This window comes from Sarcophilus harrisii, chromosome 5, assembly GCF_902635505.1.
Source record: "Sarcophilus harrisii chromosome 5, mSarHar1.11, whole genome shotgun sequence".
Lineage (NCBI taxonomy): Eukaryota > Metazoa > Chordata > Mammalia > Dasyuromorphia > Dasyuridae > Sarcophilus > Sarcophilus harrisii.
Window position 1 is genome coordinate 224,893,404 of NC_045430.1, and position 144,179 is coordinate 225,037,582.

Below are 144,179 nucleotides of genomic sequence, written 5' to 3' on the forward strand. Positions count from 1 at the left end.
TTTTACCAAATATGTTGTATAGTAATAAAGTGCTATATAAATTATGATAATACCTGACATTTGTATTGTATAGATCTACATTGGAAGAGGAACTTCCCTCACCAGGACTTCTTTATTTTGATGAAATCATAGGTTTGGTCAGGAAAAAACAAACAAATAAAATAAGGTTAGCAGTAGTCCTTTTGACACTGTCCATGTACTACCTTTGTGTGTAGACACGACTAAGTAACTTTCTAGTCCTGAATTTCTCATCTGTAAAATGGCAGATCAGGTAAAAGAATCAAACACTTCCCACTACTTGCAAATTGTTTTCTTGGCTTTTTAGTTTGACAGAAAACACTAAGATTTTCTATTAGCTTTTGCTATTCCCCCCCCCCCCCCCCCCCAGGATTGCAGGAGAAAAATATCTGAATTTATTTCAAAACTTGGATATAATAAGAACTACTCAGTATAATGAAAATGTTTGAAGAGAGTGATTTCTAAGGTTTTTTTTTTTTTTTCCAGACTTAGGAGTCCACAATCCTATTCACTGTACCATCATTGTCTATTATTTCACACTTATCTACCCTTCCATCTTCAAAAGAAGGAAGCTTACCAGCTTCTCCATGATGGAACGTTGAACTTTCTAAGGAATCAACCAGGCTTTGGTCACTAGGGAAGCTGCATTTATTTATTTAAGATTTTTTGGCTTTAAGAGTAGGAGTCGGGGAGCAATTAAGGGGCTGCTGGGAGTGGGGATGGTGGTGGTCCCCGTGGGACTTTCTCAGACTATTGCAGTGAAGTTCTCACAACTTGGATGGATGGCCAAATGATAGTCTGAATTTATTTGGCAACTACCACATAAACACAATACCAGAGATCATGGATTTTCCCATCTACTAGACATCAATCTTCCCCTTTCTATTTGGATGCTCATTCTTGGGATGTGTTCACACTGCCCTCTAGTGTTTAAAAGTCAAACTGAAGCCCCTTGCCCAACTTCATCATTGGGTTCAGGGTGCTTGCTTCCTCAGCCAGGCTGCTGTAACTTGTCAAGGGACCATAGTCTCATAGCTTTAAGAGCTGGAAAGGATTTTCAAGGTTATCTCATCTAACGCACTTATCCTATACAGAAACTGTCCCTGGTACAGGATGAGTGACATCATGTTACCTGGAATTTTCACCAATCAATCCTAATGGGAAAAATCTAATTCTTTCCCTTGCTTTATTGGGGAGATATTTTACATTAGGATTTGCTAAAATTGCTTATTGCTAGAGTTTCTCATCCCTGTTTCTAATGAAAAATGATGAAGTTTGACAGGACTTTCCAAACCTCTTAGGTTCACCGAACTCCAAACACATTTCCATTCACCCTTTCCCCTTTTACAGAAATCATGTATATTACAAGGCAAATTCAAGCCATATGTAAAGGAATCAAAAACTTTCCACTGCTTACAATATGGTTTTAGAAGGCTTTTTAGCTTAAAAAAATACAACCATCCCCCCAAAACAACAATAACAACAACACAAACTTAAGTCTTCTATCAGCTCCTAATCCCCCCCTCTCTCAGACTTGAAGAGGAAAAGAAATATCTGGCTTTAGTTTAATAACCAGGTATAATAAGGGCCATGTAATACAGTGGAAACAAACCTAGACTGCAATTTAGGAAAGGCATGGGGTTCAAATCCCAACTATGACACATCCTGGCTTTATGACCATGATGGGGAAAATCATTTAACCGCTATGAAAATCTGTTTCCTCATCTGTAAAATGGGAATGATATTCATAGCACCCACCAGTTATCTTGAACAAGTGAGATAATGTATGTAAAGTGTTTTGCAAACTTTAAAATGCAATGTAAATATAAAATATGATTAAGATATGGATGATACATGGCAACAGCAAGATTATACGATGATCAATTCTGATGGACGTGGCTCTCTTCAATAATGAGATGATTCAGGCTAGTTCCAGTGGTCTTGTGATGGAGGGAGTCATATGCATCTAGAGTAGGGGTCCTCAAACTTTTTAAATAGGGGGCCAGTTCACTGTCCCTCAGACTGTTGAAGGGCCGGACTACAGTAAAAACAAAAACTTTTGTTTTGTGGGCCTTTAAATAAAGAAACTTCATAGCCCTGTGAGGGGGATAAATGTCCTCAGCTGCTGCATCTGGCCCATGGGCCGTAGTTTGAGGACCCCTGATAGAGAGAGGGCTGTGGGAACTGAGTATGGCTCACAACATAGTATTTTCATCATTTTGTTGTTATTTGCTTGCATTTTGTTTTCTTATTTTTTTTCCTTTTTTGATCTGATTTTTCTTGTGCATCATTATATATGTGGAAATATATATAGAAAAATTGCACATGTTTAATATATATTGGATTACTTGTCATTTAGGGGAGGGAAGGGAAGGAAAAACTAGTTACAGAAGGTTTGGCAAAGGTGGATGTTGAAAATTATTCATGCATATATTTTGAAACCAAAAAGCTTTAATTTTAAAAATTGATATCAGCAATACAGTTATGCCAGATGCCACTTGAAAGTAAAGGATGGAGCAAAAGTGCTGCATGAAGTTGGTGGTGATACCACAGAGGAGATTTTAAAAAATCCACCAGTGTGGCAGCCATCCAGGTGGTATAGTGTCTAAAGAACTTTCCTACAGTCTGGGCTCAAATCTAGCCTCAGATACTAAGTCACTTAACCTCTACTTGCCTCAGTTTCCTCAGGTATAAAATGGGATAATAAGAGGTGATCATAAGTGATAATAAGATAGTGAGATGAAAATTAAATGAGGGAATATTTGTAAAGCATTTAGCACAGTAGCTAGCAAAAAGCAAGTGTTACATAAGAACTCATTCCTTTCTTCCTTCCCCTCTCCCAATGGAGCTACCAATAGGGAGGAACCTTCCCTGGGTTCCTTCTCATCCTATACCCAAATTTTGATTCTAGGCAACTGCCCTGATGGAGAGACCCTTAGCCATCATCAAGGAAGGTCTACGAAATTATCACCGTCTCCTTAAATTTTCCACATGGAAAACAATGTAACATATGAAGAGTGATACCTCAGGATGCTATGAAAACAAAATCTGGAGGAAGAACAAAAGGGAGGTTCTCTATAGGCAACATCAAATGGAGAAACCTGGATTTGACAGAAGGGACCTATCCTAAATGCAACAACTCGATTATGCAAATTCCATTTACTTTCTGCACAATCTCATGGAACTGGATTGATGCCATATGAAGCTTTGTGGTTAAGTGGACTATTGTACAATGTCAATATTTTTACTTCATTGATCTCCTGTCAAGGCCTTTGTTCTTCTGGAGGCCCCTTTCTGGGACTGCATTTTGCCCAAAGAAATGAGAAGACTATCATGTGGAAGCCTGTTTATCCCTTTCTTGCTGGCTACAGACACCCATGAACATACCTCTCTGGTGGCAAAAGTCATGTATCCTCCCACATGGAAAGAGCTGTTAAGTATTCCGGGTAAACAATAGTTCTGAGCAGAATATGGGCTTGCTTTGGGATCTAGCAAAGAGTAGGATGTCATATGACCTGTGTCCTGGGATTATTTTGTAAAGACAATAGGCTTCTATCTTGAAGCCAACAAAAGAAAGAAAGAAAGAAAGAAAGAAAACTGAAAAGAAGCATATAGTGCTTTTGATAGTTTCTTGGCTCCTTCATTGCCTTCCTGATCACCCTTGTTTAACTAAGTCACTTCCATTAGAAGTTTAATTGTTTAAGAAAAACCAAAACCCAAAACCCACTATCCCTGATGCACTACTCCAAGCTGATTGAACTGCAATGCTTATGAGTGTATGGAATCCCAAGGGGGCTAGTGTCTTAACATGAGTGCAGAGAGGGTAACCAACAGATAAAGTGCCTGAAGAACTGAGCAATTCAAAAGCCCGCACACAGTTCATAAAGGATGTGTTTTAGTGCAAAATGAGACATAATTTTTGGATGTGGCCAAGGTGGGAATTTATTTTGCTTTGCTATATATATTTATTGCAAGGGTTTTGTTTTTCTTTTCTATCTCCTGCCCTCCCCCTGGTGGTGGGGATGAGGAACAGGCTGAGTAAGAGAAAATTTTATTTATTGAAGAAAATAAAATAAAATCATTTTTTAAAGATGATTTTTATGGAGGAATAGCAGTTATTTAAGAAGTCTCTTCTATAAGCGAGTGTGGTGCCTCAGTGTATAGACTGCTGGGCCTGAAGTCGGAAAGATGTGAGTTCAAATGTAGCTGAGTAACCCTGGGCAAGTCCCTTCACCTCTAATTACCTCAGTTTCCTCAACTGTAAAGTAAAATTATAATAACATCAACCTCATGAATTGTTTGTGAGAATCAAATGAGAAATGTATAAAGTACTTAGCATGGTATCTGGTACATAGTAGGTGCTATAGCATAGAAATGCTAACTATTATTAATAGATGATGTTATCCAATATACCCTTTACATTCTATCAGCCTAGATAGTATTCCTCTTCAGTGCTTCCTTATTGAATCCTGAAGTATAAATCTTAAAACTTGATATTCAATCCCTGGTATTCAAATTGGTACATCTGATACCACCCTATTGTTCTAGCTCTATCTCTTTTTTCTATCTCTATCTTCTGTCTCTAGCTCTATTCTCTTTTTCCTGAAAACAATCTATGTTTTCTATGGTCTGGACCTTTGTATCTACTGTGTACTTCTGCTGGAATCTCTTCCTCTCCCCTTTACCTTTTCTCTACCTCCTCATTGAGGATTTTGAAGTAATGTGGTATCAGCACTAGAATTGGTGTATCATGGATCGAGCACTGGACTTGGAGCATCATGGATGTAGCACCAAACTTGAAGTCAGAAAGTTCTGGGTTCAAAATCCCCATCAAAATGTAATTGTTGCATGATTCAGGGCAGGCCATATCTTCTCTCTAAGTTTGCATTTTTAGTTGTAAAATTGAAGGTTTAGACTTGATATTCTTTCTTTAAGGGTCTTTTAAGCTCCAGATCTATGATTCTATGATCTTCTTATCTGATCTCTCATTTATCTTTCTTCACTCAGTAGACAGTAATCTTTCATTTCTCACATAGTACTTAGCTTTGTATCTCTGATGCATTTATATATTATTTTTATCATAGCTATTATTACATATGATAAACATTCATATTGTAATTGTTCCATGAAGGGATAAACAATGTCTTAAATAATCTCTGTATCTTCTCGAGCACCTGTTACATTCCACCCCACCTTAAGTAGATACCTAATAAATGTTTCTTGAATTAAATTGATTCTTGACCAAATGTAGCACATATGGAAATTATTTTTTTGACTCAAATGATGTCTGGCCACCTAGAAATGACTCAAATAATGAAGAGATTATTAAGATTTAGACACATCATAGGTTACTTGGCATAATCCACCATTCCCAAGGAAAGTAACTCAGTCACTTTGAAGAATATTCTATATTGATTTCAAATAGTTTGCATCCATGTACAGCTCAGTCACAATCCTTGATATGAGGCCTTTCCCCAGAGGCTCCATTCTTAGTATTCTCATTACTGATTTAATTTTACATGGTATATGAGGAATAGTGGTATATATGTCTAGTGGGTAGACTTCACCTTTATCACATGTCTGTGTGACCCTGGGCAGGTAATGTAACCTTTCAGGTTCCCAGACAACTCTGTGAAACTATACCTTGCTGGAACACAGAGGAAAAAGGAGTTCCCTAAGTAGAGGATGGATTTGAGTGGGAAGAGATGAGACAAGAAGATTATTTAGAAGGTTATTGAAGAAGTCCAGATAACAAGTGAACAAGGATAGTGGTTCTTTGAATGGAGAGAAGAAAAAGTATGTGAAAGATTTTTTGAAGATAGAAACAAGAAGATTTAACAACAAATTGAAAATGTGGGGTAAGAGTACTATCAAGTCTAACACTGAGATGGACACCTGGTTCATTGGGAGGATTGAAGTGTCCAGAAATTCTAAATGAAGAGGAGATGGAGGCCCCATAAAGCTGTATTTTATATTAGATAGGTTGAGTTTAGGAGTCTATGAGTTTCTAGTTCAAAATGCTTAAGAGGTAATTGGAAATGAGTGACTTACAGGTCAGGACAATGCTTAGGACAGCATCTATAGATCTGGGAATCATCTGAATATAAATGGTCATTGAACCTATCAAAGCTGATGTAGACTATGAAATAGTATAGAATCAAGATGAAATAGTCTAGAGGGGGAAGAAAAATAGGACTTAGGACAGAGCTTTGGTAAACATCCACAATTAGTGAGAATGATGTGAATGAAAAACCAGCAATCAAGAGCAAGAAGCAGTAAGACATTTGAACTTCCTGTCACAAAAACTTAGGAGGGAGTATCCATGAGGAAAAGCTGAGCAAGAGTGTCAAATGCTACAGAGAGGTCAAGAAGGATAAAGATTTTAAAAACACTTAAACCGGACAATTTAGAGGGAGGGAGGTTTCAGTTGAATGATTCAAGAATTTAGCAGAGAAATAAATTCTTTTATTTTTTAAATTAAAAAAATATGAATTTAACAAATACCAGCAAATATCATTATCACTGTATGCAAAAGAATAGAAAAGAGAGAATTTCATGTGAAAACACAAATTTCTACTATATTCAGCTAATTTTCTTTTTAAAAAATATAAAAAATTAACACATTAGTTTCATAGTATCCTCTATATCTGTTTCTCCCTACAAGCCTCTTTATATGGTTTCTCCTGTGTATTCTTTTCTCTGTTTCATCAATTCTCCTTTTTTTGGGAGGGGTATATCATTTTCACAATCTTTTCCTTCCCTCCACAATGTAAAAAATCCTACAAATAAACATAGGAAAAAAATGCAAAAAACCCTACACACTGTTGATGTCTAAAAGTATGTCTCATATGGAATCTGTTATCTATCACCTCACTGTCAATACATTAAAAACATGTTCCCTACTCCTCTGTAGTAAATTACATAGACTGTAGTTCTCAAGTCTTTCAAAATGGCATTTATTTATTAGAGGGTAGTCATTAGCTAAAGGATATGAAAGAAGTTCTCAAAGTAAGTAATCTAAGTTATCAATAACCATATTAAAATAATCTAAATAACTATTAATAAGAGAAATGTAAATTCAAAGAACTCTAAGGTTCCACTTGCTATCCATCAGATTGGCAAAGACAGACAGGAAGGGAGGGAGGGAGGAAGGAAGGAAGGAAGGAAGGAAGGAAGGAAAGAAGGGAGGAAGGAAGGAAGGGAGGAAGGGAGGAAGGGAGGAAGGGAGGAAGGGAGGAAGGGAGGAAACAATATATGTGTACCTGTCCTCCATATAGAATTGCCTCCAAGAATTATCGTTTTCCTACTTTGTCAATTTTGCCAATCTGATGGGTATGAGTTAGAACCTTAGAGCTGTTTTGATTTATATTAATCTTATTATTAGTGACATAGTGATTTTTTTTCTTTAAAAAATGCCTCTTCATATCTTTGGATAAAGATCTCATTTCTAAGATATCTGGAGAACTGATTCAAATATATAAGAACAGAGCCATTTTATCTTTGGGGACTGTGGTTTTCTCATGTAAAATGAGAAAGTTGAACTACTTGGGAGGTAGACTTGAGAAAACATTATCTCTAGAGTCAGAGAACCTCTGACAGTCAGTTCTGATCATCACAATCTGAGTAATTTTAGAGAAGTTACTAAAACCTCATTGACTTTCTGTCTCCTCATCCTCAGAATGAAGGGGCTTGCCTCTGAGGTCCATTCCAGCTGAGATTCTATGCTCTCCGAGGTCCCCTTTTAGCGCAAACATTTTGTTCTGTCTTATTGTGGATCTTGGAGTTGGAAGGAGACCTATGTTTGTTTGAATCCTACTGCAAGCATTACTAACTGTGTGACTCTCAGCAAATCTCAAGCGTCAGTTTTGCCATAATAATGTAACACTTACTCATAGGATTGTCATGAGGCTTAAATGCAATATGTAAAGTATTTTGTAACTCTTACAGCTCTATATAAATATTCATTGAGAGGTTGCTATCTAGCCAATAAGTATCATGGGTGGGATTTGAACCTGTCTTCCTCTTGAAATTATTCAGAATGCCACAATGCCAAATTGTAACAAATATGAATAGTCAAACAAAAAAAAAATCACTAAATCGTCCATGTTCAAAAAATATGTCTCATTCTTCATTCTATTCTCTATCAGGACATAGGAAGCATGTTTCATCCTGAGTCCTGTGGAATTGTGACTGATGAGCAATTATTGCACATTCTATTACTGCATCAATCAGAGTTCTTAAGTTTTTCAAAATTATCTTTTTTTTTTTTTTTGAGGCAACTAGGGTTAAGTGACTTGCCCAGGGTCACACATCTAGAAGTGTTAAGGCCACATTTGAACTCAGGTCCTCCTAAATTCAGGGCTGGTGGTCTATCCACTGTGCCACCTTTCTGCCTCTTAAATTATCCTTACAATGCTGTTATTGCTCAAAGGTTCACCTTATTCTGCATCAGTTCATACAAGTCTTTTCAGATTTATATGAAACCATCCCCTTCTTCATTTCTTATGGCACAACAGTATTCCATCCCATTTAATCATTGTAACTTGCTCAGGCATTCATTCTCCAATGAATGGGCACTCCTTAACAAAAAGATGTACTATCAATATTTTTGTACACCAGGATCCTTTCCTGTTGCCTTTCCAAAGTCCTTAATCTTAATCCCTGCTTTTCTTGGAAACAGTAAGTGGTCCCGCTTGTAAGCAGATTTCACTTTGAGGCCAAATGGGATTTTTTTTTTTTTTTTACTAAGGCAGGCTAGTCTTCAAGGTCTTTCTCCTCTAAGCATTTCCAAATCAAAATGACACGGGGCAGAATATACTGCACTGCATTGTTCATCAAGCTGCCTTCACAGTCCCTAGGACTGTTGATGGTCAAGATAATGATACTAATGTATCACTCAGTGAATGACCAAAGACAAAGTATCGTAGAAATCTTAAGACTGAAGTTCCTGACTATAATTAAAATCTGAGCCAAAATGCCCTTCCTGATCCTCCAGCTAGTTACCTCCCCCTCCAAGATGTTGAGCTTTTAACTTTAAAAAACCCCCAGAGAGAAGACTTATGGCTTAAGAACATGCACACACGTCCCTATATTTATTTATACCTTGATTATCAGAAACAGCTGAATGGATTTTCTCCCTCAGTTTTGCAGAGGCATTTCCTTCTCTGGGTGAGAATCTTTAGGAAAATCTCTGTTAGTGAAAGCAGGAGCTCACATGGAAAATGCCATCCCTGCAATCACAACTCTAAAAATAAACATAACGGGTCCAGCTCGGTGAAGACAGCCAACTCTTACAGGGTGGGCAGCACCGGATAAAGGAAAGCAACTAGAACAGGAAACATCTAATGAAGGTTTGTCCAGAGCTGGAACAAACCTATTCTAGCAAGAAGTTGAATGAGGCCCTCCTATATGGGAGAAAGCCTGGCCAGAGACCAACTCTGAGGCCCTGGATCCTGTTAAGTGTTTCACAGGGTCCTTTCACCTTTCAGACAGCCCATATAGCTCTGTCTTATAACAGAACCAATCCAGCTTTTCCTATATAGTGAATGTCTCAAAAAGGTTTTCCTCATCCATTCTTTTCTTCCATTCTAATGCTAGAGTGTCACTGCCTATGACCTTAGAGCACCAGGATCGGCTGATAAACAACAACAACAAACAGACAAACATGAGACCCAGACATCTGTTGGATGATCAAGTTGTAGTGTCAAGATAGTCTAACAGTTCTCTGGACAGTGATGATTCCAAACAGATCAAATAAAATATACCGGTCTCTATCTTGGGCTGAAGAAGAACAGCGGGGAAGGAGACACCCAAGGAATCAGTAACAAGGGAACAAATATTTAATAGGTGCCAACTATGTGCCTGGCATTATGGGGACATGAAGAAAGCCAGAAATGGTTTCCATCCAAATTACAGTCTTGTTAGGGAGAGGGGAGGAGAATGGGAGAGAACTAGTGGAGATATTTTTTTCTAAAGAAACCTCACTTATTGTTGGTCCCTAAACTATCTTCCTTTCTTTACTAGAAGGCCCATAATTGGAGGGTTTTTTTGGGGGGAGGGGTGTAAGATTAGAGGCAAAAGAAATAGTTTTTTTTAAATAAGCATTTATTTTTTCTCCCTCTCACTTCCTTCTACTCATTTGGAAAAAGAAAAAAAAACCTTGTAAAAATATGTATAGTTAAGCAAAATAAATTCTTGAACTAACCCTGTCCAAAAATGTATGTTTCATTCTGTGTCTGGAGTCCATCAACTCTCTGTAAGGAGATCAATAGTATCGGTCATCATTTTCCCTTTGGAATTACAGTTGGTCATTTCATTGATCAGAGTTCTTAAATCTTTCAAAGTTGTTTATTTTTAGGAGGTTATTGTTACAAATATATTATTTACTTGCTTCAATCATGAATTTTCTGGTAAGTGCTTCTTTTTTCCCTATTTCATGGGATCGCAGGATCATAGTTAAAAAGTCCTCAGAGATCATCTATTCTGCAATCCCTTTATTTTATATATAAGAAAAATGCAGCCCAGAGAAGTAAAGATTGTATAGTCCCATAGCTCAGGATTTGAAACTGAGTTTCTTTTGCTTTGGAGACATCTCAGTGGTTCAGTGGCTATTTCACTGAGCTCAAAGTCAGGAAGACCTGAGTTTAAATTTAGCCTCAGACCTTTATTAGTTTTGTAATCCTGGGTAAATCACTTAATCTCTATTTGCCTTAATCCCCTGGAGAAGGAAATGGAAAACCATTCTGGTATCTTTGTCCAGAAAATCCTATAGACAGCATGCTATGATCCATGGAATAGACACAACTGAACAATTGAACAGCAACCTCTGAATCCAAATCCTTCTAGTTTTCCACTCATCATGTTGTCAATCACCCTTGGTAAGCAATATCATGAGCTGCTCCCTGGTACAAAGAACCATGTTTTCAACACCGCTATGAAGTTGTTCATCTCGAAACTCCTCAGCTTCCATCCTACTTTTTCAGACTTCTGATTCATTATCTTTACACACTGCAATGCAGCCATTCTGTCCTCTTTTATAACTGATCAAGTGCTTCCTTCTGCACTGAGCCTCTCCACATTCCCAAGATCCTAGTGTATTCCTCACCAAATTCTTATTCATTTTGTATCCATTATGTGTATGGTTATGTAGATGCTGCTACTAGTTTCTTGGAGCTTGGTTATAGGGAGACTTCCCCTCCTTTCCTGTGCCAAGGTCTTATGTCAAATTCAGTGCTAGAATAACCTTCTAAGTTGAGGAAACAGGATCTAAATTTTTACTCTCTTGGACTTCCTCCTCAATATCCAGGAGAAAATTGCAAATTGTAGAAATAAGTGTATCTTGAAAGTCAAAAGAGATCCCCCCTAAAATACGAATCAGGAATGGAACAGAAAATGTCTTCCTGCATAAAAGCAGTGATAATCATAAGAATCAGAGCACATACCAACAGAATGATTAGAGCAGAATTATGACTATCTTCTGGGAAGCTGGGAGCAAAGCCTCATTGGGACATAAACAGATTTGAAAGGTCGCTAACCATTTTATATTTGTCACTGCTTGTCTTTCTTCAATTAAACAAGCAAGTCAGATTTCTCTCTGAGAGCAATTTCTTCTTGTACTGTTGAAATCACAGCCATGCTAGTAGATGTTGTCATCATTGCAGAATTATGTGACTTTGTAACAAATGGGAAAGTAGAAGACTGCTGATTTTTTTTTCTAAAATTTGGTTTGGGTTAGTGGGACAACATAGTTTGACCCACCCTAACATATGGTGTGTAGCTGACACTGTTTCCAGTAATTCTGACTAAAACCGATATATGTTGCTCTTCCTGATATCCCATACCATGCTTTGTCCCACCCATACTGACATTCAATCAGTCAATAAACATTTACTAAGTACTTCCCCTGCTAAGGACACAGAAAGAAGCCAAAGACATTCTGTACCTTCAAGGAGCTTACAAAATGCAAACAAAAATGTACAAAGCAATCTATAGACAGTATAAACAGGAAATAATTTAGAGAGAGAAAGCACAGAATTAAGAGACACTGGGGAAGGTTTCCAGTAAAATATGGGATTTTTGTTGGACTTAAAGAATCCAATGAAGGAAGTAGTTATAATGGAGAAGAGAGAATATTCTAGTCATAGGAAATAGCCAGGGAAAATACCCAGAGCTGAGACAGAGTGTCTTGTTCACAGAACAACTAAGAGACCATTATCACTGAATCAAAGAGTACAATTAGGGAATAAGGTATAAAAAAAGATTGGAAAGGCTGTAGGGGCTGGGTTATAAAGGAGGGGGCTATGTTTTAAAGACTTTGAGTTTGATCCTGCAGGCAGATCCTTATTGTTGGAAACTTTTATTTTTTTTATTTTTACTAGTAGCCTTTTATTTTCAAAATAAAAGATAGTTGTCAACATTCACCCCTGCAAAACTTTGTGTTCTAATTTTTTCTCTATCCCTTTCCCATATCCCCTAGACAGCAAGTAATCCAATATAGGTTAAACATGTGTAATTCTTCTACACATATTTCCATATTTATCATGATGCACAAGAAAGATCAGATGAAAAAGGAAAAAAATGAGAAAGAAAAAAAGCAAGCAAACAACAAAAAAGGTGAAAATGCTATGTTGCGATGCATATTCAGTCCCCATAGTCCTTTCTCTGGATGTAAATGGCTGTCTCCATCACAAAATGATTGGAACTCGCCTGAATTACTTCATTGTTGAAAAGAGCCACTTCCATCAGAATTGATCGTTGAATAATCTTATTGTTGCTCTTGTACAACATTCTCTTAGTGCTATTCTCTTCACTTAATATCAGTTCATGTAAATCTCTCCCAGCCTTTCTGAAATCATTCTGCTGATTGTTTCTTATAATGCAATAATATTCCATAACATTCATATACCATAACTTATTCAGCCATTCCCCAAATGATGGGCATCCACTCAGTTTCCAGTTTGTTGCCACTACTAAAAGGGCTGCTTACAGACTTTTTGCATATGTGGATCCTGTTTCCTTTTTAATGATCTCTTTGTGATACAGACCTAGTAGAGACACTGTTGGATCAAAAGGTGTCCAAAGTTTGATAGCCCTTTGAGCATAGTTCCAAATTGCTCTCCAGAATGGTTGGATCAGTTCCCAACTCCACCAACAATGTATTAGCATCCTGAGTTTTTCCAATCCCCTCCATTTATTATTATCTTTTCCTGTCATCTTAGCCAATCAGAGAGGTGCATAGTGGTACCTCAGAGTGGTCTTAATTTTCATTTCTCTGATCAATAGTGACTTAAAGCATTTTTTCATATGACTAGAAATGGTTTTAATTTCTTCATCTGAAATTTGTCCGTTCATATCCTTTGACCATTTGTCAATTGGGGAATGGATTGTATTCTTATAAATATGAGTCAATTCTATGTATGTTTTAGAAATGAGGAAAATTACTAACTATATTTCCTGCCACCCTATTTCTCGAAGTTATATTTTTCTCTCTCTTTTCCCCTTTTCCTTCTTCACTAATGTTTTGCTTCTGACCACCACCTCCCTCAATCTTCCCTCCCTTTTTTCCATCCCTTATATATATAATATGTATATAAATCAAATATTTACTTATAATAAATAATAAATTAATTTTAAAACAATTCTTTGGTATACATAGAATTTTACCACTTATTAAAATTAAAAGCAAATTTGCATACTTCTAAGTTGGATGTGCTTTTATTTTTACATAAAGAATTAAATCATGGTGAAATATTTGATACTTTTTACTGTTGCCAATTTTTAATGATCTCTTCCTCATTCAGTTAATTGCCCCCATATAAAGTTACAACCCACAGTTTAAGAAGTTTTGCTCTAGAATAGAAGTTTCTGACCTTTAAAAAAGGTTCTTAACTTTTTTTTTTTTTTTTTTTTTTTTTTTTTTTTGGCATTATGGTCTCTTTGGACAATCTAATGAAACCTATGGGCCTTTTCTTAAAATAGCGGCTTTATTGCCTACATTCATAATGAGAGCAATGCTAAATTTCCATTAGTAGTTAGTAGAAAATAAAGATGTATTTTTTTCCTATCCAAGTTCATAGACTGCCCCCATCCTGAAATCTATCCATGTATCTCTAGGTTAAGAGTTCCTGTTCTAGAAGAGCCTATTGGAATAAATCAAGTCAAGAAACATTTCTCAAACTGTGTGTACTAGGCAATGGACTAATAAACTAGATATGGAGTTATTATATTTAAGTTTTGGTTGATGACAATCATAAAACTATATAAATATTCTCTCTCTATATATGTGTGTATGTATATATATATAACATATATATATACTCTCACTTTATATATATATATATATATATATATATATATATATGCATATAAAAGCCCTGGGACTGAGCTTTTCAATAGTGCCAAAATGGAACTTGCTATGAAAATCTGTTTGGGTTTACCTTTTGTGTCTCCAGCCACATGATATATTCTTTTGCTTCTCATACTCTTCCTACTAACTTCCCCCCTCCCACTATTTAGCTCCTTAGAAGTAATACTAATCAACTACTTAGGGTGCTTGTCATTGTTGTTTACAACATGCAAACAAAAACATATGAAGGAATCTATATACAGTATAAAAAAGAAATGATTTTGGGTGGCTTCCATTAAAAGCCAAGAATTTCAAACAAACAAACAAAAAAAGGTCTCATTTGGCTAAGGCTAAAGATGTAGGCTGCCCTGAAGCTCAGGGGCATGGTGTTCTCCTAGATTAAGCTAGATTTAGGAGATGCAGCAATGCTGAGAGTTGAATATTAAACTGCTTACTTCTGGAAGTCAGATTGATTTCCCTTCAGTCTGGAGATTGGGGTGTAGAGGTGGCAGTCGCATTACGTAGAAGGCCAACAAAGCTGGGCTGTGATCAGGACTCAGTTGGCGGGCAGGCAATTTCTCTTTTCTTTCCAAATGAATGTTTATTGCTCTGGAAGAAGTCACTCAGTGAAGGTTCACAGAGTGTGCTGAGGAATAATACCTAATAAGGGAATCAGGAATGCTGGGGGTAGGAGGGGAAGCACAAGAACATTCTGGATTCTTTCCTGTTTCTAAGGAGAAGAAAATGGCCCAGGAAAGTTAAGTGATTCAACCCCAAATTGTATATACTTAATTTGATTAATGGCATAGCCAAGATTTAAACCAAAGTCTCCTGGTAGCTTTTTACTGTGGAAAGAATCAAGGTTCTAGAAGCAAAGGGCTTGGGTTCACATCCTGCCTCAAATAATTACTATACATAGAATCCTGGGCAAATAATGTAACCTCTCTCAACCTTTATTTTCTCACCTATAAAACAAGGGAGATGGGCTGGATGTCCTTTGGGCAGCTGGATGGCACTATAGTGGATAGATTGCCAGTCATGGAGTCAGTCATGGAGAAAGTCTTAACTTTCTGGGTTCAGATTTGGTCTCAGACACTTACTTACTAGCTGTGTGACCCCGGACAAGTCACTTAACCCTATCTGTCTCAGTTTCCTTATCCATAAAATGAGTTAGAGAAGGAAAAGGCAAATAGCTCCAGCATCTCTGCCAAGAAAACCCTAAGTGGGGTCATACAGAGTAAGGTATTACTGAAACTCAATTTACAAGAAGTACAAAATGAAGAGGGAGAATATTTCAGACACCAGGGCCAGATTGCATGAAAGAAGATACTTGTCATGGAATATTATCTGTGAAAAGACAAAATGGGCAGTTTCAAAAGAAACTCTAAAGCTCTCCGTGAACTGATTCAGAGAGAGTGAACAGAACCAGACCAATTTATAAAATGGCAACACTGTAGGGAAAAGCAACTATGAACAACTTTAAAATTCTGACAAGTGTGGTAATAAGCCATAAGTCTAGAGGATTGAAGGAAAAACATACCACCCACCTCCTGCTATAAAAGTAATTAGCTTAAAATATGCAGAGAAAGATACATATTTGGGCTTGGCCAATGTGGGAATTATTATTTTTTTTTGTTAGACTATGTATTTTATGAGAATTTTTTTTTGTTCAGTGTGGGAAGAGGAAGTGGGAGAAAGATAAATGCATGTAAAGTTTATTTTAAAAATAAGATATTGCAATTTTGCATAATTGCTTTAATATGTAAGTAGATATATACTATGTATGTATGTACATGATTTCCTAAGGGATCTCATTTTAATAATAATAATAGCTAATATTTTAGAACTTATAATGTGCCAGACACTGTGTTAAACATGTTGCAAATTATTATCTCATTTGATTCTCAGAACCGTCCTCGGAGGCCAGTGCTATTATTTTCCTAATTTGATAGATGAAGAAACTGAGGCAAACAGATTGAGTAATTTGTCCAGGGTTACATAACTAATCTGAGGCTAGATTTGAACCCAGGGGCTATGACCTATAGTTGGTGGGATAAAGTAAAATGTTCAGACCAATGCTACATTTTACTGTATAAAATATAGCAAGTGACTTGCCATCTGGTTCTTAGCATCTATTTCCTGCCTCAAAAAGGTCTTAGAAGAGTCTCCTACTCAAGTGAAAAGCCAAATGCATCAATCTTTTTATTAATAAGCTTGGTACAGTAATTTCTCCTCTTCACAACTTCCCCACCCACATTACTCATCTGCTTTTTGTTTTCCTTGACTTAATTAACAATTTTTGTGTGTGTGTGATGGGAAAAATGCTCACCAGTGCAGAGATCTCCAATGGCCTTCTTGATACTAACAAATTCATTTTGCATGTACTAATATATGCATGAGACTTTGATTTCTTTCCTTGAATTTCCCCAGAACCTAACACAATGTCTGCAAAAAAAGTGGATAAGAAGTTAATTGTTTCATAGTAAAACAGCATTTTCAACTAAAAATCTTCCATAGGTTCCAGTACCAAATCCATTAGCTGGCACACAGCTGGTGCTTATTAATAAGTATTGATTGATTTATCGATCAAATGCATATAGATTATCCATGTTGATACATGTTGGGGGAGAAGTGAAATCTTAATAGAAAAGACTTAGCTGTAAAGAGACAGGGAAGTTAAGTGGCAATCTCTGTAGGTCTATAGGTATATTAGACACCTAAGTCCCTCAGTTCTAATATAAGAAAAAGAATACCATACTTTAAAAAACTTTTTCTTAAGGTTGTTTTTTTTTTTTTTTGAGGGGGTTCTTGGTTTTCTTTTGCAATACAACTTTTATGGAAATATTTTGCATAATTTCACCTGTGCCTTCTCAATGAAGGAGGTGGGAAAGGGAGAAAAGGAAAGAATCTGGAACTCAAAAGTTTTTAAAACTAAATGCAAAAAATATTATATAACTGGAAAATGAAAAAATATGTAAATAAAAATACATCTAAGAAAAATAATGCTGTAAGAATCCAATATATTGTCATTCTGTTGGCTGGGCTACAGAAAGAGAGAAGAGAGTGGAAGAACTAGCATGGATAGTAAAAGAGGGGAAATTAACCAAAAAGCTTAGGGAAATTAGCTCACCAAGGAGCATATCACAATGGTTTTAAAAGGTTTCAGCCTATAAACTGTCTTGGCAAAAAAACAATAATAGCTTTTGAGTCCTGATCCCTCAAAATGAAGAAATAAGACCCATGTTCCTAATCACTAAAGGTTAATTCCAGCTAGATTGTATTCTGCTTTTGTCATTGGATGATAATGTAGGTTCATACAAGTTAAGGATTTCTCCAGTCACACAGCTAATTAGTGAAGGGCCAGGTCCAGATCTAGGTCTTCTGCCCCGCAGTGCAGTGTTTTTTCCATTATTTCATACTATCACTATTCTGTCACACTTTTCACTTAGGCCAACCACCAGAGTGGGAGAGGGAAGTTGAGGTGTGGGAAGGAGTGACTACCATTTCTAAGCATTCATTTTTATACTTTTAAAAATATAGGTTGAGATATGAAATTACAATTTTGTTATATATGCAATAATTTCAATCACATGACTCTTTTTATGAGACTAGATTTCCAGACCAGCCCCCAGACTACCTGTAAAACATCCCCACACCCACGATTTATTCCCACAACCCAAGACAAGAATGACAAAAAGAAGACATTGAGCAAAGTGATTAGAGGTAGAACTAGTCCTAATTCCTTTCTCCCAAGAGAAACCCATTAATGATTCTAAAAATTAATCATACTTCAGACTACAGACTTAATAGACTAGAAGGGGCAATGGGCAACTGAATGTATCAAACAGAACAAACAAGCATCTCAATCAGTTCTAAGTGTTTATTTTTCATCTCCAAAGTGGGGGGAAATATTTTAAGTTGATTAAATAAATTCCAAATGAAGATTTAAAAAGACCCACCCTTTAAAAAAGTAAGCCAATGACATCCTAAGTCTTATTACCAGAGAATTCTTTTCAGAGGATCATAGATTTTGAGTTTAGGGCCTTTGAAGTTATTGAGCCAACTCCCTATTTTACAAGTATGGAAACTGAAGCCCAGAGAAGTTGTGAGTTTTCCAGTATCACACAGCTAGTAAATGTCTGAGGAAAGCTTTCAGCTCCGATCTTCCTGATTCCAAGTCCATTATTCTGAACGCGACAGTTCACGGTCAGACTGATTTTGAGGTGGACACAATGTAGACCATTAACTTGCTTGGAATCCAATTCTCCATGCACAACAAGGGTAACCCCAAACACCTCATTTTCTTTTTCCCAATTGATGGGTCAGTCAGCTTTCCCTATCCTAAGTGCACCCCTTTCCAATTAACTGACCCATGGTAACTTTCCCTTTGAATGTTATTCAAGCTCAATTTTTCCACCCTCAACAAAAAGTAACAGACACCAGCAAATTCATGCAAAATCTTTATTTGGAACATGTGCATTAGGTAGCAGGGTTAATTACCCTTAAATAATAATATAGTAAAGCAACAGTATTTACATTGTGCAGAGAAATACAAAGCTCTTTGAAGACATTCATCCCATTACATTTTACAAATATTTCATTTGCTTACTTGATTCTTCCCCTGCCCTGAATGTCCCCTTTACTGCCCCTTCTCACCATGCATTCTCTTGGACCAGATGATCTGTAGCCATGGTTCAGAGCTGGCAACAAGCCATTTGTGTGCTGCTGCAGCTTGCCATGGGGCTCCTTTAACTGTTTTCTGGAGTTATGTCACTGATACATGTGGGCAGACTCAGACTAGTCTTGGTTCACCAGGGTGCTTGTTTTTGCTACATTTCAGAGATTTCTGCAGGGATGTTTCTGATTATTTCCTCCATCAGGCCTGGGTGTGATGGTTGGGATTTCTGTTGACCCAGGTAAAGAAGACCTCATTTAGTTTGTAATCTTAAGGTTACTGCCATTTCACATGGCTAGGATATATCATTTTTATTTCTAATTTCTGCCATATGCTGTTCATGTCTGCTTTGCCTTCCCTTCCACTCCAAGACACTGAGGGCTAATAGCAAGTCTCTGATAGTGTGGGATGGAGGGTAAAGGGATTATAAGGAAGTTGAGCTACTTCTTTGACTCAGCAGCTGAGATCTAGGGGACTTGGCTTTCATATGGGAAAGAGAATTATCTTATGGAAAACACTGCCTGGCCTCCCTACCCTAAATCAGGGCTTTTGTGCTAATGGGCTCCAGTTCAGGTTCCTGTATTGGTCTCTTAACAGGGACCACCTAATAAGGCCCCAGGTCTTCTATATGATATTGTCTGAGCTCAGGAGAGCTCCAAAGTCAGCATTAATATAGAGAACTCTCAATCTTTCCCCCTACCCAAGACTGTTAGTCCCCAACCTACAGCACCCTTCAGATTATGCTGAAAGAACTTTTGCTAAAAAGGGATATAATCTAAATTCATATTCATTCTCTCTCTCTCTCTCTCTCTCTCTCTCTCTCTCTCTCTCTCTCTCTCCCCTCCCCCCCCTCTCACTTTCTCTCTGCCTGTCTACTCCCTCTCCCTCTCTTTCTTCTGCTTTATCATCTCCCTATTCTTGGCCTGATCAGTCCTGGCCAGAGGGAAACATCCCACTCTTTGGAAAGACCTCCCACTGTGCAGATTCTTAAAGGTCATTTGGAATGTTTTTCCTAAATCCAGTTTAGAGTAGCAATTCTACTCCCATAAACAGATGCACAAAATATATAGCTCGAGTGGAAAAAAAAGACACACAAAAATTCCTCACTCAAGCAATAGCTTAGCCCCATCCCACCCCCTACTCTTAAATCCTGCCTCCATTCATGGATGGATCAGGCAGTCACTGTTTTAAGCAGAATAATGGCCTCAAATATGAAAGTTTTTGTTTACAAAAACTTAGGACATCAGAAATATTTCCTCAAAGTCTAATATTTATATAACTATGATCTTGTGGCACTTATCACTTTCCAAGAGATGTTAACCTTGATACTTAATTCTGCATTACCCAGTAACTTTTAACAAAGATGGCCAATGATCACAAATATATTCTTTGAAAGTTGCTGCATTAAGCCTGGGTTTCTTCTAGTCATTTGTTCTGATATGAATCAAAGCCTGGTTTTCTTTTCACAGTCATTAGCATTCCCTAGTCTGCTGCTATCATCCTAGCAGTAAAAATTTCATGATGAACAGTTGCCAGAAGAAGTCACTGTTTAACTCTCCAAAAGTGATTAGGGTTACTTCAAGCCATCTCATTGATGAGCCACTTGAATTTGGGATGGGTATTGTTAAAATGAATCCTAATTCATGGGATAGGCTATTGCACAGGTCAAAATGTGTTCCATGAATTTAGACTAGTTTATTTCACCATGGTGATTTTAAATAATATTTATGTGGCCTGTCACCAAGAAAAAAAATAGATGTAAATATTAAGGCTCTGATGATCAGTGTGGGAATTCCCTCCTATTCTGTAATGAAATAGTATACCTCCCACTAATAACATCTACCCAAATCAAACTGACCAACAAATCCAATGACACTGAAAGAAAAGAGTCTCAAAAAATCCACTGGGCCAGAAAAGTTATATACAACAGAGGTGGTGGTGGTGATGGTGATGGGAACTGCAGGCTTCCCAGAGGGAAATCTTTACACATATAGTTGGTACTTTCTAGGACAAGCTGTGGATATAGCAAAGAACACAGGGAAAGAATGTTAAAATGCATTATTTTCAATCAATCAAAAGTTTGCTACAAGACAAGGAAAATCAGAACCAAGTAGCCATTAGTTAAATTGATTTTCTTTCCTTTTTAAATTATCATCTATTTCTTTTTCACATATGGTTCTTTTATAATCACTTTAATAACTAAACTTTAATCTTTTAAGCCCCCAAACTTTTGATAAATATGACTATCAATGGCCATATTTACCAAGAAAATAATTTGGCAAGTAGGTAATATTAAAATTGCTCATTATAGTTAAATTGGGTAATTGCTATTTAATCAATTATGCTCCATTTAATGGGGAGAAAGTGTTCACAATTTATTGATGTTGTTGTCTTCAAATAAACCATATTTTGGGGGTAATATATTTGTTAGCTGTCTGAGACTAGTGAAAATCTCAAAATCATGATCTTTTATATTTCCTAAATTATCTGTCTACCATAAAGGAATAAAAAATTTCATTTCCCGTTCTTACTTTTTCTTGTGTTCCCATTTCCTCTGCCTCTCTTCCCCACCCCTCATGGACATTAGGAGAAATCTAGAGTGCTCAGTTTCTCTTCTTTCCAATCATTTCTAGGATATTTCTAATTTGAATATATTTAGGAAATAAGTTGATAGTTTTACAAGGGATAAGGTTAGTTTTTTTGAAAAAAAAAAAAAAAAGATTCTTCCCACTTTCTAAATGTGTAAAGGACACCAAGTCCCAAATAGACTTTTCAAGTGGTTCAGTTTCAAGCCAATTGGCCCAACACTAATCTAAGTGGTTAACCAATGATCAAAGTTTGAGTGAACTATTCCCCACTAAAGCCTTTCCCAGAAAGAGTAATTCTGTGGCTATTCTAAGCAGTAACCTGGCCCTGGTTCCTACTGATATGAATGCTATATCTTGTAATACAAAATGTAATTGTAGCCAGAAAAGCCAAAATTTAAAATGAATAATAAAAAATGGCCCAAGATCATTCATTAGTATATCTGAGGGGATTTTGAAGAATGATTTACATGGATCTTATTTTGTTTATAATAAACTAAATATATAAAGCTCTGCTGTAAAAAAAAAATCACACAGTACACATATAAAAGGGATTGTTTAAAGCACCACAAGGATTGTTTTTGGGGCCAAATTACAGACCACCCATAAATGATCATTTCAGGAAGTTGAGAGGAATAAAAATAGATAAGGACATTTTTGAGAATGGACAATGTAAGAGACAATTCTCCTGCAAGGAAGAAGGGGGATGGAAGCAAGAAATCTTCAAATGAATGTTAGCAAACTAGAATATCTTACAAAGAGAGTGGACAGAAACACATAAAAAATTCATAAATAAACTTTGTGCAGGTTAATGCAATATTAAACACAGCAGAATGTACAAGCCTCAAAATACTCTTTGAAATACCACATATTTAATGTCTCTAAGCAATATTTTTAATACAGAGACAAATTTAGAACCATTCCAGGTAAAATCTGTGTGTGTGTGTGTGTGGGGTATGTGCAGCGCGTATGGATGTGTGGTGGTTAGGGGATTGAAAAGTGTTGGATGGACTGGAGAAAGTGTATTTTGGGGCTGTACAATCAGATACAATATGAAATCACTTTTTGGTCATTCTAGTTAATCTGGCACCAGGATTGGAGGATTTTTTTTTAGCTCTACCCTGAAAGGGATGACTTTCAAAAATACCCCATCAGCTATATTTGAGAAAAATCTTTGTGAAAAATTCATTTTTAAAAAGAGTTAATTAACCCTATAATATTTATATATATATATAGACATCTCTTTTCACAACAAAATCCAAGTGGCAGCATTGTATACGAAAGAGAGATATAACATATACATTAGAACATCCAACTGAACCCTCCTTGGGGTTCCCTTCACACAAAGGGATACAGATTCTTTTAAATATAATACTTCTTTAAAAATCTGCCACCAAACAATAGTTTACATCATAGAAAAATAGTATTTCTCTAAAAAGAAATATAGTTACTTTGTTAAAATGGGCTATTTTAAATCAGCAATTTTTTTTTTCATATAAAAGAATTTCTAAACATCCGTACAGAAAATAAAAGTAGATAATACTGAGTGCAAAACCCACAATGGTATTTTGTTTGCAACTGACCAAAATCTTTAGTTGCTCCATAAATAATATTCTTGGACCATTATGGCTATCCCTTAGGAGCTTATAAGATATTGCTTTTATTACCTAAATGTGGTGCGTTTACTTATATAATTAAAGCAAATTATTTTTGACAGTAGGTGGCCAAACTGATTGTAAAAGGATCAGCTTCTAAGCTTACGTTCATTCCACATTTCCCCACAACTCAAAAGTGCAGAAGGACTCTTAGAAACAGTCTATCTCCAAGATTCCATCTTATAAACATAAAGCTTGAACTTTAGAGATTCAGAAAGGGAGCTAACACATTCACATTCTTTTTCCAGATCATTTTCATAGTATTACCGTGTCTAACCTGTGACCCTGAAGGACTAGCTGAACTACTTCGCTTCATCCCATTTACATCTTAGCTGCCTCCATCGATGTGAAAATACCTTGACAAAAGTAGGCACAACTTAATTAGAACGGCGACAGGAATAGGTGTCACTTCAAAGGGCAAGATTTTCATTATCTCCACAAAACAGCTCTAGAAGAATGATTAATTTCTATCGGCAGTGGTAAAGGCTTTATCAATACAGCAAAAACTAGTCACGATTTCTAAGCAAATGCCTGGGCCAGGCAGACCGGTCGGCCCCGAATCGGAGAATATTTAATGAAAGGGCTGGAGTGTTCGACATTTGCACAGGCGTTCACATCAGACTCTTTCAACTCTGCTAGGATCGTATGTATCTGTAAAAGTCAAGAAAAGGAAATAATCAGTAACAGATTAACCACTTTTTATCCTCATGCACTTAGCAAGAGCAAAACAGAAAAAAGAGCAACATTGTCTTCTTCCTTCTCCTTTGTCCTTCCCCATTTTTAATAGTGTCTAAATCAATTTTAGTTATTTCTGAGAGTGTTTACTCTGGACTTGGGATGCGAATTTCAACTGATGTTTAAAAGGAAGCACATTCAGTCATTAAGTGGGAGGCCGGCCACAGAGGGGAAGTAGTAAATAACATTTTGAGAGTTTTTTTTCTTCTGTTGTTCAAAATGTAATACAATTAACTTTGAAACAAGCTGACTTCTGTTGTGTTCATTTGTGGCTAAGAATGCCTTTTGGTTTTCAGTTACATATACTTAACACAATGTACCAACTTCGCCAAGTGAGCCTGAATTTCCGTCCTGAAGTCAAATGCTACAACTTGTTGGCTTGAAGGACACGCAATTCTTGGCTGCTTGCCACACATTCCCTGAAAGGGACAAGAGAAGGAAGCTGATCCCTAGCCAGAAAGAGGGGGCCTTCTGCCCTTAGGACCCCAGTCATGGGCGTACTTGGATGCATGGGAACTCTGCATTGTACTTGGCTCAGCTTCTGGATTAACCCAGTTTCCAGTCCCAAACTGGGCACTCACATTCATTCATTCATTCATTCATTCTCTCATTCTCTGTCTCTCTCTCTGTCTCTTTCTCTCTCTTCTCTCTCTGTCTCTCTCTCTTTCTCTCTCTCTGTCTTTCTGTCTCTTTCTCTCTGTCTTTCTCTTTTCCTCTCTCTCTCTCTCTCTCTCTCTCACTCTTTCTCTGTCTCTCTTCCTCTCTCTCTCTGTCTCTATCTCTCTCTCCCATTAATCAAATATGAAAAATACATGATCCATAACCCTTTGTTCTACTAAAGCATTCTATTAGACTCAGAATAAGGCAACATTCTTTGGAGTTCCATTCCAGCTCTAACAGTATGATTCTACCATTCTCTCCTGGGATGCTAGTTTTGGACATACTACATTCAAAATGGCTTCATTTCATGAATTGTCAGCTGAATTTTTCTTCTTTTAAAAATAAAAAGAAGATAAGAATGTTGAAAAACTGCCTGGAAGCAAAATTGCCACAGTTTGGAAGTTTTAAAAACAAGATGCTATAGCCTCTGCTCTCAGGAGGCAGTAAGTGCTATGATAGGAACACACTGAATTTAAGCATCAGGAGACCAGTTTGCTAACCAAGACCACATAATTGCTATGTCTCAACTCCATTGAGCCTCATTTTTTTCATCTGCCAAAAGTGTTTAAATGCCTATTATGGACCATGCACTGAGTTAAAAGCATTTTATAAATATTATCTCATTTGATCTTTACAATAACTTTGTGATGTAAATACTATTATTATCTCCATTTTATAGTTGTGGAAACTGAAACAGATAAAAGTTAAACGACTCGTTTAGGGTCACACAGCTAGTGTCTCAGGCTGGATTTAAATTCAGATCTTCTTGACTCCAGGTTCAGTATTCAATCCTTTTTAAACATTTTCGCTGCTTATTTCACAAGTGTCTTGAGGATCACATATGTCATGCCTATAAAGCATTTTGTGGTCTTAACACAATATATTTGTTATCATATTATTTCTGCTTTCCCTCTGTCTTGCTGTATCTCATGTAGAACATGTAGTCAGTATATTAATGTCTTTACCATCAGAATGTATTCAATAATTTCATTTTACTCAACTCAGCTATATTGCTAAGAAGATTGAAATGATTTTGTATATATGTGTTTAGGGCATCCTGAGTCAGTAAAGATTGAGATACTTAAAGGGCTAGGCAATTTCTGTATTTAACACAATACCTTCTATGTTAAGAAGCATCTCTCCCCATGTCTTCTTCCGACATTCAACACTCAGAATAATATTCACTGCTAATGTGAGAGATTCAAACATGAACCAGAAAATGATGAGCTTTCGGTCTGGAGTTGTACTAGACCTCTTGCTGGGTTAGTTTCTTTGAGGAATCTTTGGTTAACAAAGCCTGGTTTCCCTACCACCCACAATGAAAAAAGGGAGACTTTTCATTCATGAAAGTTTGAAAATGTCAAACTTGCTACTCACTGGAGGCCTGAAAATATAAATCCTTCCTAAATGCCAAGTTAATTGGCTGTCAGCTAGATAATAAGTCTTTACAGAGCACTTCCATGACACTTAGAGTCCTGAGTAGCTACAGCCCAGAGTACTCACTGGATAAATGTTGTATGGAGTCACCAAAGACTCCTTCCAGAGTCTGCCAACAAGACAAATAATAATAATAACAACAATAATAATAACACCATTCATATATCACTTTTAGGTTTGCAAAGCATTTTACAACTATCTCATTTTATCCTCACAATAATACTGAAGGGTAGGAGGAGGTGGTATTATTGTCCCCACTGTGTATAGTTGAGGAAGCCGAGAGAAATAGAGCGAGAGAAGAGATTAAGTGACTTGTCTAGAGTCATAAAGCTAAGACATGTCTGAGTGATTTGAATTCAATTTCTGACTCTGGTTCCAGAATCCTACCTACTCACTGTGTCACCTAGTTATTTAAGCCAGACTAAAACTTGTTAGATTTCCTAAAGACTGCTGATAGCTATCTCTAGCTCAAAGCTTCTTAAACTGTGGGTCAGGACCCAATAGGGTCCCTCTGAATGTGTGGGTTGCAAAATTATGATTTATTATCAGTAAATGTCAGATTTGTATTCCTATTTTATATAGTTCTATGATCATCACATAAAAATTTCTCAGGTGAAAAGGCTCACAAGTAGAAAAAGTTTAAGAAGTCTGGCTCTTGCTGACCTACTCATGGGCAGACAGCCACTGAGCTGGAAGATTCACAGATTGAGTGGATATCTGAATGGGGTGTTATAAACCAAAACTGTAAACAAGACCCTGATTTTGCAGACCCTGTTAAGTTCCATCTGCTTCTGTTCCATAAGTCAAGTACTTCTAAGGTCTTCCTATCTGCTAAGTTCTTTGCTAAGGACTGAGAAAATAAAGTACAAAATAACATAGACCTTGACCTCAATGAGATTACATACTTGCTTCAGTTCAAGGAAGCTAGATGGCAATACAATTAGCCAATTTCTGGGCCTGGAGTCAGGAAGACTCCTCTTTATGTGTTCAAATCTGGCCTCAGATCCTTACTAGCTGTGTGATTCTGGGTAAGTCACTTTGCTCTGTTTGCCTCAGTTTCTTCATCTGTGAATTGATCTGGAGAAGGAAATGGTAACCACTCCAGTATTTTTTCCAAGAAAATCCTAAATGGACATGAAGAGCTGGACATGACTGAAAAGCATGTCAGTTTGTGACAGTTTCTTGGTAGTAGCTCATGGTGGTAAGCCACTAACAGCTTAATGGTGGCATAATTGAGCCATCAACACTTCTCTGCTGGGTTGGGAAATAGAAAAACTGGACACATATGAGATTATATATGAGATTCTTTTTTCTTTTGAGACTGGATCTCTATCTCATTCAGGCTAAAAGTATGGTAGTGACTCATAGGTCCAGCTAGTAAGTATCTGATGTCCAGAAGGACTTTTTCCTGATCCATTTTCCCATCTCAGTCAGCTCTCCAGTCTTTGGGCATTCCTAGCAGTTCACCATCTTAATGCTGAATTTCGCATGGACACCCAATGTGTACTACAGCTCAGAACTCCCAACTTCAAGAGATTTTCCCACTTGGCCTCCCTGATAGAGAGTGCGCCACCATCCCCAGCCAAAGATGAGATCTTTAGACTTCTCTCTCTTTTAAGGAACCCCTCTTGTTAGGATACCTAGGAAGCACTCTATAAATCCCTGTTGAATTGAATTATGCAGCAGAGGCTACAAAAACAAACAGGCTGAACTCAATCAATACCTTTCCAAAAGTAATTCAGCATTGGACAATACGATCCATATGCAAGCTGGATCCACTAGTGAGTCAGTTCCAAAAGGAAGAATAAGACAGTACGGAACCAGCCATATAATCCTTCCATCCACAATGATTCAGGGAAAGAGATAATAGCCCACAATAAAGGCAAGAGAGTCCAGGATGTAATCCCATAAGGACCTCTATTTTATGTGTTTAGGCTGAAGTAGGAAATCTCCTGTCAGGAACTGAGGTGAAGAAGAGAAGCCCTGACACTTGGGTAGAACATCCAGCCCAACTTCTCATTTTATAGATGAGAAAACTGAAGCCTAGAGAAGTGGTTTGATGCCATGATATTGGCCCCACAGAGTATGCTTCTGCTAATATTCAGCCCTCTTTAGGATATACCATATTGATGATTTTTTTCCCTTTTTAAGCAGTGTAAAGACTGGGAGAAAAAGGTTGCTTAAAAAAATTTCAGGGACAACAACACAGATCCAGAGCTCGAAGGGACACTGACGGTATCTAGTCCCTTCATTTTACAAAGAAATTGAAATTCAAAAAGGTTAGATGACCAAGAAAAGTCAACACCATGAGTAAGTGTGAAGGTGAGATTTGAACCCATGTCCTTTGACTACAAAACAAATGCTCTTTCCTTCATATCATACTACTGCTAAGCCAAAAAGTACATCTGCCTACCTCAGTTTCCTCACTTGTAAAATGAAGATAATAATAGCATCCATCTCCCAGGGCTGTATAAGGATCAAAAGAGATGTTTATTGAGTTTTTGGCACAGCACCGGGCACACATTAGGTGCTTAATAAATGCTCATTTCCTCTCTCCCTCCCTCTGTTGCTATAGACAAACTTTACAGCATGCCATTTACGTGCACTCAGTCTAATGTGAAGCATTATGAAATGCAAAGTCTTCACGATTCATTTGTTTAATGTAGTCAAGTGTGCAGGACCAAGTCCTAGGCCAGCCCTTCTTGACTGTGCTAGCCCTCCTCAGCTTTCAAATGTTTAATTCCTCTGCTTAATAGGCACCAAAAATGAATAAGAGAAAGGAAACACATCTGCCAAGGGTAGCCGTGAGAGATATGGCATGATAGACAGGACCCTCATTCATTTGTGAATTATCTAGGAGGGTTCAGCACATAAGAAATTATGAGAGTTTCTGCTCTAATCCTTATTTATTAAGGGTTTTATTGTTTTATTCACTAAGGCAGCAAGCTAGAGTCCTCGGCCTAAAGCCAAAAAAAAAAAATGATATTCCCATCCAGTCTCAGACACATTAGCTGTATGGCTCTTGGCAAGTCATTTAATATTTGCCTGCCTCAGTTTCTTCATTGATAAATCAGATATAATAGTAGCACTTCTCTCCCAAGGGTGCTGTGAGGATCAAAGGGGAAAATAGCTGCAAAACCCTTGATTATAGAAAGGCCTTAGTACACATTTAATAAATATTTGTTCTTCCCTTTCCACTCCCAACTTCCTCTTTACATTAGTCTAAGATTTTGAATTTAATAGAGCATTATTTCTTTCAAAAAACTAGGAGAGCTTAACAATAAAAGGACAAAATCTTAGATTTCTAGTCACCTGAAGGAACTCTGTCCCTTGTAACATTTTTTATAACATATTTGTCTCTTGAATGTTGGATCTATTCCTTGTGATCCGACAAAGGTATTTCTGTCTAAGGCACTTGGTTTATGAATCCAGTGACTAAATGGGTCCACTAGACTGTCCAGGGGCTCCATGACATAAATAAAATAAAAAATGTCCCCATTCCAGAATATTCTTTTATAAAATAATCTATTTTTTTGTTTTGAATCAATAATTATTCCCCAATTCATTTGATCCACATGCCAAATTTCACATGTTGGTTTTTCTTAAAGTAGGATGAGGTTATTTCTTATATTCTGAAAGGCAGTGCAACCTAGGGTCTAGAAGACTACCTTTGAAATCAGAAAGACCTGTGGGTGGGGAGAAGTTGTGCCTCTGACACCTACTATCTTGCCTGCACCACAGGCAAGTTCATTAAAATTTTGCAGTGACCCTAGTCAACTTTCTAAGGCCATACAAATTAAAAACAAATTGCTAATCTGCCTTGGTAAAGGGAGTCTCTACGTCAAGAGTTCCCCCACACCACAGAAATCACCTTTCCCAAAACGATTCTAAGACAAGATAGACTGTACTCTTCCCTAAGAAAGCATCACTCAAGTGTTAATGCTACTTACCTAGGCAAAAAAAATCTTGCTCTGCATTCTTCTTTACACTATGTACTGTCTGGTGGCCATTTTCTTCAAGAGATATGATGTGCTTCGACACAGCATCAGCATCCTCCACTTTGTGTCCTGGGTCACTGCCATTCAAAGAACCAAAGCTCCTTTTCTGTCCTTCCAGTCTCCTCTGAATTTTCTCTTCCTCTGTCTCCTCCCCAGAATCCGTGCTCTTAGAACTGAGACGCCTAATTCGAGAAATGGAATCCACTTCCTTCATTCTCATTAGCCGATCCACAGCTGTTTTGGTTGGGGGGCTGACTAATTTTTCTTGGATGGTTTCAATCACCTTGGAGGTGCTTCTGAATTTCTTTTCTGAGCCCATCCCGGTAGAGTTTCTTTCCAGATAATGAAACAAAGTTGACTTGTAGGACTGATTTGTCCTGAGGTCCTTTTGATCATGGAGCTTAGATGATGATTTGGGCTCGAGTTTAGGGACCAAAGAATTAGTGGTGTCATCACCATTTCCATCTGGGTTCAGTTCAGAATCTTGGCGAATTACACGTGTCTTCAAATGCGTGTCTCTCTCCCCTACAAAGAGAGGGCTTTCGGTCCAGCCACACTTTCTCCTGCTATCAAAAGCGCTTTTTGATGATGTGGACTCAGCGGGATTTGGCTGCACCAAATTATATGATGTTTCTACTGCTAGAAAATCAGCCTTGGGAATATTTTCAGCAGGACCAGGAGGAAGGTGTGTCCCCTTGTCCTTGTTACCATGCATGAGGGACTCCACTGCTACTTCTATGCCCAGAATCCGTGCAGCCCGTGTTTGAAGAGGTTCATTAGGAGGGATTTCTATTGCACCTGGTTTTTCTAAAATGCCATCTAACTTGTTGGCCCTATGCACTGGACCCATATCATGCTCCACAAACTTTACTTCTGGTTCAGACAGACCCTGGGTTTTGTTCACTAAAGAAATGTGTCCTTCTGACTCCCTCTCTTTAACTCCATCACTCCTGGGATGAATCATTTGGCTTGGTTGTAAAGAATTTAATACATTGCTATATTGCCTATTTTCTTGGGGCTCTCTTATGTCAGTTGGGTAGCTTGAGGAATTTGGAGCTGTCTTCATCAAATTACTTGACGTCATTCTTTTCCCAGGGTCTGGGCTGATAGCCAATCTGTCTATTCTATACTCCATTTCCTGCTTTCTTGTTTCTGGAATCATGCTTTCAACCAAAGGCTTGACAGATTCACCTTTGCTATCTCTTCTTTGCAAGGGGATCTGTGCTTGGGGGTAGTCACATATGAAATCAGATATCAGCTCCACACTCTTAACTCTTCCTGATTTAAATACAGGAATCTCTGGTGCTGTTATCCTTGGCTGTAGTCTAACTGTCATTTCTTGACTGGGTTCATCGGGCTTATAGTCCTTTAGGTCAGCATCAGCACCAACATCCTCCTGCATCTGTTGCTCACTTTCTGCAACTTCTCCATCAATACTGCTATTGCTTCTGCTACTATTACTACTACTTTCTTCCTGTTCTTGAAGTTCCTTGTTAAAACTTTCTAACTGACTTATTACATCCCAGGGACGACGGCTAACTGGTTTTAAGAGAAACTGACCAAAGAGCTCCTTACTATTGCATGGGGCACTTAACTCACCCTTCACCACTTGACCTTTGGATACTGGCTTAGTGTCCCTCTCGTTTATATTTGCAGAGGGCCCATGAGGCTGGCTTTGGACTGCTTTTGATGTAGGAATTGTGGATGAAGCAGTCCTCGAGAAAGCACTATTGCTAGATGGACTGAAGTACATTTGACCTTTCAGATTACAGGTATTTGGTCTCATCTTCCAGTCACTGGGAGGTGATGCTGTTGTCTTCAGAGTTTCAGAGGCAGAGGGTTCTGATAATTTCAGAGTGGGGTCAGATACTTTTGGAAGGGGAAGTGCATTGTGTTGGCTCTCCATCTTTCTAGCAGGGAGAAACTGGGAGGTTCGGGATTCTTGAGTGATAGGGGTCTGCGTTTGCTGGTCTCTGTACTGGTCACCTGGCCAAGAGCCAGAATATCTGAGCTCCCTGTGTTTGATGGGGTGACTGAATCTGAGGTCATTTGTTTGTTTATACTGTTTTGGCCCTCCAGGTCCTTGTTTTTGTAACTCAGTTTTACTGGCCATATTTCCTGTAAGTGCTTGCAGCTCCAGGTCGGTGGAAGACATGCTTAAGAGACTTTGTTCTTGCAAAACCCCGTTCTTATCATTGCCATTCTTTTTATCAGCATTCTGTTTTAAATCATTGTTATTCCTATCTGTATCTGGCAGATGTGGCTCTGATTTAACTGGGACAGAAACCAAGCAAAATACAGTCTCGTTCACTTTTTTCTTTGAACTTTTCTTGGTCTGAATCCCAGTTTGAAATGTTTTGAGCTTAGTTATGGTTTCACAGGTACTCTCCCACTGTGGGATTTGGGAAGAAACCCTCCCTTTAGTGCACTGCTGACGGCTGCTTCCCTTATCAGGTTGCTGTTCGCTTAAAACACAATTGTCTCTTTGGTCAGGCAAGGCACAGATTTCTCTGTCTGGGGGGGTTGCTGCTGGGAGCCACCCTCCGAGGTTAGGTGCATACGTGGCAGGATCATTCTCACTTTTGGTTGTGGGGACTTGACTTTCGGGATGCGAAAAGGCACCATCATCTTGTGCTTGAACCCGAGCTGGGCCTTGGAAATCAGAGGGACCTGTGGTACATAGTGTTTCAAGGAATTTGGTTTGCTGGCCGAGGTCCTGATGATGGGTCATTTTGATGTGTCGAATTCGTGGGTCATTGAAGGGAATATACTGAACTGAGCTGTTACAAGCTTCCACGTGCTGGGGGTGTCCAGAAAACCCATGGGGGGGACACCCACTTGCACCATATTGATTCCCAGACCTGTAGGAGCTGGATGAAGAGTAATGCCCAGCAATGGGCTTCTCCATCATCAGCCGCTGCTGCTGCTGCTGTATGTGACCATCATACTGGAAATGAGGCACTTCGTTTAGGAAATGTGGATTTGTGTTCTGCTGCGGTGGTGACCTGTAAGATGGTGGTGGAACATACATAGGAGGCTCCAAATTTGGATCTGGGTTATAGGGGTCCTGCCTGGGATCATTAGTTTGGGGCAGAAAAGAAACACAGTCTCTCTGGTAGTTGTCCTGATACCTGCTGGTTTCTACTCCACTTCGAGTTTGTCGGTGAAATTCATAAGACGGAGGTTTTAGGGGTCTCCCATACTTGGGCTTTTGTAAAGGAATATAGGGGTCAACCTTTTCAGGATTTCTTAAGTATTCCAAGTTTGATGTACTATTTGTAGAATAAAATAGCATTTTAGTATCCCCCGGGAAATGGTAATCATTTATCAGAATGGGCATTTCCACACATCTTAGGCTGTCGGGGGAAAGAACTCTAGGCAATGACTGGGACTTCCCCTTGTTTTGGGAATTAAATGTATTATCTCCTTTAGTAAATGAGTACACATCTTGAAGCAGCTTCTCACCATCTCCATCAGACATCTGCCTCCCCAGTCTCCTAGGCTGGTTCCAGCTTTCAAAATTTGTATTCTGCCACTTTGGATCTCTGGATATTTTCCAGCTGTCTTCCAATACTGCTCTCTTCATCGTGTTTTCCAACCTCGATCCTACTTCCAACTGACCCTCTCTCACATTTCGGTTCATACCATGGGGCTCTGCCATTCTGGGGGTTTCCAGGTTTCCTCGGTCTGTATAATCCAGCAGCACACTGAAGTCTTGTCCTTTTCTTCTCCAATAGGCAAGATCTGGCTTAGGCTGAGAAGACCACTCTAATGGTGGCTGGTTATAAAACCTACAGAAAATAAACACATATGCTCTATTAAAAAACAACATATAAAAGAAATGTGCTTTTTCTTTGCCTTCTGGCCTTCCAGAAGTGCAACTTTGCTTTATTCCAAATGAATTTCCATTTCCCTTTTGTTAATTACTCCCTCTCAGATTGCACTAAATATTTTTTGGAAAGACTGGACAGATCATGATTACTAGGATAACTATTTGTTTTAACATCCAGCTATGTAGGGATTAGAATAGCTGCCTATGAAGAGGCAAAGGTACAAGCCCACTGTCTATCATAGCCAAATTAGAATGCAGCACAGTAAACCTTGTTCCAATCATTTAAGTGGTTAAGTTTGGTAGTATTGGTAAAGTTGCTGGGCTAAGCAGATGAAGGCAAGGCAGAAAAGTTCAGAATGGCCACATCCATTATCGGAAATTCGAGGTTTAGTGAGATAGACTGGCAATGAGGCAAATTATGATCAGCATTGTTTTCTGTGCCCTCCTCCCTCCTCATCCACATTGTCCTCATTTCCTCCTCCTCATTAAACACATTAAAAACCCCTTGCAGAAATTTTTATCTCTCATATCAGGTCCTTGGATTTCCATACTTTGAAATTCAGGCTCCATCATGCTAACTTCTGGCACTCACTCTTGGGTCTAATATTTGGTTTATACTTGTTCCATTCTTGATACGGATCCTAATTTCCTCTATCATCTTTCCCCCACCAAAGTGTCCCTTGGGTGGCCATAATATAAAAAACATAGCAAGCATAGGTATGGGCCAAGATGGTAGCAGAAAAGATTTGATTTTTAGGAGGCCCAAAGAAGAGAGTTGACCTAGAAATCTGCCAAGAGTAAATGTGGATGGCTTTTTTTCTGACCATGTCTGGTGAGGAGATTCTAGATGCCATACAAAATTTTCTCTTAAGTTGCAATTTGCTAAATGTCTCTCTTTATCCTAAGGCAATAAATACCACTACTATCAAAAAAAAAGTTTCTGAAAAAGCTCTCTGTTAGGTGTGGTATAAAATGTTAAGGGACCATATATTAGTGTCCAGAGACTAGAATTTTATTATATAATAAAAATTCAGTTATCTGGAATGCTGAGGAGAAACAAGTGTTCTAGTGAGTAAATAGTTAAGCAGAAAACTGTTTCAATTCTTGTCATAAAAGGCTTTCAAAGATAAATTACTTCTCTTTCTGCACAGTGTCCTGAAAGTTACTTGAGAACATGTAGTGCCTTGGGTTTCTACTTCCAAATATCATCTCATTGTCTAAACTTGTAGTTAGAGTAGTAAGAGAAATTAATGTGTATTCTCAGGTATTTACCTTAGTGATTACTATTTTGGGGGGACAGAATTCCTGATACAAACAGTTTTCCAGTGATTAACTCCTTTCTCCTAAAAGTTGAAATCAATTAAAGTTCTTGAGTAGGGAATGTTAGTTGGGTTCTGCAAGACCGAATTACATGGAAGTTATATGCACTTCAATAGAAACAGTCTATTAAATAGCTACTTTAAGAAATGACATCAGTGTCAAGTTCTGAAAAAAAAATAGATTCATTTCCCTGAAATCCTGTTTATTTTAGGTAGAATACTGCCCTCATGAACCAGAACTGATTCTGACAAGAGACCTGGGTATTGGTAGGGCAAAGAAAGCCATAACTTTGTCATTTTTATTTGACTCAAACATTTATTTCACATAACAATCCCCAAAGCTTTACAGGCACAACCAAAACCTCTCCAGTTCCAAGAAGCAATCTGTACTGACTGGCTGATGGATGGGTATGCACAAGTCATCCCCTGACATTGGCCCCATTGGCTTGGAGGACATACACACTGTTTACCATCCAAGACCACCCAATGGCCCCTTCAAAGTTTTGCAACTTTGTTCTTTGTGAGTTCACTAGAACATCCTCCACTGTGTTAGGGAAGATCAGGCTGACAAGGAGAGAAGAAGTTGAAATATTTTTAAATCCTTAGAGTTGGCTGATTATCAGAAATTAAACTTAGCAAAACTGTACTTGGCAATGATTTAATTCAAAGTATATAAATTTTGTAAGACACTAGAAGCTGTCAGAGGAACAATTAAAGAGGCAAGAAGATAAATAAGAAGTCCATGGAACATCTCTTAGCCTTGAAGAACATACAGGACGACTCTGTCTAGGCTTAAGCTGCCATATGTTCTGCAGACCATAGAGAGAAGCTGATTGCTAATGGCTGATATAGGGCAAATTTTCATTAATATGCAAAACTCCTTGCTTCTTAAGACTCTAAGCACTATACAGTTAGCAAAGTGACAGTTTCTCATTCAAGAACCAATTGCTATAAACAGATATAAAAAAATCCGAAAAAAGAAACATTTTTTTTTTCTCATTTAAGCTTAGCATACAGATGTAAATTTTTCTCTACTTCCAATCATTGTGTGATGGGAAAGATGGATTAGTCTCATGGCAAGATCAAAGGATGTCTAATGGACAGCCCATGAGCTCCACTAGCATTCTCATGATATTAACAGACTTTAGCGAATGCTCCAAAGACTTAGGATGGGATTCCTTACTATAGTAAATCTATGGGTTGCAACCTGCATCATCAGAGGGAATATCCCTTATTAATGAAATTACAGCTCCATTGGAGAATGGAGCTATGTTTTTACTAAAGTCTGACTCTGCTGATATCCTGGAGAAAACCCTAGGTTGTTAAAGAGTACATCAGCAGGCTGACTCCAAAAGGAAAAGGTTTGAGGACCAAAGGAGCAGCTAGGCAGTGCCTTAGTGCATAGAATACTAGACCTGAAGTCAAGAACTCATCTTCCTGAGTTCAAATTCGACCTCAGACACTTACTAGCTGGGTGATCCTGAGCAAGTCATTTAGTGTTGTTTGCTTCACTTCCCTCATCTGTAAAATGATCTGGGGGAAGGAAATGGCCAACCACTCCAGTATCTTTGCCAAGAAAATCCTGAACGGGGTCAAGAAGAGTTGGACGTGACCAAAATGACTGAAAAATAATCACCACTAGAGAAACAACACAATTAAGTTTGAAAAGGGTTTATTCACCATGATGGCCAGAGAATAGTTGTTTTTCTTTTTTTAGCCTTCAAAGACTATCTTCAAAGTAATAGGAGAGTTATTTAATCTCTGCAGGAGTTGATGGAGTGTGTGCCCCCATTGAGGAAATATTGAATATGTTGTGTATATGTGTGTGTAAGCATACATGCAACATAGTGTTTCAAATATATAACAGACTTATCTCATAATCTTTAGGTCAGATATATCTCAACTAACTCTAAACACCACCTATGTGAATGAAGAAAGTAATAACTATACTGTGAGGTGGTAGTCCATTACCTGAAGTGTGTGTGTGTATATATATATATATATATATATATATATATATATATATATGTATATAGTCCCTACATGAAAGGACTAAAAATAATCTAATGGAAGAGATAAGATAAATACACCTGTCTTTTTAAAGGGTGCTGCTTATATCTAATGGACATTGTATTTCACCCCTATATACCTCTACCTCAAACTACCTCTTCCTAACTCTTATTTAGAACTCTTGTAAGACAAATAATAATCTCAATAATCCATAACAAGGAAGCTAATGTGACCTATCAGGAGACAATATAAAGCCTGAGCTTTGTAGCCAGAGGACATGAGTCCAAATCCCAGTTCTATCTTTTAGTATTTGTATCCCCTTAGGCAAGATGTTTCATCACTTTGAGTCAATTTCCATATTTGCCAAATGAAAGCTTTGGACTAGATGACCTTTCCAGTTCAAAAACTATGATCTTGTGATTATGGCATATTTTATTGGAATATTTCAATGGAATTGTGGAATGATTATGGAATGTTTCAAATCTATCATGTTGATCTATCTGGACAACATTAAGGTGATTTAAAACCCATTGTTACAGTACCAGGATCTGGCTTATAAATGTCAAGTTTTTCAGTAGGTGGAAAAGAAAAAAAGGGGAAGTGGAAAGGGGGGGTTATTGGAACCAGCTGTTATTAGCCTAGAGAAACTCCACTGAAGAGGGGAGTATTGATCAGGGATACTATTGGAAGAGAAACCAAATTAAGGACCAAAGGAGCAGCTAGGTGGTGCCATAGTGCATAGAATATTAGACCTGAAGTCAAGAACTCATCTTCCTTGTCAAAAAAAGCTGTAAAGCTTTTGGTTGAAATCTTCTGCTCCCTTGAATTAAAGCCCTGTTTAAATAGAATAGAATCTGGCATGTTGATCTTTTACAGAACACTTTGAGAAGTGGCCTGCCATTGATTTTCTTTCAAACTGTAGTTGACAACCATTTTAGATGATTCAGCCCCTCCCCAAAGAAGAATAAATAAGAGATAAGTGAGAGGCAGTGAAATTGGATATCACCAAAGAAGAGCAGAATCATGACCAACCTAGAGAAAAGTGGTCAGATCATTGCAGCAATCTGAAAATTCAGGAGGCAGTGGAGAATAGAAGGTCAGCCTTGGAGTCAGGATTCAAGTACAACCTCAGACACAATAAGTGACTATGAGGACATCCTTGAATCACCATAATTATAAGTTACAGAGACATAGATCCCTAGTTGGAATTCCCACACTAATGAAATCATGGGTCTAGATGAAATAGCCTTCCATTCCCATTCTCTACTTCCTTTGCCAAAAACTCAAAATCCAAGTAGATAAAGAAAATCTTAAAAGCTAGTCAAGGCTATGAGAAAAGTTATTTTCAGATAAAGAATTGATTGTATCTGAATACGACACGTATTTTTATTTTATTTTTCTTGAGGGTTTTTATTTGGAAGGATATATATATTTTTAAGACATGACTTCTATGGAAAAGCAGGTCAAGGCACAGGCAACATTGTACAGACAAACTTCTGTATAGGGTAACCTGGATTTTAATGGGACCAAGAACTCAATATGTTTCAATAGTATGATACTTGGCAGCTAAGGAAGCAAATATAATTTTAGGCTGTATTAGATGAATATGAGGGGAATAATGAGAGGTGCAATTGGAATTCATTGCCTTTGGTTCTGTGGACACTTTGGAAGAGATATTAGTAAGTTATAAGCATTCACGGAGGGGCAACTAGGAGCTATAACTGAAGGTGCTAGAACTGAACTAATGAAAGAAACCAATAACATTTAGCCTGCAAAACTGTACTTGACATGTTTTAAACTGTTGTGTTAAATTTGAAATCTAAAAAAGGATACACAATGATTTCTAGTATATTTATGTAAGGAAGTGAAATCCAATTTTTCTTTCAAAGAAAAATCATTCAAAAGAAACTCAAGATTGCAATAAAAGCTGCAGGAGGAACCTAAGGAAAAGTAACAGTGTACATTAAAGCAAGGAGGGAAAAGATAAAATACCCAAATGGAATTTCTAATCCAAATAAAATGGGTCCAGGGAGGAGTCTATTTAAAGATTTATTGAGCAGGAATGAATTGATTATCATGGACATTTTGTACATTGAATGAACAAATGATAAAGAATTTATTAATTGTTCACCTATGTACCAAGCATTGTATGCAATGCAAAGGACACAAATACAAGAAAGTAAGAGAGTACTTAACTCTCAAGGAGCATATACTAGGGAAGACAACAGAAAAAAGGACTTAAAGGGGGATGAAAAGAGCCAAAAAATGAGTGGACTCCTAATTCCAGGAAAGATAAGAAAAAGTTCATCTATTCCCAAAATAGTTTCAAAAGCAGTCTGGTGTTCTGTGAGGGGGATGAAGATGATGGCTAGAATGCCTGCAGGCAGCATGTCTGGAAAGGAAATTCATTTATTCAAATGGGGATTGTTGAAAGTTTTGTGTTTTAAGGACTGAGTGGAAGGGTCTTAAGTAGAAAAGGAGCCCAAAGAGGGCTCATCCACCAAAAGCACAATTTCTGGAAATGGATTAGGGAATGAATTTTGACAACTGGGAATTCCTGAAAATGAGTGTTATTTTGCACTGTTATTTTACAGATGATACACAGGCTAAGTAATATTTTAAAAATCTAAGCATGTATAACACATTATTTCTAGATTATTGACATCTTTAAAAAGCAAAGAAAATTAGCCAATCTAATAACTGAATGTTTTAAAATCAATTGCAAAAGAAAGCTGGATAAAGAGGAAATAGATGTTAATTCATAAAAGTTGCATGTGAAAGCCTTTCAAAAGATAACATATACTCTGAGGGAAAAAATAGAAAGAGGATTGGGGTGAAGCTAGGGCAGTATTGCTAGAAATCAAGAAAATTAAGAAAATATCATTCTAATGAAATACTGGAAAAATAGAAACACTCCAAAACAAAAATCTATGTTGAAATGAGCCTATAAAAGTGAATGAAGAGAGAAGTTGGGGAAAAGATCATACAATACACATTTATTAAGTGCTTATTACATACCAAATATTGTGTTAGGCATTAAGAAATCAAAGACAAAAGGAAACAGTCCCTGTCCTCAGGAAGCTTACTTCTACTGGAGCAGATTAGATTGGACTCTTGTTCCCTGAAAGGGTATGCATTTAGACTATGAACTAACTTCCACATCAAATGTTCCAAATTAGAAAGAAAAAAGTACCATAGAGTTTCCTGTTATTTAAATTCTATGTAAATCATATATTAATGTAGAGTGATACCCATGGGACTACTTAGTTCAGTGGCAAATTAAGTACTAAAGAGGCCTTGGGGCCATAGATTTTATTCCCAGGAAGGTAGTTAACTTGCCCAGAGAAAATACATGTCTCTATACCACTGATTAATAACTTAAGTCTTGTCAAAGTATATATAGCATTTTATTTTACAAAAAGGGTACTTTTTATCTCTTCTCTTACATTATTATATATTCTGTATGTTGTGTACATTATATGCACAGTATATGTGGAAAAAAAATGACTCTGAAGGAAGTCCATTTAGATATTTATATTAGATTCAGAAGTTATACTCAAATTCACAATTTTAACAGCTGCCTTTTCCTTATGAGGCAGAGAAATAAAGGCAAAAAGGACAACTCAAAAGCACCCTTAAGTATGTCTTACTGACCTTATACACTCAACGTCTTTTGTGTGACTTAGATTGTAAATTCCTAAAGTATGTGTCAGGGGAGGGAGGGTACATTTTATTATAATTGTTTCACAGTTACTAAATATGAACTTCTGGGGCAATTTTTCATTTTGATTCATAGACATTTAATAGATTGTTTTCAAATTGTAGGTAGAACATAAAGACATAAGGCCTCAAGGAACATTTTGTTATTCAGCTGTTTTTCAGTCACATCCAACTCTTTGTGATCCCATTTAGGGTTTTCTTGGCAAAGACACAAAGTGGTTTGCCATTTCCTTATCCAGTTCATTTTACAGAAGAGGAAACTGAGGCAAACAGGATTACATGCCTTTTCCAAGGTCATACAGCTAGTAAGAATCTGAGTCCTGATTTGAACTCATGAATATTAATCTTCCTAACTCCAAATACACTGTATCAATTAGCAAGGAATTTATAATCTAAAAATATGAGGGAAAAAGTACAGTGGTAAGCACTAGGTTAGAAATCAGAACTCCCTTTTTCTAATCCCATCTCATTATTTAATGGACCTGATTTTGGGTGAGTCATTTAATCTCTGTGGACCTCAGTTTTCTCATTTATAAAATGGAGAAATTAAAACAGAGAGCCTCTAGATCCCTTCTACCTTCAAGTTTATGATCCTATGACCTTCAGAGAATGGTGTAAGGCATAATATAATGGCAAAGGAGAGATCTAATCAAAGTGTAATGTTCACAGTAAGACTGTTTTCATCTAGAAAACATAGGGAACGTTTCATGGAAGAGGTTAAATCCCTACTTTACAAGCAACTGGTGTCTTTTTAAGTAATGGGTCCTCATAATCTTACACACTTATATGGTAATGTTGTTCAATCATATATTTTCTAAGCCAATGAATATAGTTAACATGGTGCTAGACTCTTTGGAGAACACAGAGCTCTAAGATATAAAGACCTTAAGGCATACAGACATCAATTTGAGCAGACAATTATAAGTATTTAGTTACATTGTATAAACTGAAGCAGATTTTAAATTCCAGTCTCCCTGACTTCATGTCAGCATTTTACCACCTACCAGTTTCTATGAATTTAAGAGAGCCAGGAATTGAACCTATGTCTTTTAGATATTAAGTCCAGTGCCATATTGGATTGCAGTTCTAGATTGCAGTCAATATACTTCAATGGCCAGTCACAATATGTAGGCACTAGGACTCCTGCTCATTGACAAGTCTACTCAGAAGTACCATAAATAAGAGCAAGAACAGAAAGTTTTGTTGTCAGAAAGCATTGAGCGACTGTTGCTAAAAACTGGTTTTAAATATGAATTTCATAAGAAATTTAATCAATGGAAAAATAGACCAAATTACCAGACAGAAAGAGAATAGTGAATTGAGGCAATAATTCCAATGGGTGAGAAATGGTCCCAAATGACCTCAAAGTAGGATCCAGCTCAAAAAGTCTTGAACCAAACAATACATTTAGACTAAAGTTATTTTATTCACTCTTCCTTTCTTCCCTCCTTCCCTTCTTTTCTTCCCTCCTTTATTCCTTCCTCCTCTCCAAATTCCTTCCTTCCTTATTACTCTCTCCCTCTCTCCCTCCCTCCCTTTTTCCTCTCCTCTCCTCTCCTCTCATCTCCTCTCTTTTCTTTCCTTCCTTCCCTCCTTCCTTCCTTCCCTCCTTCCTTCCTTCCTTCCTTCCTTCCTTCCTTCCTTCCTTCCTTCCTTCCTTCATTCCTTCCTCCCTTCCTTCCATACAACTTATTACCCATGACCCTGAAGAAATCATTCTGGACCACAGATTTCACAACTGCAAAATGACTAGATGACTTCATTACATCTATGACCCCATGATCCTCACTAGAACTGTATGAGTCTAGTTCTATGAACATTACATTTACAGATAAAGACAATTAGGATCTTAAGAATTAACCATGATTTCTGTCAACAGGGTGAAGGGTGGATTGAATTAAGAGGAGATTATAGATGGAATGGAGAGTTTGGGAAGCTATTGTAATAATCCAGGGAAGTGAGAACCTATACTAGAATGGTAAGCAGAAAAACAAGAGAGGAAGTAGGGGATGAATGCTATTGCCGAGGCATGTTAATAGCACCTGATAATTGATTTGATATAAAAAACATTGGACCTGGAGTAAGGAGGATTTGAATTCAAATTTGAACTCAGACACATTCTAACCACATGGCTCTGGGAAAATTACTTAACTCCTATTTGTCTCGGATTTTCATCTGTAAAATGGGGACACAGGAAAGAAGAAAAAGGGCAAACCAGTCTAGTATCTGTCAAGAAAGTGGAGAGTCAGACACCAACTGAACAGCCCAAAAAAATTGGGCTAGAGAAGTAGAGAAGTGAGGAAAAGTGCGTGAAAGGTAGTGATAGTAACAAAAATAGTGATGTTGGGCAGAAGAGCAGATATGGAGGAAAAGTTCTGCTTGAGGAAGCTGGCTAATTGGCATATTAAAAAAATTAAATAGCAGGCAAGTTCATGGTTGGTATTGATGCAAAGGACTGACCAACTTAACACAGTATGTGGAAAATCTAGACCTAAAAAGAAAAAAATTGCTGGAAAATATATGTATAACTAGAATTGTGTCAGGAAGAGGTAGGAGTCTGAATGTCAGTAATGGGAAGTCAATCTCTGGATGTTGAGACCAGACTGAGTCTGTTATAGATTAGAAGGAGTTGGGGGAGAGAAAGAAATAGGAGAAGTAATGGGAATCCAATCACTGTATGCTGAGAACAGATTGTGTCTCTTATAGATGAGAAGGAGTTGGGAGAAAGAAAAATGAGGAGGGAGTAAGAAAGGGGATGAATTTAAAGACAGAATTTAAGCTTCTTGAAGGCACAGACTGAATTTTTTGCCTCTAAATACAGAGTTCCTGGCAAACAGTAGGGGATTATTATTTATTTAATTTGATTAACATAGTAAACAGGCTAGAAAAGGAGAATGAGCAGAGAAAAAGACACATTCATAGAAGAGCTGTGGCAGAACCCCACTTAAGAGGCACCAGCAGCAAAGATTTGATGTCCTTAGAGTTGTTCCTGAGAAAGGGCTCTTATGAAAATCTTTAAAACCCTCACTCCACAGGACATTCAAAACTTTGTGCAACCTTAGAAAACAAGTCTTTAACAAGTGCCTATGAGAAATAAGAAAAAGCTCCCCATCCCTGCCCCTGCCACATTTAATAATTTCTATTATTCATTCATTTCCCTGGTTGATATGGCAATGAACTTGATAGAGCCCATCTTTCCCCTTTTTGAAGAAGCAGCTTCTGAGAAGACTAAGAAGTCCCAGCATCCTCATGTAGCTGCACGTGATTCTCAAGGATGTAGTCTGCTATTTCTGTCTAGAGTCCAGACTGCATTTACATACTTCTGAGATGTAAGGTCCTAGAATCCAGCTGGGAGGGGGAAATTCAGGCTTCAAAAATATGTTTTCTCAGAACAGAACTCTCATCACCAAAGCAGCAGTTACTTCCGAGGGTCATCGCTGAGCAAACAAAGGAAGGCTTCAAACATTCCTTCCATCACTCAGGGGGTCCCTGAGACTGGCTGCAACCATTGATTACAGGTCAGAGGGAGGACCCCAAAGTGACAATTACAGATTGCCTGATGAACTCTGAGTCTTGTGGAAGACAGAGAAAGAAAGGTCAAATATAGAAAACCAGGAGAACCTACTGCTCCAAAATTACCTGTCAAAGGGTCTACTCTGGGTCTCAAACTGCCCCAGGAGCTCAGAATCAATGAAAAGCCTTTGATGCTATAATAGGTGGATTTTTTTAGGTGTCTAGTACTCATAATAACACAATTGAAAAACAAGGAGCAGGGTGACATTTTTGAAGCCTACTATCTTTGCAGGAGAAAGGGGGATTTGACACAAAAGGAAGGTTAGTGTCAGCTGGAGTGTTGGGCAAGTCTATCACAATTCATCTTTTAAATAAATTCATCTTTAAATCCATCAGACCCATTTTCTGGGTCTGAATCAAAAGGACTTAGAACAATTCACTTGTATGTAGCATCTTAACACAAAGAGTTTAGCTCACAACTTTGTAAGACTGGCAATGCAAGTTTCACCTCCTTGATGGAGATGAGGAACTCAAGATTTAATTTGTCCAGAGGAACCAAGTAAGTGCCAAGGGAGGGAGTTAATGCCAGAGCAGTCAAACAATAAGCATTTATTAGAGTTCCTGACTTTGAAAGAATATTAAAACCAATCCTCTCTCTACTATATTGAACTGCTCCATATTGAGGTAACTGGCCTCTAGGTTCCCTTCTAATGAGATAACACTATCACCCCATGATACAGTCCCTCATGTTATGCTCCAAAGGGTAGAACTCTAAAAGGAAGAAGTTACACCCGTTTATATAATTCCATTGTAAAAACAAATATTTAGTTTACTGAAATAAAGCAGGAAGAGCAAGTTTAGATTCTTTTTCCTCTGCACCCATTCATATAGTAGCTAAGGCTGACTATTTCAAACATGGCTCTGGTGCTGAGGAAAAATGGGCATTGTAAGGAAATGAGTTTTCCCTTGCCTTTGTTGGAAACTAGAGGGACCATGCTACCTAATAAGGTACCTTAAACTTATTATCCTAAATAGTTAAAACTCTCTAGGTGAAATGAGAGAATCACATGCTTCTTCTTTAATGGAAAGAGATTATTTGTGAGAACATGGACTAGACGTGTTTTTTGTTGTTGTTGTTGTTGTTGTTTTTTTGGTCAGAGATGTGAGTCAAAGCTTCAGGGCAACTGGAAGGAGATTGCTAGACTAAATCATTTTTTTTGACATCTCCAAGATCAGGGCTTCTTAAACTTTTTCCACTCAAAATACCTTTTCACCTAAGAAATTTTTACATGATTCTGAATATATAGGCATAAAAAAGATATAAAATCAAACATTTACTGATAATAAAGCATAATTTCATGACCCCCACATTCAGTTACAAGATCCTATGTGAGGTCCTGACCCACAGTTTAAGAAGCAGGGCCATAGATCTGGTTTTCACATCCTGATCAACCTTGCCAAAAATCACCTCAGGAATTCCTAGAACACTAACCCATTTTCTCTAAGTGAAAAATAATTCCAACACCAGCAGCTCCCCATAAGTGTTAATGCTGTGACCAAGTCTACACATCTCATGGATTTTGATGTTGGTGAAGTCTATTCCTCAACACAGGATAGGGCTTACTAGCCAGATTAGTAAATCATGCTGCCTTTCCTCAGGACAGCTCACTACACTTTGGCCTCTGTCTCTAGAATCACTGTGGGCCTGACCACAGTGCCATATTTTGTCCAGAACCAGGCACTCCATTATCTCACAAAATGCACAGTTAGTTAAGTATTTGCCCAGAATCAGCCCTCCACTCCACTCCTCAACTATCTCCATTATCTCATTTCGTTTAAAAAACAACCTGTGCAGTTATTATTCTCCATTTTACATATGGGGAAACTGAGGCTCAGAAATGTTATGTTACTTGTCCAGAGTCACAAAGTTAGTTAAATTTCTGAGGCAGGACTTGAATTCTAGACTTCCAGATTTTTAAGTCCAGTGTTCTATCTGTTCTACTCAGCTCTCTCCCTATTGGGTTGAGTTATAAGGAAACCCTTTTATATACTACAAAACACTATATAAATATGAGCAGCTGCTTCTTCTTCTTTTTCCTCCTCCTCCTTCTCCTTCTATCAAAATTTTATTATTATTCTTGTTATTTCAGTAACCCATGAAACAGATTAAAATTTTTTATTACTAGACTTGAGTATGGGAGCTGGGGAGGAAACAGACCACCATGGCAGCATCTGCAGGGGGAGGTACTCTAGTCTGAACATTTTGACAGTTCCTTGAAAATCTGCCTTGTGAGTGAAAAAAAAAATCTTAGTTTAGGGGGTTCAAGGGCAAGGGAGGAAGGTGATGTGGATGTCTGCATTAGCAAACATGTTCTGAAGCAGACCAGCCCAAAAATACATATTTCTCTCTGTGGAGGGGTCAAGACAACAGTTTCTAATACCAAGAGCATGAAATCAAATTAGTTTAAAAAACAAATCACGTTTATAGATTTGACACCAAAACAGATGTTAAGTTTGAATCTTTTTTTTTTTTGGAAAGCAAGTCTAAGCAGGATATGATTTTAAAGAAATACAAACAAGCCTCTAAAAATTAACTGTTTTCTACGTGCAGTAGCCTTGTCTGGAGGGTGTACTTGGCCTCCCAAGATGAGAGGCCCCCCAAACCACTGCATCACAGGAGAGGCAAGTCTCTAATCAGTCACAATTCTTACTGAGGACACAGAAGCACAGACCATGGTTAATTACAAGCTGTAGTGGTGATGAACCAACAAAAATCTTTCCCAGAATTCCTAAATGGAGTTTGTGGGGGGAATATTATTATAGCATGAAAAGAAAAACAGGATTTACACAGCTTAAACCTCCCATGGAAAAGATCACAGAGAAGTGAAGAGAACCAAGAGAACATTGTATACAATAACAACAAGATTATGTGATGATCAACTGTGATGGACTTGGCTCTTCTCAACAATGTGGTGATTCAAAGCAATTTTTAAAAACTTGGGATGGAAAATGCCATCTGCATCCAGAGAGAGAAATATGGAGACTGAATATGATTGAAATATAGTATGTTTACCTTTTATTTGTTTGTTTGTTTTTTCTTCCTCACAGTCTTTTTCTCCTTTTGGTTTGATTCTTCTTGCACAACATGACAACTATGTAAATATTTTTTAAAAGAATTACACATATTTAATCTATATCCGATTGCTTGCTGTCTTGGGGAGGGGAAAAGTAAGGGAGGGAGAGAGAAAAAAATTGTAACTCAAAATCTTACCAAAATGAATGTTGAAATCGATCTTTACATGTATTTGGAAAAATAAAATACTGTTGAAAAGAAAGAAGAAAAAAAAAAGAAAAGATCACAGAACAGGGAGTCAGGAGAACTGGGTTTGAAGCAAATACTTTCTAGATCTCTGATGCTAGACAAGTCATTTAAACTCTCCCTTAGTGTCCCCATTCATAGAAAGAGATAATAACTCACAGGGTTGTTGAGAGGATGAAATGGGAGAATAATTGTTAAGTACTTAGCATAGTGCCTGGCACTGGTAGGTGCTATATATTAGCTATTTTTATTAGCTATTATTGAAACTTAAGTTACTTCATCTTTCTGGTCTTCCAACTCCTACACAATGAAAAGGATGAGCAAGATGACCTTTAAGTTCCTGAAAGGCTTTAGTGACTATATGATTCTTGTTGCTGCTGTTGTTGAGTTGTATCCAATTCTTCGTGACCCCATTTGGGGTTTTCTTGGCAAAATACTCCAGTGCTTTGCCATTTCCTTCTCTAGCTCATTTTAAAGATGAGGAATTAAGACAAATAGGGGTAAGTGACTTGTCCAGGGTCACACAGCTAATAAGTGTCTGAGGCCAGATTTATTCAGGAAGATAGGTCTTTGTATGATTATAGGCACCTATAAAGTTCTACTTTACTAAGTTATGCTAAAATTTCCTCTGATTATAAATTTCCAGCTCAAATGCATGTACAAAATCCTGTATATTTGATAGCAACCTAATTTAATATTCAAGTAGTTAAAAATTAATATAGCTATATTATATTCTATATATCGCTATATACATATTATTCAATATGCATCCAGATCTGTACCAAATTTGCAGAAGTTATAAACATACTGTTTTGTTGTTATCTTTTCATATGCAAGACCTCTTTCCTCAATTACAAGTTCCTTCCTGAAAATAGGGAACCCAATATCACTTAATATCTTTCAAGACATATTTTTTTTTGTTGTTGTTTTTTGATAATGATACGGCACAATGGAAAAAAAAATAAAAGGATCATAGAATCCAAAAGTAGGAAGGGATCTTAGAAATGATTTAATCCAACCCACACTGGAATAAGAACGTCCTTCCCAAATTGCCTGAGTACTGGTCATCCAGCCTTTGTTTAAAGACCTCCAGTGAAGTCTACCAACTGGATCCTCATGTAGCCCATTCTATTTGGGGGTAATCCTAAGGGTTAGGATGTTTTTCCTTACATAAAGATCATATCTGCTTCTAAGTTAGAGAATTGAAGTTAGAGAATTCTAAAGCTCCAAAGAATAAATCAAATCTCTCTTCTACTTGATAATCAATCACCAAGCATTTAAGAACCTACTGTGTACCAGACCCTGGAGATGCAATTCTCATGTTCATTAAATCTTCTTTTCTTCAGGATAATCATTCCTTATTTCTTTTTACTGAGTATTATATAGCATAAATTGAAGCCTTGTTGCCATTCATATTGCTTTCCACTAGACATTTTGATTTGTCAACAAAACTTCCTCAAATGATGTGCCCAGTACTGAACATCATACTGCTCATATGATCTGACCTGAGCAGAATACAGAACTGCAATCTTCCTTTTAATGTAGCCCAAGATTGCATTTGTTTTCTTGGCTGCCATGTCATATTGTTGATACAGGTCATGAAAATATGAATTTCACTTAGAGAGGGTTGTTTGGTTGAAGGAGAGAGTGCTACATGCAGATCAGAACAGCAATTTCACAGGTGCAAGAAAATCCCCATGTAAAAACTTCCTCTGCTAAAATCAAATCAAAACTTTCTTGTAATTTTAGAGTCATGGAGAATTGTTCGGGGGCACAAAGAGGCTAAAGGATTGGATTTGCTTATTGTTACATAGCCAGGATGGATCAGAAATTGGACCCAACGGTAGATCTTTCTGATTCCAAGGTTAGCCCTCTACCCTCTAAGCCAGACTGCTTCTCGGGGACTACAATGATATCTTTTCCAATTATATGCTTTTCTCCAGCTCGTGACTCTAAGAAAACAATAGTCAATTTCATCACCCCTTTCTCAGCTCTCATATCACGGTTATCAACAACAATTTAAGAAAATCAATAGTAATCAACTTCGCTAAATGGTTTGTGAAAGTAGGGAGCTATTAATACACCAAGGTCTAGTCAACTTCAACCAGACCTTAATGTAACAAAGCAAAGGGGCTCATAAACGATTTTATAGAAATTCTCAGCCTCCATCCCTAGGGTTCAACAAATACTAAGAATAATCTACAAACATTTCATTATTCCCTGGATGATCCATATTCCTCTTCACAATAGTTCCTCTCCAAACTGACCCCAACTGCCTTCTGATACCAATAAGGAAGTCTTTCCACTTCCATTCCTTCTTTCCCTCACCTGAAAAACTTGGCATTCCTATGATGATAAAATCATAGTAGTGGGTTAACAGGCTAGCATTCATTTTACCCAGATAAAACAATTACCAAAGTAGCATGGATAATTAAGAACATTTCCTAATCCAGAAATTATTAACATATGGTTTGGGATTACTTTATGGGATCTTTCCCAAGAGAATTAGACTCCTTTCTGTCCAATCTTCATATACTTTACGCCCTTCCACAAAATCTATTAACTGGTAAGTAGCCCCATTGTTGTTCCTCACAAGACAATATAATGAATCTCCTGACTCCAACTATCTTCTCAGCCATCCTCTAAGCTTGGAATTTTCTCCCTCTTCATTCAACATCCTCCTGGCTTCCTTTTTGTCTCGACCCAAATTCTAAAAGATACATTTTCTGGTCTTCCCTCTGAAATTATTTCTAATTTATTCTGCCCAGATCTTGTTTGTCCATAGTCATGTCCATGTTGTCTTTCCCATAAGCTCCCTGAGACCAAGGAAGCTTTTTACCTTTTTTATATCCCTGGTCCTTACCACAGTGCCCGGCATGTAGTACTAGATGTTTAATGAATTCTTGGGGGAAAATAAATAATAAACAAATTCTTGAAGACTTGATTCATGTTTTATGAAGTTATAGATTGATTCACTTACTGGATTACTTGCTCCACTCTCACCTTGATGTATCAGAACTTTTCTGCCATTTGATAGTCAGATAGCAACCTTTTAAGAAGGTTATAAAACAAGTCTTCTGTATGTTCTTGGCTATTTATTTAGCATAAAGAATAGATTACCAGACTTAGAGTCAGAAAGACTGATATTTAAATTGTGCCTTAGACATTGCTAATTGTGGGACCTTGGGCCAAGTTCAGTCAGTGGATCAACATTTATTAAGTTCTTAATATTTGCTAAGTGCAGGGAATACAAAAAGAGGGAAAAGACAGTCTTTGCCCCTCAAGGAGCTCACAAACTGATAAGGAAGACAATCACCAAACACAAATGTACAAAATAAATTCTACTACACAAGATAAATAGGAATTAATTAACAGAGGGAAGATACCAGAATTATGAGGATTTAGAAGAGGCTTCCTGTAAAAGATGGGCCTTTATTTGGGACTGTGTCAGAGAAAGCAGCAAGTAGAGCCGATGGGGCAGAGAACTGCAGGCATAAAGGACACCCAGAGAATAAGGAATGTTTTATTGATGGAACAGCCAGAAGGCCAGTATCACTTGACTGAAGAGTACATGGCAGAGAATAAAATGTAAGAAAACTGGAAAGGCAGGAGGAAATTATTTTACAAAGGATTTTGAACATCAAATGGAGGTTTTTGTATTTGATCCTGGAGATAATAGGGAGCCACTGAAGTTTATTAAGTAATGAGCAATGTGGTTGGACCTAAGGTCTAGGAAAATCACTTTGATGCATGAATGAAGGATGGATTGGAGCAAGGAGAGATTTCAGGCAATCAGATCCATCAGCAGAATACTGTAAGAATTCAGGCATGAGGTGATGAGGACCTGTACTGGAAGGGTAGCAGAGTCAGAGGAGAGAAAGGAGCTTAAATCAGAGATGTTACAAAGATGGAATCAATAGGCTTTGGCAATAAATTGGATATAGGGGGTAATCATTTAACCCCTCTCAGTTTATTTTCTCCTCTATTGAGATAATGATAACTTCAGGGCATGTGAGGATCAAATATATACACATTTATATGTATATATGGGCGCATATATATATATATATACACACACACACACATATATTTGTATGTATGTGTGTGTATACATGTTCTTGGCAAATCCTAAAGAGCTACTACAGAAACATTAGCTATGATTATGACTATTCTGTTTGGAACACTGTCATTCATTATGTGTGGCTGGGCAGGTATGCACACAGAAACAAATTTGAATATTTCATGATTTAAGATTGAAGAATCTAGAGAGAATTGCTATGGCTGAAAATTCATGGTCTTGTGACAATCTGGAGAGGAATATCCCCAACTGACCTAAGTTGGTCCTCCTGTACCCAAAGCCTTTTCTGCTGGGTAGAACCTGTCCAGAGTTTGGATTTTGTTGGCACAGTTCTTGAGAAGCTACAATTTTCTCCATGCCTCAATGAGGCATCAAAGTTTAAAGGAGCATACACCCTTGGACTGGTGGCTATTCCCTCCAGGAATATAAAAAGTAATCTTTCCATATCTGGCCTAATACATGTGACTCTGATCCATGTTCTCCCATAAGTAACCATACAAAGTCCCAGGTAATGCTAGGGATCTTCCTCATTTTCAGTGCAGGGCTCAACAAACTATGGCCCAGTCCATGAACTAAGAACAATTTTTTTTTGCATTTTCTAATTCAATAAAATTTAAAATATAAAATGTATGTGTGTGTATGTGTGTATATGTGTGTGTATGTGTGTGTTCTCACTATACAAAAACAAGTGGCAGGCTGAATTGGCCCACAGGCCATAGATCGCCAACTTCTTTTCTAGTGATATCACAAAGATACCACTGGAGCACATGGGACTTCCATCAGGTATCCCCGGCTGTTCTTTTTCCAATCATACATTTATTAAAAGTAGCATGTATCAACCTTGTGTATGTACCAAACTTATATGTTAAACGTCACTGTATATGTAACAATTGGTCTTTGAATATGGGACTGTTGCTCATTTAGAAAAAGAATAAGGAATATGGGACTCTGAAATTAAGCCCTATCATTTGAATTTATCAGAATTCCTTCCATAAAATCCTGTTCAAGTGGTCACCATCATTAACTCTTCTGATTCACAAGAAGGAGAGGGATATATCTAGGAATAAGTAAGCAGTTGCTGTATTCATATTTGAATTACTATTGTGGGGAGGAATCAATAGAGCATAGGGAGAAGTTAATTGAATACAGCATAATTTTAATTTTCATTGTCTTTCATTTTTTTTTCAGTCTTGTCTGATTGTTCATGACTCCAAAAGGGGTTTTCTTGGATAGGAATAATTTGCCATTTCTTTCTATGACTCATTTTACAGATGAGGAAACTGAGGAAAACAGGGTTAAGCAACTTATCTAAAGTCACAAAGCTGGTAAAGTATCTGAAGTCATATTTGAATTCAGAAAGATGAGTCTTCTTGATGTCAGACCCAGAATCCTAATGACTTCACCAGCTAGCTACCCTCTCATAGAAATAAGTTGTCATAAATGGTTGAGAAAGAAGAGCCTGGATAAAGGGAACTTTTTCTTTAAGCAACCTGGCCTTTGCTGAATTCAGATCTAACTTTTTGTATATAGTGTGCGGCTCTGGGAGAGTTCCTTATCTTTTCAGCACATTCTTTTATAAACTGAGTTGAGAGTGCTGACCTGCACTGGTGAAGGGAATTTATATAGGCCACCAGCTACATGTGGCCTGCAACACTTCTAAGTACATTCAAACCAGATTAAAATGCAGTTGAAAAATATTTAAAACATAGATATTACTGTATTTTAAAATTAAGTCAATATGTGCAGGGACCTACAGAGATCTTTATGGAAGATTTAATTGCTTGCATTTTAAAAAATTTAAGCTTAATATCACTGTTCCATATCAATAAAATCACAACTCTAATCCCTATCCCTATATTCACAAAAACAGAGAAATCTTTTTCAAGTGACTTTACGAATATGAAAGAGAAAGAAATTATGGTAAGCTAGTTTTTGTTTTTTAATAATACTTTATTCAACTCCAATTATATGTAGAAACAATTGCTAAGATTTGTTGTGGGTATTTTTTTTTTAAGTTTTTAGTTCTAAAATCTATTCCCTTCCTTCTCCTCTGCTCTCCCTAAGATGGTAAGCAATCTGATATAGGTCACGCTTGGGCAATAATGTAAAACATTTCCATATTAGTTATTTTGCACAAGAAGACTTGAACAACAAAAAAAGAAAGAATAAAAGAGAGCATCAGTTCTTTCTCTGGTGATGGATAGCATTTTTTCATCATGTGTCCTTTGGGATTGTTTTGGATCATTGTATCGTTGAACATAACTAAGTCATTCACAATTCTTCATCTCACATTGTTGCTGTTACTGTGTACAGTGTTCCCCTGGTTCTGTTTACTTCACTTTGTATCAGTTTATAATAAGTCTTTCCAGGTTTTTCATTGTAAGTTAGTTTAAAAGAGGATGTGGCTCAGTGGATAAAGCACTGGACCTAGAGTCTGAGTTCAAATCCAACTTCAGACACTTACCAGCTCTATGACTTCAGCAAGTTGCTTTAACCTCAGTTTGTCTTAATCCACTGGACAAGGAAAGGGCAAACCACTCTATTATCTTTGCCAGGAAAACCCCATGGATAGTATTCCTTCATTCATTCTGGTAAGCACCATCTCATGTCTGCCTCTATGGTTTTGGATCAAAGAAGGGCCACATGATACAGGGCAAAGAACACTATTCCATAATCTAAGGATTTGAATTAAATCTCAAATGACTGTGGGAGAGTCACTTAATTCCCATATCTACAGAGAACAAATGAATATATCAATGAATGCAAAACCCGTTTATTAAAACACATATTATGTGCAAAGCACTGTGCCAAGTACTGGGGACACAAACAGAAGAGACAGACTCTGGTTTCATGGAACTCATATTCTAGTGGGGAAGATAACATATATGGAATTTTTCTTCTGTAAACGAGATGAAAATGTCCCATGGTCCTTAAGGTGGAACAGCAAAGCAGATGTTAATGCATTTTCTTTAATGTCATATCCAGTATTAGTTTCTGTTGTTTAATTACTTAACAATGTCAACACTTTGGTGTTAAGAACTTTGCTTTCTGGGTTTTCAGTAGCTGTGATTATATCTCTTTCAAGAGAAACTTCCACACTAGATCGCCAAGGTGTGTGCTGCCCAGGGTAAAGGCACTGGGCTGGAAGCATGGCTATTCCTAAGGCTCTTGGGTTCAGAGTCCTGAGCTGTCTCCATTGGAGTCTGAAAGAGGTTGAGTAAGACAGTTGACAATATTTTGATATGACATGTGATGATATTTAAATGATACTTGAAGCCATGGGATATGGTGAGATCACTAAAGAATAAAGTGAATATATTGGAGGAAGAAAAAAAGGATTGAAAAGAAAGCCTTGGGGCTGGGACACAGATGATTATTCAGCAAAAAAAAATCCACAGGGAGACAGAAGGAGGTTAGAGAACCTTTACTAAAACAAAAAAATAAACAAAAGACTATAGGGGAGACAGCATCCAGGAAGGTTATCTGGTAAAGAGGTTCCGAGAAAGAGAAAGAATGAAAAAAGGCCAAAAGGCCATCAGATTTTAAAACTAAGATATGATTAATGATTTTGGAGAGAGTAGTTTTAGTTGAATGATGAGGTCATAAGCCAGATCAGTATGGAGAGAGAAGGGAGAGAGGGAGGAAAAAAGATGAAGGGAGAGAGACAGACACACAGAGAGAGACAGAGACTGACACAGAGAGACAAAGCGAGACAGAGACAGAGACAGAAAGATAGACACAGACACAGAGAGACAGAGATAGACACAGAAAGACAGAGCGAGAAAGAGACAGAGACAGAAAGATAGAGACAGACACAGTGAAATAGAGAGACAGAGAAAGACAGCAAGACAGAGACAGAGACAGAAAGATAGAGACAGACACAGAGAAACAGAGAGACAGAGAGAGACAAAGACAGTAAGAGAGAGTCAGAGACAGGGACAGAGAGAAGTAAAACAACACAAGTGGATGCTTTTCAGAGAAGTTTGGCTATAAAAGTAAAGTGATATAACAACATGATTTGGGAACGGCAAGGGAAGATCACAGACAACAGATCTCTGAACCCAGAGGTTAAGCAGGGTCAAAGGTCTGAGAGCCAGCAGGAGGTCATATAGTATAATAACAACTACTACTAACATTTACATAGCACTTTAAGATATACAGATGTTTTTACATGCCTTTTCTCATTTGATCTTTGCAATCAATCAGTCCACAAGCATTTATCAAGTATGTGCTAGGGCTGTGAGGTAACCTAATTATTCCCATTTTATAGATGCAGAAAATGAGTCTGAGTTTCAAAATACATAGCAATCTTAGCTCTACCTCATTCCAAGTCTGTGGCTCTATCCACTCAGCCATCTTTACACCGAATCAGCAGTTGCAGGGCCCTGAGTTTGAAGGCCACTGGGACTTTGATTTATCACTGTAATCACAACAGAAACAATGGCAATAGCTCCCATTTTAATAGGATTTTAAGGTTTACAAAAGACAGCTAGGTGATGCAGTAGATAGAAACTACTTCAAATTTGACCTCAGATACATTGCTGTGTGACCCTGGACAAGTGATTTTACCATGTTTGCCTCAGTTTTCTCATCTGTAAAATGAGAAAAAGAAGGAAATAGAAAGTCATGCCAGTATATTTGCCAAGAAAACTCTAACTGGGGTCACAAAGAAGACATGAAAAACAAATGAACAACAACAAAGTTTACAAAACACTTGACAAATACCACTTATATGATCCTCACCACTCTGGGAGGCAGGTGCTATCTCCCCCCACATTTACTGATAAAGAAAATAAGGCAGACAGAAATCAAGTGACTTGCCCTAGATGAATGACCCCTTACTGGCTGGGTAACTCAAATTATCAGCAGTCTCCAAATTTTTAAATTTGATGACTTTCTCACTTAGCTTTCTTGAACGTTTTTCACCATCTCATCTTCTCCTGGATACTCTTGTCTTTGTGGGATGTTTTTGTTTCTTTGTTCTGATTTTGTTTTTTTGTTGTTGTATAATTGTATAATATGTGTGTATGTTTTAGCAATGGCTTTCTCCTGGCTGAGGCCACCTTTGACCTCGGGTCTTCCTAACCCCAAGGACAGGACTCTCTTTTTCATACCATCTAGAAGAGGAAGGAACACAAGAGAAGAAGCTACTCATCCTCTGACCAAGTAACCTTATATGAAAAATGAGGGGATTAAACTATATGAGCTAATATATATAAAAGCACTTTGCAACTCTTTTTTTGAATTATTCAGTCACATTTGACTCTTCAGGACCCTGTTTAGAGTTTTCTTGAGAAAGATATTGGAAATGGTTTGTTGCCATTTTCTTATCCAGATCGTTTTACAGATGAGAAAACTGAATAAAGTTTGCACAAAGTTACACTGCAGTTACGTGTCTGAAGTCAAATTTCAACTTGGGTCTTCTTGACTCCAAATCCAGTTGCCTTAAAACTTTAAAGCTCTATAAATAGGATGATGAGGAAGATGACTAGATAATAACTATCTCAATGATTCTCTCAAGGCTAGGAGACTCCATGCCTGAGGTTCAGTAATTAGGGAAATTTAGACAGTTGTAAAGATAAAAGTAAGATATTTAAGACAAAGGTCTATTGAATCAGATCCAAAGAGCTAGAATCCTTCAGAAAGTGACAGAAGTTCAGTAAATCCAGAGGCCCACATTGACTGGTGTCGACATCAGAATGAATTGTGCTTTAAAAGCAAATTGTGTGTAGGAGTGAAAGGTAAGACTCAGCTTCAGAATTCAAATAACGTCATTACATAATACTTTTTAGTTATGACTCTTATACATCTTATCTCATTTGGTTTTTTCCATATCCAGTGAGGAATGTCATTCAAGTATTATTCCATTTCATAGATGATGAAATTGAGATTCAGAAAGTATATAAGATCAGGCTGAGGATATACAGTGAGTAAAGTAGCAGAACCTGGGACTGTTACAAAGGCCAGATAGTACAAACCTTATTTATCCAGGAATCCCCTCAATACTCTTGACAAGGAGTCACCCAGACACTACTTGATAAGAAACCCACTACCTCTTACAGTAGCTGATTTAGCTAATTAGGAACTTTTCTTCCACATAACTAAAACAAATCTGCTTCTTTATAATTTTCACTCATTGTTCTTATTCTCCCCTTTGGGGCCAAACAACTCACTTTAAATTCTACTTTTTCATGAAGAATCCCTTAAAGTATTTATAGATAGTTGTCAGGCCTTAGCCATGCCTTTCCCTGTCCCTTAACTCCCCCAACCCCTATCTCCCCCCTGCTCTTCTTTACTCTAGGTCCTTCAACATTCCTTGTCATAACATTCCTTGTCCTAACATTCCAGGTCCTAAACCTTCCCAGGTCCTTCAATTTCTCCTTGTATGGCCTATCATCATTCTGGCTGCCTTCTGTAAACACTCTCCAGTTTATCAATGCTGCTCTTAAATTGGAGCACCTAAAATGAAACACAATATTCCAGGAAGAGTAGAGGGAAACTCTCACCTCTCTTTCCCACCATGATGCTTCTCCTAATGCATCTTAGATTAACATTAGTTTTTTAATTGCCATCATATCACATCAAAGTTCAATGCTTGCATTTCATTAAATATATTTACCTTTCCCCCCGTACAAACTGTTATTTAGTCTTGATTCCTTCATCTCATAGTATAAATTTGATTTTCGAATACAGTATATTACTTCACATTCATTTCTATCAATTTCCATCTTAATCCATTTCATCCAGCATTCTAGCTTGTCAGTTTTTAGTAATCTTGATTTCATCCATCTCACCAAGTATTTTTTTTCCAATTTTGTGTCACATGCAAATGTGATAAACATATCATCCATGTCTTTAGAAAAGTCACTCATAAAAGCATCCTGCAGCCCAGGGCAAAACCAATTCCACAGGACACTCAACCAGAGATTTCTCTCCATGATGACAAGAACTGGTTATGAACTTTGGGTGTGGTCATTTGGCCAATTCAAAATCCACCTCACTATACTGTTATGTAGCCCATATCTTTGCCTCTTACCTAAAAGAAAGCAAGAGATCTAGTGAAAATTGCTAAAACCTAGGTAAACTGCATTTGTTACATTCCCTCAAGTCTAGTAACATTTCCAATAAAAGAACATGTTGAACACCCATGATCTGTTCTTGACTACTCCCACCAGGAACTTCCTTTCTAGATATTCAGAAATCATTCCTTTAGTAATTATCCTCCAGAAGTTTGCCCCAAGTACCAAAGTTAATTTAGCAATTGATACTTTAAAGGCTATGTTTCCTTTTCTTTTTTGAAAATTGAGACAACTGTTCTTCTCCAGACCTATAGTATTTCTTTCCTTCTTCCAATTGTTTCAAAGATTTTTGACATTGACTCGGCAGCCATATTTTTCCATCTTTTCACTTCCTTGAGGTGTAGCTCACTTGCCCCAAAGAACTTGTATTTACTTAGGGCAATTGGGTGCTCTCTTTCCATGCCCTTATTTATTTTGGCTATTCCAGGTCTCCTTTTTTATACAATCCTTGCTCTTCTCATTGAGCGTCTCCATTTTTTAGAATCTACATTGAGCATCTTTTCTAGAAAAAGCAGCTGGCAAAAAGGGCAGAAAGAGCACAGCAGGCACAGAAAGAAATTTTGAAATCCAGAAATTTGTACATAAGGAAGTTCTATGGGTTTTCCTCCAAAACAGGTAATGCTATTACTATGAGCCAGAAATGGTTCTGGCTTTGGAAAGTAGCTATTTTTAATGGGCTTGAAGACATTCAACTGTATTGTATTGAGAAAAAAATATTTTTAACATAAGAGTTTAAAATCAATCTCTAGAGCTAAACACACCACATTCTTGATCACATAAGCCATTACATGTCAAATCTTTATCAAGCCTTCTTCAAAAGGTTACACTTACATAAGCAAGGAGCAGAAAGTTAGTAGTTAGCTTGAAAAACAACCTTTTTCTCTTTAAATTGTCTCTCCCCCTCCACCTTTTTTCCCCTTTATTCACTTATAACCTATCCCACACAATTACATAACATGTACCATGAATACATGGTACTTCCTACCTAATCTATTCCCATTCAAACATGCACATTTCTCACTTTATAATGCAATAGTTTAGCACGAACAAAATTTTATGATGTGATGACAGGGGCTTCCGCTAGACCAGAGCTACTTTAATCAATGTTTATGAGGTCCTTTCTCTTGTTAATTTTGTGCTAAATGGTCTAAATCCCCTCTTTGCTCCCCTGACCTCTATCCTATACTTTTCTCATTGAGAAAGATACTTTTATTTGGATATTACTATCACCACTACCACTAATCCTGTGTCCTCCACTGAATACAGTATTTGTACAAAAAAGAAAAAAAAACAAGATAGGCTGGGAGTCAATGGAACTAATGGGCAGTATGATGTAGCAGAGAGAATCTGAAATTTGGGAAACCCTGAGTTCAAATACTGACCCTATTACTTATTACCTAAGTGATCTTGAGAAAATTATCAAACTCCCCTCGTTCACAACAAGTATAAAACTGGGGCTTGGACTGTTGTTGTTCTATCATTTTAGTCATGTCTGATCCCAATTTGGGGTTTCCTTGGCAAAGATATGGGAATGGTTTGTCATTTTCTTCTCTAGTACATCTTACAGCTGAGGAAACTGAGGCAAACAGGGGTCAAGTGACTTGCCCAGGTAAGTGTCTGAGGCCAGATTTGAACCCATGAAGACAAGTCTTCTGGACTACAGACCTGGCATTATCCACTGCATCATCTGGCTACTCTGGGTTTGGACTAAATGGCTTCTTAAGTTCTTTCCAGATATTTATATATTATGATGTTTGTCTGAGTTAATTGGAAAAGGTTAAAAAAAAATTAAAAGAATGCTCAAATAAAGAATAGGATTTTTAAGAAAAAAGAAGTTAATAAGTCCCATACTTCTTCCATAAATCTGTAATCTCATCAGTTGGATATTGCTTCCACTGATACAAACTGCAATATGGCTACATCTTTTCATTCTGAACAATTTTTATTTGTCTCTTTCTGTATTTGAGGAAGCATAGTGGATAGAGAAACAGTTTCTGAAATAGGAAGTTCTAAGTTCAAGTCTCATTTCCGACATGATTATAGGCAAGGCACTTAAGTTCTTGGTGCCCCTGGGCCACTAAGACACCAACTAGTGTCTGATCTCCTTTATTCTTGCTATGTGACCACAACTTCCAGCTTAGCATATACAAAGATCCTCTATAACAAGAAAAATCTCCAAAGTCAAGATGAAAGTAATTGGATGATATTGACACTTACCCCTCCTTAGAGTGATGGAAAGCAGATGAATTTGGGGGATCTCTGTGGCTCCCCAATCCTGCTCCACTGTGCTCATTGTCACTTAAATATCCTTTTCCCAGCGATTTCTTATTATAAGCAAAGGCTGTAGGGTGTGCTTCATACCCATTCAATGTTCCATGACCAGCTCTACTCTCTGAACAATCCTGCTGATATCCATCATATCTATCCCCATGGGGTGCTGGAGGATTACGTGACAATTTGTATCCATGTGAAATGAGGAGATCCTCCACACTGTACATGGTGCATTGGTGTCTGTCAAAGCTCAGCCATTGGAAACCTCTCTCGGGCAGGATCCGTCACTGAGAGGAAAAATAAAAAAGCTCCGTTTGCAAGGAGTCTTTCTTTGCACATGAAATGCTGGGTTGTATCTGAGCTCATGGCATTCCTCTACTTATTCCAATTGAAAATCATGCCATAAATTAATTAATATAACATAATATGGGTGCAAAGGACAAACTACGCAATGGTCCATTCAAGACTATTCCCAACTGTGTTCAGTCAGAGAAGACAGATATAATATAGATGCTAATTGCAAATCATGGTTTTGATAGTGACCCAATAAGCATCTATGAAGCCCCTCCTGGGTACTAGGTACTGGGAACATGAAGACAAGATGAAACTCTCTTGTTCTCACTGATTTTACAGCCAGTAACGAGAAGCAACATGTCAACAGAAAATTACATACAAAATATAGAGCAAGTGAATACAAAGTAATTTCTGGGAAGGAAAGTACCAGTAATTGGGGAGAGTAGAAGGATAGATAAGCTTCTTGTCAGAGGCAGCATGTGAGTAGATCTTTGAAGGAAGCTAGGGATTCCAGGATCCAGAAGTGAGGGGGGAGAGAGAGTTAGAGAGAGAACGAGCAAGAAAGAGAGAGAGAGCAAGAACAAGAACATTCCAGTCACAAGACATGGGCTGTGTAATGATGCTATCGCATAAGACATGAGATCAGATGTCCTATACGAGGAACACAAAAGTCATCCAGTTCAGTTGGGATAAGAGTATCAAAAGAGTTATGTGTAATAACCCTTTCCAAAGGGAGATTGGAACTATATTATCAAGGGTTTTACACTGGAAGGAGTTTGCATTTTATTCTAAAAGCAACCAGAAGCTACTAAAGATTCATGAATAGGAGAATGACATGATCAGACCTGTGCTTTGGGGATATTAATTTGGCAACTATATAAGGAAGCAGGAAGCCCAATTAAGAGACAACGTTACTAAACTAGGTAAGCAGTGATGAAAGCCTGAACTGGGGTGACTGTGAGTAGAGAATGAATGATGGGAATGATCTATAAAATTGTGTACCTTGGAATTAAGTGAGAAGGACACAAGGGCTATTGGGAGTCTGGCAGGAGGACAGCCTTGAATACATCTAAAGAAATAAGATGTTTAACAGGTAGGGCTAAATCCCTATCCAGATACTCCCTGGCCTATCCTCCTACTAAACAGTCATAAGGAATAAGGACAAAATAAAGGCAGAGTTTAAAGCTTAAATTACAGCTTTATAGTTTCTAAAATGGGAAACGGCCAATGTCCACTTTAATCTCATCATATCCCATTGCTTTCATCAGATACCTTTTGCCCTAGGAGTGCCAAGTGAGATCTCTAATCAAGTAGGTATAATTGTCTCCTCTGAAGTCTCTAGCTAAACTCTGACTGCAATGGATCCTACCACATGGCAGTTAACTGGCATCCGAAAATAGCTTCTCAGCCTAAAGGCTTATAATAAGGAAACACAGCAAACATCACACATTCAAAAATACTCCTTCCCCAAACTATTAGAAAATCTGAACCCTTCCTTTTCCAATGGGAAACTCCTAATAATCAGATTTCTTCCTGGTGGATCAGGAGGAATTATATTGTATTTTAAAACCAAGACTGTTTATGCCTCCAAAATGAATTCTATCAGTATCAATAGCAGTAACTTCTAGAACAAACTTTCTAGAGAAGCAAGACATATCATATGAAAGAAAGTTAGAGGGAAATAAGGTAGAAAAGGATAAAAAGAGGAAAGAGATGGAGAAAGGGAGAAAGAGGGAAGAAAAGAAAAGGAAAGAAGGAAGGAAGGAAGGAAGAAGAGAGCAAGGGAAGGAGGGAAAGAAAGAAGGGAGGAAAGGAGGAAGAAAGGGAGGAAGGAAGGAAGGAAGGAATGAAGGAATGAAGGAAGGAAAGGAGGGAGGCAGAGTGAGGGAGAGAGGGAGGAAGGAAAAGGAAAAAAGAAAGATGTTCTTAGGATCAACAATTTGAGAAGTTAGATGAAGTTGTCATAAATTTCTTATTCAAGTAAAAGGCAGACTCAGATTAACTGCAATTACCAATCTTGGTCCTAAAGTATAAATGATAAAATATTAAATCCATCTCAGTGGAGAGATGAGTAACTTTAGAGCCAAAATATTGCATATTCTGTCAAACTTAGTAATTTTATCAAAAGGGAGAGCTTAATGGGTGTGGAAGTTATATATCATAAAATGACTAACGTAAAAAACAAAATAAAACTTTAAAAAATGTTCTTGTTCAAACCAAAAATCATTAAAAATATATAAATCTATAGATTGTCTGCCCTTTACCCCAGGGAACAGATGTTGTGGGTCAGGTTGGCTGGGCTAACAGACACCATAATCAACTACTGCTTCCATAGGAGTCACATCTGGGCCTTGGGAGCAGCACACTGATCTGGCCCTTAGACATACTTTGCTGAGGGATGGAAATAGATTCTGCTGCAGGCATCATAAACAATAGTCAGGAAATGCCTGCTGGACAACTTGCAGGTGAAAGGAAGACGTGTGTGTTTCCTGTTAACAGCAGTTTTTGTTCAGTTCCAGCTCCCAGTTCTGCTGACACTAACAGTAGCAAGAGCACCAGAAGCCAACTGTGTCTCACCAAGCTTTGAGAGAGTCTGTATTTTCATCCTGCTCAATGTCCAATGTTTCCCATTAATTCATTGTTGTCCATGTGAGGCAACAGACGAAAAGGGAGTGATATTTCATTCTTAGGTTCTAAGTGGCCAAATATTTCATTGAAGATTCCCCTGGGTGGACAGACCCACACACAGCTCAATGCCACTGAAATCATTTCAGGGACAAGCTACTAAAAAAAAAAAAAAAGCATAAGAGTCCCTCTCAAAAAGTAACTCTAAAGCTTTTTGGAGGGAGGGAGGGAGGGAGGGAGAGAGGGAGAGAGAGGGAGGGAGGGAGGGAGGGAGAGAGAGGGAGGGAGGGAGGGAGGGAGAGAGAGACAGACAGACAGACAGACAGACATGGCACCATAGCTGAATGCTCCTGCCAAAAGCACACGTCCAAACCATTTGGAACTATGTGAGAAAAAGCAACATGTCATTATACCCTTTGACCCTCTCTGTGATCAAAGGCAAGAAAAGTCACATTTTCATAGAAAATAACACTTTCTGTGAGAGTAAAGAACTGGAAATAAAGTGGTGTCCATTATTTTTGAAAAGGCTGAACAAACTGTGTGTATTAAATTCAATTATGTAACATTATTGGGTAAGAACAAGGATAGAAACTGCACTTTTGATTTCATCAATGTAGGGAAACTCCCAAATGAGGAAAAGGAGCTCAATTTATAATCTTAAAGAGTTACCCAGTACACCAGGCAGTGATTTACTCAAGGTGTCATATCAGGAACATGAAGAATTTAGAAAAAGATGGAAAGACATATAAAGTGATGTAAAGCAACATACACGACTACAATAATTTTTAAAAAAAACACTTAAAATGGAGAACTCTGAATAATTTTGGTTACCAATCTCGATCCCAAATAATTGACGATGAACATGTCAACTTCCTTTTAGTAGAGAGGTAGGGGAGTTTGGATAGAAAATATGATGCAGTGGATATGTCTATGGCTGTTGCTAAATTGTGTCTCTTTATTACAAAGGAAGATTAGTTGAAGAAGGATCTCGTGTACACACTAAAAGCAAAAACAATTTAAAAAACAAGGAATAGTTGACCACACAATGAATAATTTAAATATAATATTTTTCTTTAAGGAAAACCGCAAAAAGCAACATCTCCACAGAAGTTGAAGGGATAGCAGGACAGTGAGAAATCTGCTGAAGTCCAAAAGGAAGATGAACAGCATCTGAAATGAGGAGATGAAGGAAGAAATGGCAAAATTTAGTTGTGAACTAGACACAGGAAGTTTAAAAAAAACTCAGAAAAGGCAATATTTGGAAATCATGTTATAATGGAAAAAACAGGATAAAGAATTTATAGAGATGAACCAGGAAAATGCAGCAAAGCAAGGATGCTTAGTCATATTTCAGCTGAATAGATTCCCCCCTAAAATAATACTCATTTACATTTATGTGGATTACAGTTTACAAAAAAAAACACCTCCCATTTTTGTTAATCCTCATTTGATATTCATAATAACCCCAGTGGGTAGGTAATTCAAGTATTATCTCCATTCTACAAATAAAGAAACCAAAGTACAAAAAATTTAATTGACTCCCCAAGCAATAGTTAGTCATGGCAGAACCTGATCTAGGAACAGGAGTCTCTGAAGTCTAAATCACCAATATATTTTTGTTTAATTTTGGTATCTTTTAAAAAATAATATTTGATTCCCCCCCTGCCCAATTACATGTAAAAACAATTTTAACATTCTTTTATGTTTGGCGTTCCAAATTCTATCTCTAAGACAGTTAAGTACACCAATCTACTATTTGACTTCCATTATGAAATATCTCCAAAGAGTTTCATAAATTCCTGCTTCAGACTTTATAGTAAATATGGAGCTGGAAGAAACCTTAGAGACCATTTAGTTCAACCTCCTCATTTCACAGATGAGGAACTGAGTCCCAGAGAAGGTAAATATCATTAGGTAGAAAGCATCAAGTGTGATCTAGACCTGGGTTATCTGACTCCAAATCGAATCCACTTTCCATATTGGCTTTTCATGGCTAGCTAGGAGTTATCACATATCACGTAAGGTATCTATCAAACATGTGCCGTCTTAGCCACCGAGAAGATTGACCCATCCCACAGTCTACAGATTGCCACATATAGTATTGCCCTGACACCCACTTCCAGGCAAGATCTGCACTCCATAACCTACCAGCTGGCATCTCCTCCAGGTTACTTTAGTGAAACCTTGATAAGGGAATGTGCTGGTGACTGGCAAGAGCAAAGTTAAATCACTATAGCAACATAGACACTCTTAAAATATAGCCTGGGCATGTCCCTGTGAGCGATTTTCACATATTCAACTCTTTATCTTTATTGTGATCAATTTTCTAAATTATTTTCTTTCCTTAAAGTGGAGCACTTTCAATGAGAAACTTCCTCTATCATCTGAGCTAAGCAACCAGAGTTGATTGGGGATATAAAGAGGTTAAGTTAACTTGTCCAGGGTTATTCAGAATGACTTAAAACCAAGTCATCTTCCTGCCACCAAAGACAAATCTCCATTCATCATCCAAGCTACTAGTCTGTGATCAAAAGACTAGAAAAAATTTAAAAATGGATTTGGAGTATCTTCATTTCCAGGATGGAACTATCAGAGAATTTATAGCAGACATGCAAAAGATGAAACCAGGAAAGAATCCCAAGTCCACAGATCATGATCTCCTATTGACCTTTCTTGAGAAACCCCAAAGCTGATGGTCGGTAAGCTCCATTCACCCTCACCATGATTCCCAAGGGACAGGAGGAGAAAGAAGATAGACCAGCATAAATCCTGATCTCTCTCTTTCTTGAAAGTAATCAGGAAAAATGATCCTCAACAGGAAAAACGGTTTGAGACCTTTGTCCAGACCATCTTGCTTAAACAAAAACTTAGAGATTTTGCATTAAATAAAACACTCATCTATACGTATTTTAGGTCCTCTCCAGGGCCATGCAGCACTCTTGGAATTAAGAAATAGTATAGGACACAGTTTAGTATTCCAATTTTCAATATGTGCCAGTAATAAACAGCAAGAATTCTTTCCAGATTCTCTACTGAAAGAAGGGGCTCAGGGTGATTGTTTCATTTACTACCTGGCTTCTCTGTTACACTTCATCATTGTCTTCAGAAATCATTTTTCTGCAAGATCTGAAACTCACTCCTCCTCAATACCCCCTGACCTTGGGCTCCTCACTTCTGATTGAAGACAGTAGATATTGGAGGGCTCCTCTCAGGGGGCTACATTTTCCTCTTGGCTTAAGATCTCTCTCACCTCTGCTCTCCTTTTTGACTTTTTTTTTTTTAATGTGCTGTCTTTCCAAGTTGGATTGAGAACTTATCAAGGATAGGTACTATCTTTTGCCATTTTTTATCCCTGTGCTTAACATAGTGCCTGGAACACAGTAGATGCTTAATAAATATTTACTGGCTTGATTAAAATGAGAATGAAATAAAACAAAGGTAGAAACAATTATAACAAAACGCTAGTGTTAGGAAATTTCTATCTAGTGGGATTAGAGTAAGACTTATCTACCATAGTAAGACTATGATCTAACGATCATAACCTTAGATCTAGTGAGATGCTGAATCATTTAGAACCTGACATGAATATAATCATAACTAGGGGTGATGGAGGTGGGGGGGGTTTCAGATTTGCTAAAAAGTCATAACTTGACCTTAGAAGCATGGGGTCCAAAATGTTTTGATTGTCTGAAATGCTTAACTTTGTTTTCACCTGACCTATAACGAGTGGGTACAATGGCACTGGATATCACAGAGTGAGAAAGAACTATGTAGGGGGTAGGAGATCAAGCAAAAGAAATTATATGAAAATCACGTTAAATCTTCCCAGGTGGCAATCTGATCCAGAAAGGGCTCTTTTCTCTCAGTCCCTCTTCTTTCTCTTTCCTTCTTATACCTTCCTAGCATTTCAACTCAGTCTTACTTCTTCTTTTTTTAAAAAGAGAAATTCTCATATCTTTTGCTTTCCTCCCTATATATTCCTTCCCTATCCTGTAGCCAGAGAGCCATTCCTTATAACAAAAGAAAAAAAAAAAAAAGAAAGGGGGAAATAGGATGGGAATCAATTGCATAAAAATAACCAACACATTACAAGTCTGCCAGCATATGCAGTTAAAAAAAAAAAAACATTAATAACCACCCCACCCCCCACTTCCCTCCACTCTGCAAAGTCTAGAAGAAAATACATTCTTTCCCTCCCTCCTCCAAGGTTAACCCTGATCATTATAATTACAGATACGGTTCCAAGTTTTTTTGTTGATGTTCTTTCCATTTATACTGTTGTACTTCTCAGCATATATGGTGTTTTCTTAGTTCTGTTATTTCATATGCATAAATTTAGATAATCTTCCCATACTTCTCTATATCAGTCATACTAATTATTTCTCATGGCACAGAAATATTTTATTAAATTCATATGCTGCAACTTATTTAGCCATTTCCTAGTCAATGAGCATCTACTTTTTCCCTAAGGCTTTGCTAGTACAAAAAATGCTGCTATACATATTCCAGTGAATATGGAGCTTTTCTATTTTTAACCTTCTGGTGCATATGTCTAGCAGTAGGATCCTTGAATAAAAAATATGAATATTTTAGTTATTTCTGAACTTAAGGCTAAGATAATTTCTAGAATGGCTAACTCCTCTTTTCAGTGAATTTTTTTTTCATTTTCAGAAGCATAGACCTCTATCATTCAAACACCTAATCGCACACTTAGTCTCAAAATTAGGTGGTGCAGTGATTTAGAGCGCCATGGATCTGGAATCAGGAAGACTTGAACTAAAATCTGGCCTCAGACACCTGCTAGCGCAGCTGTATATCCCTGGACAAGTCACTGGACATATACCTGCCTCTGTTTTCTCCTCTGGGGGGGATAATAACAGTGCCTATCTCCTGGAGTCATTGTAAGAATCACATGAAATGTTTGGACTATGTTTTATAAATCTTAACACACACACACACACACACACACACACATTTGCATGCACATATGTGTCTGGTGAAACATTTTATAGTGGTTTTTAATAGAACAGTCAACCAAATGAATACAATTCTCAATTTCTGTACTATTTTTGCACACTATTCTTACCTCCTAAGAAACAAACTGATTGCTCTCCTATGATCTGGAAACTTACAACTTAATTTACAAGTGTTTACTTCACTCACCAAATCACCTTTTTAAACAGCAAATGAAAATATTACAGCACCTGCTTTAATATGTGAGTGGTACAATAGTATTTTCACCTTTTTTTGTTGTTTGCTTGCACTTTGTTTTCTTTCTCATTTTTTTCTTTTTGATCTAATTTTTCTTGTATAGCATGATAATTGTGGAAATACATATACAAGAATTACACATGTTTAACATATATAGGATTACTTGCTATCTAGGGGAGGGAGTGGGGAGAAGGAAGGAAAAAACTGGAACAAAGTTTTACAAGGGTAAATGTTGAAAATTATCCACATATATATTTTGAAAATAAAAAGCTTTAATAATAATAGAAAGAAAACAAAGATGTGAATGGTAGAGGATTAGGTATACGATTCTAGTCAATTATCATAAGTGGTTTTTTCCCTTTGGGACACGGATTCCCTTATTTCTTTTCCTACTGTTTTCTTGACCTAAATTTTCCTAGTAGATCATTCAGAAAATGCTGATCAAGAAGAGAAAAGGGACTGGTAATATTTCATATGGGATAATTGAAAATATAGGTATTGTTTAGCCCCAGAGAGTGATGAGGTTTACATTTGGGGAACCCAAATGAAATTAGGATTTCTGGTGGTCAGGGAGTTAAATGAGGTCTAGTGGCAGGCTCAGGATTCAGGGAATCAAATGGAGAGGTTTGTCTCCCCTGCAACCCTTGGGATTTAGTGCAAACATAGATTCTCTGTAAAGGAATTTACAAGACTCGAAAACCTGGATTGATAAAAGAGGTTTATTATGGGAATTGGAAGTAAGGTTAAAGTCTGGTTAAGGAAACAGGTGAGGGTAAAGAGAAGAGGGAACTGGAAAAGAGTATTCCATTGGGGCAGAAGTTCCTTGGGGTGCCAAGCATGGTATGGCTGGAATGTTTGGAACCTCTGCAAAGAGAGGGTTTTAGTTTGGCTCTTTTATAATAGGGGGCTTTGGCTACAAGCTAAAGGGGCTTGTGGGTGGAATCCCAAGCTGGCTTCTAGCTGGGTTTCAGCTTCGAGCTGGAATTTGAATTGAATTCAATGAGTTTCAGAGTTGAGCCGAAGCCACCCAGATAAAAAAAGATGAAACTGTTTGTCCTTGGGGTGGGGTCCCTCATTGAGGCAGATTTGAAGGAGACTTTCTCCTTTAAGGTTTTTCAGAGTTTTGGGGTCCCCTCTTCAAGGGGAGTCCAAGAAGAGACACAACTGTCATCAAATATTTAAGGTGCTCTAATGTTGAAAGAGCATTAGATTGGCCTTGCCTTGTTCAAGAGAACAGAACTGAAATGAAGGTGGAAGTAACAGAGAAGAATATGTTGATTCAACACAAACAAAAATTTTCTTAATGGGTAAATCCATCCAACAATGGGATAACTAGCCTCTGGAGGAATAAAGTATAATATGACACTAAAATGACTGATGGCATTAGAATTATTTTATAAGGGAGTCTTGCATCAGGGAGATCCATGACCTTTACCATCTACCTTCTTTACTTTTTTTTTTCTTTCTATCTAGAACTTAAAAGTCAGTAAGCCTGACAAAGATGTGAGGAGGCATTCTTAAAGCTTTAGTATAATCAAATCACCCCACTAGCATTATACAGGTTATACAATTAGCTTGAGAAACTCCTCAGCTCACTGTTCTGCACTGAATAGCAATTCTGTATCACAATCCTACCTCTCTACATTTGCTTTCCTAGAAAATAATTATATAATGGTTTGAATTATTTTTCTAAACCCTAGAAGTAAGATATAAAGAGTCCAAGGCTCCTAAAAAAGGCAGGACTATATTTTCTGCATCTCTTATCAGTCCACAAAGCACCCAATATGGGACTCTAAACAAAGGGATCAGGAATAAATGTTATTACTTGATTGAGAAAGCCTACAAAGACTATTGTCTATTGAGAGCGGAAAATCACGGGACCTAGAGTTAGAAAGAACTTTAGTGATCACATCATTGAATATTCTAATTTTACAGATGAAGAAACCAAGACTCAGAGAGGTTAATTGATTTGTCAACATTCAAACCAATAGATGCTAAGATGCATACCCAAGTTCCTCTGAATCCAAATCCAGCATGCCTTTGATCACACCACATTGAGTTGACTCTTAATGTAATCAGTCTATGTTTTCAAAAGCACACATGTATTTTGAGATTGTTTAACAAAAATCTATCTGGAGACCACTTTCACTATTAAAAATGGTCAAAATAATATTAAATGGAGATGATGTTCTATGTTTGTCATTGGTCAATTACATTTGACTAAAATTGCATCTATCTCCCAGTAAGCGTATGGGCCGAGAGAATCATCCAACTAAGAAGTCTAGCTTTAGTTCAAGTTCATTGGCAAATTATGATAAAGAGAAATTTCTCCAGACCTTCCTTTGTGTTGTAATCTAAACCTGGAACCTCTCCTTCTTTCAGTTTGAGAAAGGTTAAAAAGCAATTCCTTTCCCTCTTTAATGGAATTCCTTTAATTCTTTTTTTTCTGGATTTAATTGTTGATTGTCATTGTTTTCCTCCTCTTCCTCTTCTTCCTATTCCTCTTTCTTTTACTTCTTCTCTTTCTTCTCCTCCTCCTCCTCTTCCTCTTCACCTTCCTATAGAGCCAAAAGATCCTCAGTCTAATGAGACCTCAGTCTAACGCCATCACTCTCCATCAGAAAAACTCACTAACAAAAATCAAAATCTAGCTGGTCTTTTTTTCTGTCTAGGAAATATTATTTCTCCCACTCCCACCTCATCTACTTCATTCTTTTCTTCCACGCAAACAGCTCCCCTGTGGCATTAACTGGTGTCCCACAGTAAAATATCAGATCAAGAACAAGTAACAGCACATAGAATTCCTCATGCAACCTTCATTGTTGCTCTGCTATTCTGGCTTGTCCAACTTCAATTCAGTTGAGTAAAACCAGATTTTTTTATTATCATTATTAAAACCAAATTTGTAAGATTGTTTTTGCAAGAAAGGAAAATATAATCACACATATGAACTATTTCTATTTTTAAAAAAAGATGAAAGTTGTGTTTAGCTATGCAGTATTTGTGGGACAGAGAGAAAAGACAAAAATATATCATTTTGTACCCCCTCCTCCAGCTGCTGTTACTTTTATCTCTTACTAAGTTGTACTAACTTCTATGGAGTTGCCCAAGGCATTGAGAAGAGATTGCTTTCAAGGTCACAAATCTATCAAGTGTCAGAAGCAGGATTTGAATACAGGTCTTCTGCATTTCAGTCCAGTACTTTATTAAATCAGGTTGTCTCTGAGAGTACTAATATGGCTGAAAAGCCATATGCTTTTGCTCTGCTTTGATGCAATAGTAGATATAAAAAAGAAGAAAAAGTTTAAATTAGAGTAAAATTGAAGTAGATGAATGAGAAAGATGGGCCCGTCATCAATTCCTTTGTCATTTCTCTCTAAAACTGACATTTCCATAGGATGAAAAAAAAATACATGTGCATAGTTTCTAATTTGAGGAGAGAGGGGAAAAAAAGCCAACCATCTGGCAAATGCAATTGTTTTCCCAGATATTCTTTTTTGTTTGACTTGTGACATCCCTTGTCCTGTTCCATAATAGGTTTTACTTCCTGCAGATTACTGTTACCCAGTTTATAGCAAGAACTGTTAAAAGTTAAGCATTCCAATTTCCCAACAGTATAACCTTATAAATTCTCTGGCTTCCCATTCCGCATTTTGACTCAAGGTCAATGTACTTTTATTTTTCTTGAGAAATCTGTACATATGTGCACATTAAAAAGGAAAAGTTTACACTATGAGCATAAGGCTAGTTAATAGATCTTGTGTCAAGGTCTAATTAAACACACCATATGACACTTTCTCCATTTTTTTTCCTTGTTGTTGTGGGGATTTCAATGGTGTGGGGAACTTGGAAGAGCCATTCAATGATGTTGACTGGCAACTCATCTGTGACTAGAGTCATCTGTGACGTGAGAGTTAGTTATTGGGGGTTCTGGCCCAATCTCACAGCTTGCAGATGCCTGAGGCACGATTTGTACCTGGTCTTCCAGATTCCAAGTTGAGCCCTCTAGCTGCTTTGGCAGGCTGCCTCTCCAACATTTTCCTAACAATGGCAAGAAGTTTTCAGATTTCCTAAAGCTATGAGACAACAAACAAAAAACAATGTCATGTATTAAACAAACTAGCACTCTGTCTAGAGACAAAATTAGACAGTCTTGGGTCCAGTCTGTGAATTCTGTACCTCAAAGACTCAAAGTCAATGGCTCATCTGTGAATGAAAGTGATGAGGAAAATGGCAGGAGATGACTTTCACAACTCTGGAGAAGAGGAGAATTTTAAGCCAAAGAATAGAGGTGATCTGAAGAGACAACATAGGTAATTCTGATGACATAAAATTAAAAGGGACAGCAGCATGGAATAATAGAGAAAAGCAGCCCTCAAGGTCAAGGTCAGGATGAGTTGGATTTTGAGTCCAGCCTCTGATATATAGTGGCCATGTAATCCTGAGCAAGACACAAGTTCTCAGTGTCCTGTAAAAAAAAACTCTGATACTAGATCAGTTTGTTTATCTCCGAAACTTCCTAGCACATAGTAGATATATTTTAATAAATGTTTATTGATTGATATTGATTGATCTACATTTATAGAGTTTCCACAACAGGGAGCTTCTCACACTGAAGAATTCACAAACTTAGACCAAAAACAAAACAAAACTTTTTTTTTTAGGAATAAAATTAATAAAGGCAGAAAAGAAAGTAACAAATAGAGAAGAATATTTGCAACCAGTTATCACCAAGAAAAGTTACACACACACACACACACACACACATACCCCAAGAGACATTTTTGCAATAGATAAATAGCTAAAGAATATGAACAGTATCCTAACAAAGAATTGCAAACTAGGAATAACCAAGTGAAGAGTAAGAAATTGTGACTAAGGAATTTTTTGTATGAATGGGTTCAAAGAAAAGTAGGCAGAACCAAAAGAACAATATCCAGTAACCACAAATGCAATGCAATTATACTAAAAGAAAGCTGGATTCTGTGAAACTAATAATAATTTTATGTAAAAACCAAAAGTATCAATAAAACTTCTTTTTAAAAAACTTTGAACATGTGTTCTCATGTGTGCTTAGAATGTTGGGCATTCAATAACATCAATAGAGTCCTCGATTATAATATACACTTGATCTCCTGGGTGACCTTGAGCTGTGTGGTCATCTAGGGTTTTGGTCTTTTTCAGTAATAAGGGTTTTTCCCCTTCTCTCTATGGAGCTTAGAAAATTGAGTGTAGTGCCAAAAGGCTATTATGAAAAAATATATTAGAAATGAGAAAGTGCTATGTAATAATCATTTGTTATTCATTATAATATGATAATAATAACAAATAGCTACCATGGTGATAACTGGATTACAAATGAATAATATTTATAAAACCTGATAAAGATGGATAAGCAAGACAAAGAACATATAATACAACATGCTGGAAAAAGCTGCAGGCATCAGATATGATTACTCTCAACACTTACTACCACTGTTATCTTTCTAGCAATTATCTTCTCCTATGAGCAATTGATATGACATTATTGTGGTATACTTAATAAATAGGTTCTTTTCTAAAAATCCAGAAAAATATGTTTTCTCCCTTATCTCATATTTCTAATTATGTAGTCAACTTTCCAGCCAAAATGTCCCCTGTATGAACCCTATACTTTCTTTCTGCCTCGGTGCATGCTGTTCCCTTTGTCTGGAATGTTGTCCGGCAACCTCCTCTTCCATCTGATGAAATCCTAATCATCTATTTTTGTTGTTGTAGTTGTCCTTCATTTTTGAAGAGGACCTTGACATTGGAGAAGGTGATGTCATGAAAAGATTTAAGTGAGACAAGTTCTACAAAGTCACCAACTTTGTGGAAGGAAGGAAGGAAGAAAGGAAGGAAGGAAAGGAGAGAGGGAGGGAGGAAGGGAGGGAGGAAAGAAGGGAGGGAGGGAAGAAAGAAAGAAAGAAGGAAGGAAGGAAGGAAAGAAGGGAAGAAGGAAGGAAGGAAGAAAAAAGAGGAAGGGAGAGAGAGAGAGAGGGAGGGAGGGAGAGAGGAAAGGAGGGAGGAAGGAAAAGAGGGAGGGAAGGAAAGAGGGAGTCAGTGGGAGGGAGGCAGGAAGGGAAGGAGGGAGGGAGGGAAAGAAGGGAGGAAGGAAGGAGGAAGGGAGGGAGGGAGAAAAGGAAAGAAGGAGGAACTGCATAGCTAATTGGGTCCCCAGTGGGATAACTACTAATACTCACATATTGTCTTTTATTCTTCATTCTTGAAAACCAGAGAAGGTGATATCATGACTTCCAAGTGAATTGGATTTAAGTGAGTAAGAGTTTTCTTACCTACCATTATTCACTAAATGAGAGTTGCCTCAGACAATCTAAGATCTGCAAAAGACCTTAATTTAAAAAGGCCAGTATCTCACTGCATCCAGTCATCCTGACTTGATTTTGTCACTGAACCCAGATAGCTCCAGAGGAGAGAGTGAGGCTTAAAACTCATCCTTTAAAGCCCAATTCAAGCACAGCCTCTTTCCCGAGGGCTTTCTGGAGAGTAACTAATCCCTTCCCACCCAAATTGCATCCTCCTCCCTGTCCCCATGATCTTTGGATCTTGGAAAGAAGGAGGGAAGACCTGATCTATATTCAAGTTATTTTTTTGTCATACTCCACTAGACTATAAATTTCTTAAGTCTATATCTTATCTGAATTTTTCAACTTCTGTAGTTTATGGTTTAGTGCCTGTCCTCCCCATGATAGGGATAGGGATAAGGATAGGGATAAGATGGGAATGGGAGATGGATGAAGATGGGGAATAGGAGGAGGATGAGAAGAGAGATAAGGATAATAATAGGGATGTGGGAAGTAATTCCCCTCTCAAATGGGGAAACTCTCTCTTTTAATTCAAGTTGACACCTGCTCTGCAACTTAGCATCTTAGAGAAATGTCTGGAGAATGGAGAATTTAAATGACTTGACAAAGATTACACAGCTAGGTCTTCCTGGCTTTGAAGTCTGCTCTCTATCCACCACTCCATTCTACCATGCCCTTCTAGCTGGATTCCTAGGATTTGATTCTACCATGATCATGATCCCTGCAAAGCTCATCACCAGCAAACACAACATCCCAGGCCAACTTTGGTACTTAAGCCTCTGGCCCTCTGATTTCGGGGCTGGACAGAGCAAAGCACTACTTCCTCAGTTTCTTTTTTATGTGTTATCTTCTTTCATTAGACCTTGAGAGCAGGGACTGTGTTGTAGTGTGTTCCCAATGTTCAGCACAGTGTCTGGCACATAGTAGATGCTTAACAAATGTTTATTGAATTGAACTTTCTCTTACAAATAACAAGTGCTAAAAAAATGTCAATTGAATTAAAGAATACACCTCTGAGACAAGGTTTTTAGTCTGGGGCTCATGAACTTTTAAAAAGCATATCGATTTGGATAATGATATTTCAATATGAACGGTTTCAGTGGTTCAGCGGATAAAGCACAGGCCCTAGAGTTAGGAGAATCTGATTTCAAATCCAGCCTCAGACACTTGACACTTATTAGCTGGGTGACCCTGGTTAAGTTACTTAACCCCAATTGCCTCATCATAAAAAAAAAAAAATCTAAATATGAACTATTTCCCTTGTTAATCCTATGTACTTTACATTTCTCATTTAAGAATATTATTCTTAAGAATGGGCCATAGATTTTACCAAACAGTCGAGAGAGTCCAGAACACGGATACAAAAAAGTTAAATACTGCTCTGATTCACAAGGTGAGAAAATGATCACTTCAGAAACTGATATAAATAAGAAACCACTTAAATGATGGAGATAAAACAGAGAATGTATAATCAGGGAAAAAAAAAAGAGAATAGAAAGCTTCTGGATTCCATCAGGGGACTAGGATGTTCCCCTAATGTCAAGAAACTTCCAAAGACAGGTAACATGGTGGAGTGGAGCTGAAAGCAGTGGACTAGGAACTAGTTGTCCTGAGTTCAAATACTGACACTTGTCATGTGACTTGAAATAATTCACATTCCTGCTCTGGAATTCAGTAAGGAGGGGCAGGGGGGAGGCATTTAGGCTAAATGAGCTCTAAGTTTCCTTTCAATACTAATAATCTGTTATTTAAAAACCCCAACTGGGATGGCACAATCAATGTATTTCAGGAAACTAATCTTGGGAATTCTAAAAAGATTAGAAACTGCTCAAAGTGCCTCTAATAGTCCATAGGAAAGGATATCTGGAGGGCACATTTCATTCCACTTTGCAGGTATATACCTACAGTAGAGATTAATGCACCAGCCTATCATGGCTGGACAACGCTGTCCATTGAGATCACCTCATTTATAGAGTTTCTGTTCTCCAAGAAATCTTCTGGATACTGACTTAACTCCCCAGGTAACTGGGAAATGAATGTATATACCCTGTGTGAGTATTCTAGTCTGCTTGGAAGTTAAATTTCCCAGTGTAAATTTAGCCAACCTAAATCAGTTCCCCCAGACAGTTGAATATTACTTCTCACTTTTCTTGAAATGTGTCAAAATATAGAGTTTTAAGAAGTGGCGAGTTTGCTGTTGTGGTTAGAGTTGGCTCAGGGCCGGGAAGATCTGAATTCACATCTTGCTTCCAACACATAATGGCTATGCACCCGGGCAAGCCACTTAATATCTCTCAGACTCAGTTTCCTCATCTATAAAGTGAGGGAGTTATATTCAATGGCTTGTAATGTTTCTTTTAGCTCAAAATCTATACTCCTAAGATGCAATGAACTTGCAAGGTTCAAGACTACACAAAACAGGTGAAAACAACCTGCAAACGCTCAGCAGACCCCATCAGCCAAGCTGCATTTTTCTGCCTGTTTTGTAGTTTGAGATACAGTCCCTCTATGTCCCTGGCCAAGCATCCTAGACTCCAAGCTCAGTTCTTTCTTTTGTAAAACAGGGCATGAGCCTCCTTATACTTTCTATCTGACAAGGTTGGGCTGATGATACATTGTGACCTTGTAGCATCTAGTGCTACACAGTGACATTGACCTTTGGAAGAGAAGGAAGTTGCGGCCAAAAAGATCAAGGAAGGCTTCACCAAGGACATAAAACCTGATCCAGGACTCCAATAATGGGCAAGATTTGTGTAGATAGATGGATGTGGAGGAGAAAAGATTTTTCACTTCCTCAACAAATAAGATTTTAAAATATATAAATATTATAAGTCTCTCTATATATACATGCATGTGTATGTGTACATGTGTAGACTGACAGATACTATAATATATAGATATACTATATACACACCTAGATGCACACATATATATACACTTTAAAATTATATATATATATAATTTTAAAGTGTATATATATGTATATGTATATATATGTATATATCTATACATAAATGTATGTATAAGAAAGAGAGAGAGAGAGAAAGACAGCGAGAGAGAGAAAAAGAGGAAGGAAGGAAGGAAGGAAGGAAGGAAGGAAGGAAGGAAGGAAGGAAGGAAGGAAGAGAAAGGAAAGGAGGGAGGGAAGAAGGGAGGAAAGAAGCAGCAAAGGAGAGAGGGAAGGAAAGAGAGAAGAGAAGAGAAGAGAAGAGAAGAGAAGAGAAGAGAAGAGAAGAGAAGAGAAGAGAAGAGAAGAGAACCTGGAAAGATAGGTTAGAGAGAGTCTTGAATCACAGAAGGAGTTTAGACTCCATCCTATGAACAAAGGGGAGACATTGGAGCCTTTTTTGTGGAAGACTGTCATGGTCAAGTTTGTCCATCAGGAAAATTAGCCTGGCAGCTACATATGGGATGAGAAAGGTCTTGGAGTTGAGGAAGTCAGTCAGGAGGCTGTGAAGTAATTTAGAGAAGAGGCAATAAGAACAATAGGATGGGGGTAGCAGGAAGGATGACAATGGATAATGACATAGTCAAAAATAAAAACAAGACAATCTATAAGACTTGGCCTGTGACTAAACATGGTGTGTGAAAAGAAGTCAAAGATGATATCAAGTTTTCTGTCTTAGGTGACCAGGAAAATAGAGGTGCTATCTATAGGAATCGTTTACCAGGAGGGGGAGCCATTTTAGAGAATGTGACCAGGAAAGCTTGGTTTTTAATATTATATAGTTTTAACTACAATTCTTAAGACATTTTCTTGTTCCTTCCAGAAAACAAATTCTCCCAAGTTGTCAAGTAGAATTTCATTCAGATCTTTTTTTGTTAGCGCTGACAATTTTAATGCAAGGAATCTTAACCTTTTATGTGCTGTGGACTACTATGGAAATCTGGGGAAGCCTAAGAATCTACTCGGTTCTGTGGCACACTAGATACAATACAGAATCCAAAATCAGGAAGACCAGAGTTCAAATCTAACTTCAGACACTTACTAACTGTGGATCCTGAGTATGTCACTTAACCCCTAGTTGCCTCAATTTCCTTATCTGTAAAATAGAAATTATAGTATCTAATCCTCACCCCAAAGTTGTTGTGGGAAACAAATGAGATGATATTTGTACAGCACTTTAAAGTGTTATATAGATGGTGACTAATATGAATTGAATAAAATAAAATATATAGATTACAAAGGAAATCAATTCTATTGAAATAATTTATATATATATATATATATATATATATATATATATATTTAATTTCACAAACCCAGGTTAAGAACTCCTGATCTAAGGATAAGGATAAGGATTAGACCCATGAGTCCAATGGTATAGGAAACTCCCTCTACCAATGTAGGTCAGCACCTTCTCCGCGACTTAAAATCCTAGCCAGCTGCCTCAAGCATTAAGAGGTTGTGACAGCCAGTATGTGGCAGAGCTGGGACTTAAACTGAGTCCTCACTGGTTCAAAGCCAGCTCTCCATCCACTATGCTATGCTGCCTAAGATTAAAACTATACAAGTTCAAGTTTCTTGGCAGAGTTTAGGTCCTTAGTATCATGACCAGATCTATAAATAATATTATATCATATACAGATATATATATATATGTGTGTGTGTGTGTGTGTGTGTGTGTGTGTGTGTATGTATGTATGTATAATGTCCCATATGTGCTCACCATTTGGGATTTAAGAAACACCCAACAGCTCTAAGAGGGATAATTCAAACAGGACCAATATCTAAATGACATACAAACATATGATACTAGGACTTATACACTATAATTCACATCATCAGCTTCAAAGCTGTCACTTTGGGAAATCATGAGTTGTTGTTCAAAACATTTGGGGATGTCAGGATCACCTACAAATCTGGTTTCTAAATGAAAAAAATAACCTCATTACTTTATTACTGTTAATTCTAAAAAAACAGAGTAGCTTTAAAAAGAAAACCAACAAAGTTCATCTGATTTTAGATGATATTAAGAAAGACAGTGTACAGAATAAAGATAGCAATGCTCCTATTAATTATATGCTGTCTTAGTCAAATCTGTAGTATTTCACTTTTTGACAACTTTTTTTTGACAACGCCAGTTTCCAGTGGAGTTGGTCCAAAAGAGAGCTGACCTTGGTGGTAGGAAGATCAGAAATGCCACAAGAGAATCAGTTGGGAAGAAATGAAAATTTTTAACATGGAGTAGAGGAGATATAAGGAGGGACATGATAGCTATCTTCAAATATCTAAAGGGCTATTTTACAAAAGAATTAGATATATTTTTCATACTCCAGAGGACATAACAGATAGAATTACAGAGACAGAGTTAGATTTAATGCAAAGAACTTTAATTCAATTCAATAAACACTTATTAAGTATCTACTGTATGTTAGGTATTCTAAGTACTCCTGCATTTTCTTGGTAAATGAAATTCTAGGAAAGTTACTGTCATCTAATGACCCTCTAATTATTAATACTCTACCATACATAAAATATAGCTTTCATACTTTTGCACATTTCACTTTGAATCAGTTCATATAAATCTTCCCATACCTTCTCTAAGACCTCCTTAATGAGATCCATGAGTACTCAGCAATGAAAAATCTATACTGGCAAAACTAACTGAATTAAAGATCCTTTTCATTCAGATAAGGACAAAAACAATTTGAAGGTCAAGTCTCTGAGTTAGTCCATCAGCATAACAATTTGGCAGAGGTATTGCAGGTTGATATTGCATTGGTCCCAGAAATGAAGAGAAAGAAGGAAAATGGGTTGACATGCATTTGGGAAATCATACACTATTTTTCATAATCCCAAGCCATTCCCTGACACAAAAGCCCACCATGTTTATTATTAACATTAATCTTCTACTAGTGATATAATGTAGAGTTACTCATGAAACAAAAGAATCAGATTGGCAAGTGATCCAAAGAGAAACTAAGAGGCACAGAATGAGAGCAAATAGGCTAAAACATATTCTCTATCCATTACAAAATGCGATGGTTCTGGAGTCAGAGGTTCCAACTTTAAATCCGGCATCTGACGTAGATGCGGCTCTGAGCAAAATGAAGGGTTTAGCCTAAATGATTTTTGAGGTCTCTTCTAACTCTAGTTCAATCCCATGATCTATATACACAAAAAGGGATATTATCAGTGAAATATGATAGGAAAAATAGCTGGACTGGTTATGCATTGGAAGCAAGTGCTGGCCAGCCTGAGCATAGTATTGATTTAGAGGCAGATCTCCAGGATTCTGGACAAGTACTTTATGGAAGATCCATGGGAGAACAAAAGTAAGAATCACATTGGATTAAAAGGCAATAAAATCTGAACCAGTGGAAGGAACATTCACACCAAGGAGACTGCAGGTACATAGAAACAATCAAAGTAGAGCAAAGGGAAACTTATAAGAAAGTTGTTCAAAAGTGGAATAGGTTGCCTTGGGAAATAATATTTCCTCTCCTGGGAGTTTTTCAAGAGGACAACTGGATAACCAGTTATTGGGTATGTTTTAGAGAGATTTCTTGATTAGGACTCTTCTATCTTTGGGATACTATATGCCATATCTTGTGGCAATCATTTTTTGTCCGAAGTTAAATTGTCTCAAAGTATCTATTCACTTAGATGGGTTCTCATTTGCTCACTAGATATATCTCTGTTTCTGAAAATCAAATTTATCTTCAAAGAATGAAGAGAGATATTGCTAAAGTTGTTTAGAAGAACATAAATCCTTAATTTTAAAGGATTATGAAGCTATTTTGAGCAATGGCAATACACTGCAATAGGTTCATGGCTTTCCAAAGTGACTACTTGATTGGAACAAAATTCATCTGAGTAGATAAGTTTTGGAATATTATAAAAATAAATCATTTATATCAATTTAATTTATATCATCACTTCTCACTATTAGATTCCCAATTGTTTTCTATGTTTCTAGTCTCTTCCCTCTGCCAAATTGTCTTAAGACATAGATGTTATCATGTCATTTCCTTGCAGTGGCTCCCTATTGCCTTCAGAACAAATTACCTAGCATTTAAGGGCCTCTAAAATCTAGTTCCAAGATATTCTTTAATCCTTATTTCATTCACATTACTCTTTAATGCACACTCTGTTCTAGCCAATGAGTGCTACTAGCTGTTCCCTGAACTCAACATTCCACCTTTTAGCTACCTATGTTCACTTAAGCCTTCCCTCAGGCCTGAAATATACTGCTTCCTTAGTCCCACCTATAAAATTTCTTATTGGCTATTAAAGCTCAGTTCAAGGGCCTCTCTTCCAAGAAGAACTTTCTGATCCACTCTACCCTCCTCTGTTCATTCACTCTACCCTCAACACAGTGCATTTTTCCTCTTCAAGTTTCCCAGTGTTTATCTATTTGTGTACATTTTATTTGAAAGTCAGAATTTTTGCTTTTGGCTTTGAATTCCTAGCACTCAGCATGGTGCTAGAACACAGTAGGTATTTAATATTCAATTGATTAAGGTTCAACAAGAGATTAATGACTGAGATTAATTTCTAACATACACTATAAACATATAAAAAAATTTATGCTGCTGTTCAATCATTTCAGTCATGACTAACTCTTTATGACCCCATTTGGTGTTTTCTTGGCAAAGATATTAGTGGCTTGTCATTTTCTTCCCTAACTCAGATAAGAAAACTGAGGCAAACAGTTATGTGACTTGTCCAGGATCACAGTAGTGACCTAGTAAATGTCTGAGGTTTGATTTGAACTCAGTTCTTCCTGACACCAGACCCAATGCTCCATCTACTTGGTCACCCAGCAACCCTATCCGAAATTACCTTTGCTAATTATACTTTCCCATGTCTTCAATTTCTTGATGATTTTTTTTCTCAAATTGAATTTGCTGCTGAAAATAATCAAACTTAATATTAGGCCCACAAGAAAGTTAGTACCTGTTATAAAGCACATGAACTACTAGGTGGTGCAGCTAAAAATTATGTGATTTCACTGTACTGGGGATTCTTGCCACCCCAGAGGATGAGAATTCTTTCATCCCTTAGGAAGCAGAGTCTATGAGAGAGATGGATTTGGATTCAGAAGACCTTGCTTCAACTTGTGAGTAAGAACTTAATAGTTGTATAAGTTAAGGCAACTCACAACTTCTCTGGACCTTAGTTTCCCTCCTCATGGGTAAAATGAAGGGGTTAGAGTAGATGATCTCTATGGTCTCTTACAGTTCTAAATCTCCACTTTCTGCTGAACCCCAGAACTGAGACAGTTTCCTAGGTAACAGATATCACTTGTTCCTGGATCTGTATTTCAATCTTTCCCAACCCAGAAGAACCTGCCAACATTTTTTCTCTACTGTTACAACCTATGAGAATTCAGGGTTACCTTTAGACAACAGATGAAAAGCTGGAGCAAGATTTCAATGGGGATAACAGATCCATGCACACAAACGTAAGGAACCAACATTAGTTTATAAAGATAAGGCTAATGAATCACTCACTATAAGTGGCGTGGGGGTGCTCAAGTTGTTTTTTCTACTAACAGGAATGAATTCCTGAGCATCCAACTAGATGATTTCCCTTGTGACCAATGGCATTCATTTGGCAGATAACTGGTTAGTTAAGAATATTCTATGGTCACTTAAAAGCAAAATTATCAGGTCAACATGGGAATGGACCCTATACCTCCAAACCTATTCAATAAAATCTAGTGTAATCATAAAATAAAGTCAGAACTTTGACTTCTCCCTAACCTCATCTCTGCAGCCAGGAGAGGCTTAATAATATGTCACATTCACATAGCGCTTTAAGTGTTTATCCCACAACAACCTTGAGATACATGTATTGCAAGCAGTACTATCCCCACTTTATAGATGTGGTAACTGAAGTGTTTTTCCCATTTTCCCATGATCACACAGGCAGTGTCTGAAAGAACCTGAATCTCTGAAAGAACCTGAATCTCAGTGTTCTTCTTTCAAATATAGTGTTCTAATAGGCCACAATACAATAACAACAAAAACTCAATTGTGAATAACTAGAGGAAGACTGAGAAAAAAAAACAACCTTGAAGATTAATAAAGAATTCCATTATGTGTTATGCAAAGCCAAATCATATAAAATTCTGGTATAGTCTTACAACCTGTGACATGAACTGATTAACTTGTTTGTGATAAGCTTACAGTATGGGGCACTGCTGACAAAACTCGATATATAATTACTTTAAAAACATCCCAAGTTTCCAGCCTCAAGGAATTTCCCATTCTCCACCCCCTCCCGACCCAACTCCCCAAATATGTAACTTCTAAGCTGTATTCACTGACATTCCATACTTAAGATGTAACTGGTTTTTGGAGTTATTAGAAGTTCAGTGTAAATGTTTTCTTCAACTGAGTTCTAATGTTATGATTAATGAACAACAATGTACTCTCATTAAACAAAAGGTAAATATCCAAGGCATAAAAAAAAACCCCGGACATAAGTGAATTACAAAGTGATACATGTCATCCCCACTCCACCCCACCCCACCAAATGGCCAAACTGTTTGATTCCATTCTTAGAAATAAGGCTGCCAGTTTCTTTTATCTTAATTATTAAGTAGAATTGTTCAAGAGTTCCATTTAAAATACCTAAACATTAAGCTCAAAAATTCTTTCCACATCCCTGTGATATTGGAGCCAGAGCCTCACATTTGTGGGAAACACTGCATTTTGTCGGAAGGAGTACTTAATCTTTGAAATCATCACTCTAATAAGGACTTCTTCACCCAGTTAGAGTTTCTGAAGGGGATAGAAAATCTGAAAAATGGTGTCTAAAATCAAAAGTGTCATGAAACACTAGTATCTCAGTGGATTTGGTCAATACTAGCCTCAAGTTAAAGTTAGAATGGCTTGAGCATGGAATGTTTTTCTCCTCTTAAAAATGTTATTCCCCCTTAAAGGAGAGAAGAGGACCCACATAAGCAAAAATGTTTGTAGCAGCTCTTTTTGTAGTAACAAAGAACTGGAAAATTAATAGGTACTCATCACTTACAGAATGGCTGAACAAATTGTGGTATATGAAGATAATGGAATATTATTGCTCTACAAAAAATAAGAAACAAGCTAATTTTAGAAAGACTTGGAAAGATTTACATGAACTGATGCTGAGCAAAACAAGCAGAACCAGGAATATATCACACACAATAACAGCAAGAGCATGTGCTGATCAGCTATGAAAGGCTTGGTTCTTCTCAGTGGTTCAGTGATCCAAAGCAATCCCAATAGACTTTGAACAGAAAATGTCATCTGTGTCCAGAAAAAGAACTAAGGATACTGAATGTAAATAAAGACATGTTATATTCACTTCTTGTAAAGTATGGGCTAGCTCCCTGAAGGGCCTCGGGGTCAGCCAGCATCAGGATAAATTAAAGTCCTTGGTCTTTAGTGGGGAGAAGTGAAGGAGGCAGGCAAGCAGAATCCTGGATTCTGGAGTCCAGAGTCACCAACCTCTCTCCTCCTTGTCCTGTTGCCAAGTGACTCTGGCCTCTCCTCCCCCCCTTCCCCCAATCCTTGCCTACAATTATCTTAACACCAAACATACAGCAAGCACCAATGGTAAAAAGCCATTATCTAAATATATGCTAATAGAGCCATTATCTTACATCAAATAGGTAATTAGTCTTAAGTACTTGGTTGTCTGATTCAAGTATACCTTTTTGGAGTTTCAGCCCTCTACAACTTCTTTTTTTCTGCTTTTTAAATCTCTCTCCCAGTTTTTCCCTTCTGTTCTGATTTTTCTCTCCCAATATGATTCATAAAGTAATGTGCATTAAAAATAAATAAATTTACTAGAAAAAATTAAAACTAAAAAATGCTATTTCCTCTTACTTAATGATATAATATTAAAAATTGCCAATATTTATATAGTAAAGTTGGCAGAATACTCTTCTCACAAATATCCTAGCATTGCATTATTATCCACTGTATTAGTATAGATGAAGAAACTGAGTTTCAGAATGGTTATCATATTCTCACAGTAGGAACTAAGTCTTTGGATTCAAAGTCTTTTTCTACTCAGTCTCATTGCTGTTCCTAATGTCTCATTTTCCTCACCACTATATTCAGATTTGAAAAATTTCTCCTTTCTTGACTTTTCCTTCATCTATATAGTCTTCTGTACAATAATAGCATTAGCCTTAATCATTTATTACAACTTAAATACTGTACATTTTAAAATGCATTAGAAGTCATTTCATAAAGACTAAGACCAAACACTTTCTAATTTCTCAGATCCTAGAGACATAGGAATGTGTATGTGGGGGGAAGGAGGGAGCAGTTTCTTAGCTGTAAGACAGCATTATAAACTCAGATGGTAGAGCAAAATATTTACATTAGTTTTGTTTGTACAAAAACTTTTCAGTTTGGTATAATCGAAATTTTCTATTTTGTGATCAGTAATGATCTCTAGTTCTTCTTTGGTCATAAAGACCTTCCCCTTCCACAGGTCTGAGAGGTAAACTATCCTGTGTTCCTCTAATTTATTAATAATTTCATTCTTTATGCCTAGGTCATGAACCCATTTTGACCTTATCTTGGTGTACGGTGTTAAGTGTGGATCAATGCCTAGTTTCTGCCATATTAGTTTCCAATTTTCCCAGCAATTTTTATCAAACAATAAATTCTTATCCCAAAAGCTGGGGTCTTTGGGTTTGTCAAAGACTAGGTTGCTATATTTGTTGACTGTTTTATCCCTTGAACCTAACCTATTCCACTGATCAACTAATCTATTCCTTAGCCAATACCAAATGGTTTTGGTAACTGCTGCTCTATAATATAATTTTAGATCTGGTACAGCTAAGCCACCTTCATTTGATTTTTTTTTTCATTAATTCCCTTGAAATTCTTGACCTTTTGTTTTTCCATATGAATTTTGTTGTTATTTTTTCTAGGTCATTAAAATAGTTTTTTGGAGTCTGATTGGTATAGCGCTAAATAAATAGATTAGTTTAGGTAATATTGTCATCTTTATTATATTTGCTCGCCCTATCCAAGAGCATTTAATATTTTCCCAATTGGTTAGATCAGACTTAATTTGTGTGAAAAGTGGTCTGTAATTTTGTAGAGCAAAATATTTAATCTATTATTTTCAATCCAAATCCACATCCAGAAATATAAGGTGTGCTAAGACATGCAGTTTTAGGAACTGACTAGTTAGTTCCAGGAGTACCCTATGTGGATGAAATGACAGGTCAGTACCAAAATAAAAAAGAAAGGGAAAAGAAAAAAAAAGTTGACAGGTAACCTAATACATCCTAATAACCATGGAGTCAGAGAAGTTTTTTTTGTTTTTGTTTTTGCTTGGGGGTCTTTTTTCCCTCTACATATTGAATTTTGACTGTTTACATTTAGATATCCATGAAAATTTTAGCAGATTCTGGCAGGAAGTTATAACCAATATATGCTGTTTTTAGAAAGGGTAGTTTTTAGATATGTATATATTCTTGCTTGCTTACCCAGAATATCCACAACTAAGTTTTTAAAGGTAAAGTTAAAAATAGATGAAATAGGCAAACAATGATAGTACTAAAGTTTCAATTTTTTTTCCAAGATGAGATTTGAGAGGTTATCCTTTTCTCTTTCCCATTAAAGCACTTATATAACAGAGGTTTGGATTTTAAAGGCGATATCAAAGTGTTTAAAGTTTGACCTACCCTTTCCTTTTAGGCTGGATTTTGTGAGTAAGCTTCCCCCAGCATTCCTTAAGTCAGCAGGCCCTTGAAACAAAGCACAATGGCAAGGTTTTAGCAAGTGAGATAACCCTTTCCATCCAAGAGGTGGAAAACAACATCTGTTAAAACCAAATAAGATGTAATAATGGGTTCAGCAACAGACCCAGAGGATTTCAGAAACAGTTTTTCCTCGTCAGAGAAAAAAAATAAAAAGCACAATTGCTTCAAACTCAATTCTCTCAGCTCCAGAACTCCCCTTAGATTAATTAGGGTGGATTCTAGCCAAATTTATTTAAACAGGACTTTGCATTCTTACAGGAACTTGTTTCAGATTCATTACCACCACAAAATTAGGACCATATCTTCCTTTAAATACAACCAATTGAGGTTGGGGTGGGGGTAAGGGGTTGGGGGAAAGAAAACTTAGATTATACCAGAACTTTCTCCTGGATATGTGACATAATTTATTTTAAAAATTCTTTCATCAAAAAAACAAAAACAAAATAAAAACAAGAAGCAACCATTATCACAATGTTGGCTTTTCTCACTAAACAAATAGGCCCTTGTTTACTCCCAGTACCCTCAATCACCCAATAGCAACAAATATGGAGCTAATAAATAATATGTGACTAATCTCTGACGATAGATTATGATGAGATAGACAAACTAATCCAAGTTCATGTAACATTTACCCTATTTGACACCTAGATGTTTTAAGTAACATAGTTGAGGAAGTTTAAAAGATACACCCTTTTTATTTTAAAATATAGCCTTCCAAGTAATACTCTAGTTCCCATCCAAAAGTATAATCTTTAAAAAAAAAAAAAAAGCAAAAACAAAAAACTCTGTAGTTATAGAATGACTATAATATAAAATTTATATAGATTTTTAAAGATTTCAGAGCACTTCACAAATATTTCATTTGAGACTACCAACAACCTAGTGAGGTAGATGCTAATGATTTATAACCCCCTTTTACAGATTAGGATATGGAAGCAAGGCATGGTCAAATAACTTGCTGAGAGTCACACAACTAGTGTCCAAGGCAATATTTGAATCCAGCCTTCTGATTCCAAATCCAGCATTCTCTCAGTTATTCATTCCACTTGACATGCAAAGTTTCAGGATAAGGATGATAAAAAATGAATTCTTACATCACATTATAGATCATTTCTGATTTTGATGAATTTATTAAATTACCTAATCTTATATTGAGAGAGGTATCCCCCAAGCCTCACTATTCATAAAGTTATCAAAGCAGCTTTTTAAGGCATTTGTCTTTCAAAGTGACTCCTAAATTGCCCTAACACAATAATGTAATTCTAGTTTATCCTAACTCTTCACATTTCTTAACTTTAATTTCCAAAACTTAAATCATCTAGAACTATATCTTGAGAATAAGCACCAAGCAGTGGACAGAGCAGAGCATGGGCCATTGAGTCAGGAATACAGAATTATAGTTCTTCCTCTAAGACACACCAGCTCTTTGACCATGGGCAAGTTACTTTACCTACCCAATTCCCTATGACTATAAATTACAGAGTTGAAAATACACATCCACAAAAGGAGTTTTAGTCCTGGGAGTCCCCCCCCCCAAAAAAAGAAATTTTAAATCCAGACCAAAAAAGAAATAAAACAGTAGTATTACATTGTAATATCTAACCATGCAAATGCTAGGCTTTCTTTTTATAGTAAAAAAAAAAAAAGTATTGTTCAGTTCATGCAATTTAAAAATCACCTAACCTCACTTCTATTTTTAAAAAAGTGAATTCAGAACTCACACTGATTTTGATCTCTTTGAAGATTGTGGACTTTCCTGTTTGCTGGACTGAAAAAGAATGGGGCAAAGAGCTCTGGCAGATGGAAAATAGAATGAACAGAAAAAGAAATGACATCCAAATGTCAGAGAGTCAGAGACTCTGGGCTATATCCCTTACTCCTCCATCCCTCTTTCTCAGCGGGAAGATAATTCACTCAGGATCTGAGAAATGAAACTGGGGGTGGGGAGAGGAGGGAAAGGTGATTAGGATGGGGTTGGGGGAGAGAAACGTCAGATTTGGTCAATTTAATTCTGCATAGCTTAACACATACGAACACCCCAGTGAGTTTACTGGGTACGGTCAAGCTTCGCTGACCAAAAAGTTTTGCTTTCTGATTCTTTAGTAGTGAAATCAGAGTTTATTTTTTTAAACACACAGAAGCATCGGAGTTATTAGTTTCTATTACCAGTAACAAGAAGGAAGCAAAGGCGGGTCTTTCAATCGTGTAGACTGCAGCAGCGGGAATACAAGCCTGCTTCAGTCCTGTGCTTGTGGTCTCAACATCTAAGAAAGCCGTAGTTGCTGTGACATTTTATGGCCGATTACGGCACTTCTCTATGGAGGGGTGGAGCGAGAGGGGGATAGGGGTGAGATGCTTGTCGGAATCAGAGAAAGATAGAACAGGCTGCAAGGCTCATAAATGAGCTAGCTGATTAAGTGGATTTGCTCTGCATTTTACAATCTCTCTCTCTCTCTCTCTCTCTCTCCTCTCTCTCTCTCTCTCTCTCTCTCTCTCTCTCTCTCTCTCCCTCTCCCCCCCCTTCTTTCCTCCCCTCCCCTTTAACAAGAACAATAAACACCACAGAAGAAACAGTGCTCAGAATTCACAGCCAGAGATTATAGCCATAATCCCCCAGACCTTAAACTGTGTGTGGTGTACACGTGGGTGTGTGCCAGCAGTGGCAGGAGCCGAGGAGATCATGCAATCACCAGCCTTTCCCTTGCATGTGGTCATTTAAACAGGCAAAAGAGGGAGGAGGGAGGAAGGGGGGAAAGGCAAAGGGCAGAGCTTTGAATTTGGAACTTTAAAATTTTAATGCAGTTAGTGCCCGATTTGGGATTACCGCAGAATTGAGGCTCCCCTAAGGGTGGTCTGCCGATTTGCGGTTGCCTCATGAAGAGATGTCAAATAGGAAACACTGCAGGATCGTCCCCTATGAAGTTGGGGAACTCAGGGGACAGGGAGGAGCCTCCAAAAGGAGAGAGGGCAAAAGACAGCAGCTTGTCCTCTTGGCCTCTGTGATAGGCTGGTGCCGAGGGAGCAAAGGGACAGGCAAGGTGAAGCCCCGAGAAGAAAGAAAGCTAGCGGAGAGAGAAGGGAATTATCTTCCAAGGGAGTTTGCAGGCGGCGTGTGCCCAGGGCGCAGCCCTAGAACCTGAGCGCGCAAAAAGGGCAGAGTCGGCGACCCCCAGTCCGGGGGCGGGGTGGGGGTAAAGCGAGCACCTCTAAAGGCAGAACCGCCGCCGCTGCTGCCTCCCGGACCAGCGCTCTCCTGGGCAGAACCAGAAGGAGGAGGACACCTAAGGAGCTGCAGTACCGCGGGGTGGCTGCGATCTGCCGGGGGGGGGGGTCGAGGGGCAGTGGGGAACGCAGGTTGGCTTCTCTTATTAACATCCCTCACCCGAAGCTGTCCACGGGAGAGGACTGTGGGGGCGGGGGCAGGTCCCAGGCTGCAAAAGTTCGGAGGGGAGAAAGGCAGGGCTCCGGCTGGAGGAGACACGCGAAAGCGGTGTAAGAATTGGGGGTGGAGGGACTCAAGGCAGAAGACGAGGAAGTCAGGGACTTACCGAGAGGCTCCTTCATGCTGCCTCCCGCTGCTGGCCCCGCCGCAGCCACCGCCGCCGCCGTCCCCGGCCGCGGGGTTGTGAGCGAGCGAGCGAGCAGCCCAGCCTGAAGCGGCCGCTGCTGAGCGAGCATGCCTAGTGCGCCTCGCCCTCTGCCTCCTCCGCCTCCTCCGCCTCCTCCCGCTGCTTCTGCCGCCACCTCCCCCGGCCCCCTCCCTCCTCCCCACTCCTACCCTCCCCCCAGGCTCAACGACTTGGAAGAAAGTGCCTCCCACCCTCCCTCCCGGCCTCCTTCCTCTGCGTGCAGCCCCCGCTAAGCGGTTCGAGTCTCCGCAGGGGTGCAAGGTGGCGGGGCCGAAGGGGGAGCGCTGGAGAGGGACGAGGGAAGTAGAGGGGGTAGGGTGGGGAAGGGAGAGAAGAGAGGGAGAGAGACAGGCAGAGGGAGGGAGAAGAAATGAAGAGGGGTGAGGGAGAAGGAAAGAGAAGAAGGTATTGGGGTAACCTTCGGAAAACCTGGAGGGCACTATTTTCCGGTACCGGTCCGGGCTGCGCTCCTGAACTTGCCGGCTCACCTGGACTCGAGCTGTGTCCTAGCTAAGCCAAACACCCGCAATCCGTGTGCCCGGAATGTATGAGAAGCAGGGGGATGTGTGCCATGTGTGTAAGGGTGCATCCGAGGAAGAGCACCTATCCAAGGTAGGAGGCAGTGGAAGCCTCGGCTGGTGACATGTGAAGTTGGGGGGGGGGGTTGCTTTTAAATAAAGACCCTGGGGAAATCGGAATGTGGGAGTGGGAAGGGACCTTGGAAGCCATCCAGTGCAACCCCATCATTTTCCAGCTGGGCAGATGGAAGCCCTGAGTTAAATGTCTTGCCTGAGGTCACTCAATAGTCTAGGGCCAGATCAGGGACTAAAGTTAGCTCTCCTAGTAGTACTCGTCCCGGGCTCCATCTATAATAATTCCACATTAGCTCTGAAGATGGGACAAATCAAGTTCCTACCTGGTTCTCTTAGCAAGCAAAGCTAAAAGAAAAAACAAAACAAAATAAAACAAACTTTTTTGTAAAAGGATCCTGGATTTGAAGTTAGAAGTGGGCCAAAATTCTGGGTTTGCTTAGTGTCTGTGTGATTTAGTTAGCTTCTAAATGCCTTTATTTTTAAAATCCAAGGGTTAGACTAACTGATTTCTCTTCATGTTCTAAACCTTGCATCTTTCAGAAAAAAAAATTAAAATCTCAAAAAATTTCAGGTGTGTGTGTGTTCGTATGAAGTAGTCAAATGAATGAGGGACTTTGATTCACCAAAACCTGGATTTAACTTCTCCCTCTGACATTTACTTGCTGTGGGTATTGGGTCTCATCAACGTTACGGAAATACCAGCCTCCCAGAATTGTTTTGAGGCACACATGAAAATGTAAAAAAAGTTCTTTGCAAAGCTTTTAGCACTACATAAACCTTAGTGGTTAGTATATATAAATAGCTTTGGCCAGTTGGGCTAGGTTAAAATGAGCCCCACACTGATCCTAATTACCATTTTTCAGGAAATTATTTAATACAAATAACCATATATGGAATACTGAAGTGTCTGGCACTGTGCTTGGTTCTGTGGGTTATGACAAAACTCTTTACAAGTAGTTTGTAATCCAGTTGGGGAAATAAGAGCTGTAAAATGAAAGAATTAATGGGAAAAATACATTTGGGGGGTTCATATTTATGATTTCATCAGGCATAAGGGACTCCAAATCTGAATAAGCCCTTCCACCAAAACAGATCAGAAGTTCATCAAGAACTTCATCAGTAAGACTTAAAGTTGCCTGGGGTCACTGAGAGGTTAAGTGACTTGTCCACGATCATAGAACTATTATGAGATAGAAGCAGTACTTTGACCCAGACTTTCCTAATTTCAAGGTCAGGCCACTATACATTAGGCTATATTTCCCTTCAATGGCAAAAGGGAGTAAGAAAGTGCTGAATTGTGCTGTACAGATAGGAGGACTGATTGACAATGATAATAATGTGCTGTTCCCTTCTGATATCATAGCTCCTCATAACTCCTTTCCCAGCAATTAAACTGTGTATGTTGGGGGAAAGGGAGGTCATCTTTGCTTTTCCTCTCCCTTTCCCCCTGTCATCCAACTCAAGAGTTTCTATTCATATTTAGGGAGTTCTCAACACATACAGGAAAAAAATACCCTAGAGATTCTTTTCCATTAGAATGTTAACTTCTTGTGGGCAGGGAACCTATTTGATTTTCTTTGTATCCCTAACCCTTAGCGTGGTGCCCGAAACATAGTAAGTAACAAATTCAAGTGAATTTAACTTGAAGTGTCATTTTAAAAAAATAAAATATGCACCCTAAATGGATAAGTGACTGAAGACTATGAACAAACTTCTCAAAAGTACAATCGAAAACTATTAACAACCACAGGAAAGAATGCTCTAATAATTTAAAATTAAATAATAATTAATTAATTATTAATTAAAATAATAACAAAAAACACAAACCAAAGCAACTCTGAGGTGTAGACACTCATACATATACGGATGTATATAAAACACCCTGCAAATTTGGCAAAGATGATAACAAGCTGGGAATATGCAATGCTGGAAGAGTTTAGGGAAGATAGCTATACTAGTACATTGTTAGTGGATTAGCCTGACCATTTTGGAAAGCAATTTGAAATTATGCAAATAAAATGACTCATTCAAATTTCTATACCCTTTGACCCAGAGGTTCTATTACTAGGTTTACCTCTAGGATGTCATTAATAAGGGGGAAAAAAAGTACCCACTTACACCAAAATAAATCTAACAGTACTTCTTTGTGATAACAAAGAATTGGAAGCAAAGGAGATAACTCCTTGATTGGGGAATGGCTAACCAAATTATGATATATTAAAGTAATGAAATATTATTGTTCTGTAAAAAATGATATCTATGATACATACAGACATGAACGGAAAGATCTGTATAATGCCAAATGAAGTAAGCAGAATCAAGAAAACAATATATTTATAACTACAGCAATGCAAATGGAAAGAACATACATACACAAATCAAAAGTGAATGTGGCCAAATTACAAAACAAAAAGTATGGTTCCAAACAACATATCCAATTCCTTGCAGAGGTGAAAGGTCCACATGTTATGAGACATTTGTGATGCATGGATGAATTTAGCTGATTTTTCTTTTCTTTTCTTTTTTGTCTTTAAAAACACTTTATTATGGAATGGCTTTCTGGGAAGCAAAACAGGAGATAGACTGGGGATAATGTAGGAGATTAAAAAAGACATCAGATGTTAAATTAAAGAAAGATAATATACATTTGCCTATATGTATATGTATTTATATCATCTTTCAATCTATCTATATCTACATATACATCTATATATACATATCTATTTATCTCTCTATAATGATGAACTTCAGAGACCTGACTGTAATATGGACCAATAGTTTAAAATCTCATGGTTTGGGTGTTGGAAGGAAAAACAATTGGATTTAATCTTGCATCTTCACCCTGCCCAACAACCTCTCCAGGAAGACTGAACCTGAATATAGCTGCATGAGCAAAACGATTCTTTAATTATTTGCTTGCTATCTTAATGTCAAGTTTTTCTCTGCAAGACTGTATTAATGGAAAACAACCTTTCTGACTCCTTCCCAAGTTCTATCACCACTTACTCCATGCAAAAGTTTGCTATTTAGTTGTGGCACTGCATATCCAAAGCATCTCATCCATAAGCAGCCTGGATAATTCTTTGCCCAATTTCATGATGAAATTACTCAAATAGTACCATCCTTAAGGCAATGGCAATAGCTGGCTGTGTCCCCACTGGAGCAAAAGCTATGCATGGCATAGTAGTTTAGGAAGGCAAGATGGGGTGTGTGTGTGTGTGTGTGTGTGTGTGTGTGTGTGTGTGTGTGAAAGAGAGAGAGAGAAAGAGAGAGAGAGAGAGAAAGAGAATCCCTCCACCATCCCATCTACATTTCATATCTCACTTATCCAAGAATCACATGAAAATCATTAGAGATTTAAAATTTATATTATTATGTTGTTTTATTTTTTTTTTAATAGGGAAAATATGAACTGTGAACCAAATGTTTCACTCACAGTATCTACTAGCAGAATATTACCAGTTGGCTAAAGGAGTGAGTCATAGATGTTGACTGGGTCATGACATCTATGAATAGTAAGATGAAGTGAGTAGGAAAATTATTATATAACAAGGCAATTTCTAAACTGATTTGTGCTTCTTCTGAGTTAGTGGTGCTACTTATATTCAGAAGAGCAGGTGAGTCACATCTTTGAAATAGAGTCATCCATACTTAATACTATCAATGCCCAGTCATCAAAAACAAAATACTACACACAGAATCAAGACTGCAGCTGAAGTCCAAGAGTTGCAAAGAAGACATTATGTGGTCCCTACCTCAAGAATACCCCTCCAACCTTCTTGAGTTCTTATCTTGTGGCATACTTTTACTTTTATAAAATCTATCTTAAATTCTGTTTGTTTTTAAATTCTATTTGTTTTCTTCTTAAGTGTTTCTTCTTAAATGGGTTTAGTCTTAATATTTTCTGCTATTTGTGAGTTTTGTTCAATCTCATGAAAATTAATTTTCCTGTCCAATAAATCAAAGCAAAACCTAGAAAGTGGAGGGAACACTCTCTCACCCACCCCATGACACATGAAAAAGAAAGTTCATTTATGATTTGTGGGAAGATACCTGAGCCAGACAATCTGAGTGACAGAAAAGAAAATCAAGCAGGTTCATCAAGTTTTCATCAGAAACAACTGAAATGTAAAGAACAAACATATAATAAACCCAAAATCTCCGTCAAGCTAAGTAGCTGCTGAATATTCTTTTTGCTACTGTAGCAGCATTTACATGATGATTAGAGTTTTGTCACAATTGCAGGGTCTTTTTCTAACTTTGAATCTTTTGTCCTCTTTTCTCTCCAGTGAAAATATGCTAATGGTTTAGCCTGAAAATATAGCAATCGGTTATTTTTTTTTTTTTTTAACAAGGGAAAAGCCATTTCTCCTTGCTGAAAATCTCATTATTGAAACCAGTTTGGGAAGTCAATCCAAGTCAATGGTTTTAGCACATCAACTTATGCTACATAGAACAGTATGGGATGGGGGAGAGGAAGGGGAAGAAGTAGTATGTTTTTAATGATGAGCAAGGAAATAACTGCATCTGTGTTTTAGTTCTCAAACTAGTGAGTGTATTAATTCTCCAGTTAAATCTGTGGGGTTCCCCCCCCTTTTATTTATTTATTTATTTATTTATTTTTTACAGTTTTCCCTACAGTTCTTGGTGCCTGGAATGTATATTAGAACTTTGCTGAAACCACCACATACCTGATGGTTACCATAACTAACTAGTCACAGATGTAGTATTAAATCTGCTGCTATTATTTCTTTTCTCTATATGGCACACATTGGAGCCATAATATATTAAACTTTCTTGGAACAGATACAATTCATAAACAAAGCTACTATTATCATGGAGTTTTTTTTTTTAAATCCTGCTTTTATATAGCTAGTTACTACCTGTATATTTAATTCATACTTATTTTATATCATGAATGTGAGAACCCAATTGAATTTATCCACTAAAAGACAGGTCAATAATGTGTCAGGGAATAGATGTTCATTAGTCATTTTTTCTATGCTTCTTTAGGCTGCAGTACTGAAATTGTCTTTATCAATTCTGGAATTTATTATAGCAAAGAAAACCCACTGGATCTTATATGGTAGTGCTGGTGCTAGTCCAATAATGGGGTGATTAATCAGATCTTAAATAAAGTATTAAAAACAAAGGATCTCAATATCTATGGTAAAGTACTCTATGTAAAAGTCCAAGCACAAATGAATTTTCTTGATTTTAGTTGAGACAGAATAATGGAATAAAGAATCTAATCTCCAGAATATGACATACCCTCTCTCAAAGCTGGGAAATTGCAACCCACCCATGCTTTAGTAGATAAATCTTAGGGAATTGCCTGAAGGATGGAAGTTAAGTGAATTGTCTAAGGTCATACAGCTGATAAGTGTCAGAGTTAATATTTGAACGCAGCCCAATAGGCTAGCTGCTCTTACAGCTTTAGGATAATGGATGACCTTATTATTGTTGTTTGTCCTTTCTGGAAGAAAACCCTGATGTCAGGAAGGTGATGCAATGACATGCAAGTGAAAGGGATTTAAGTGAGAGGGGGCTGTGCAACTTGCTTCACTTTCTCCTCTACACTATCTGAGTCCAGGTCTCAGTTTGTCTGAGACAACACCCATTCAATGATTAAGACTAGGTAAGAACTAAAGAAAATATTGGTCTCTTTTACCTAGTCAAAAAAAAAAAAAAAAAAAAAAAGCCAACCTTGAAGGGAAAGATCCTCAGGGTTTCTGGCCAAGCAGAAACAATCGCTGTTTTCCTTCACTCTGAGTCAAACTCTGATCAACTGGGGCTTAGCTTGGAATCTCTTGTTGGCCAATCAATGAGAAACAGTGTGATTTGGTTTTAAGACTTGGCCCTTAAAAAAGAAATGTAGCCAGTAAATCCCAAGATATCGTAAGAGGTTTCAGCCATAAAAAAACAAAAACAAAAACAACTATATTCCTTTGGGCAGAGCACTTGCAGGTGAGGGTATGGTACAATACCCTACATGGAAAGAGAGAGACCGAGAAACATGGAGACAGAGAGATAGAATGACCTGTGCTGTCCAAGTGGCTCTACTCACAGAAGCTGTTGTTTGTTGCAAGGACCATGACGTCGGAGAATTGATGTCATGACATACAAGTGATTTGGATTTAAGTGAGGGAGGGCTGTGCAAAGTCACCAATCCCCAAAGCCATCAGAATCCAGTGGAAAGATAAAGATCAGGAAGACTGATAATTATGTTCAATGGAAAACTAAAAAAGAGAATAAAATATTTTTTTTTTCCTGAGGCAATTGAGATTAAGTGACTTGCACCAGAGTCACACAGCTAGGAAGTATTAAGAGTCTGAGGTCAGATTTGGACTCAGATCCTCCTGACTTCAGGGCTGGGCTCTCTCCCACTGTGTCACCTAGCTGCCCCTAAAGTACACCTTCTAAAATCACTTGCCTTTTTCATATAAAGGCAGAGTCCAGTTTCATAAACTCTTAAGTTCCATTGTAATTAATAATTACAAAGAACTTTGGAATTCTGGTTAATTCTTACAACCTCTCCATGAACTGGATAGTTTTATCATTCCAGTTTTATAGATGAGCAAACACAAGCTGAATTATTTGCCTCAGGTGTTGACATAGTAAGTCAGTAGGACTGGATTTAGAATTATAATGCTTCTATTGCTCCTATTTTTATGCTACCCATCTAGCACTTATCATAAGTTATATTAGATTGAGATATATTGGCCTACTATTTTGGATTTAATATATATTTTTACCATGTTTAACATATATTGGATTACATGCCTTCTAGGGGAGGGGGTGAGAGGAAGGGGGGGGGAAATTGGAACAAGAGGTTTTTTCAAGGGTCAATCAAATTGAAAAAAATTATCCTTGCATATGTTTTGAAAATAAAAAAAACCTCAATTAAAAAATAGATATATTGGTCTAATATCTATTGTCTAAGATGCTATCCTGGAATATACTTACACACACACACACACACATATATATGTATATATACTTATACAGACATATTTATTCTCTTCTGACAACCTCATCAGCTCCTATCCATTTAATTATCATCTCTATGTAGGACTCTATATCCAATCTCTATATCTCCTTATCCAATCTTCAGTCCTGGGTCCTCAATTGCCCATTGTATATTTCATTACTGGATATTTCAAAGATATCTCAAATTCAACATGCTTTCATTATTCTTTGCCAAAATTCACTTTTTTTCTGAGTTTTTCCACTTTAGAAGACACTATTTTTCCAGTCTCCTAGATTTATAACCTCAGCATTTTCCTCAACCCCTCATTCTTCCTTTCTATATAATCCAATCAGTTTTTAAAATCTTACTGTTTTTACCTCTATGCACTAATTCCCCCATACCTGCCCCCTTCTTTTTACTCAGTCAGTCACCACCCTAATTCTGTCCCTCATCACCTCTCCCTTCACTAATTAGAAAGACCTCCTAAGGTTTCCTGGCCTCTCTGTCTGATCCAGTCTATCCTCCAAAGAGCTGCCAAAGTGATTTTGCTTAAGTACACTTCTAACAATGAGACATCCTTATTTGATAACTCCAGTGGCTTCCTATTGACTTTAGGATAACATAAAAATTTCTGTTTATTTAGCTTTAAAAGCTAGCCATGATTTAGCTTCCAATCAGGTTTATATTACTGCTTTACTGCCCCTCCCACACCCCACAATCCAACCTGGACTTTTCTCATTTTATTTCTCTCTCTTACACACACACACACACACACACACACACACACACACACACACACACACACACACTCACACTCACTTACTCACTCACTCACCCCCATTTCCTGTGTTCATACCTTTCCATCGGTTGACCCACAAACGTAATACACTCTCTCCTCATCTCCGGCTCCAAAAAGAAGCATTGCTTGATGATTTGGTCTTCACTAGCATTAATAAGGTCTTCCTTGATACTTTGTTGTTGTTCATTCCTTTCAGCTGTTTCCATCTTTTTGTGACCCCATTTGGGTTTTCTTGACAAAGATGCTGAAGTGATTTGCTATTTCCTTCTCCAGCTCACTCACAGATGAAGGACCCAGGCAAACAGCTAAGTGACTTGCCTAGGATCTTTTGTCTTTTATTTTGTATTACTACAAAATTATCTGAGTTTATTTTGAGGATATAGGATCAAGCTAGGCAGTTCTCAGAAACTCCTTTATGCTCTTAAAAATCACTGCGGACCCCACAGTACTTTTATTTGTATAGCCTATACATATCTATCTATCTACATCTATATCATATTAGAATAAATTTATTAGACATATTAGAATAAATTTATCATTATTAGAAATCATAATATCTTGGTATTTTTCATGAAAATTAGTTTGACCTCACAAATACTGTAAAAAGGATTTGGGGGACTTAAAATTGTCTCTGGTCCTCACTTTCAGAACTTTGATAATAAACATTGAAACAAAAAATAAAAAACCTTATTGGATTATGAGGCTCTAATTTCACTAGCATATCACTCATAAATAAGGAATCTGACCTGTCCAACTTTGTGTTTATTTTATTTTGTTGACTTCTCTGATATCCTGACTCTAAATTTCAGGCTGACTCCTCCTATTTTCAGTTGTTACCTTATATAGCACCTTGATATCGTCTAGCTATGCATAAAAACATTTCGTGTTTTTCTGTCACTTGAAGGTCTATAAGATATTTTTCTCAAAATAACTCAGGATTAATAATACAGATATCATTATCCTATGTTGCAGATATCAGAAATATTTTTTATTTATATATGGCATTGTGCTAATTGCATCAAGTCCTCTCAAAATGTATGAATCTCCTGGAAAAAAACAAAGCCATAACACTCAAAGGAATTGGCCTTACCATCTACATAGGAAAAATCAAGTGGATGAATAATGCTTGTTGCAAAGATTATGACATAGTTCTATGGACAAATTGTAGAGCTTGTCGACCCAGTATGAATATAATGGGACAGATAGTACAAATAGATAATGAATCAAACCCAAAATTAAACAGGATGGAAGGATTGCTTTCAGGAAATTGTAAAACTCCTTTAATGATCCTAAATTTTTTTTTGGAAACAAGACTCATCTTTTTAACATGAATTTTCTACTAGCATTACCTGGCTATGATTAGACAAAACAGTTTCTGAGGAATTAAAAATGAATGTGATATAAAAGACAATGGAGAAATGCTCGATGAGTGTGAGAAACTGATAGCATATCACAAATAAGGAACTTTGAAGAACACTTAGATACTCCATTGGTAACTTCACAATATAAGGAGAAAATGAAGATGGTCCCAAAGCACACTGGGTGGAATCCCACATAAAACTTATAGGAGGACATGATGGGTTGTGATCTGCATCATAACCGGAGAGAACATAGAAATCAATGAAATCACAAATCCCTTGAGTTATTTAGACTTGCTAATGAATTTGAAACTCAAAAAGAATAAATGTCAGAGTAAGGATTAGAACCCAGAAATCTCGACTTCAAAATGTTCTTTCTACTACACTATGCCATCTAGTTCTAACTCCTGATTCTGGACATTCTCTTCCATGACACAGCATGTTCCTCATCTTGAAAGTTCATCCTACTTTTGAACTTCTCACACTGGAAGCACATTCTGCTCCAGCAGCTCCTTTCTCTGATTGGCTGATTCTTCCCAGAATCTCCATTTTAAGAGAAATGTCTAGACCAGCCATGTATTCAATCCTCTCCTGACTCTGGGTTCCATTCTGACTCTAGATTTTTCTCTTTTATGCCGCCATACAGATCTTCTCCTCTCTGACTCCTTAATCCTTCCCCCTACCCTCACACCCACTTTCAACTTCTTTTAATACTGTCTCCTCCCATTAGAATAGGGGTTATTTTTCTTTCATCTTGTATTTTTACTTCTAGAATTTAACACAATCCTGGCACATAGTAAGCACATAATAAATGTGAATTGATTGCTGAATGTGCAAGAATTAGCTAACCAAGAATTCCCCCACACACACTTTGAAGATCTTCCTATTAATATATATTTTAATTTAATTATCCTAAAAATGGGCTTTTCAAGTATTAAAAGATGTTTATTATAATAATAACAATAATACCTAGCTTTGAGAAAAGACAGAAAGAAGCCATACTTTACTTTTCTAGGCTCCATAAGCATCTATATCCTAATAATCTGTACTGAAGGTAGCAGCCATCAAATAAGTTAGAATACAATAATTTAGCCAACCATTCCATTGGAATAGACATATCAAAGGTACAACCTATAAATATGTGCATTAGAAGTAGATATCTAAAGACTGACAGACAGCAGACAGGCTTATAAGTGGGTAACTGAGAAGATTGCTTCAAGATCAACCTTCACTTTCATTCTGTGACTATATCTCTTTCTGACAATGACTAGTTGAAGACTGGTGCAAATGCCAGAAATGGGATGAGTAATATGGAAACTATTGAAGACACAACATGGCTGCATTTATATATATATATATATATATATATATATATATATATATATATATATACACACACACACACACACACACATATATATATATATATATATATTGGATATTATAAACTTCCAATTTTTACAAAGCAACCTATTTTAATACCAAGAAATTTTCCTTTCTGTATCATATAGACACTGATTTGGTGATCTCAAGTCACTCATATTTCAGTGAAGGTTCAACATAGAGAAAGCATAATTTTTAAATGCTCCCCTGGGTGCCTAAGTAACTTATTCTGGCTCAGAATGGTACCATCATTTTGCTAACTATAGAGAGCTCATTCCCAATAAAGCAAGCTGTCCTGCCAGTTAAAGAACCTGACTACACATTTTCAGTAACTACTTTCACATTCTCTTCCCAACAGTCTCTCCATGGCTAAATATAGCATCTCAGAGTAACTCCTGGGGCTTTTACCCACACTATGGTAAGGATACATGCATATGTTTTATTTATTGAAGTAGAAAATGGCATAGAAATACCAAATGATTAACATAAAATCTGGGCATATTCTCTAGTAGCTTCTAAAGAAGGATGGTGACTGTAATCCTAACTGTCTTTGACATTGGCTGAAGAGGAACAGACTATTATTGAAACAAGGAGTCTATCAGTTCCTTCAATTCTGTTCAAAGATTCTTTTTAACCTTGTAGCTAGAAAGCAAGATTACTGTTTAGAAACAAATGAGGGTATTATAAAGGAAACTGGTATTCACAAATTTGAAAAGTTTGAAAATCCCCTGGAAGATACAGAAATACTGTTCAGGTCTTTGAGATATCCCCTAAGGCAGAAAAGTCAGAGCAATGTCTATCATTACCTGCTTCATTCTGCTACGGAGCCCAGATATCACAGAGCTCCAAGCATATCCCCAAACAGGCTCGAAAACTGAATCTATGCCCTGGAGGGTAAATGTGTAACAAGAAGTCATAGACTTTTATCCTTGACACTTGAGAAGAGTTAGATTTTCAAACTTTCTTGGAAAGATAATCTCAGCACAATTATTAACACCATTAGCAAAAGACTGTTAATCACTTTCTCCTGTGGAAGTATTGACATAAATACTATGAATGAAATAAGCAACAGAAATGAAATAATCCTCTTTCCCTTAGTTGATTGAGTGCTGGACTTAGAATCATGAAGACTTGGTTCATAATCCTACTTGTGACACTTCTAAACAAATCCCTTAACCTCACCTCTCTGGACAATAGTTTCATTATCTGTAAAATGGGAATGTATGGTATCTGTCTCAAGGTGACTTCATAGAGTTTCATGAGATTCAAAGAAGGTAAAATAGGATGTCCCAAAGGTTTTAATGCAATTTTAGGTTATTAAATCTTAAATGTCCTTTGCAAAATTCAAAACACTATGATGACATATTCATATCAATGATGATGCTGAGAACAATAGCTCAGATTTATATAGTGCTTTAAGTTTTACAAAGAGCATTGCAAATATGATCTCATTTTGTCTTCACGATAACTCTGGGTGGTATTATTATTATTATCTCCATTTCACAGATGAGAAAACTGGGCGAGACTGAAGTAAAGTGACTTTCCAAAACTCATACAACTCTTCGAAATAGGATTTGAATTCAAGTTATCCTGCTTCACGGTCCAGCACTCTAAACATTGTGCCATCTAGGTTCCATATAAATAACTATTACTATTACTGCTTCTTTATTCCTTTGAGTTTCAGTGAGAGAGAACCAAGAAGGCTCTCTCTACTATATCTTTATTATTTCTATTTTAAATATAACTTATTTATTATGAGGGTTATCATCTGACTGGAACTTGATTTTCTACCCTGATAAAGGGCTGCCCTCCTCACACTTACATAGTGATAAAATCTCATCTTGTACATCAGTAAGCTACTAGATGTGTGACCTTGGGCAAGTCACTTAAGCCTGTTTGCCTCGGTTTCCTCATCTGTAAAAGGAGTTAGAGAAGGAAATGGACAACCACTCCAGTAACATTAGCAAGAAAACCTCCAAAAGGGCTCATGAAGAATCAGACATGACTGAAAATGACAACAAGCACCAAAGAGCCAAAGTGAAGGTACTGGGCACATATACCACTGGGATGTCTCCCAAGAATACAATGATAATGTCCTCAAAGCGTGTCCAGAGGCAGCTAGGCAGTACACTAGAGAAAACTCTGGCCCTGAACTCAGGAAGATCTGAATTGAAATCTAACCTCTGATACCCATTACTTGTGTGACCCTGGGCAGATCACTTAAATTCTGTTTGCCTCAATTTCCTCAACTGTAAAATGAGGATAATAACAGCTCCTATCTCCCAAGGTTGTTGTGAGGATACAAGGAGATGATGTCTGTAAAGCACTCAGCACAGTTCCTGATACATAGTAGATACTTTATACTGTCTAATTCCCCTTCTCCCTCACCTTTCAAGAGAAAAGTATCAGAATCTGCATCTATGCAAGTCTCCAGCTGCTGGAGGACTTGGTTGGGATAGAGGATCCAGAAAAAACACTGAAAATAGAAGAGGAGAATCAAGGAGCATGTATTGTTTATGGCATGTTCTCTCTCCTTTATTATTCAATCAATTACATCTTTATAAGATTGGTTTTCTTTTAAGATAGTAATCATGGTTCCAAGAGTTCTCATTCCAATGGAATATAACCTGAGTGCTCCAAAATGGAACCTATGTATCCTGATGATTGTAGCTAAAATCAAGATTTTGGAGATGTGATAAACCTTAGGAATCAACTTTAATTCCATAATCTTTCAGATCACAAAGCTGAATTCCAAAGAGATTTAGGGTGGTACAGTCAGTTAAGCATTTATTATGAGTTCACTTTGTTCCAGGGATTGTGATATAATTAAAGGCAAAATATGGTCCTGCCCTCAAGGAGCTCACAATCCAATGACACAGAGACCATGAAAATAACATCTCAAAGAAGAGATGGAAGTTAACATCAGAAGCAAGGCCCTAGCATTGGTATAGTGGGATTCAGATCCCATTTCTGGTGCTGATTTCCTAACCTTGGGACAGCAGTTTACTCTCCCTTTTTTCTTCTGTGGAAGGAAGAGGTTAAAAGAGAAGGGATTTTAGGGTCTTTTCCAACTCTAGATCTATGATGTGAATCCTTATGAACATTAACTATAACCACATTGTGGCTGTCACATGATTGAGATTCACGTAACTAATACCATTGTGCTTTTTAAAAAATCTGTTTCTGGTAGGCTTCTTTGGGTTCTGTTCTTCTCATTAAAACTGCCAGCCTGGTGTACTTTAATGCAATTGACCCAAATTCATGGAGGATAGTTTTGGTTTTTTTTTGGTTTTTTTTAAGTGCCCCATTGATTTAGCATTCATGTCAGTAACAAGAACACTGGAAAATAGTTATAAGCAGGGACCAGATGAACAATTCAAGTGACCGAGACACTTAAGCTTGGACCAATCTTATTACATTACAATCAGATGCTGGATGTTTAATGGATCCCAGGCAACTACATTCATTCTGGGTAAAAATTTGGGGTTTTGGTTTTTGTATAATATCCAGTCAGTGCTACATTATGAACTCCAAACAGCAATAGTATGCTGCACTCTCCGAATCGTGAAGTCAGTTTATGGGACAGAAAGATTCAGAAAGGGTTTAGAAACAACAACAAAGCTCATTAGAAATAAAAAGAGTATCTTTCACTATTACCAGCCAAAAAAAGGGATAAAAAGCTCTCCATGCGAATTAAGGTAGACAGCAAAGAAATGCAAGTCTTATATATCTGTCTGTGCTTATTATCTGTTTTCTCCAACCTGACACTATATTACTATCACATTGCTTACTTCAAAGGGGTTATAATTTGTCAGGCATCCTTGAGCTTTGAATAATAAGTGGAGTCAGTACGTTTCCTAGTTTACGTAGTTTCATTTTTATGTTATAAATATTGTTCAAATAAGACGTTTGAAAGACAATTTAGAACATAATCAGAAAACTAGGAATGTGATTTTATTCTGGGGGGTGTAGGAAGCTTTAGATAATAAACATAGCTTAAATAGGTGCTTCAGTGGCTAGAATCTGGGACTGAATAACTGGGGTTGCACCTGATACCTTACCTTACTGTGTGACTGTGAACAAGTCAGTTAATGTCTTTGAGCCTCAATGTCTTCATCTATAAAATGATAATTATAATAATACATGTAGTAGCGATTTCACATGGCTCAAATGAAGTTTCAGTGGCTCCCCATTGTCTTTAGGACAAAATAAAAATTCCTCTCTTTGATATTTAAATCCCTTTATAATCTTGAGTTCAGTCTATGTTTTTTAGGCTAATTATATTATTCCTTATTGCATATTCTACATGTTCTCATTACATAATGGCATGAGTGACAATGACAAACCTATTATTCCCTATTCATGACATTCCAACTCCTGTCTTATACTCCCTCTCTCCACATTTAGAATTCTCTCTCTCCTCACCCTTACTTTTTGCAACCCCTTGCTTCTACCAGGTTCAAGGATGGACTCCCTGATGGGCTTCCTTGGGTCCCTTACTGGCTAGGCAAATTTCTGTGTACTAACTTTGTATATAGTCTGTATGTACTTGCTCATGAACATCATATAAAAACACTGGCAGAATGTAAGTTCCTTGGAGGGAAGGGCTGTCTTATTTTTGTATTTGTATCCCTAGTGCATACCACAAAATATGATATGCATCAGGAGCTTAATCAATGCTTGTTGATTGATTAAAATGAAATAAATAAAAGTGCTTTAAAACTTAAAAGCTTCATGTTATTATGTATTATGTATGTATTATTATTACTTAGTCACAGTCTTATTGACTTTTTACCCTTCCAAAAGTAAAACATAGTCCCCATTTCAATGAAAAGGAATAGATTTAGCAAACAGTTGTCAGTTTCCTCTATTTGTGATTTGAAGGATTAAATGTAGAATGGATGAGAATGTATAAGAACAAAATACTGAAGTCATAATCATGCTAGCACTGTAATAACAGCAACAATAATATAACCGGCCAGCATTTATATTGATATGAATTATATTATTGTATACAATGCATTATTTACAAGTATATTTGTGTTTATATAAATTATATGCATATTCTATTATTTATATATGTGTATATTTACATAAATTATATTGTTTATATATTTACATAAATTATATTTACATTTTAAAAATATATGGCTTTAATATTTGCAAAACACTTTAGTGATATCTTTTTTTAGCTTCACAACAACCCTGAGAGATAGATACTATTATTAATTTCATTCGACAGAAGACAAAGGTTAAAGAACTTGCCCAGAGCTAGTTAGTATCACAGGATAGATTTGAACTCAGGTGTTCCTGACTCCAAGTACAATATTCTATCTGCCGAACCATCTAACTGCCTCCTATCCAGCACATAGTAGATAACAAATATAATTTTCCTGCTTTAATTTTACTGCTTGAAGGTGTACAAAACACTCTCCATACATTATTTCATTGGAGAGGGCCAGTGTAGTGGAAAGAATGCTGATTTGGAGTGAGAAGAGTTGTGTTCAAATCCCAACTCTGCTTCTTACTCTCTGTGTGATCTTAGACAAATCACTTAAAAATCAATGTCTTCATCCTTAAGAGTGTTTGGACTAAATGAAATTTAAGGTACCTTTCAATTCAAAGTCTATTATCCTATGATACTTAACAACTTTAGGAAGTGAGTCATTTTACAGATGAGGAAACTAAGGCTCAGAGAAATTAAGGGACTTTGCCAGGATTGCAAAACTAATAAGAGTCAGAAACCTCGATTTTTACCTTAACAATTGTAACTACAAATCCAAAGTTCTTTCCGCTACCCAATACTATGTATCTTTCGTACTAATCTCAATACTGATGAAAAATTAATTCATTAGAGAAAAACCATCATGCTTTCTGTCTTAGGAATTCTGAACCTTCATAACAAGAAATCTTTAATTTTTGGAACAAAAGTTTGGACAGTCAGTTTATAAATATTCATCAAGTTCCTGTGCCTGCCATTTGCTAAGTGATAGATATATAAAGACAAAAGATGGTCCTTTTCCCCACTAAGTCTCATTGGAACAGTAATTGAAGGCTAATGTGCTCACAGCATCATAGATCTGGATTTGGTAGGAGTCTCTGAAATCCTTTCATTCAACTGCCCATTTTATGGATGAGAAAGCTGAGGCTGGATCACATAAGTAATCTACTTCTGAAGGAAAATTTGAATCCAGGTCTCTTAATGTAGACTAGAGCTCTTTCCCCTACCCACTCATCTTGTGTTCTTTCTCCATAAGTTCTCTCATGGAAAGAGAAGTTGCCAGGTCCCATGGAAATGCTCAATTCATTGGCATGGCAAAGGCTAAAACATTTGTCTGCCAGAGCAATATATCAAACATTTCCATGGTGATCTTACTCGTCACTGTCCCAAAGTAATCGGAGTGGCTTTCCTTCCAAGGTAGCTTCTGAATCTTTTCAATACAAACAGAGCAAATTCATGGGTAATAACATGATATTATTAACTAAATTACTAAGACATTATTATTATTATTATTAAGAAAATTATTAAGACCAGTGAAAACAAATACCCACAATAAAACTGGAATGGTCATTTAAGTGGTCTTCAGGAAAAGGCATAAATGAAACTTACTTTTCCAATCCAGTCACTGAAGACAGAGGCGAGCTTTCCTGTGAATGTTGTTGAAGAAATAATCCATTCCAGTCAACCCCTCTTGGCAGCAGAGCAACAAAGACGTAATGCTGTTTTTTCACAAATCTCACAGAATTTCCCTACAGGGATTTCACCTTGCAACAGTATCAAATGTATGATACACAAAGCCTAATTGGAATTAGAGAAAGTCAAACATCTGAATCCAGGCATGTACTTGGCCCCCTCTAAAGGCTGGGATAAAGAGTTCCATCTTTTAATAAAGAGGAACGTTGCAAAATGGCCATTGACGGCAGGCTAGGCAAGTCCTTCCCCCCCACCCCGTCCCCCAACAATAAAAGCTCAGGGGAGACATATCAAATAAATACTGAATAGGTTGGATGGATGGACAAAAGGAGCCCCTCCTGAGCTTACTGTCTTTGAGGCAAGTGATTATAGTTCTAGCTTAAAAAGTCAGAGTGGTTAAAAAAAATACATCTGTGCTAATTGGAGACAGTTGGGTGTTGAAAAAATTATTCAGAGGAGCCACTTCCATAATGATTGTCTGACAGAAGAAAGTCTTCTGGGGGCTTATTTCAAACTGACCATGCTATTCCATAGGATGGTCCACAGGACAATAGCAAATTCCACTTTAGAACCAGAGTCAGGGTATAGCTCACTTTTCTCTTGGCTTTGCTTGTTAGTAGGTAATAAAGAATGTCATTAAGAACTGAGAAAATGATTCACAAGAGAAAGGATGTAATAAAAAAAACATGCACATAGGTAACAAGTAGCTCATTTAGTCCTCATGCTCTCTCTGTAGTTTTTAAAGAGTGTGTGTGTGTATGTGTGTATGTTTATAGAATTATCTTTATACTTTCCTTTTAGGAGTTGTGAGGAGGAAGAATGGAAAAGATCACAGCTTTATCAATATGGATATAATCATTAATTTCCAATTATTAGTAAAGCTATATCTAACCTTTAGCCTATTCATCTTTGGATGATTCTTCTAGGTTTCCCCCTTACAATGAAAACATGATCTTCAAATATAGTAACTCTAGGGGCTGGTAGGTAATTGGGAGCAGAATTTCTTTATACAATCTCATAAACCCACTTTATATTCATATTAAATACTTGGTTGCAGGTTTTTGGACAAATTTTTAAAAATTATTTAGTATTTTCCTCCTATATAAGTAAAAAGAATGTTTACCATTCATTTTTTAAAAAAAACTTTGAGTTCAAAATTCTCTTCCTTCCTCCCTTTTCATCTCTGCCTCTCTGACTCCTGCCATAGAAAAGGCAAGGAATTTGATATAGGTTATACATATGTAGTCATGAAAAACATTTCCATAATAGTCATGTTGTGAAAGAAAACAGACAAAAATATCCTCAAAAAAAATAAAGTTAAAAAAAAGCATGCCTCAGTCTATATTCAGACACCATCAGTTCTTTCTCTGGGTATAGACAGCATTTTTCATCATAAGTCCTTCAAAGTTATCTTGGATCATTATATTACTGAGAATAGCTAATTCATTCACAGCCGATCATCTTACATATTGCCGTCACTTTGTGCCCAGTACATTTCACTTTGCATCAGCTCATGTAAATTTTTCCAGGATTTTCTGAGAGCATCCTGCTCATTATTTCTTATAGCACAAAAGCATTTAATCATAATTACAGGCCACAATTTGTTCAGGCATTCCCCAATTGATCGGCATCCCTTCCATTTCCAATTCTTTGCCTTGAGAAAAGAGCTGATATAAATATCCTTGTATATATAAGTCTTTTTTCCTCTATCTCTTTTGGGATAGAGACCTAGAAGTGGCATACAATTTTTTTTTTTAAATATTGATTTTGTGTCATGTGGCAGAAAGAGATCGTCATGGACATCATGAGCTACTATGCCTTTAATTAATTTAATGAACTTATACTTGCATAGATATCACTAATCCTCATTTTCAGTTATCTTTAAGGTTTAAAAAATAGTGTAAATATTCAGAAGAATTTGTGGTAGAAATGGAAAAAATGTCTTTTGCTTTTTTTTCTTTTCTTCAAATGATTTGACTCAAAGACATAGGTGCAATATATTCCGTTTTTTAAGCCTGAGATTGTCCTTTCCATTCTTTATTCCAGTTATTCATTCTTCTAGTCGCTGGGCATGATTTTTTAAAAAAAAATCCATCATTCCACCCCACTTTTGTGTTCTCTCTTAAAGATCAATATATACAAAAACACTGAAGGGAGGAGGGGTAACTGAATATGAATACAAGAATGATACACTCCTATGACAATAATTTCAAGGGAATTTAAGGACCAATATGAGCTAATGTTTGCAATAAATTCTGAGGACAACAGAAAAGACATTTTGAGATATCCTGGGGAGCAAGAATCAGATAAAAGAAAATCTAGGGATGCTGAGTTTGGGAAAGTGAAATGAGGGAAAGTGAATGACCCATTCAATTCCTATTTAGTCTATGTTTACCAAGGAGAATGATCTTTAGACAAAAAAAGACTAGAACAAAAGAGGTAAACAGGGAATTAAAAACTGAAGATAAATAAGGATATGATCAGATTGCACCTACTTTCAATAAATTAAGGTCATCTGTCTCAGATCAACCATATTGTCTAACCTCAAAGAACTTTCAGATTTCTGAGGAATGAATCAGAGCAAATCAGAGCAAACTTAAGCAATGTTCAGTTTTCTTAAATGATAAGAAAATAGATTCTTCAAACTATGTGGACTGGTTACCTTTATTTTGATTTCTAGTGCTGAGAATTATATAGTAGATTATTAAGTGCTTGCTTCATGACTACTGAAAAAAAAAAAGGAAAATGCAATCAGTAGCAGCTAGAATGAGTTCAATTCAGTCATATTAGATTTTTTTCTTTTTCTGTTTTCTTCCTTCCTTCCTTTCTTCCTTCTTTCCTTCCTTCCTTCCTTCCTTCCTTCCTTCCTTCCTTCCTTCCTTCCTTCCTTCCTTCCTTCCTTCCTTCCTTTCTCTCTCTCTCTCTCTCTCTCTCTCTCTCTCTCTCTCTCTCTCTCTCTCTCTGTTTTTTTTTTCTTTTTCTTTCTTCTACTGGACCTGGAGTCAGGAGAACCCGAATTTAAATTCAGCCTCAGATTCTTGCTAGCTGTGTGATTTGGGGCAAGTCTCTTAACCTCTCCCAGTCTCAGTTTCCTCATGTAAAATGGAGGTGATAATAGCATTGACCTCTCAAGGTTGTTGTGAGGATCAAATGAAATAGTATTTGCATAAAATTTAGCTATTATTACCAATTGTAATATTTTTATGAAAAGCATATGGACTAGCACAAAGGATAATGAGGTGCTCATCATTGGGGTGTTTTATTACTGGATTCATAATTTGGATATATGTTGGACCAAATAAACTTTGAGGGTTTTACACAGTCTGTCATTCCATGAATCTTTGATTCCTGGTAGAAAAATAAGCTCATGAATTCAAGGATTCTCTTGAGTAAAACCTTACCTAACCTACTCCTTCACATTCATCTCATTCTTGATTGTATGATAATTACTTTTATATTTTTTTCCTACTTATCCCATTAACATGTAAATCTTTGAAAGCAAGGCCAATGTTTTATCTATCTTTGTATCACCAGCATCTGGTAAAGTGCTTTGCAGGCAGTAAGAGCTTAACAAGTATTGAACTTTTGTTCTTAAAAAGAGTGCCATAACTTGGCTCTCTTTAATAATGAGATGATTCAAACCATTCCAATTGTTCAGTGATGAAGAAAGACATCTACACCCAGAGAGAGAACTATGGGAAATGAATGTGGATCACAACATAGCATTTTCACGCTTTCTATTATTGTTTGCTTGCATTTCGTTTTCTTTTTCATTTTATTTCCTTCTTGATCCGATTTTTCTTGTGCATCAAGATAACTGTATAACTGTATACATATATTGGATTTAACATATAATTTAGCATACTTAACATGTATTGGACTGTCTACCATCTAGGGGAGGAAGAAGGGGAAAAGTTGGAACAGAAGGCTTTGCAAGGGTTAATGTTGAAAAATTACATGTGTTTTGTAAATAAAAAGCTATAATAAAAAGAATCCAAAAAAAGAGTGCCATATTTTTAGCTCACACTCTTCCCAAGTTTGTAATGAATATCACTGTTACCACTACTTTCCTCATCTCCCAGGCTCACAATTTATCACCTTACTCCTGTATCTTCTTCTTTTCTTCTCCTAACATATCTAGTCATTTTAGGACTATTGCCTGTGGAAAAATAGTCTTGCAGAGAACAAATATTTTTTGAGCTCCTTCTACGAAGTTTAATAAGGCATTATCCCTGGCCTCAAGGAGTAGGAGCAAACTAGTAGGAGAGATAAGATATACACAGAGCTATGGTGAAAGCAGGCAGTGCAAGTGTCAGGAGAGCCAAACAATGCTATCAGGAGAGATAGTTTAGTTCCTGCTGGGATTGGGGGGAGGAGGGAGGAAAAAGGGGAAAGTGGGTAACCAGGGAAAGTTTCACAGGAAGAGAACTGACCTTGGCCTAGAATAATAGGATTGGCAAATAAGTGGGTAGGAATTAATGGACAGCTGTTGGGCTAAGGGCACTACATTTAGCTAGGAGAACTTATAGAAATAGGAAAATGAAGGACATTTCAGCTTGATAGGAGAACGAAGCAAGTAAGGAGGGCCTTGTGAAGAGCCTTGAATGGGAGTCCTTATTTTTAAGTGGGTCTTGTAGAACAGGGTGTCTGGGTGGCGTGAGAGGATCCAAAATGTGCTTTAGGAACATTGCTATGACAACAGTGTGTTTCATCAAGTAGGGAGTAAAGACACTAAAGGCATAAGTATTATTTCAAAAACCCAAGTGAAAGGGGATGAGGTTCTGGACTAGGGTGGCATTGACTGTGAGGGAGACCATTGATTTGGAGCTAGAACAGTTATACATATAGTAAGTGATTGAGCTAGGATTTGCAGGTTCTCCAATAAGAAAAAAGTCAAACATTGGAGGTATAATCAAAAAAGGCTTGGAGACTCCACAAAGTGAATTAGAAAACAAAAGTAATAGTGAATCATGCTCAAATCTTGACATTTTGCCCTTTTGGATCTGTTCTATTTTTTCTTTTAATTTGTTTTTTTGAATTTAGCATTTAAACATTCATTAATCTCTCCCTTCTGTGTTTTTTATTGAAAAAACAAAAGAAAATCAAAACCTTTGTAACAAATATGCATTGTCAGAGCAAAACAAATTATCTTCTTTTTTGTTCAAACAGCCATGCTTGTTTTTGATCTAGCACTTAGAATATGGGAACTAATTCTGATTTGTGACCTCACTTCAAAATTTTCCCCTCTCCTAGTTACCTTGCATACAAATCAATTCAATTTAGTAGCCATTTTAAAGTCCCTAATATGTGTCAGAACCTGGGCGAGGTGCTGGCAAGACAAAGATTAAATAATTTTTGGCCTCAAGAGGCTTACATCGTGTTGGGGGATGGAGAAAGCAACATGTACATTAATCAGTCACTAAAATAAATAAAGTAAATACAAAGTAATTTCAGAGTATGAGCAAGTAAAGGGATCAGGAAAGAAAAATGTCCAGTGAGCCTGGAGAGGGAGATTGGTGCCAGATGATCGAAGAGCTTTAGAAGGCAAAAAGAAGCATTTATATTTTATCTTAAAAGGTGTACAGATCAACTGGAGCTTCTTGAGCAACAGGATCTCATAGTCAGACCTGTACTTTAGGAATAATCTGTTTGGTGACTATGTGCAGAATAGACTCAAGAAGGTAAAACCTTGAAGTGGTAAAGTCAATTAGGAGGCAAATGCAATAGCCCAGAGCAGAATCTGAACTTGACCATGTAAGTAGAGAGAAATGATGTAATAACTGAAATAAATGTTAAGATAGGATCAACAAAATGAAGGGAGAACCTTGAAGTGGTAAGGTTAATTAGGAGGCAAGTGCAATAGCCCAGGTAAAAACTGAACTTGGCCATGTAAGTGGAGAAAAGTGATGTAATTGAAGTAAATATTGAGATAGAATCAACAAAATTTGTCAGCTTACTAGATATAAAGATTGAAAGAGAATGAAGAATCAAGGATGACGAATGCTGTGAACTGTGTGGAAGAATGTTTCTATGCTCAAGAGAAATAGAAAAGCTGGGGAGAGGGATGGGCTAGTGCAGAAAGATAATAGGTTCTATTTTACACATGTTGAGTTTAAGAGATGTACATCCCATTGAAAATGTCCCATAAGCAGTTGATCAGTTGGAACTAAGGAAAGCCTAAGGTTGCTATATAAATCGGGGATCCATCTGCATATAGGTTATAATTGAACCCATGGGAGTTGATGACATCATTGAGAAAGAATGTGTACAGAATGAAAAGGATAAGAAGGCCCAAAATAGAGTGGGCAAGACATGTAGGATAAATTAGCGAAGCAGGTTGAGAACCAGGTGGTTTTCCAGGTGGAAAAATGCTTCTTGGATACTTTCTCCTGTCTGTGTTTTTGGACATGAAAAACCAGAACCAGTATCACAGAAAACCAAGCATAGGCGAATATCCAGGAAGAAGGAAAGGCTGACAGAGTTAAAGATGCTGAGGGGTCAAGGAAGATGAGGGCTGACTGAAAGATCATGAGAAAAGAACAAAAACCATAGGATTTATAGTCAGTGGAGCTGAGTCCAATTTCTGACTTTGCCATTTTCTGCCTGTGTGACTTTGGCCAAGGTATTTTACCTCTATCTGCAAATGAGGGAGTGACTAGTAAAGTCCCCATACCTCTAAGTCTATAACCCTATGGTTTAGCAATTAAAACATCATTGGTTACCTTGGAGAGGACAGTTTCACTGGAGTGATGTCTTTGGAAACCAGACTGGAATCATATGACAATACAGTGAGACAAGATATGGGGAGGGGGGGAGAGTATAGATGGATTCAGGTGTGAAAGGGAGGAGAGATTTAGGACCATACCTTGAAGGGATGCTATGTAAGTGGAGGTTTTTTAAGGATGGGGAGGGCACATAAACATGTCTGTGAGTGAAACAAAAGGATCTAGTAGCTAGAAAGGTAAAGGAGAGAAAGAAAAGAAGATGAAGGAAGAAGAAGAAAAAAAAGAAGAAAGGGAGAAGAAGAGGAGGAGGAGAAAAAGAAGAAGCAGAAGAAGAAGAAGAAGAAGAAGAAGAAGAAGAAGAAGAAGAAGAAGAAGAAGAAGAAGAAGAAGAAGAAAAAGAAAGAAAGAAAGAAAGAAAGAAAGAAAGAAAGAAAGAAAAAGAAAGAAGGAGGAAGAGAAGGAAAAGGAGAAAGAAATAGAGGAGAGGAGGAAGAGGAGGAGAGAAGGAGAAAGAGGAGGGGAGGAGAAGAAAGATGAGGAGAAAGAGAAAGAGGAGGAGGAGGAGAAAGAAGAAGAAGAGGAGGAGGAGGAGGAAGAGAAAAGGAACTAAGAGGAGGGAAATGTGTGTTTAGTGGGATAGGATCTGATAGGACAAACTGCCAGAAGAGACTGTAGGGGAGGTAATCAAAAGTATGAGAGAGAGGTTGGCCTTGACAGTAAGTGCTACCTCATTTTCAGAAACAGATATAACACAAAGAATTCTCTTTTCAAGTATTGTTTTGATCATATCACTCCTGTGTAACAAAGCTACAGTTAACCTCAATTTCTCGTTTCAAATGCAACTTTTCGTTTTTGATACAATGCTCTCAAATACACTCACAATTTTTTATCCCCCCTTTCCCACCAACCTCTCCCCTCACTAACTGTCCTCACCTCCTATCTCTCTCCATTCCAGCCCAGCAAACCTGGTTAATATCCCTGATATGACTTCCCCCACTTTCATCACTGGCCATTACTGTCAGGAATGCTCTTTCCTCTCAATTTCCCCCTTTTTTTCCTGTCAACAAGCATCATTCAAGAATTGATTTTGACCAGGAAAGTAGATAAACTTCAGTTCAATCTTAAACACAGTTTCCTTTTCTTTCTCTTATCCCTTGGATAAGGTCTGCTTGAGCAGGTTATCATTTCTTTCAGCACTTTGGGGTGGTACCAGGCGTGTCTATGAACTGAGGAAGCAACCCAGCATCTTGGAGGCATGTGTCTGTGATGAGATAATACACATCTGGCATACAGCAGCTACTGGAAATCAGTAGGCACTTGTTTGGTAGCTGAATGTGAGAAAAATCACCTCGAACACAATACAATTATATCAAATGCTGTCATAAATTAAATGTCTACTTCGTGTTTGTAGCCAAAGGGGACATATCATTTCTGAGACTTTTGTCAGCCAGGAGTTGGTTGAATTCTAGCCTTTCATTCCATTTAAGTAATATTTTTGTCCGTCATTGAATCTCACCACATTTTTTTTTTCTGAAAATGCTTAATTTTCTCTGTGAGTATGTGTTGTTGTTTGTCCTTCTTGAAGAGGACCAGGACATCAGGGAGGGGATGCCATGACAAGCAAATGAATTGGATTTAAGGGAGGGAGGGCTGTGCAAGGTCACCAGCCTCACCTTCTCCTCTAGAGCCATCTGGGTCCAGTGACCAGATATAGATCAGGAGCACTGGAGATGGCCCTGGGATAATTTGGGGACTTTGACCTTTTTAAGCTAAGGTCTTTAACAGGTCTCAGTGTGACTGAAAAAAAAAACCATCAAATCAGTGATTAAGACTAAGTGAGAAATGAGGCAGAGAATGGCTTATTTTACCTCATCACACACACACACACACACACACACACACACACACACACACACACCAATCTGGGAGTAAAGACCCCAGGATTTCTGGCCAAAACTCAATTATATTCACACTCTGAGTGAATCAATCAGAAGTCAAAGAAGGACCAAATAGGACTTAACCTGGGACCCATTGTCCACCAAATCCATTTCACTTTGGGGGTACACGCTTTCCCCTAAATTACATGCTATGATGAAAATGGAAATATGTTTTTAAAAACTGCACATGTTTAACTTAGATTGTTTGCTGTCTTGGGGAGGGCAGGGAGGGTAGACAGAGAGAAAAATTTGAAACGCAAGGTTTTGCAAAGGTAAATGTTGACAACTATTTTTGCCTGTATTTGGAAAAATAAAATACTATTTAAAAAATAAATCACTTGCTATGCTCTCTTAAGATTGTCTCAAGGCAACAAGACCTTCCAGTACAAAGGAGTGGTTCTAATGTACAATAACCTAAAATACAGATAAGCTAAGTCACCCATGAAACTTAGTCACTCATGCTTATTAATGGGTCCAATTCCTTTCTCAAAGCCCAATTCATAGTCATGTTCACACCTTACTTAACTGAGATACAATTAAAGTCCCCAGAGAAGGCTTACCTCTTGTAACCTCATTAAACAGATCAATCAATTCTCTACCTAGTAAATGTCCTTTAAAAATATCCATATGGTTCACACATTTGCATGTTGCTTTTATAAATTTTATGGGCTAATGAAAAGAATTTCTTGAATTCTGGTGACTTGAAATGTTACCACTGATGTTCAGGACACAGGGTTAATTTGTTTGTGCTTCCTCTCCTCTGGCATAAATTTCTCATTTTCTAATTCACATTTTTAAACCAACATTTTAAATCAGGTCATCAGATGGCCATCTTGTGCCTTCTTGAATGAACATTTCTAACTAGCATAAATCTGACACATTGGACTGACTGTATCTTTTTTTTTTTTTTAAAGATTATTTCTCTGTTTCTTTGTAAGAGTCCACTAATTCTGTCTACACTATTGAACATTTTCCCACTGTATCATGAATCAGATACTGATAAAACAGAATATGTTATTCACCCTTAGGAGGAAAAACTGGGGAATCATATTAAAAGAAACTTCCCAATATAATAAATACACTAAAAAATAGCATTTATAGAATGTTTTAAGATCTCATTTGATCCTTGAACAACCGTGGGAGGTAGGTGATATTATTATTTCCATTTTATAGTTAAAGAAACCAGCATAGACCAAGTGGTTAAATGATTTGCCCATGGTCACACAACTGCTAACTGTCTATGTTCAGATTTGAATACAGGTCTTTTTGATTCCAAGTCTGGTGTTCTATCCACCATGTTACCTAGTTGTCTTTAATATGCTTTCTGTCATTAATATGGTGATTCCTAAATACAGATCACAACCTATCCATGCCTGGCTGCACGGGGACATGCTTGGCCAGCCAGTTGTAATTACCTGGCCTATGTGACTATGAATTTTCTCCTCCATGAATGAGCTCCTCTAAGGTAGGGACCGAGGATCTTATTTTTGATTTTTATCTCCAGTGCTTTGTGCAGAGTAAGTGTTTAATAAATGCTTTATTCATTAATTCTCCTCTGTGTCCTTTCATAAATCATGCATGGGGGATTCACCCCAGAAAATGCATAGAACTTTAGAGCTGAAAGGCCCCTTCTTCATGTGAGACAGGAAGAAAGAGAAGTGGTAAAACGTAACTGAATGATAGGAGTTAGGGATGAGCAGAGAAGAGAGGGCTCATAGCAAATGTCTTCATTTTTTGTTTAAAAAAAATGAGATAAGATTCTCATCTGAGAAAATGGGAAGAGAGGGAGTTATGGGAGGTTTGAAAAGGAGGAAAAGGTCCCTGTGGAGAGTGGGATAATAAGTTGATAAGGGAAGCATAATAGGATTGCCTAGCATTCGTGTGGGCTCAATTAGGGTTACTTAGAACAAATTTGCAGGGGCACTGTTTTAAGTACTTTACCAAGATTATTTCACTTGATCCTCACAACTACCCTTGGAGGTAGGTGCTATTATTATTCTCATTTTACAGATAAGGAAACTAAGGTAGGCTAAGGTTAAGTGACTTATTCAGAGTTCCACAGCTAGTAATTTTCTGAGACTGGATTTAAATCCAGTCTTCCTAACTGCAGGCCCTTTCCTTCCTCCCTCCCTACTTCTTTCCTACTTCCTCACTGAAGGACTTTTACTCTAGTTTTGGGGAATGGAATGCGAATGGAAAGATTATCCTACTTCCACTCTCTCATTTAAAAAAAAAAAAAAAAAAAGGTGAGGCAGATGGGTGGCACAGTGAATAGAACAGGGGACCTGAATTGAAATTCTAGGTGTATTTCTTATAAGCCAAATGCCTTTGAGAAAGCTTTTCTTCTCTCGCTGCGCTTCAGTTTCTCTATCTGTAATAGGAAGGAATTGGTACCTCTAAGATCCCTCCAGTTTGAAGTCTTTTGAAACCTAAGCTTTCTCATAAAGCTTTTGTTTAGCAATAAACGAAAGGAAAAATCCCCCCCCCCCAACTAAGCAACCTCCCCCAAAGCATTTTTATCTAGGAAAACCAAACCTGTACAAAGTGTACTGTAGATGAACTGTTAAAAAAAAATCAGCTAGAAACAAAGTCCACTTATTGTACAGCTTCCCAGCACACATTCAACTTTTCCCTTCAGTGACCTTGGCAGAAAAATCAGTGTGAACGGCATGACAGCTGTCCCTGACATTACTGATAGGACATGAGACAAGAGAACCTAGTCAGTTCAAAGAAAAATAAATAAACTAGTGAACTAACATATTTTTTTCTTTTTTGTCTATAACTGATTAGACCAATAGGGAGAGCACATGTTAATAAGGCCAAGTCAAAGGTTCAATTCACATAGAATAATTAACTGTTTTTCCCACTGTGGTGTCACAAAATCATCTTATATTTGGAACCCAGAAGACCTCGGTTCAGATCCAGGATCTGTCCCTCTGTACACCTTGGGTAAGCTACTTAACTCAGTTCCCTTGCCTGTCAAATGAGGAAGCTGAACTAAATTAACCTCTTAATTTCCTTCCAGCTCAAACTCGACAATACTATAAGAGCTGATTATAGACTCTTATACCATTCTCTTTCTCCACCCTCCATCCACACTCCTGAGAATTCAAATCGATTTCACAAATCAGCTCTCTGATTGTCATGATCCTCTCCTAGTGTGAAGGAAAAACAACAATTGGATCAATGCAAATTTAACCCTACTTTTGGTGGGAAAAGGGAATAATTCAATATTTGTGTATTAAATGATTGACTTGAGTATTGAGCTATTGACAATGGGCCAGAAACAATCTCTGTATCTAACCTTTCTGGCCTCAATTTCCTCATCTGTGAAATCCATGGCTTCCAAAGTCCCTTTCACTTCACAATCTTTAGTTCTTTCAAAATCCTTTAAACATATAATCCTCCCTTTGAGACAAGAATCACTGACACGACTCTCCCTAACCAGAAAGGAAACAAGCATTTATTAAATACTTGCTTGTGTGCCAGACATTGTGGTAGGGGATGTTGGGGATCCTCAAAGAGCTTACCTTCTTAGAGAGGAAGATGATAAAAGGGATTTAGCTGAAAGGAGAATGGGGAAGAAAGGAGGGATGGTTTTGAAGTCAAAAGACAGGGAAAAGGGCTTGAGGAGAATGAAAGTTGTCCAGGATGTCCCCTACATAATGGAGTCACTTAGATGATAGTGTGTTCAGCAATCTCCAAATGCTTACTGCCACAAAAGCTCATTTTTCTAATATCAACAATCTCTCTGTAATTGTACTGAGAATTATGGAATATCATCTTCTCAAAGGAGTCAGAATTCCTAATCACCCAAAAGCCAATGGCAAGACCTCTGGAGGCTGTTGGAATCGGATGCGGCCCATGAATGAGTCAATGATAATTTGGGCATGAATGGTGGAGTAAAGGCATTGTGGAAGGCATGTGTTGTGAGAGAGAGGAATTGGTAATCCCTCCAGAACAAGAGGCAGAAGATGGAAGCCTGGGAGTAGCACTGGCACTTCCAGAAAGTTAAAAACCCAAACCAAACAAACACTAACACAGGAAGGAATCCAGGGTGTCTTGGTGGGTCCACTCGGCAAGATTTAAGAAAAGAATCACAGATGATAAGAAGGCGTGGAGGGGCTGTTATCTATTCCAAGAGAGAGAGCTCTCCCACATGATGAGATCACAAAACTGCCTCAGTGAGCCTTATCTCCTCCTACCAGATCTGAAGCTTGCATAAGGAGCATATCTTAGCATTGTAGCCTCCTCCTACCTAGTACAATGGCTCAAACATAGTGGGCATGTAATAGATGGGGGTTGAAATTGTTTAAGGCTGTGGCTCATTGCCACCACCATAAACACAGAATGGCAAAATGCAAGTTTTCTCTGCCTTTCCTTTGCTCAGATTCACAAATTCATTCATTGGGAAGGAACACAAAGGGTTGTAGCAATACAATCCCCTAGAAGATTACAATGAAATCCTCCTATAACAGCTCTCTCCCCAGGAGCCTCTGAACTCACTATTGCCCTAGAGTCTGTTAGTCAGATAAAGCCAGAGAAATCTTCCACTCCTGCAGACCCCCTCCCCCCCACTGAGAGAATTTGTTTTCTTAGTGTGTATGGACTGATTCTTCAGCTCAGCTTTCAGTAAGTCCGAGTTTGGTAAATAAAAAGAAAGGATCTACAAAACACCCCAAAGCTCACATCAAAGGACTTAATTCAATTTCAGTTTCCTCCCTCTTTAAAAACAAAAAAGGTTCAGAACCACAATGACCCAAAGGCAGGAACTGGATTAAATCCATTTTTAAATTTTTTTAAATTTCAAAGCCAAGTATGTGGGGAGGGGGGAGAAATGAAGACAATCTGTAATCAGAGGAGGGAGACCATATTCACAGACAGCACCTATCAGCTTTCCATTGGGGCGCCATTAGACCACCAAGAGGTAAGGAAAAGCACCTTCAATTTGGAGCCAAGGGGCAGCTAGGAGGCACAATAAATGGAATACTAGTCCTGGAGTCCAGAGGACTTGAGTTCAAATATGGCCTCAGACACTTCAGCTGTGTGATCCTGGGCAAGTCACTTAACCATGATTGCCTAGGCTCCCCAACCCTCAGAAAAAAAAAAAAAATCAGAGCCAGAGGACCTGGATTTGAATCCCAGATCTGCTTTTACTTTTACTATGTAGGTGACCGCTAAGCTTCCCCCACTTCCACCCCCAGCTCTAGATTTTATAACATATTTACACTTTCTGTGTCACAATCTACGAATGGTAGAAGTTGTGACTAGTGGAAAGGCCACCAGACACAAGGCACCCCTCTTCTTGGTATCTTGTCATTCTTTCCTTCATCTGGAGGTTCCATTTGGCAGCCAATCTGTACAACTGCTCTGATGAGCCCATCTGTCTAATCTCAGTGGGACAGAGGGAATAAGGGTGTGATATTCAAATGTTGGTGGGGTTTTTATGGCTTGTTTTTTCACTAATGGCTGCCTGGAGAGATATTCTGGAAGTCCCTACTTTCTGGAAGTTGGTTTTTGAATGACTTAAGCAAAACACCTCTACATCTAATAAGATAAAATTTGTATATTCATGTTATAAGGATGATGGGAAATTAGATAATTCTCCTCCCTCACCAAAAACACAAGAAGTTCCAATAAACCCAAATAAATCACTTACAATACAAACAGCAGGTGGCAGATCTCTAGAAAGCAGAGGGACTTTTCAGTCCTTGCTGTGGGGATGGAAGAGGGATAGGAGAACACATCAGAAATTGTATATTCAATCTTGTAGACTGAACTACTGGTAGGAAGATCTCATGGAATGAATAATGGATCATAGAAACAAGTTATATTTATTGGATTGTGCTTTTTCCATGTGAAGAGAAATACATAAAACGAGTGTTTATATCCCAGCTAATGTCAATCAACTGGCTAATGTTCCTCATCAATCAATTAACTAGCTAGAGAGAGTATGTATTTTAACACTTCCCTTCTGAACTTAATATTTGCTTAGTGAATAACTAATGTCTTTAATAAGGAAAATAAGCACTTTCCCAGCCTCATGGACTTAAAAACACCCTGAGAAATGCATATCCTTCCTATTATTATTATTAATAGTGACACCTAGCATTTACATAATACTTTTCTGCCAGGAACTATACTAAATTTAAAAAATGTTACTATCTTATTTAATCCTCAAAACAACTCTGGGAAGTGGGTATCCTTATCATACCCATTTTATAGATGAGGAAATTGAAGTCACTTGCCCAAGGTCACATAGTGTCTGAGGCTAGGTCACAAATCTTCCTTCAGATTCACTGCACCACCTAGCTACTTTAATAGAAAGGTGGGTGATTCCAGGTGTGGAATATTGCATACAATGGGTTCTGATTTAGTTGGTTTTACTTGATTGTTTTTTTTTTACAAGGAAAAGTTCAGGGGAAGGGGAGCGTCTTATGTCTTAAAAAAAAAAAAAAAAAAACTATGTTTAACCTATATCGGATTGTTTGCTGTCTGGAGGAGTGGGAGAGGGGAGGAAGAGAGGGAGATAGTTTTAGAACACGTTTTGCAAAGGTAAATGTCAAAAACTATCTTTGCATGTATTTGGAAAAGTAAAATGCTATTTTAAAGAGAGAGAGAGGGACAGTTAGTTGTTGTAGTGGATAGAGGACCAGCCCTGAAGTCAGGAGGACCTGAGTTCAAATTTGGCCTTAAGACACTTAACCTGGCTATGTGACCCTGGGCAAGTCACTTAACTCTAATTGCCTCAGCGAGAGAGAGAGAGAGAGAGAGAGAGAGAGAGAGAGAGAGAGAGAGAGAGAGAAACAGAGACAGAGACATAAAAAGACACACACAGAGAGAAATCACCAGCAGTAATACTCACACACACACAAAAAAAAGATGAGGACAAATGCTTGAGCCTCATTTTGCGCATCTGTAAAATGGAGATAATATTTGCCCTCTATAATTCAATGAGTTGAGAGAAAAGTGTAAGAGTAAACCATAAAATATTATGAATTTGTGAATTACTAGTATTATAAAGGAGAAAGTGGAAGTTTTTCTGTATAGACAAGTCACAATGTAGTAATAAATATTAAATTCAATATCCTTGTGGAAAGGAAATATCAGAAATCCACTAAATAGTTTTTCACTTTTTGAAAAGAGAACCATGATTTTAAAAAAATGCATGTATTAAGAAAGGCAAAACTACAAATGAATCTCACAGAAGATGCCCAATATTTTTTAAAATACTTTTTAGGGGAAACAAAGTATAAATAAATGTTTAAAAAATAAATTAAAAAACTATGTGGGGGCAAGAGTAGGATTAAAGAAAAATAACTTACATTTATGTAGGACTTTAATTTTTGCCCAGCACTATACAGATATATATATATATACACTCACACATATTCATACACATACATATATTATCTTATAGAAGGCTTTGACACAACTATATAAAGCTGTTATTGTTTGTCCTTTCTTTTCATTGAGGACCAATGATATCATGGGGTGATGTCTCAACTCCTGTGGGAGTTGAATTTAAGTGAGACAGAGTTGTGCAGTCTCCTCTCTCTTCTAGGGAAATCTGGTGACAGGACAAAAATCAAGATGAATGCTGATGGCCCAGGATGCAGTGGATGATCTTAGGGTCTTTGATGTTTGACCAAACTTTAGGCACGTCTGCCTCAGCTGCCTTTTTGGCTGTTGGAACAAGCTGTTCTGATCTACCCATTCCCCCAGGGGAAGTCTTCACATGCTTGGGGTAGTTACCTCCCTAATTCACTGATGGAGTTAAGCCCTGTCAGTTACCCTCAACCTATTTTAGTCCATCTGCTGAGATGTTTTACTGGGAAATAGCTGTTATTCATTTTACAGATTTTGGGAGCTACAGGTGAGAGTTGGGCGACAGATGGATGCCAAAGGTGAATGAATGGCCCTGAAAAGGACTTGGCAGGCCCTCATGCCAGAGATATTAGTCTTCCCTAAACATCTCCCACACCTCACTATGTGAAGTAAGTCATACAGGTTTCCTGTATGGTAGAAAATCAGTCAGGAAGGTTAAGTAATTTGGCCATAGTCACATAGTAAATATCAGAATAGAATTTGAATTAAAGTCTTCCCGACTCCAACTTAACTACTCTATTATACCATGCTGCTTAGAGTGATAGAATAATAACTTATCTTGCAAATCATGGTTACATTTTGCTTCTTTTTTAGGCTGTAAGCTCCATGAGGGCCAAAATAATGCTTTATGAAATCTATGCATCGTATATAAACTTCACATATTATTTTATGTCACATATATACTTTATATCTTTCCCAGAGCCTAATGTAAGACTCTGTTGTATTAAGTAGTCGCTTACAAAGTGTTTATTGAACAGGAGAACTTTTTTAAAATGACCTTCAGAATCCTGTGTTCATTAACTCAACAAATATTTATTGAGTTCCACTTATAGTAATATGCAACTTAGCCATAACAAAGTAAAATGAATTTATCGACTTATAAAATATATTTTTATATCTTTTACATCTGTAAAAGTATTTAATATGTACTGTATCCTCCTTTTGCTTCAATAAGTTGTTTTATACAATTTGACATTGTTCACAAGATTTTAACACATATTCTTTATTTCTTCATCATGAAGCCACAAATTTGTCACATCAGATTTTTTAATGTATCTTTGATTTTCCCATTTTCCCAAGTCTATCTTTCATTATAACCCATAGGGTTTTTAAATAGGGTTTAAATCAACTGAAGTTCCAGGACAATGAAGTATGTTTATCTGCATCTCTTGCATAAATCTTTTAACCTTTTGTGATTTGTAGTATGATACAAGGTTGTATTGTAGTATTCCATCTCCATTCTAGAATATTTATAGTTACATAGCAATTCTATTTGAAAGCATATGAATATATTAATCAGAGTTCATGGGGCAGCTGGATGGTACAATAGATAGAGCACAGATCCGGGAGTCAGCAGGACCTGAGTTCAAATATTCTGGCCTCAAACACTAAACATTTATTATTTGTGTGATCCTGGGCAAGACACTTAATCCTAATTGCCTCTCAAATTTTTTTTTTAAAGGAAAAGAAAAGCAGAATCAGAGCTCATTATCTTGTGTCAATGAGTACGAGACTTCCATTCCCACTAGAAGTAAATAATCCTCAAAACATTTCTGGATGGATGTTTTACAGGCTGAAGAAGGTGCCCAGATCTTCTTATGGGCTCACCTGGACTTCTGACATTGGTTTTGATATAATTTTGACTCAAAACATGTTTCATTAGTAACTTTTTTTCCAAACTATGTTTAATATTTTAGTCTCTGGTGTGTCATGCTCATGAGAAGAATTTTTCTTCATAGCAAAGATTAACAAAGATTTTAAACAGTTAGTAGTCTTATTGCTTTTCCGATTTCAGGAATCCAATCCCACACTTTAGAAGAATCAACCTGACATCCCCACCTACCTTGTTCCTCTGAAGGTTTTAAATCATTTTCTGAGGATTAATCAAGCTATACTGTAGCAACAGTTTTTCGATTTTTGTTACTGTTTTTTGTTTTCAACAACACTTTGGTACAATTAATCTTGTGTCATTGTGGGCTTGAATTTGTGATCCATTGAAAATCTTTATTTCCCCACACTTACAGCCACTAAAAGTAAGGTGTGCTTTAAAATGAGAGGATGAGCTACAAAAAAAAGTATTCTGAAAAGTTATATTTAAAAACACAACAAAAGAAAATAATAAAATATGTGCATATAGATATAAAATTCAGGTCTCAACTAACTTAGAACTAACTAAAGACAGGGAAACTAGATCATTTGGGTTTTATCTTTTTCATCAGATGTTTTGAGTGACTTTTGTATAAATAAAAACTGTTATTGTCCCAAATTGAAAGTTTTATATATATATATGCATATATATATATATATTTTAAATCATTGCTTATCCCAAATAATTCCCAGATGAATATAGGTATGAGATACTTGCTAGAATTCTGGGGGGTTAAAAGACAAAGAGTATCTCTGCTCTCAAGGAGATTACATCTGGCATATAAGAAATAGGTTAAATATTGAATTAATAGATACAATATTTGCACAGATAAAATCTATTTTTGTCCTTATAATCGGATGAATTTCATGATATTAGTGGAAAAAAACAATGGTATTAGACTCAGCAGAATTCTGTTTTGGTCTTGGCTCTACTATTTGCTATCACTGTGCAACAGGCAAATCATGTAATCTTTTTGTGCCTCAGTTTCTTATTTATAAAATGGTGACAGCAGTTTAACCTTCTTTTTCTTCTAAGACTTCTACTTATAAAGTCTATGATTCTATGACATTAACAAAAAGACCCCAGTCATATTCTGAGGGATAAGGATTTAAGACTCAATAGGAACTTTTAACACGAGCTATTCTTCCTTTTGGGTCTAAGTTCCTATAGGCATACCATTTGTGCTCTGTATTCATGGGTACTGACTGTATGTATGTATGTGTATTCCTAATGAAAACAAAGAACACTTCCCCAGTGATAACTTAAAACTTTTGGTTTGATGGCAACCATTTGCAGAGCTTGAATATGGTTGTCTGATAGATTGATCAATAAAATCAATCAATAAGTGTTTGTTAAATAATTGCTATGTGCTGGGAACTCTCAGGTACTAGAGATATTTTTTTTAAGTCTCTACTCTCAAAGAGCTTATAATCTATTTGGGGGAGGGGTAGACAAGTACATGTATAAGTACATGTAGAATAATATAAAATAAATACAAGATAGGGAGAAAAACAGCAATAACCAGGAGAAGAGGATCAGGAAAGTCTTTGTGATCTATCCCTATTGTTGGAGAATGTTGATGTTTTGGCTCTCTTAATTACGCTTTGACTCATTATAGCCAATCCATCATTTTCTGTTTGGGTATTCAACTTCCATCTAATCTCCTTTCCACAGAGATGGTAGGACTCTTCTATCTTTATCTTCTTTATTATAATAAAGATTGATTCTTATTTTTCTTGTCTTATAAGGGATATCAGCTGGAGCATCATGGGCGTTCCTTTATTGTATCTTTAATGAACCTCCAGGTTTCAACCACATAATCCTAAGGCTGCAGTAAGAAAGTAGCCAACATATTATGATTCCAAATTATTCTTTTCTAAATAAGATGAAATCAGACCCAAAGAGATCATTAAAAATTGGGAAAAGACCCACAGGTTCAAAAATGTTTATAGCTGCTGTCTTTGTGGTGGCAAAGAATTGGAAATTGAGGAGATGACCATCAACTAGGGAATGGGTGAACAAATTGTACTATATGGATGTAATGGAATATTATTGTTTTATAAAAAATGATGAATAGGCAGATTTTAGAAAAACCTGGAAAGACTTACATGAATTGTTGCAGAGTAAAGTGAGTAGAACCAGGGGACCTTTGTACCCTGTGGCAGCAACTTTGTGTAGATGATCAACTTTGATAGACTTAGTTCTTCGCAGCAGCACAATGATCTAAGACATTTCCAAAAGATTCATGATGGAAAACGTTCTCCACATCCACAGAAAAAACTATAGAGACTGAATTATATTGAAGCATACTATTTTTACTTTTTTGATTTTTTTTTCTTTTTCATGGTTTCCTCTGCCCTTTTTTGATTCTTCTTTTACAACAAGACTAATGTGAAAGTGTGCTTAATATGATTGTGTATGTATGACCTATATCAGATTGGTTGCCATCTTGAGGATGGGAGAGGGGAGGGTAGAAGGAAGAAAAATGGAAATCAAAATATTATAAAAGGAAATGCTGAAAACTAATAAATGTATTTTAAAAAGATGAAACCAGAGAGGAAGAGGAAGAGATTAAATAGACAGAGATAGATGAATAAATAAATAAATAGATTAGACAAGCTGTAATGGAGAGAGAGATAGAGAGATAGAGGGAGAGGGTGTCCCCAAGTTTTGGACCAAGCAATGAATTTAGCTTAAACATGCCCACCTGGACAGACAAATCTTAGAAGAACTTAACACCCTCCTAAAGCCAGAGTTCCTCTATGACAACTACCCTAACCCAAGGGTAGTAGCCAGAAGAGACTGAGCCCATTAAATCAGTAAAGGGGGAGATTGGAGAGTTGTTTATTCAATAGGTGCAGAAAATAAGCATGTCCTACTTTCTGTGGCTAAATTAAATCATTAAAAATCTAGGGATGTAACAATATGGTTATTTTGTAAAAAGACATCTCCTTGGCTTCTGTCTGATGCTCTGCAATATGACAGCTTTGGCATATTTTAAAGATCACTAAATGTAGCTAAGAAGAAAAGTTTCAAAAATAGATGTGATACTGGGCAAGCTTTTAATGGCATAATGGATTTTCTGTTTTAATTTATCTTTAAAGGAAGTTCCTGTCAAAAAGGGCTGAGAAGCCAGTTAAAGATAGGTAGTACCAACACATGGAAATTGCTAACATCTGATTTCCTTGGAGGAATGTGGGAGTTAAGAAGGTAGAAAGATGGAGGAGAAAGATTATTTTATCAACTATTTGCATTTCCTCAAGATAGCAATAACTATCTTGTAAACTCTGTTCAGCTCATTTAAGACCAAATTCTTTATTTTAGCCCAGAAGAAAAGGATAAGCCTTCTGCAATGTATACTATCTTAGCGAGTCAGAATAGAAACCAGTAGAAAAGATACCCAAGGTGTTTGGCAGGCTTATGTGGGAGCAAGGAGAAGAATGGGGCAGACATTCAAACAGTGCAACCAGGTCAACTTAGGGAACGGCTTTTAGGGAGTGTCAAACACCTAACTCCAAAATATAAACTGTGGCTATCCAAGCAAAGGATAGATAGTCTTTAGCCTTCCACAATGGGAAGGACTTATTTGGGACCCCTGTACAGAGATCTTGTATCTCTGACAGTGACATCATCATCATCATTGAATACAAAGGACAATGGCATATGTAATGCAATCGCACACAATGAATAGCGTAATAGCACAATGTATTAGAGATGTCAAGAACAGATGATTTTCTTTCCTTATGGTACCCGATCCTGACAAGATATACAGAATTATAGGAGATTCACTATATTAGGAAAAATATTATAAGTCATAAGACCACATGTGAGTCTCACCTCCCTGTTCTGTTTGCTCTGTGATCACAATTAAATCACTTAATTGCTTTTCAGGCTCAGTTTCTTCATCCATAAAATAGGAGTAATAGCATTAACCCTACATACCTGAAAAGATTGTCTTTATGTCATGCATCTAAAATGCTTTCTTATAAAAAAAATGTACTGTTTTTATACTATAGGATACTATAATTATGCTATTGTTATTATTGTTAATTTCAAAATCCAACAAAAGACAGAGACACAGTACCTGGATGTTTCAATTAGAAAACAAAAGGTTTTTTTTTTTTTTTTTATTGGTACATATAATACTCTCACTTGTAATTCTGTCATTTTGGTAGAACTCCTGGTTTGACAGAATATTTTATACATTTGAATTTCATATATTTTGTAATTTTGACAGAACCCCTGGATATTTTCCATTTCTGATTTCTAATTTGTGTATGAAATCCTTATGTCATAGATTGCTAGGACTGGAATAGATCTGAGAAGTCACCTAGTCCAGCCCCTTTATTTTATAGATAAGGAAAGTGGTGCCCAGAGGCAAGCCAACTAGCATCTATTGAGCACCTGCCATGCGCCAAGAAGTGTACTCAGTGCTCAGGGTCCAAAAAAGTACAAAATTAAACTAACCAAACTAAAACTCAGCCTCTGTTCTCAAGAAGTTCACAATCTAATCAGGGAGCTCACAGCATCTAAATACATATTCTTGGAGAGATAATTTACAATGTGCATTTGGTGAAGTCATTGCGATGTAGAAACCATTTGAGGACAAATGTGAGACACTCTAACTGTTACATATCAGACTTATAGCATTAATATAGTCTTTTATGGTTTGCAAAGCACTTTATAAACATTATCTAAATTGATCTTCACAACAACTTTGGGAGGTAGGTACTACCATTAACTTTATTTACAGATGAAGAAATGAGGCAAACATCAAGTCACTTGCTTAAAGTCCCACAGATTGTTAGTGGATGAGATCAAATTTGAACTCAGTCTGGTCTTCTTGACTGTAGACCCAGCACTCTCTCTCCTATGCCAATTAGATAACTCTAAACCTAGTATATAAAGCATGGAAAGACTGAGTTAAAGATCTCTTAAGTATCTATTTAAAGAATTAGTTCATTCTTTTGGCTCTCCCTAACTGACTATACACAGATTGAGCAACTCTAACTTAGCAGCATCTGACAGTACTCTCTAAAATCTTGTACCTTAAACTTGGCATTCTAAGAAATTCTGACTTTAATCTCTTACCTTGTTTTATGTTTGTCTAGTATTCTTTTGCCTTTGATTATAGATTGATGCTCAAAAGTCTTGCCCAGGTATTGACTACAAAAACTAACCTCAGTTACAGTTTGTACCTTATGGGACCATGATAATCAGCAGGTATCACTGAAACAAGGAGAACCTTTGTGTGGTATTTTGTTATCATACCTTAGATCAGGTTAAAATTCTGCTCCAACAAACTACCATTCTAAGTTCTTTTGTTGTAGCAAAATATTATTAAGTTGAATAATTTTTACTTGAAAAAAAAAAACAGCTATGTGACCCTGGGCAAGTCACTTAATAACCTAATTGCCTCAGCAAAAAATAAATAAATAAATAAAAAACAAGCCATAAACGAGGACCTTGAAACATTGGTGTTGTACAGACACTGTCATTCTACTGGGACTTGGTTTGTATTGCATGGTATTTGGCAGGCATGCTTATGAAAGATTGCTTAATCTGGAGAAAATATGGATCCCATCTTATCATGAAAAGAAAAAAAATGAATATATTTTTCCCTAGCACATCGCAAGCTACAGAGAACTTGCCAGTCTGGTTTTAAAAGTCAAGTTGAAGAATTATGCAATCATTTATTTAAACAAACCTTTGTTGGGTGCCTATTAAATGCATACAGACTAGGTAAAGACATAGGATTTCAAAGCATCTTGGTCTTCATGATGCCAAATTAGAGATTGTAGAGTTAAATCTCTCTATTCACCCATTTGTTCAAAAGAAAAGAGAATTACTGTTGCCCTTTTGGTAATCCCTGGGAAACTAATAGCCAGCTTCAGAAGGTTTTATTTTGAGTCTCTTTAATGAAGCTCTCCTATTCAGGGCTTGTCTTATTTAGTCAGTTCAACTCAATAATCAGTAGAGAAGAAATCTTGAAACAGACGCAGGCCAAGCTCTTCAGGCCTAGGTTGTATGGGGCATTTGGCATCCAAAGTGAAAGTCTGAGCCTAATCCACTGACTGTTCAATAGCCAGCAGAGGAGCCAGTGTGCTGAGTAGCAGCCAGCACTGGCTGGGGTCAGCTCAGACTTGTCTCTCTCTGGTTTTCTCTGCATTGCTGTTACTAGGTTCATATGTTTTTTCTGGCTTTCTTTTCCCCTTAGCCTCACCCATACTAAAAAAAGCACCACCAAAAAAAATTAGTGTGAGCCTGAAGATTAACATCTGTAAGAAACAGAGGTTGGACTTTGGAGCTACAGGGGACAAGCCAATCCCTTATGCATTATTTATTTTGTATTGACTAGGTCATTTAATGAAGCCTTCAATTTAGATACCTGCATTCCTGTTATTAATTTCTCATTTACTGTTCTGGGCTCAAAACATAGGGAAATCAAATACATAACACTTCAACTAACCCAGTTTTTAAAGAGTTAAACTTTCAATTGTGCTTTGAAAAAGAGTTCCAATTCCCAAATATGCCCAAATTTGAGAAGTGTTGCATAAGACTATGAAGGGAACAAAAGGCATCCTACTTCCCATAAGGATTATTAAGGCTACAAGACACGTACACGATTCATAACTATTTGGAGACACTGTGGGAAGGTGAATCAAAAACAAGCTCAGATTTTTTTAGTGAGAAACTACAGAATTTTAATTAGCTTTGCGTTCTTTACTCTGCTGGAAATACTGAATCTCTAATCATCTGCTCAATAACATTACAGTAATTATAGCATTGTAGGAAAGGGTAATTTTCCAGGGTTCCACTTAGGGTGCTCTTATGAACTTATTGCCAAGAAAGAAACCATGACTAGTTCTGCAATTGAGTGCCATACCTAGAGTCTTGTTGGGATTGAATCGATCTTTAATAATAAAAATGAGGATAATTGGTCATTCCTTTTTTGTGTATGTGCATCAAAACCTATGATTTCATTGGTGTGTTTTTTGTTCTGTGAAACCTTCCAACAACAGAAAAAAATATGTTGTGAACCTCCGGTGTAATTTAATATTCTTTTAATAACATTTTTTTGTGATTATTTGCCACTTAAGGTACTGTAAAATAACTTTCAGTATTAACCTCTTAGATCACAATCATGAACTCTGCTTCTTTGGAAGAAGGAAATATTTTGTTCTTAAGATTCATGAAAAGATATACAGTATCCAAAATGAGGTTAGACTTTTTACCCTGGTTAGACATCTGAATATTGTGTTCACTACTGGGCATCCTGTTTTAAGAAGGACATTGATAAACTGAAACACTTCTACAAAGGCAAGTAGATAAGGAAGATCATTAACAATTATGCTACAAGGGGAGGAAATAGGAGGAAGTAGGAGGAAATAGGATTTTAATTGAGAAAATAGAGACCTTGGGGGACATACCCACTATCCACAAGTATTAGAAGGACTGCTATGTAGCAGATAGATTAGATTTGTTCTGCTTGGTCCCAGAAAGCAGAATAAGAACAATAGGGGGAAGATTTCAACTACTTATAAGGAATATCTAGCTAACTATCAGAACTGTCCAAAAGTAGAATGAGTTGCCTTGGGAGATAGTGAGTTCCCCTTCACTGGAACTTTCAAAGTGTAAAATGATCATAGAGGCATGTTAATTAGGAGATCCTTATTCAATAACAGATTGGACCAGATGGCCTCTGACATCCCTGCCAACTCTGAGATTCTATGATTTCTGCCCAGAAGAGTAGGAGAAAGGAGTGATGACTTCGTGAGCTAAGAGGCGAAGGATGGTTAGAAGGCAGAGATGAGATGGACAGCAAGGGACAGATATTTCCAGCATAAATGACATGAGTAAGTGCAAAGAGACAGGAAAGCATAGGCCATTTTTGCAGAATCACTATCCAGGTCCTATTCCCTTACCAAGGATGTCCCTAACAGTTCCGTCCTGAGTCCTCTTTTCATTCTCTACATTCTCAGTGATGTCACCAGTTCCTATGAGTATAATGTTATTACTCTATGCCCAGACCTAGATATTCATACGTATTCCTTCTCCTGAACTCTAGTCCCAAATCATCAACAATCCAAAATACATTTTCAAGTGGATATCCCATAGATATGCTACAAAGAAGAACTGATCATTTTTCCTCCACAAGTCACCCTTCTCCCCTACTTCTCCATTTTTGCTAAAAATACCACCCACCATCTTTTGAATTACCAAGTTCCCATTCTTGGCGGTACTTTCAGCTTTTCATTGTTCTTTAACCACGTCCCCATTTCCAAAAGGTTGCCGGTTTTATCAAATGACATCCTGTCACCTCCTCTCCACTCATGTAGCTACCATGGTAGTTTTAAGCTGATCACTTTTTATCTGGGTTGTTACAATTTCTTATTAATTGTGCTTCCTTCTTAAACCTCTTTTTTCACTGAGCAGGATATTCTTAAAATGTAGGTTTGACCATATCACTGCCTGCCTAAAAACTTTCAGTGATTCCCCACACTTCCTGAGAGAAAATCATTTCATGCCTTTCACAAATAATATGGGGTCTAATTTTAAAGGCCCATAAAATAAGTTTTTATGAATATTTTCTATTTCTTTTATCATCACAATATCCCATGTATACTTCTCTTTCCCAGACAGTGTGGCCTAATTTTTAAGGCTTACTACAATTTATTTCTTCATATACCTTTGCCTCCTTGTTGAACTGACCCACTTGCAACTTCCTTTTTTTTTTTCCTCCTCAAAAGAATAAAAGCTCTTTATGGGTAGAAACTTTTTCACTTGTGTCTTTTCTTTGATATCCCTGGGCCTAACATAGTGCCTGGCACTCAATAGGTGACTAACAAATGCTTGCTCAATGAATGAGTGGATGTTGGCTTTGCAATGCCAGCAGCTCTCTCTCTCTCTCTCTCTCTCTCTCTCTCTCTCTCTCTCTCTGTTTCTGTGTATCTCTGTCTTTCTCCTTTTGTTTCTTTCTGTGTGTGTGTCTCTCTCTCTTCCCTCTGTGTGTCTCTCCAACTCTGTCCCTCTCTATTTCTCTACCTTCAATCCTTGTCACCTTCCTTCTCTTCCTTTCTTCCTCCCTCCCTCTGTCTCATTCACTCACTTTTTTTGTGTCCCTCTCATTTTGTCTCTCTCTCTGTCTCTCTTTTCTCTCTGTCTCTCCTTCCTTCCTTCCCTGCTTTACTCCCTATCCCTCTTCCTCTCCCTTTCTTTCTTCTTCCCCCCCTCTTCTGTTTTCTTCTTAAATGATTCTTCCTATTCTACATGACCCTCTATTTATGTCTGACTACAGTTATGGTTGTCCTAATCCAATGTGCTAGAATCAGATGGTATTCCCTCTTTGTCATTAATTTTTTTCATATTCACAAAGTCCTCAGTTTTCTTCAGTTTGTCCCAGGCCTTTTCCTCTCCCTGCTGCTGTTCCTTGGTGCCTGTCTTCTCTTCCAACAGCCTCTTCTCTTACTCCTTCTCCCAGTGCTCATTCAGGTGCTTTTGAGCCTTGTAGAATTCATCTGCTTCCCTTTTCTGTAACCCAGTGTCCAATTTACATTGTCCAATAGATGTCCAAGCTGACATTGTTCTCGTTCCTGAAAGCCGCTCGTGGATATTCTTCCCTAATTCTTCATGTACTCTTACCACCATTCCCTAACATATATGATTGTCCATTTTCACCTTTTGTTCTGTCTCTGTCCCTCTCTTTGTTACAGAAACCTTATCCCAAGTTTTCTTAATCCCTTCTTTTCCAACCAAGGACCATTTTTTCCCCAAGAGACTGAATAATGTCCAAGAACCTATCCTCTGTAAGAGGATGTAAGCTCCCCTAAGGAAGAAACTGTTTCCTTTTGTTTTGTCTTTGTATCCCCAGCATCTAGCACAATAATTTGTCCATAGTAGATGATTAATGAATGTTTGCTAAAATGTTGCCTTGAAGAACAGGGCCTCCATCCTTTCAGTTGAGGGTTTTGGGGGAAGGAAGAAAGGGGGCATCCCCTCTATATCCAGAGGTAAAAGCTTTCTAATTTCACAACTTGAAAGTAAGCAAGTTGTTATTTTTTTCCCTTCTTTCCTCCCCCTGAAGCTAGTAGTCTCTCCCTCCAAAGTGGGGACTATGGCACCCAAGGGATGTGTGATGGATCACATCACTATGGGAGAGTATTCTAGCATGCCCCTTCCAACAGTAATGGCAAAATTCATTTAATTTCTTGAAAATAACAACAAAATACTAATATTTAGTGAGGATATACATTTATTGGCCCAGTTTGCTAGATCCCTCTACTCACGGGGTTATAACTAGATGCATAGCAACAATAGTCTAAGGAAACTGGAAGATTTAAAAGATGGATCGAATCCCACCCTTCCCAAAATATCCAGTTGTGAACCTTATCTCCAACACAACCACATCAATCCTTATCTCCCAACTCACCTTCACCGAGCCCCCATCTCTATTTTGCAGGTTCCTGATCACTCATCTGCTTCTTCTGAACTAAACACCAGCCCGTCAAGGTACATATAATCTAACTTAAACCTGGGCACCAACATTAGCATGTACACAGATCCCACTGGGAAAATTCCTCCTTCCAGCTTTATCTTTGTGGTTGTGGCAGGTAGCATGAGGACCTCAAAGAGAAGGTAATTATCTTAGACAGTGATTGGTGAGTAAGAACCTCCTCCCCACCTTTCTTTCAGGTGACATAAAATGAGTCAAACATTTTTTTTTATCATTATCTCATTTTTTTTACATTTCTATTTTGTATAAGTTTTATATTGTACATATTTATTAACATAGAAGCACATGTATGTAATTTATAAATAAGTAAATATATACAAATTGGAGGTATGTGCTCATTTAAAAAAATGAGAGGGATTTATGTTTTTAAAATGTTGATTACTATCTAGTGACTATAGATTAGATTTCCTGTTATTCCAAAGGTATTATGGTAGACTTCTTTACCTTGTCACCCATCCCAGTTCAATCCAAGGGGAAATGAATTTGTCAGATCTCTCATTTAGGGAGGGAAACAGTACTATACATAATGTTGCCCTGTACCAAGGGGCTCTTAGTTCCAATTTTTGTAACTGAAAATATGTATCCTGGGGATTTTAGGCCTTTGTCTGACTCCTAGTGGTCACTTTAACTATCATTTTTCCACAGCCTCTCTTCTCTTGATCCTAGTACTAGGAACACTGGGAGTTAGATGACCCAAGGTCACATACAAAAAAGCACAGGCCATGCCAAACTTTGTACTGGCCAGGGCTAGAACTGCTACTTGGACCAGGAGGCCCCCAGATAAAGGACTCTGGACTTGGTGGCTGGAGTTATATACTTTAGAGACATCTGCATGGAGGTATAAGAGCAACAGTAGTCTTTGTCCCAGCAGCCACCAACTTTGCCATTTTTTCTAGACTATATATACATAATTTCTAAATTCTAAAGGTGAGTTCAGAATTTAATGAGAATGAGTCAAGTAGGAAGAAATCAAAAAATGCTTTTTTTTCTATTTTACTGAATGATTGAAAAAACCAACAGTTCCCAAACTCAAAACATATGTCTGATATTTACTACATACCAAGCATTAGTGGACTTACCAAGAACCAGTTAAGTGATAGAAAAACAAGTATAAAAGTGAAAATAGCTCATACCCTCAAGGAGTTTATATTCATATAGTGAGAGTTAACACATGTGGGAATAATGTCCAAGGAAGGAGTAAATTGGCTAGGAAAGTTATTGCGATATTAAGTGGAATTATGGGAGTATATACTAGAATATCCCTTCCTACAGTAATGGCAAAATTAATTTAATTTCTGGAAAGTAACAGCAAAAATACTACTATTTAATGAGAATATACATTTATTGGCCCATTTTGATAGATCCCTCCATCCATGGGATTACAACTAGATGTTTAGCAACAATAGTCTCAAGGGAATTAGAAGTCCATCTGGATCAGAAAGCTACATCTTGTCTCTGGTTCTGACTTCTCTAAGATTTAAATGATCCCCCAAATGTACCTAATGCCTATTATTGTGCTACTCATATCCTCATTCTGAGCCTCCATGATTAAGGGCTATACATGAATCTTAAATCATTAGCAAAGTATTTGGCATTTTCTCTTTCAACTTAAGAGTACTTTGTAATAGCTTCACAATGGACTCCTTTTTTATGTGTGGATTGGGGATGTGTAGGCCAAGGAAAAGAACAACATTTGAGAGTATTCTGGTCCTAGATATATTTGGGATTAAAAAGAAAAACAAACTAGAAAGATGGTCCAAAGATATGTTACCACTGGCTATCTTATTTTAACATAGATAAAACATTTTCAAGACAGAGAAATATATAGGCAGAAGAGAGATAGACAGATAAACAATGGGGAATAGAGATAGGCAAACAGAGAGAGGCAGAGAGAAGAGAGGAAAGGATGAAAGAGACAGAAAATAGACAAAGAGAGATAGTCACAGACAGAGAAAGAAAGAAGGAATGGAGGGGTACAGGTAAGGAGAGATGGGCATAGAAAAATGAAAATCACATGCAGGGAAGAAAAAAAGACAGACAGAGAAATAAGGAGAGGAAGATATAGGCATAAATAAAGACAAAGAGAGACTGAGAAAATCAGAAAAAAGAGACAAAGTCAAACATAGATATATGGGAGGGAGGGAGGGAGGAAGAAAGGAGAGAGGGGGAAGAAGGAGGGAGGGGGACAGGGAGGGGAAGAGAGAGAGGGAGGCTAGAAAGTGTTATTATCCCAGAACAAGAGAAAAGAAGATTGGGAGAAGTTGGGGGGAGGGAGAGGGAAAGACAGAGTGAGAGTCACGCTACATGGACCTGGAAGCAGCAGCAGCAGCAGCAGCAGCAGCAGCAAGGAGTGTCAGAATACCAAAGTGAAAAAGAAACAGGCAACTATTGAATTAAGAAGCTACCGGGCACAAAGCCAAAATGTGGAGGGTCAAATTCAGACCTTGACTTCCACTGATGCTGTGATAGTTATATAGGTCTGGGAGTGGGAGTGAGAATTTCAATTATCTAGAAATCTTGAATCCTTTTCCTTATGGTGTGTCCTGATTCCTGAGGAACATGGGGACTACCAGAGAGAATAGTTTCTTGATTCTAGAAATTCCAAATTCTTTCCTCAAATGTTGATGATATGAATATTGTTTCCACACAGTAATACTGTAAGTTAGAAGAACTGTGATGGTCCCTGGGAAAAGTGGGGTCTATCAAGAAAGCAGAGAAAGTTTGAATAGCATCTTCTGGGAGACTTTTTATGGGTTGAGTATAAATCCTTTCTGTATTTATGTTGTGTTAAGTAAGCTATGGTCTGTTTTTGATGTCTTGTCATCCTGAGTGTTTGCAGGATAATTGAGGGCATGGTTCAGGGGAAAGTGGTATTCTCAGATGTTTTCAAGTGCCTCTTGGGAGGTGGTTAAATGAGTCAGATACTAAAGTTTCCCAGGGGGCAGAATGAGCCAGAGAGATGTTTTAATTTCCAAGTCCTCATGTCAGGAATGGCATTCACACCAAGATTCTGGAGGTAAAGTAGAATGATAATATTGCCAAAGGAGAAAAATATAAAGAGAAAATCAGATCGAGGGAAAAATTTTGAAGAATATTCACTTTAACTGGGAAGGAAAGCAGTGAAAACAGAGGAACATTTAGAAAAAGTTGAGGAAAGCAGGGAAGTCTGATGTCACAGAAGCTCAAGGAGGAGACAATATCAAGAAGAGAATGGTCAACAACATGACAAGCTACCAAAAGGTCAAAGAAGATAAAAAAGTGAGAAAAGGTCATGAATATGCTGATAAGGATGTCATTAGTGACCTTTAAGGGGGCAGCTTCAGGAGACACTTGGGGAGAGGGACCAGATTATAAGGGATTGAAAAAGAGAAGAACTGGTAAAGAAGTGTAGACAAAGGGGCAACAGGGGATAGAGTGTAGGAGTCAGGAGGAGCTGAGTTCAAATCCAGCTTCAGACATGTAGCACTAATTAGCTGGGTGATCCTGGGCAAGCCACTTAACCCCAATTGCCTTGCAAAAAAAAAAAAAAAAGAAAGAAAAAAAGAAAAGAAAACAAAGGAAAGGAAGTGTATGAAGGGGTTAGACTGTCCATTCTTTGCTAAGGAAAAAAGAAAATAAAGATGGGCTGGTAACTCTTTGGGGTAGAAAGGTAGAGGCTACGTTTTTATTTTTAGAACTGGAAAAATTGCAGCTCATGACTTGATCCATCTATGAGCCAAGACTCACGAATATCAATTAGCTTTTAATTTAGCTACAATTTTAAGCTTGGAAGAGCAATGTGATATAATGAAATGAGCACTGAACTTGAACTTCAAAAGTACTGGGTTCAAATTCTGACTAATACTTAGAACTTCTTGACAGTGAGAAAGACTTCATTGCTGAGTCTCAGTTTCCTCATCTGTTAAGTATATACAATAATATTTGTATTTCACAGTTACTTTGTTTGCAAAATGTGCAAGGTACAATAGAAATGTGAGATCTTCACTTGGTGATGCTGACAGTGACTGTGGTAGTGGTGCTGATGTTAATGACAGCGATGATTAATTATTTGTATTTTAAACTTCCAGAAGATTGGAAGACATAAAATGGAAAAAGGAGAGTTGTGATGACTTAGACACCAAAGTAGGCATTTTGAGAGCTGAAAGAAGTTTTAGTTTTCAGTGAGAAAAGGAAATGTCAACTGTGTGAAAAGAAGACATAAGAAATCAAAGACTGTAGCATTTCTGTGCTACTTAAATAGGGCCAAACAGCCTTGCATGCTACATTTAGTCTAATACAAGTTTTATAATAATTGATTGTTTTAAAGCACCAAGAAAAGGTCAAAACTTTGAACTCTGATTCAGATGACAGAGAAATGTAGAATCCATTTTAGAAAAATGTTGCTATCCATAGTAGTTAGCATTTTTTTAAAAAAAGGGATCATATTTCACTTGCGCAGAATGTTTGTTCATGTGGCTTAATCTCCTCATTTGCCCATAAATGCTCAGTAAATGAGGTGTCCCTTGTATCTTGCATCTACGAATGTCACTGTGGCACTTATCTGTGTCCCCTTTCTTCATAGCTTTCTCTCTTTTATATATATATATATATTCTGTTCTTAAATTCTAACTATTAAGTCTCTGAGATGACCCACAATCTCCTCAGTCAGTTTTCTAATAATTTCCCCTGCCACAAATACACCTACTCTGGGCTGTTGTTGAAATTGCTTTAATCTTTGCCCTCCCCATCCCCCAACTTCCACTCCTCAATCCAGGAACTACACCCTGCCCCAAACCTCTCATTTCCCTTTTTCTCCATGTTGGGAAAATTCCACTGCCTCTGTGTTTCCAGATCATTTTATGCTCACTTTCTCAGACTCTTTCCTCTCCTAATATTTTCTTGATATCTTTGAATTTGCACACTTTTCTCAGGAGATCTGCATAGCCTTCCTGGATTTTGGCTATCCTGCTCTGTTCTTCTTTATCCCCCATCTTCTTCTTGACCTCCTTCTAAGTTTTCATTCTTGCAAGTTGCTTATTCATTTACTTTTTATGGAAATGATTGCAAGTGGGGAATATGAAACCTAAAACTCTCCCCCCTATTCCTCCTGGCCCTTTCCTCTGTAACCTAAAACATCATTCCAAAGGGAAGATCTGAGTTCATCCACAAACTGTTGATGGGAATCACAAAGCTCTTCCTGCCCCTCCTTTTTTTTTAAAACAAATCTGCGGTAAAACTCCTATGATTTCTATCTTTTCCTATGGCCAATTTTGTTCAATAACTTGACAATATTCACTTCTGCATATGTCTATAGATAACACTTCATCCTTTCCCCTTTTCTTTTCTCCAAAACATCCCCCCTCTTTGGCTGACTTAACCATTACTCCCTTCACATATGGGTCTCTCAGTTATTAATCTTCTGTTGGTGCTATTTCTCTTTTCCTCATGGGTCTTAGTACTGAAATCTCAATTGAGACTCCAACCAAATTTTAACATATTGCTGAAATCCTGAGTTTTTACTAAGATATGATTAGATCCCAGGCCTTCTTGATTCCAAGTCCAGTGGTCTACCCACAAAGCCAGCCTGAGAAAATCCCACAGAATTCAACAGTCATTCTGTGATTTTGTTATGTGTACCAGTGGATAGAATATTCACATTAGTGAGCTGATGAATTAATTGAAATGTCAAAGCCCAGAGAAGTTGTTTTATACCATGGTGTAGAAATTGTTACCTTATTGATATATATTATTATCATGTGAATCCTTCAAATAGCTTACTTTCCTTAAGAAAAGGATTTTTATCTGTCTTGTCATTTGTGTGTTAGAAATAACTACTTGTAGTCTGATGTTACAAAATCTAAATCTTGCAAATGTAGTGGGAATTATCTACTAAATT

The 144,179-nt window shown here is 37.3% G+C and overlaps 1 protein-coding gene across 3 annotated transcripts; it reads right to left on the reverse strand.

Annotated features, from left to right (window-relative positions):
- Positions 1-18,809: 18,809 nt before the first annotated feature.
- Positions 18,810-109,843, reverse strand: JCAD (junctional cadherin 5 associated). Of its 3 annotated transcripts, none has more exons than XM_031939787.1 (5): positions 109,790-109,843; positions 88,370-88,432; positions 61,195-61,535; positions 30,060-33,898; positions 18,810-23,928 (listed from the first exon to the last, which is right to left on the reverse strand). In XM_031939787.1, exons 3-5 carry the CDS (start codon positions 61,473-61,475, stop codon positions 23,894-23,896), a joined length of 4,155 nt encoding a protein of 1,384 aa, XP_031795647.1. In that variant the 5' UTR covers positions 61,476-61,535; positions 88,370-88,432; positions 109,790-109,843; the 3' UTR covers positions 18,810-23,893. The 3 variants fall into 3 exon arrangements, with proteins under 3 accessions (XP_031795647.1, XP_031795646.1, XP_031795648.1); XM_031939786.1 differs by lacking the exon at positions 109,790-109,843 and adding an exon at positions 91,996-92,075; XM_031939788.1 differs by lacking the exons at positions 61,195-61,535; positions 109,790-109,843 and adding an exon at positions 91,996-92,075.
- Positions 109,844-144,179: the final 34,336 nt, after the last annotated feature.

Bases quoted from the DNA above. Each gene is read 5' to 3' on its own strand.
- JCAD (XM_031939787.1), bottom strand. From the start codon at position 61,475: ATGTACAGTGTGGAGGATCTCCTCATTTCACATGGATACAAATTGTCA. The intron at 33,899-61,194 runs GTAAGTGTCAAT...TATTTTCTGTAG, and splicing joins TTCCATCACTCTAAGGAGGG to GTTTTATAACCAGCCACCAT. The intron at 23,929-30,059 runs GTAAGTAGCATT...TGACTTTTACAG, and splicing joins GCAAGATTTTTTTTGCCTAG to ATACATACGATCCTAGCAGA.